The 116,674-nt window shown below is 41.2% G+C and overlaps 2 protein-coding genes and 1 pseudogene across 10 annotated transcripts; 2 read left to right on the forward strand and 1 right to left on the reverse strand.

The window, feature by feature from the left end:
- Positions 1 to 9,804: 9,804 nt before the first annotated feature.
- Positions 9,805 to 11,415, forward strand: TP53INP2 (tumor protein p53 inducible nuclear protein 2; the record flags this gene model as incomplete). 2 transcript variants are annotated; one of them, XM_082856894.1, is made up of 3 exons in its annotated part: positions 9,805 to 9,928; positions 10,414 to 10,702; positions 11,156 to 11,415. In XM_082856894.1, the coding sequence occupies 3 exons, from the start codon at positions 9,805 to 9,807 to the stop codon at positions 11,403 to 11,405; spliced, it is 663 nt and encodes a 220-aa protein (XP_082713020.1). In that variant the 3' UTR covers positions 11,406 to 11,415. The 2 variants fall into 2 exon arrangements, with proteins under 2 accessions (XP_082713020.1, XP_082713021.1); XM_082856895.1 differs by having other exon boundaries at positions 10,537 to 10,702.
- A 4,275-nt stretch (positions 11,416 to 15,690) lies between these two features.
- NCOA6 (nuclear receptor coactivator 6) lies at positions 15,691 to 114,122 on the reverse strand. 7 transcript variants are annotated; one of them, XM_082858204.1, is made up of 16 exons: positions 113,952 to 114,024; positions 94,112 to 94,189; positions 74,766 to 74,871; positions 68,448 to 68,729; positions 64,443 to 64,598; positions 58,700 to 58,822; positions 50,978 to 51,106; positions 49,573 to 50,424; positions 47,384 to 47,530; positions 43,748 to 44,864; positions 41,093 to 41,214; positions 34,973 to 37,924; positions 31,949 to 32,017; positions 29,024 to 29,060; positions 24,548 to 24,696; positions 15,691 to 16,247 (listed from the first exon to the last, which is right to left on the reverse strand). In XM_082858204.1, the coding sequence occupies exons 4-16, from the start codon at positions 68,680 to 68,682 to the stop codon at positions 16,204 to 16,206; spliced, it is 6,132 nt and encodes a 2,043-aa protein (XP_082714330.1). In that variant the 5' UTR covers positions 68,683 to 68,729; positions 74,766 to 74,871; positions 94,112 to 94,189; positions 113,952 to 114,024; the 3' UTR covers positions 15,691 to 16,203. The 7 variants fall into 7 exon arrangements, with proteins under 7 accessions (XP_082714330.1, XP_082714333.1, XP_082714332.1 ...); XM_082858207.1 differs by lacking the exon at positions 113,952 to 114,024 and adding an exon at positions 112,902 to 113,304 and having other exon boundaries at positions 47,384 to 47,494; XM_082858206.1 differs by lacking the exon at positions 113,952 to 114,024 and adding an exon at positions 112,902 to 113,304 and having other exon boundaries at positions 47,384 to 47,497.
- LOC309973536 (NADH dehydrogenase [ubiquinone] 1 beta subcomplex subunit 11, mitochondrial-like) lies at positions 77,489 to 82,117 on the forward strand (annotated as a pseudogene). Its single transcript has 2 exons — positions 77,489 to 77,498; positions 81,305 to 82,117. The product of its transcript is annotated as an NADH dehydrogenase [ubiquinone] 1 beta subcomplex subunit 11, mitochondrial-like (transcript).
- Positions 114,123 to 116,674: the final 2,552 nt, after the last annotated feature.

Raw genomic sequence — 116,674 nt, forward strand, 5'->3', positions numbered from 1 at the left:
GGAAAGAGGAGGGGGTCCACGGAGGAGATCCAAAGAGGATTTGCATTAGTTTCTGCTAGGCATCTGAGAGATACTTTTGGAGTAGGTCTCCTTTGATGTTAATTTCTCAGCCTTGGAGATTCCTAGACATGCAGGTGATGTAAATATGAACCCCACACTCATCACCCCATACTCATCAAGGGCAGGCATGCAGTTTCAAATTCTCAGAAGATAGTTTCTTTCCTCCACCCTAAGACCAGGTCAGGATGGACATAGATCCTTTTTGTCTTCTTTGCTAGTACTCAGATGTTTGTTTTTTTGTTTTCCCCTAGTCTGTACTTTCACTGTGGGTATAGCCCTTCAAGTGTCCTAGATTTATCAAGGGTCTCAGTTCCAGTCCCTAACTTCATGTAAGCCCAAGCCTTCATCTCCCCAAATGTCTGTTAAAATCCAAATGGTTGCAGGTCCATTAAATGTTAAATGTATTTAAAAGTATGTTTGGGACTTCCCTAGTGGCACAGTGGTTAAGAACCCACCTGCCAGGCTTCCCTGGTAGTGCAGTGCTAATGCAGGGGACACGGGTTTGTGCCCCAGTCCGGAAAGATCCCACATGCCGCGGAGCGGCTGGGCCCGTGAGCCATGGCCGCTGAGCCTGCGCGTCCGGAGCCTGTGCTCCACAACGGGAGAGGCCACAACAGTGAGAGGCCCGTGTACTGCAAAAAAACAAAAACAAAAACAAAAACAAAGAATCCGCCTGCCAACGCAGGGGACATGGTTTCGAGCCCTGGTCCAGGAAGATCCCACATGCCACGGAGCAACTAAGCCCGTGCGCCACAACTACTGAGCCCGCAAGCCACAACTATTGAGCCTGTGTGCTGCAACTACTGAAGCCCATGCTCCACAACAAGAGAAGCCACCACAATGAGAAGCCCACGCACCACACAAAGAGTAGCTCCCACTCGCCACAACTAGAGAAGGCCCGCATGGAGCAACAAAGACCCAACGTAGCCAAAAAATAAATAAATTTATAAAAGAATTAAAAAAAATAAAAGGATGTTTATTGTTTTTATTTCCAGCATTTCCATGTGCTATGTAGCAGGAAGTTCCAGATATTGTCAGAAAAGGAAGTCCAGCTCAATACTTAGTAGACAGAACTGTCACTGTCTGTTTACTTGTCTATTTTCTCCATGAGCATCAAGCTCTGAGAGGGCAGAGACAGGGTCTGACTCATCTCTACGTCAAGACACCCAGCTTAAGACCCTCCCCACCCAGAGTAGAAGCTCAGTGCATTTGTTGATACCAAACCTCCTCTCAGACACTCGTATTGAAGGGGAGCTCAATTTCTGCCACTCCCAATGTAGCCTTTCCTTTGGAGAGAGTCATGTCCCCTGGGTGACCATCTGGCAAGTGGAGGACAGCCTGCCCCTTTTCTGTGTTCATTCCTCCCAACACTTGGCTTATCCACTCAGGATTCTGCAGAGTAGGGCTCAGGGTCTGGATGATCCCAGTGATAACTGGGCCTTTGAGCTTTGATCCAGGAGAAAGCACAGGGGCCAGTCAAGATGAAAACCTAAGGTTCTCATGCACCGTTAGTGGAAGTTAAATTGGTACAACATTGTGGGAGAGCAATTTGATGGCATCTACTGAAATGTTAAGTATGTATACTTATCAATCTTGCAATTCACTTCTCTGATTCTATTCTATTCATAGAAGAGGAGTCACTGTTACATTGTTTGTGGCAGCAAAAAATTGAAAGCCACCCAAATGTCCATCAATATGTGATAAACTAAATAAGCTTTCTTCTGCCATACAATCGGAAACTGTAAGATGGTTTTAGGTTTTGTTTGTAATGAGGAAGATCTGTGTATATTGACATAGGTAGAACTCCTGTGTCGTATTACTGAGCGAAATATGTGAGTCTGCAGGACAGAGTATATCATATTACATTTAAAAAAAATTAATTAGGGGCTTCCCTGGTGGCGCAGTGGTTGAGAGTCTGCCTACCGATGCAGGGGACACGGGTTTGTGTCCTGGTCAGAGAAGACCCCACATGCCGCGGAGCGGCTGGGCCTGTGAGCCATGGCCGCTGAGCCTGCACGTCCGGAGCCTGTGCTCCGGAACGGGAGAGGCCACAACAGTGAGAGGCCCGCGTACCGCAAAAAAAAAAAAAAAAAAAGAAAGAAGAAAACATTAATTAATTAATTTATTTTTGGTTGCGTTGGGTCTTCACTGCTGCGCGCGGGCTTTCTCTAGTTGCGGCGAGCGGGGGCTGCTCCTTGTTGCAGGCTTCTCATTGCTGTGGCTTCTCTTGTTGCGGGGCATGGGCCCTAGGCGCACAGGCTTCCGTAGTTGTGGCACGTGGACTCAGCAGTTGTGGCTGCAGGTTCCAGAGTGCAGCCTCAGTAGTTGTGGCGCATGGGCTTAGTTGCTCCGCGGCATGTCGGATCCTCCCGGACCAGGGCTTGAACCCGTGTCCCCTGCATTGGCAGGCAGGCTCTCAACCACTGCACCACCAGGGAAGTCCTATCATATGACATATTTATGTAGAAAAAAACAAACGAATCTACAAGCAGTATAAATTTGTACATCCTAGAGGCTATTTGGCAGTATCTATCAACCTTTTTTTTTTTCTTTTTTTTGGTTGTGTTGGGTCGTCATTGCTGCACGTGGGCTTTTCTCTAGTTACGGCAAGCTGTGGCTACTGTTCATTGCGGTGCACGGGCTTCTCATTGCGGTGGCTTCTCTTGTTGCAGAGCACCGGCTCTAGGCCACAGTAGTTGTGGCACATGGGCTTAGTAGTTGTGGCGCAAGGGCTTAGTTACTCCGCAGCATGTGGGATCTTCCCGGACCAGGGCTTGAACCCATATCCCCTGCATTGGTAGGCAGATTCTTAACCCCTGCACCACCAGGGAAGTCCCCAGCTTTTAATCGTTGAGCCTTTGATTAGAGTCTACTCTATGCCAGGCCCAGCACAGGCTGAGTGATGGGAGTATATGGACTGAGATCCTGCCTTTGGGATGCCCACCATCTACCTGGGAAAACACATACACACAATTAGTCACCATGACTTACTGTTTATTGAACAAATAAATAACTGTACTGTCCATCAAGGTAGCTCTGGACCATGGGTGAGGACAGGAAAGGCTACCTAGAGGAAGACGGGGTGAGTAGAATCTTGAAGACAGGAAAGCTCTGAATTCAGAAAGGGCTGAAGAGGGCATTCCAGGAAAGAGCTTGAGCCAAAGTGTGGTTGTGGGAGAGAGTTGAAGAGACAATGAGGAGTTTGACCTTAGCACAAGGTGTGTGTAAGTGAAGAAGGGGAATAAAGCTGGAGAGAACTGGGGCTGGATCATGGAAGGCCACAAATGCTGTATTAAGGAGCATGGTACTGTGGGAGCCACAGAAGGTTTTAGCGCAGGCAAGTGGTGTGACAACAGAGGCGTGTTAGGGATTATTTACTTTAAGTCAGCGAGAGGTCAAGAGAGGGTATGAGGTTAGCAGGAAGCAGATGTGATGGGCAGAGACTCAGGGTTGCAAAGAATGAGGATGCTTTGGGGACAACCCTCCAAGGGCCAAAACACTGCTCTACATCCCCTACACCCCAGTCAAGCCTCTGGGTATTATTTCCAGGATCCTTCTCCTAGTTGCTAGGACAGAGGAGTCCTTCTAGGATTTGATATTAGGCTGGGATTTTATCACCAGAGCAGAAGCTCTGGCCTAGCTCATCCCCTGCCTCCTGATGGACCAGATGGACAGCTCACAGACCCATCCCCACCATCCCTGCTCTACTAAGAAAGGACCCAGAACCTCTAGAGACTCTGAGGATGTGTATTTGTAGTCTTTCAGGCATTTCCCAGGCCACTGGGAACGCTGGGGGCCTAGAATATGGGATTGGAATAAACCTGAGGATGGAGAGTTTGAAAGAATATCTAAAAGGAAACTTGGGACTTCCCTGGTGGCTCAGTGGTTAAGAATCCGCCTGCCAATGCAGGGGACACAAGTTCGATCCCTGGTCCGGGAATATCCCACATGCCACGGAGCAACTAAGCCCATGCGCCACAACTACTGAGCCCGTATGCCACAGCTACTGAAGCCCATGCGCCTAGAGCCCATGCTCTGCAACAAGAGAAACCACCACAATGAGAAGCCCTCACACCGCAACGAAGAGTAGCCCTTGCTCGCTGCATATAAAGCCAGAGCGCAGCAGCCAAAAAAAAAAAAAGGTAACTGGGTATGTTAGATTTGACAGATAAGGAAATTGAGGCCCAGAGAGGTAACATGACTTGCTTGAGGTCACACAGCAAGTTTAGGGGAAATCAGGGCTGTGCCCAGGTCTCCTGGGGGAGGCTGAAGCACTCTGGGGTTTTGATAATCTGATGCATGTAGAGAGTGGAGAGAGTTGGAGCCAGGAACTATGGGTTCAAATCCTGGCTCTGCCATTTACTATAGCTGTGTGACCTTGGGAAGTCACTTAGGCTCTCTGAGGCTGTTTCCTCAACTGGAAAAGGAGGATAACACCCACCTTTTGGGACTGTTGTGAAGATCAAAACACATATAAAGCAGTATAGCACAGTGCCTGGCACTCAGTAAGTGTTCAATAAATGTCAGCTACTGGTCTGGCAGCGGCAATAGTTTCTGTTGAGTATATTATTGAATATGAATCTACATACTAACAGTTAGTGAGATTTGTCTGTTTCCGTGTGTGTAAATCCGGGCTAATAACCAGTCCCTGCCCTGTCACTTTTCTGTCCAGCCCCTGCAGCAGAATGTGTTAATAAGGTGTGTAAACTTTCCAGTGCTGAGCACTCAATGGTTATTCAGCCCAGAGCAATTCCTCTCCAAGTCCTACTCCGCAAAATTTCCTGTCAGCCTAACCAACTCTTCTATACTGCCGGGTGATCCCCTGGAACCAGAGAAAAGGGATGTCCCCCACCTCTCAAGCCTGCCCAGCTGAGGAAAAATGGGGTGGGAAAGCAGCGAACGCATACGCTGAGAAGGTGAGACAGAAAAGGGAGAGCAGGGAGAAGGGTGGTGAGGAGGAGGGAGGTGCACGAACTTGGTGTGGAGTTGAGAAAAGGGTAAAGATTGAGGGACGTGGATATAGGATGCAGGTGAAAGGACAAGAGGGGCAGTGCGAGAGGTGAGGGCGCTGAGATAGGCGGAGGGAGCGCAGGAAGATGGGGATCTCGTAGAAAGGAGTGGGAACCCTCCTCTTTGAGAGGTCCGTGGGTCGTCCAGGGGTAGGGGGTCCAAGCTTCCTGCAGTCGCTTCTCCGGGCCGCCGCCCCTAGGATCGGAGTCGGGATCCCGGGGAGGGAGCCACTAGCCAGCGAACCGTGGAGGAGGCGGGGAGGGGGGATCCGAAACACGGGATTGGCCGCTGCTCCGCCGGTCGGTGACGCGAGGCGGGCGGGCCCCTTTGTGACATCACAATCAGCTGTTTGAACGTTCCAATTTGTGCCGTGAGCACAGCAGCGGCGGCTGCACAGACTCAAAGCCCCGCGGGCGAGCGCAGCAGCCCTGAGCGTCCGACACGTACCCCAGCCGCCTTCCCGCCCAGCCCCCGCGATGCGGCCGCGCCTGTGATCAGCCGCCGACCCCGGGACGCCCCGCCTCACAACTACCTCAGCGCCACCTCCGCCTGCCGCACCGCCCCAGTCCCCAGGTGAGTTCCGACCCGCTTTGGCCAGGGGGCTCCCGGAGCCTGGGGACACGCCCCGCGCCCCCAGCTCCCGGGTCTTTGTCTGTCTCCGCCGGCGGCCTCCGGGGCTGCATTCCCGTCTCCGGATTGGCTGCCGCAAGCCCGGTAGACCATGACGTCTCCCTATTTGCATATGACATTGAGACGTCACCAAGGCCGGCACCGCCCCCCTCCCCGCCTCTCGGCTCAGGTCGCTTGTCCTCCGGTGACCCGTTGGGCGCTGGGTCGGGGCTGGGCCTATGGGTGAGTGACGCTGAAAGGCAGCGGGACCAGAGGGTCCTCCAGTTTCCTGGGCTAATCCAGGAGCTGGGGTCAAGCCTCTGATCCCCTACTTTCTTCTTGCGACTTGAGAGAGGTTCCGAAGGCGCTACTGGGTCTAGGTTGGGGGGAGGGGGTTGTCAGGAGTTCAGGGGCCCTTGAAGCTTCGGCTCCAGGTCACTGGGGCAGCGCCAGATGGTGATACAACCCCCTCCCTTTGGCTCCAGGTTCTGCACCCCTGGGACTAACATCATAACTTTCTCCGAATCCCTGACATGTGAGAAGCGCCTTAGCTGACGTCATTCCCAGCCCCCAAACGAGGGGTCTTAGACCCCATTTCATGGAAGGGAAACTGAGGCGCTGAGAGGGGAAATAGCTTACTTGAAGTCATGCAACCAGTTAGAGTCATGCCTACCTAGTGAGTAGCAGATGCATTAGCCATGGGCACATAGCTAGTAGGAGCTCATTACAAGTAACAAGTTACACATCCTCCTTCCACTGAAGACTCTACCTTGGGCTAAGCACTATTTAAATTTGATAGAGCTCCTAGGTTTCCTCACTCCTGGATCTTTTCCCAGGAGGTCTCTGGAGATTGGGTCCCCTTTTGAGGCTCTGACACTCACTCTGTTCTTTGGAGTTGCCAAGCCCAATAAAATCACTGCCTCCTAGCTGTTCTGACCACAGAAATTGTGAGGCAATGCCTGCCTCAGGGTGTCTCCGATGTTGGGATGGAGTGGAGGTGAGAGTTCCCTCTGTTTGGCTCTTCTTCACCTCCCAGCCCCAGAGTTGTCAGCTAGAGAGGACTGACCTGGCCTAGTGCTAGGGACTACAAGGCTTGTGCTGCCCCTCTCTGCTCACAGAGAGGGACCAGAGAAGGAGCGGGAGAAGGAGAGCCTCTGACTTTCCAAATAGATGGGCCTACGGGCTGGACCAGCAGTCCCATCCCAGCCTAGACTTTGCTCAAGGATGGCCTGGATGGGGTAGAGGTGGCTTGGGGCTCCAGTGTTATTCTGGGCACAGCTGCTATAGTTATTAATGGGAATGGTTCTCCCTGGAGCAGAGCTGGGAATGTAAGAACCAGGAACTGTCAGGGCTGGGAAAGAAAAATCCTGGGAGCCTCCCTTAGTGGTCATGAGAGGAGGCAGCCACTGGCTGGCTGGTGAGGTTGTCAGTTCTGGCTCTGTCACTGACTTTCTCTGTGACCTCAGGCAGGGAGCTTCCCCCACCCTAAGCCTCCCTTACCTCAATCTGTTTGTAATTTGAGGAGGCCCAGAGTAGACTCTGGTACACAGTGGGTGCTCTGGAAAATGCAGGATGAATCTTGGTGCCAGGAACCTCAGACCCTTTTATAGCTGAGAGAGGCAGTGACTTGATCAAAGTCTGACTCCTGTCTGACTTCCCCGTGTCCCCTGCATCATTATATTTTGGGGGTTGTTTACTGAGGGCTTCCTGACTGTGTTCACTCTGGACTGAATGCTCAGTGACCTGGGGCTAGGCCTGCTCTGCCACCATCTAGCCATGTGTCTTTGGGTAGATTTATGTCCTCTGATCCTCAGCTCGCAAAATGGGCTGGGTGAATATCATGTCTCCTGAAACACCTATTAACTTCCTTTTCATTTTCTCAGTGAAAGCAGTAGGTCCTTGGAAAGAGGGTGTGCCTCAACAAGGCCCCAGTCTTCCCTTCCTTCAGGAGGGGCCAAACTCTCTGGATTTTTGGTAACTGAGTCACTAACTCCCTGTGGCTACAGATGGGTTGGGATATGTGGCTTGTGCTGGGCGGGCACTAGTTGAGAGTGGCCCAACCTTTCATAATCCCGGAAGATCTACCACCAGGGAGGCCAATACCCAGGCAGCACTTTCTTCTGGAGCCCACCGTGGATCTGCAAAATGTATAAGTACTCTCAGGGCATAGAGTTTAGGTGATTCTGTGGCAAGTGTGAAAATATACCCAGGGATCGGGAGAGGTAGCAACAACCATAAGAAATACCCCAGGTGGGTTAGCAATAAGAGTAGAATGCCTCCAGGGAATGGAAGTGTGGACATGCCCCCAGGGAGTTTTATAGAACGTGTGGAAACATCCTTAGAGGAAGGTGACAAGTGGCTGAGTAGCAAAACTAACTGTTGGCTATCTTCAGGGACATGTGGAGAGTCAAGCTCCAGGGACATCCAGGGGGCCTGGCCAGCAGCCCCTAGCCCAGGTCTAGTCCTGAGGTAGGCTTGGTGTTTACATTCCTGGAGCAGGGGGTCTCCTTCCTCATCTTCACTGAGGGAAGGACTGATTGAGGGCTTGAGTCCTGGTCAAACCCTCAGTCCTCATACTTAAGGGCTCCTGCGGTCTGATAGCTCCCTCTCTCCATCATCACCTCCCACTGACCTGCTGTCTCCCTCGGGCCAGGCAACCTGATCTTCTTCCTCCTAGCCAGGGATGCTGCCCTTGAGCAGGAGCTTGGGAATAGGCAGTAAGAGGGGGAGGGCCTGTGGGAATAGGATCTTCATCTGACAGACACAGTTGAGGCCTATGCGATCACAGGGTGAGGATGGTAGCTGTTCTGTGGGATTTCTGCTAGGGAGCACTTTTCAAGCCACACAGACTCAAGTAGTGGTTCTTAATCTCTGGGGTCAAGGACCGCTGTTTAGGAAATCATGATGAAAACCAAGGTCCTTCTTTTCAGAAAAATACACATGGACCATGGCCCCAGGCCACTAAGTTAAAAATGCCTAATCCAGACAGATACCCAGCAAAGGCAATGGAGTATAGTGATCTGGAATCTGCACGGGTTAAAATCCTCTGTGTCTTACTAGCTTGAGATTTGGGGCCAATTATCTTACATCTCTGAGCCTCAGTTTCTTCACCTATAAAAAAGGGATAGGGGCTTCCCTGGTGGCGCAGTGGTTGAGAGTCCGCCTGCTGATGCAGGGGACATGGGTTTGTGCCCTGGTCTGGGAAGATCCCACATGCCGCAGAGCAGCTGGGCCCGTGAGCCATGGCCGCTGAGCCTGCGCGTGTCCAGAGCCTGTGCTCCGCAACGGGAGAGGCCACAACAGTGAGAGGCCCGCGTACCACACACACACAAAAAAGGGATAATAATCATACCCACTTCCTAGAGTAATCATGGGGATTACATGAGGTAATATAGGTAAAGTGCTTAGTATAGTACTTGGCACATGAATGTTAGCTATATGATGATGATGATGACGATGATGATGGTGATGATAAATAATCACAATACTGGGCGATTTCTTCCTTGCTTGGAGAACTATTTTTACCCTTCAAGGTCCAGGTTGGATGTCCAATCCTCTGGGGAACATTCCCCGACAGAGTCTGGTCATATATATCACTCCTAGAGCATGCAACAATATTAATAATTATTAATAATAAACTAGTTGCTTAGTTTATTGAATGCTTACTCTGTGCCCAGGTGCTGTTCTGAGCACTTTGTATTTAGCTCATTTAATTCTTAATGAGAGCCCAGAGAGGATACTATTATTAGCTCATTTAATTCCTTTAAGGGCTGAGAGGAGGATACTATTATCCTTGCCATTTGACAGATGAGAAAACTAAAGCACAGGTAAGTTAAATAACTTCTAAGGTCATACAGAAAACAAAAGCTTGAAGGCAGGCTGACTTACCAGAAAGGGAACACAAACACACACAAATACACACACACAGACACACACACACACAGACACACACGAGAAAGCTTTCCCACGCATCCTTGTTGTACCCTTATCACTGTTCTGGGGGCTGGGGGAGGTATCCCCAGCCACAATGGGGAGACCAGTCTGTGGTGCCTCTGACTCCTCTCTACCTCCCAGGTTTCTGCACTGCCATAGGGCAGCCCCCTGAGGCCTCTTCACTCCCCCATCATGCTCCAGCGCCTCACCAGCCTCTTCTTCAGCTCCCCGGCGCCCCCCGAGGACCCCGACTGCCCTCGAGCCTTCGTCTCCGAGGAGGATGAAGTGGATGGCTGGCTCATTATTGACCTGGCGGGTGAGGCCCGAGTCTGGGGCCAGGACTGACTCCTGGGCCTGTGAAGTCGTCATTAGGGCAAGTGGCCGAGCAGTTGAGCAGGGAGCTGCTAAGGGGTTGGGGAGTTCCCCCAGGCCTACTGGGCAAATTGGGGCTGAGGCAGTAATATTGGAGGTGGAGGGTAACAGGGCCCCATCTCATGCAAGCTGGGGCCATCTCCTGGCGGTACAGTGTTGGAGTCCACACCTCACGCGCCCTAGGGCAGCAGGTCGAGACTGTGGATGCCCATTGGGTATGGTGGGCGGGGCTGCGTGTCGGACTAACGATGCTCTTTCTCTCCCTGCCCCATTGTGTCCGGTGTGTGTGTGTGTGTGTGTGTGTGTGTGTGTGTGTGTGTGTGTGTGTGTGTGTGTGTGTGTGTGTGTGTGTGTGTGTGTGTGTGTGTGTGTGTGTGTGTGTGTGTGTGTGTGTGTCTCCCTGCTGGCTCCCCCTCCCGCGCCACGTAGACAGCTTCACAGCTCCACCCAGCCCCGGGGCCGCCCCGGCTCCTGCGGGCCGCCCTCCGCCCGCACCCTCCTTGATGGATGAGAGCTGGTTTGTTACCCCTCCGGCCTGTTTTACTGCGGAAGGGCCTGGGCTCGGGCCTGCCCGCCTCCAGAGCAGCCCCCTGGAGGACCTCCTCATCGAGCACCCCAGCATGTCCGTTTACGTGACCGGCAGCACCATAGTGCTGGAGCCGGGACCTCCTTCCCCGCACCCTGACGCCGCCCTGCCAGACGGAGACCTTAGCGACGGGTGAGCCGGCCGGGGGCGGAGCCTGGAGGCCTAGAGAAGCTTGTCTTGGAGGTTAGGGTCCCCGCTGCAGGAGCGAGCCCAGGAGACCCCCTGGCAGTGCCGGGGCGGGGCCTTTAGAGGTGGGTCTTCGAGGCAAAGGGCGGGGCCCATGGGCCGGAATGAAGCTAGGCCTGAAGGTAAAGGGGCGGGGCTTTGAGATAGGGAGAGGCGTGGCTTCGTGGCTAGGGCGGGGCTTGAGAGAGACAGAGCTTCGAGGCTCGGGATCGCTGAGACGGTAGGCATCTCCAGGTTGGCTTGGAGGAATGGTTGGTACCCACAAGAAGGGCATTGTGCGACCCCCTAGGAGCAGAGACCAAATCGTGCGAGGGTGCGGGGACAGGGTGGGAAGTGCCAGCGCTCTCCTCCGTCCCCCACGACTTGTCTAGCCCTGACTGCCTCGCTCTGTCCCCTCAGGGAGTTGGCGCCTGCTCGCCGTGAACCCCGGGCCCTGCACCACGCCGCCCCTCTGCCGGCGCGGGCCACACTGCTGGAGAAGGCGGGCCAGGCGCGGCGCCTGCAGCGGGCCCGGCAGCGGGCCGAGCGCCACGCTCTGAGCGCCAAGGTGGTGCAACGGCAGAACCGCGCCCGCGAGAGCCGTCCGCGCCGGCCCAAGCACCAGGGCAGCTTTGTCTACCAGCCGTGCCAGCGCCAGTTCAACTACTGAGCTTCCGCCGGCCGTGCCGCAAACCCCTCGCTGACTCCCGACCCCTATCCAGCCCCTCCGCCGCAGCCAGTGTGCTGCTTGAGGGGCGCCTGCAGCCCACTTCGGGCTGGACACCACAACCTCCCTTCTTCTTAAGTGTGTGAGGTGGGGGTGATGGCCTCACTCTCTCTCTCTCTCTCTCCTACTCCTTCTATTTCCCTATCTCTGATCCTCTAATCCGCTTCTGAACCTCCCCCTCTCCCTTCACCCTCCCACCTTCTGGCCCCTTCTGGCATCTAATCCTCCATCTCCCCCACCGCCGACACTCCGTCGGTTCCCATCCTGATCTTTGCCCTGACATTCTCCATCCCTGCCCTCCGGTCCTCTACTCTGGCCCACTACTATTTCTGAGAGTGTCTTCTTCCAGTTTCATATCTGGCTCATTCCCTACCTTCAGCTCCCACTTTACGAGCCTCAGTCTATCTAATGTTTGGCACTGCCTTCACTCCTGCTCCCTTATTACTCATTCCCAGTAATTCTCCCACTGAGACTAAAGGGTTCTGCCTTTAGTCTTCCCCTTCCCTCTCCTCTGGGGGCTGGGCTCCTTGGAGTTGCCTAGGTATGGAAAGGTAAGGCATGTGGGAAAGGACTGTGAGATGTGAGTTAGAGGGAGAAGGTGGAGGGAATCGAGGAAAAGAGGAAACCTATTGAAAATGTAGACAGGACAGACAGGTTAAGATGCTGTAGGGAGCAGGGCACAATGGGGGCTGGCATGGTGCTTACTCAGAGAGGCCAAGCCCTGCTCTCAAGCTGGAGCCCACATCACTTTTCTACAATGCCACCTCCCAAATCTCTTCCTGAAATCAACCCCTCTGCCGGGCCCTGTATCTGAAAGGCTTAGTTAGTACCTTGCTGCCCTACCCACACCAACCCAGCAGTAAAGGCTGGGCAAGACCCTGCCATCCTAGACATCTGTTCACATGCCCCAAGGTGCTAGAACTAGCTTAGGAGAGAGGCAGGCCAGAGGGATTCTAGGCAGGAGAAGGACACACCCCAGGATAAGAATGCATAATGATGCTGCTGGGGAGGACAAGCTGTGGGGTGAAGCCAACCAAGGAATGGCAGCTAGCCTTCATCTTGCCTCTGGCCTTGTATTTCATACTCTGCCAGGATGGCTAATAAACACTCCTGAGTAGGAGGCCAGGAGCCCCACTGCCACAATCCCCAAATAGTCCCTGTCCAGGTTCAGGGCCTTTAGGGGAGCCTCTCTTCATTTTCTTTCCCAGGGCTCTCTTCCTTTCTAGGCTGCTGGGGGGAAATGGGTACCCTATGGTTCCCCTTCCCTTCTCCTCCAGTAAGTACCTGGAAGAGGGAACCTGAATATCTGGGTGAGACAAAGGGAACAGGGGCAGCCAGCTTCCCCCTTCTCACGGTGGGATTGACTTTTGGGCTCAGACACCAGCAACAGCCTCTTGGGATGCCCCAAGTTGCTTCCCCTTTCCTCTTTCTGTCCTTTTCTAGTGTGTGCTCTTTCTTCCTTGAAACCTTTAAGATTTCCTATTACACACTAACACAGGTCTTTCCCTTCAATTCTAGGTTTCTAGGCCTCACAGCCAAGCTGAGGCTTACAGAAAACTCTGCAACCCCATGCGGGCAAAGGCAGCTGCCCTCCCTGGCCCTATAACCCTAGGTCTCCAGTGGGGTGTATGGATAAGGGAGGGGGTAGCCCCATGGATGCTGGGATAGGGACAGAGAAAGCCCTGTTGGGGTCTCCTATCCAAAGGAATAAGCCAAATTTACAGTAAGAGCAGATCCAATTCCCCATGCTGGTCCACTAGGGCCCTAGTAGTTGACAACCTTGCTCCTCTCTCCAAGGTTCTCCTTCAGTTACGACCTAGTCCCTTTTATTCTTCCAGCTACTCCTTGGTTACTTCACAGCCAGCTTAGGGTCTTCAGCACTTCCAAGAGCTGAAACTCCCTCCAACTCTTCTTGCCTACTCCTTTGCTGCCAGCTGGAGCCTAGGCTCAGTTCTGGGCAGTGCTCACGATCCTTCTGTGGGGGAAAAGTGAGTTATAGGGCATTTGGCTCAAATTTCAAAAGGCCCTTACCTTACCCGTATTTCTGGAGGCTCCTGTAGTTCTAGAACCCTCCAACATCATCACCTGGCTGGTTGCAAGGCTCACGTTTTTGTACTTTCCTATAGATTCTGTAGCATTTGAGTGTGACAATATTTTAATTGTGTATAGATTTCTAAGAGCCAACACTAGTTTGGTCTCCTGCTAGTCTGACTCCTGAAGCAGCAGAACTCGTCATACTGTATTGACTGTGTATGTGCCTTTCACCTTGAGCATGCTTCAGGATTTTTTTTAAAACCACAGAACTTGAATACATGAGGGAACCAGAATTCACAAAGTCCTATGCAACCTTAGACAGGAGGAGGTTAGAGAGTCTGTCTTTACTGATGTTTCAGAGACCCTGTAGAAGTTTGTTCCAGACTGCATTACTTAACGTCAAGACTACCAGCGCTTTGCCAAAACTGAGTATGTGAGAGGGACCCCTATTTCTAGAGTGAGTCCCGATTACATCAAAGGACAACTTCCAGTGATTCTCCAATACATCTCTCTTCAAACTGGGTGTCATTTCCAGCCTTTGCAGTCTGGCCCCATCAGGGTCCCATCTGTGTATGAATGCAGTTTGCTGCTGTTTTGGAGTATGCTTGCTCCCCGGCCCCCACCTGGAACCTTGAGTTTGCTCTGACCCATAATGTTAGGTGCGTTGAGGACCCCACCAGAGCTCTTGGATGACTCCTCAGATCCATGTGGCTTTATGTGAGGGGACTGAAGGCAGACATAACATGGCCCCTTATATCTTCCCTCTTGCCCTGCTGCCTAGTTCCAAATGGAACCAGTAAGATGAGTGCGTCCCTCTTGGGTGTTTTGTGTTGAGACTGGCTGAAAAGAGGAGACTCTGGTTGACCATGTTATGACATGTTGACAGACTCAAGGACACAACCACCTCAGCCTGGTCACGTGGCATGCCTGTGTATGTGTGTAACAGGATTCTGATTGTTAGACTGTAATGTTATTCCTCTATGGGAGAAAAAGTTAATATAAAGAAAAACAAATAAAAATCTATTTAAAGCACATTATGCTTTCTTCCTGAGTACAGCTAAAGTAGGAGAAGCACTTTGCAATCTCAAACACAGTATTGGCTTAGGGTGTTGTTAGGCTGGCTTTGGTTCTGGTTGTGCGTGTGTCATACAGGGAGGGAAGAGGGTAGATAAGCTTGCTGATAACAGAGCCAGACAATGGGGGGTGACTCAGAAATAACTACTTTTAGAGAATCCTTATAATGCAAGACACATTTAAAAAAAGGAAAATAAGAGCATGAGAATCATCAATTCAACCTTTTGGTCTCAGGCACTGGGTTATGGAGCCCCTGAAGGGGAAGGGATGGAGTATATGTCTAGCTGTAGGAGACACGGCAGAAGGCTGGGGCCCAGACCAAGATAAAGACAGGACCCCAAGCACTGAAGTCCCCTGAATGTTGGGGGTAGGGTAGGGGCAGAAGCAGCTGGTTTGGAGACCACAATTTTTTTTTTTTTTGAGACCACAATTTTTAAGGTAAGAACAGAGCCAGGAAAGGGAAAAACTAGGCACACTGATGAGTCACCCCAGGCCTGATGCAGATGAGAAACAGGGCAGCCAAAGAGTGGAACATAGTGGATATCTCTGAAGTACATAATGCAAAATGACAACTTTTATTTGGGAGCTGCTCCATTTAACCACGGACATGGACTGAAGTTAGAAACCTGACCTAAACTGGGCTAGATTCTTGATGCTGTTACAAAAAATCTTGCTGGTCAGTCTGGGCTTATCTCTTGAATGGAGGAGGTGTAAACACAGTAGTTTTGGAGCAATCCATCATGTGCATGGAGAAGCAGATGAATGAGGTAGAGAAGAGTGCCATCTGGTTTGCTGATGGCTTCCTGTCTCCAGAAAATCCTGGGTGACCTTTGATCCTCTCTAAGTTGATTCTGTCATTTTGCAACCAAAAGAAATCTGATCAGTATCAAAGTGCCTGGTATAGTGCTGAAAAGAGCTAGTTTCTTCAAAGCCAAGAGAATGAGTTGAGTGAATAAGTAGGTACATTTCCCACAACTTGCCAGGTGGGCAACTCAAGTGTAATGAGGACATGATGGGATTCTAATTCACAAAGAAGGCTGTTCCTATTCATTTATGGTCCAAAGAAAGAGCTTGCTTACCCAATAATCCCTTACCAATAACATACGTTTATGTTCTAGGACAAAGACATTTATTTAACACATTCAGTATTTCACATTGTACAAACCCTTAGATTCTCTTTATTCACTGGTCCATTTCTACAACAAATACATCCAAAACACTATATAATAAAATTATTTACAACATTTCCAAATGAGAAGATTCCTTTTGCCCCACTACTGCTATTCACACACAGTACTTCCACAGCACAATACATCATTAGAAGATCTAAAAATGCTCACCCTGTACTCTAGGCTGCTTAGGAAATGTGAAAACTATTAACATAATCACATTAGCTCCTCTCAATACATGGCAACATTTTAGAAACCTTGAACTTCATCTTGCAACACCAAAAGGGTTCAATAACTCTGCTTTCCCCATTGCACTTTATGAAACAGGCTGCAGGGACCAGGAAAAGGACCACATTATTAAAATAACTAACTGTACAGAAATGGATTTTAAAAAGTCACAGCTCAAAATCGCTTTTTGTAAAATTCACACACATTTACAAATATCAAGTCGTCATTCAGCTTGTTTACTTGGATTTTCTTCGCTTGGATTGCACCGCACTGGTTATGTCTGTGGGGAGAAAGGAAGGACATATTCAGCTGAGGCATTTCTTTATAGCAGTGCCTTTTAGACAGTCCACAGGAACCAGGGCTGACCTAAGTGGAGCCCTACTGGACTCTGAATCAGTCTAAGGTCCTCAAAAGGGGAACTCAGTGTGAAGAGGGTCTCAGACTTCTCGGCCCTGTAAACTAGGGCCTGGCGATTGGGGAAATGTTATACAGGTAGTGGAAGGTGAAGCAAACATACATGAAAATGGTGCCAGGATGGGGAGAGCTGCTTTAGCTGGGCAATTAACCCCACAATCTCCATCACCTGTTTCCATCACCCAATGAAATGATGGATAGACTGACAGTGCTTTTGGTGAGAAATCAATAAGTGATGTTACAAGCAAGTAAGTGAATTGTGCCACAAAAAAATACCAGCCTCTGGAGCCAAGCCATTGTTTTGCAGTGAGAAACTCTTTTTGCCATGCCATATTCAAAGTCTCTAAATAACATGACTATGACCGTTGGTCAGCAAGTGTCTACCATGGCCTAGCCAGGTATTATCAAGGCTGTGGATATACCTGTGTATGTATGGAAGGCATGGAAGCAATTCAGAGCAAGTCACAGCCTGCTCTGAGCCCAGGTGAGCCTGAAGGCTTCATGGAAGAGGTGGGAACTGAGTGGTTTATATCAGTGACTGGATAACAGTGACATAAAAGGGAAGGAGTGTGTTTTAATTCTTTTAATTCCTCTTGTATTATTCATGCCTTAAACTCAAACTCAAAATATAAACTCTCTCAAAAACTTCTTCAACACAGAAGTCTTCTACAGCAAAGTACAATGAATAGCCTGAAGCTCTCCAACTGTAAACATTTCTTTAAAATCTCATATTGATCTTAAAAATTCACCCTCATTCTTCATGCTGCTCCATAATAGATATTTTGGATTTAAAACGAAAAAAAAGTTTTAGAATTACTTCCCATCAAGGACAAAAAAATGTTTTCTATTTAACACATTAATGTGTAAGATGAATCCAACTTATCCGTTTCTAGAAACCAGGCTGAACTCTCTGATGCTGCATGTTAGGTTCAGTATTCTAAGTAATTTTTCTTCTCTCTTTTGTATTGTATCATATTTTGAGAACCCAGACTCAAAATGTAGAGCAAAAAGCAAATATTTTATCACTCTGTTAGCTAAGTAACTGGTAAGAAGTGAAACCTAGATGACTTTCCAAGAGGTGGCCTGTACAATGTTTTTAGGCTTCTATAGGTGGAAATTTCAATATATACCTCTTACTGGGAGATTATGATGCTTGTGCCAGGTGACAGAATCAGTTTCTCTGATTTACTCATTAGTCTTTTGCTAATCAGAGGACAGTAAATCTGACAGGATGTTGACAATGGTGTTAGTTTAATTCCATGTAAATAAACGGAGTCTCACATAGCGCACAACTCCCCATAATCAGCCCTTTATGTCCAACTCTCAAGCTTCATTTTCACTGTAGCAAATTTGTCATTTGCAGCAAAAACATACAGGGTTTTGTCTTGACTGGGTGTTCATCCTTAGAAAAATGTCTGTTAATTAGGTCAACTTTGGGAGCTTCTCCTTTGTTGTGATATGAACGATCAAGTGGTGTGTCTGAGAAACACATGTGTGGCTGGGAAAAGTGGTTAGGAGTGGGGGAATAAACCACCTCAGGCTCCCCCCTCCATTCCTTCCTTGCTTGTTCCCATCTGTCACTGCTCTAAAGCACCCAATCATCTGGCAGGCTGCCTCTGCTTCTGAGGATGAATCAATGAGTGAGGCCATGAGTAAACAAGTGATCTGTGCTAGAAACTGGGGGAAAAAAAAAAAAAGCCTTTTAGATACTAGAGTGAGCGGTGGCAGTGATGGTGTAGGGTGGTGTAGTGGTGGTGTAGGGTGGAGCTTTACCTTCTAAGGATTTTTATAAATTGACCTTGACCTTGCTCACTTCATTACGCTTTTTACTGTTCTCCTTCTAGCCAAGATTTCTATTTAATTGTAAAAACATTCTGGAAATTTCCTTTCAAAATCTGTATGGCTGGTTTCTAAATGATGCTACAAGAGTGCAGTTTCAGGTAGTTACTGTTTAGGGATTTCTCCCATAAGATGTATCTAATTATGCTTATTCTATAATAATAACACTTACATTTTAAGTATATCTGTATACTCTGTGTTTTTTTTAGGTTGTTACTTCTCAAGTCACTAGCTGTGGACAGGACAGAGCTATCACCCCACTTTGCTGTCAGAGGCATCTTAGGGCACCCCAGGGACACCCACAGCTGCTGCTGATTACAGGTTGCTCTGAACCTCCCTCTTATTAGCATATTTTCCCAGGTTTCAAACTTGTACATTGAACTTCATGTTTTTAACTACTGATCCTTTCTCCCAGTTGAAAATATAACATCAAACTACTATAAACAGAAGACTAAAGAATATCAAGGGAAACTAGAAAAATCATTTCTGTGTTAACAGGGAACTCATCATATCAGGAAGCAGTACTCATTTGCTTATTTATAAACAACACATCTGATCAAGTGCAATTTTAAAAAGAAGTTCACTGATTTGTGGGAGCCAATTTTTGTGTCTGTAATTAAAAGTGGCAGGGCAGTGGGGGTCAGTGGGGAGAACCAAACCAACCAAAAACAAAACAACAGATTAGAGAGTGACCTATCAACCAAGTGGGCCTCCCTGGACTTGCCCAGAAATCATCCATCCCACCTGCTCCAATCTGGTAGTCTAGTAGGCCTTGGCTAGCATGATATAAGCAAACTCCGTTCTCAGAGCAGGAGAATGATTAATGTTACTGGTTCTCAACAATACAAAAAGTACCAATACTTCTCATTTTAAACTGCTCATAATATTTCTCAGCTTTCTCATGAAAAACGCAGACTGTTTCTGATTTTGTTTCTGCATACATGACCAAAATCTTATGAGTACGAAAAGGCAAAACCCTCTTTTCCCTTCAAAACTTTAAGTACTGATGCTGCAGGAAGATGTTTCAGGTACCCAACACTATATACGTCTACAAGTTCGAGACACATACATTTCATTTATTTATCTATTTATTTATTTATTTATTGGCTGCACTGGGTCTTCATTGCTGCAAGCGGGTTTTCTCTAGTTGTGGTGAGCGGGGGCTACTCTTTGTTGCAGTGCATGGGTTTCTCATTGCGGTGGCTTCTCTTGTTGTGGAGCATGGGCTCTAGGCACGCGGGTTTCAGTAGTTGCGGCACGTGGGCTCAGTAGTTGCGACACGTGGGCTCAGTAGTTGCGGCGCATGGGCTCTAGGGCACGTGGGCTTCAGTAGTTGTGGCTCGCAGGCTCTAGAGCGCAGGCTCAGTAGTTGTGGTGCACGGGCTTAGTTGCTCTGTAGTATGTGGGATCTTCCCGGACCAGGGATCAAACCCCATGTGCCCTGCATTGGCAGGCAGATTCTTAACCACTGCGCCACCAGGGAAGTCCTGAGACACATACATTTTAGAAGCCAGCTTGATATTTTATGACACTCCCTGGGTATGGGTTCAAATACAATCACAGGAAATTATTTTATGACTTTGGTTCATTTTTGGATACAACATAGAAGGCCAAATAATATGCATATTAATTCTTTAATTTGGATCCAAGAGCTCTAACACTTAAAAATCAAGAGCTACAGCATTCATTTCTGATTTTAAAAGTAACTTACCCTAAAACAGTTAAAGACTGATAGACTGAGGGCTTGAGGCTGATGTGGAGATCTAGATATGACTGTGATTTCTGGGGTCTGGCCAGAACCCTGACATCCTCTAGGAGACACTTACCCAGAATCCCTCCATGTAATATCACAAAGCCTGAGAGTCATTATGGCCTCTTCTAAGCCAGTTGCTAAGTCTCAAAGCATGGATGGGGCAGGCATTCCAACATGACTACCATCGCCTTGGGACAATGTCCAGTTTATGTGTACGGCCTATACACCCCACCCCCCTTCTAAAACAGGTTCCAGCTTTCCATCTTTTCTTAGCTGGCAGTTATCTACAGAGTGGCTCTAATTTGGGCATCTTTTAACTGTCCCAGCTGCTAGATTAATTCTTTCTGGTGCACTGTAAATGACACCTTTAGTATCCTGAGGCTCTGGGCTCAAGTCAGATTCCCCAAAAGCTGGTGTATGACATCTCTAAAGGTCAGCACTTTTCCCCCTGCTTTAAAGATAACTACATACCATATTCTAAAGCCTAGAAGACCCTGATCCTTTAGGAAAAAGAATACATAGAATTGAGGGGAAGCAGATTTTCTCATAGAACTCCAGGAATCTTCCATTTTATGCTTCCTTCCAAACAGGTTTTTGCTTAGGAGATGATTCCCAGGGAGGGAGAAGAAAGTTGTTGGTTCCACTTCTACATCCAAAGTGGGGATATCTAAAGAGGACCCTGGCTGTGGTGTACATGGTATGTCTGGAGAGGAATGAAGGCCCCTCCCATCCTCTCCCCTCTCTGGCAGGCTGAGGCAAGGTGACTTCTACATCTCTTCTTTACCTGTGCATGATCTGCAGACCTGTGGCCTCCTCCCAGGAGCTCTTGTGAGGCATTATGAAATTCCTACCCAGAAATGTGACCTATCAACAACAGCTGAGTTCTCAGGTCAGTGTCTGGTGTTGGTGCACCACAACCTGCCCTGGTCTTCAGGCTGGTATCCTAATGGTACATGACTGTTTCGTAGCAGCCCTGCTGATATCAGGCACTTGGCCAGGATGCCAGCTCTTGCCTAGCCTAAGCTACTCAAGCTCAGCTCATTTCCTGAGAGAATGATACCCTCCCTCAGACCTGGGCCTTTGCACATGCTATACCTTTTGCCTGGATAATGCTTCCTCATTCTTCAGGTCTCAGCTTAAACATCATTTTCTCCAGAAAGCCTTCACTGACTTGACAGGGGAACAAAGCATCCCGGCTATTGGGTTGGCCAAAAAGTTCCTTCGGTCTTTAAGTAAAAATAAAAGACACATTTTTCATTTTCACGAAGAACTTTATTGAACAACGTATTCACTGTTTTGTTCCACTAACTTCTGCCATTTTTCAGGCAACTTCAGAATTCCATCTTCTCAAAACTTTTTATCTTTTTGAGCAAAGAACTGTTGTTCTAGGTGCCTTTTACAGTGTTCCAGGGAATTGAAATTTTTTTACATTAATTTTTTTTTTTTTTTTTTGGCGGTACGCGGGCCTCTCACTGTTGTGGTCTCTCCCGTTGTGGAGCACAGGCTCCGGACGCGCAGGCTCAGCGGCCATGGCTCATGGGCCCAGCCGCTCTGCGGCATGTGGGATCTTCCTGGACCGGACACGAACCCGTGTCCCTTGTATCGGCAGGCGGACTCTCAACCGCTGCGCCACCAGGGAAGCCCGACTATGCGTTTTCTGTTGACTAATTCCGGATGCTTTTCATCAAGTGCTGCTTTCAGTTGGTCTAACTGGGAGCAGTACTTGCTGGAATTAATCGTTTGGTTTTCCAGAAGGAGCTCTTAATAGAGAACTCCCTTCCAACCCCACCATGTACACAACATCACCTTCTTTGGATGAAGACCGGCCTCTGGTGTGGTCAGTGGTGGTTCATTTCGCTTGCCCCACAGTCTCTTCCATTTCACATTATTGAACAGTATCCACTTTTCATTGTCCATCACAATTTGTTTTGAAAAACAAATCAGTAGATCAGTAGAGAATCGCATGTGGAAATACGGTCAAGAAGGGTTTTTTTTGGTCAACTTAATGTGGAACACAAAAATCAGAATGATGAACATAACCAAGTTGCTGCAAATGATTTTCAACACGTGATTTGGATATTTTGAGTATGTTGGCTATCTCCTGCGTGGTATAACGTTGATTGTTCTCAATTAACATCTCAATTTGATCGCTATCAACTTCAACTGGTCTACCTGACCGTGGAGCATCGTCCATCGAGAAATCTTCAGCATGTAACTTTGCAAACCACTTTTGACACGTTTGATCAGTCACAGTACCTTCTCCATACACTGCATGAATCTTTTTTTTTGCGTTTCAGTTGCATTTTTACCTTTCTTGAAATAATAAAGCATAATATGCCGAAAATGTTGCTTTTTTTCTTCCATCTTCAATATTAAAATGGCTACACAAAAATTCACCAATTTGGGTAAGTTTTTTTTTTTTTTTTTTTTTTTTTTTTGCGGTACGCGGGCCTCTCACTGTTGTGGCCTCTCCCATTGCGGAGCACAGGCTCCGGATGTGCAGGCTCAGCGGCCATGGCTCATGGGCCCAGCCACTCCGTGGCATGTGGGATCTTCCCAAACCGGGGCACGAACCCGTGTCCCCTGCATCCGCAGGTGGACTCTCCACCACTGCGCCACCAGGGAAGCCCTTGGTAAGTTTTTTTTTAAATGCACGCTGATATGACAGCTGTCACAATAAAATCTAACAAAATTGTTTCGAATGAAGTTAAAGACAACTAAATGCTACTAGAGCCATTTTACGGACATAACTGAACAAACTTTTTGGCCAACCCAATATATGCCCCTGTAGTACCATATAACTTTGCTATCATAAATGCATATAATATTAAAGTCTTTCTGGCTAGCATATAATCGATGTGAGGAAGACAGAGACTTTTGTCTGTTTTTTCACTATTATTTACCTAGAGCCTAGCATGTTGTAAGTACTTAAATAAATAGTTGATAGATAGTTTTTAATTTAACAAATACTGATTGTACTCCTCTTGTATTAGGCACCACAGTAGGCACCAGGGATACAGTGGTGAGCAAAACCAGACATCTCCTGCCCTAACAGAGTATGTATATTAATTACCTACCACATAAATAGACCTAAATTTACAACTGTGGTGTTATGAAGAAGAACATGGTGCTATGATTCCTCATAGCAGTGACAACTGAGCTAAGATAAGTAGGAAGAGTGGGAAGTTAATGAGGAGAAGAGAGGGAAGATAGACGAATACTCCCTACAGTACGTGTCACATATACCCAGGCTTGTGATGAGAGGATGGCATGTGATGAGAGGATGTTGCTAAGGGAAGTCAAATGAGGCTGGAAGAAGTTGACAGGGGCCAAACCAGATAGGACCTTGTGGTCTATGTTGATGCTTTTAGACTTTAATCCTAATTATAATGGTAAACCACTGAAGGGTTTTAAGCCAAGGTAGCAGTGAAGATGGGGAAGAGTGGATGAATTTGAATCATCTGAGATAAAACCAGCAGCTTTTTGTGATGGATGTGAAGGTGAAGGAAAGAGGTGTCAAGGAGGACATGCCTAATGGACAGATAGATGGTAGTACGGGAACAACGGCAAAGGACCTGACATCAGGGGTGAAAAATCAAAGGTCTGTTTTTAGACATGTTGAGTTTGCAGTCCTGTTAAGGATGTATGTGGAGTTGTCTAAGATCTCTCTCTATATACTATATATACTATATATCTAATACATAGTGTTACATAGATAGTGTTAGAAAACAAGTTTATGAGTCATCTGTGAAAGGTTATAACTAAAGAAGGGAGGCATGAATGAGATTAGTTAGGGAAAAAATAGAAGCTGAAGAGAAAAGGTGACTCAGGATTAAAGTCTGAGTAGACCAATATCTAATGTAACGTGTACAGAGTCTGAGAAGGAACAGCCAGAGAAGTAGACAGAAAACTATTGAGAGTTCTGGGTCAGAGAAGCCAAGGGCAGAGTTCATCCAAAAAAGAGACAGCAGTCAATAGAGAAGAGAAAACTGGTTGTGTAAGATTCTCTGTAAGGTCAGAGAAGATGGGATCAAAGGCACAAGTGAAGGAATTGGCCTTGGACTTAAGGAGCGACAGTTGCTCTATTATAGTATGAGCAAAAGAGGACACTGGTACATTTATGTCCTGGTAGTGAGAGTTGAGGGAGTTCTGTTTTCTCTTTGAAGAGGTGAGAGTCTCTGCTGAAAAAGAGGACATAAAATAGGAGCCAGAGGTTTAAAAAGAGTAGAGAGTAGGAAAAAGGGTTGACCACAAAAACACAGAAAGATGGTGGGGCCATACTGAGGACCTGTCTGAAGTGGTGATCATGAATCAATCTGCCCTGTTATGTTCTTGCTGCTGTTGTACACAAGTACACACACACACATACACACACACACACACACACACAGGGAGAAAACAATAGTTAAATGAACTAACAAATAAAGGAAGGCCCAAACAAGCAAGTAGACGTCAAAGTAACTTGAAAATTTGAGGAATAGAAGCAAAGACGAAGGGCAAAGTCCTCTGCTTATGTGATAAGAACACTATTCTTCTATTTGACTCAGAAATAGCCTCTGCAGCCCACAGCTAACCTTTAGTAGAGCTGGAGGCTGAAGCAGGCCGAGAGGATCGCTTACGATGTCCATTTTCCACACTTTCAGAAGCCACAGCTGGCTCTTCAGTTCGGGAGTTTCTTCGGCTTGGAGTTTTGGACTTCTCAGTTATCTCTTTGGGCTCACTGCTGACAGAGAGAAGCACAAAGTCCAAGGAGGTGAGGGAATCAAGTCACACAAAAAATAAAGATAATAGTTTCATTCACAAGGCAGGAGATTAAGAACTACATAATCATTCTGGAGAGACAATGTTCCACTCTGGGACAATAAGCACAATTATGCTCTAATATTACTGACAATTTAAAAGTGAGTCCAGCTTGTTACATTAGTAAAAATAAAATATTTAAGTATAATGCTGGTGAGATTGTGGTAAAACACATTAAGAACTTGGAACAAAAATCATCAAACTTCCTCACCCATCTTCCTAAGAATATTTCCCTTCAAAAATTAATAGTACCTAAAAATCTAGGAAATTAACAACATATACTGGCATTTACTATGAGCCTAGTAGAGTTAGATAATGGCATATTACAAGTCACATTATAGAATATACACGAGAATATACTCACAATACACTGCTGGGTATACAACTGATTGCTCCTACCTCAATCCCCTTTTTTTAGTATGTGAAGATTAAAAAATGGTAATATCCAGTATTATTGAGGGTACAGAGACAAAAACTCCTAATGGAGTATAAATTGTGCAACCCAATGATTCTCAGTAGGGGGCAATTTTGCCTCCTAGGAACATTCAGCAATGTCTGGAGATATTTTTGATTGTCATGACTGGGAGGATATGCTACTGGCACCTTTTGGGTAGAGGCCAGGGATGACACTAAACATCCTATCATGCATAAAACGGCTCCCTGCCCCACACCCCACACAGAATTATCTCATCCAAACAGTCAATAACGCTGAGGCTGAGACACCCTGGTGTAATCCTCTGGCTCAGCAATTCCATTTTTAGGTGCCTAAGGAAACAAATCTTTTTACAGAGCTAATTACACACAAGGATGCCAAAGCATTTTATTTATATTAATGAAGATAGAAGAGCTAAATGCTTAACAGTGATAGTACATTAGTTAACTAAACCACAGCACATCCAAATGGAGTCATGAAAAAATCATGCTGCAGAAGGTTATTTAATGATAAAAACTGTTCATAATATATTATTGTGGGGGAAAAAAACAGCTACCAACATTATGAATAGTATACTCTCATTTTCATTATAATACATATTGAGTATATATGTAACCACATATGAATGAATGCGTATGAGATATATATATGTGTATATAATACTATATATCTAATACACAGTGTTAGATTTATAGATAAACACTATAGTATATATATATAAAACACTGGAGTGTTTTAACTCTATTTCTATCTGCATATACTCTGTGAAGAGGACTAGAAGAACAACTAAAATATACACAGTGAATACTGCTGAGGTGTAGGAATATTGGCTAACTGGTAATTTTCTTCTTTGTAATTCTCTGATCTGAATTTCAAGTTACCCTCAGTAAACTTTTACTACTTTCATGGCTCAAAAAACTCACGTTAAAATCATTAAAAAAAAAAGAGTTGATTAAATTTACTTGTAAGACATGGAATGGAAACAAAAGTAATGCAACAAAAACAAGACAAAAAACTGGTCACAGGGATGCCTCTTCTGGGAAGTCTTCCATGACCTTACTCCCCAAGTGGAGCTGTCTCTTTTGTCTTTTGGGTTCACAGTCTGTGTCTGGCATTCTAGAGCACCCATCAGGCTGTACAGCATGTTTTTAGGGTCTTGTGTCTTCTGATACATTGTAAGCTTCTTAACCATGGCCTGATTGTCAACTATCCCTACCCCTCCATCGTTTACTCCTGACAGAGGACCCTTTGTTAGTGGCACTATGCCTGGGAATTTGGCCACACTGTTCATTACCCTAGCTTTACATCTAACAACTGTCCCACACGAGCCAAGGCATATCAAGGAGAGGTGAGACTGGAGCTGGGGTAGAACTGCAAGTCAGGGGGATTTACACATCTTTTTAGAGGTGGTAGGATGGCTTTCTGGCTAGGAGCCCAGAAAATGGTCAAAGCCTCTGAGGAAGAAGATTCCTAATGGAGGTTCCTCTTTCTCCTGGCAAAACAAAAGCCTCAGCAATACTGTCCTGGTGTTTATATGGTCAATGATCAGGTAACTTAGCGAACAAACACCAACAAGGTATTTTTGGTCTGATTATCTCTTCTTTCTCTAGCCACATAGTTGGTGTATACTTTGAGATATGCAAATGAATTCAAATGTAAGCCCAATCCAAATAAAACTAGACAGGTAGTAGGAATAGCAATGAATTTGGAGTCAGAAGAACAAGGATCAAGTCTTACCTATGCATTTATTGGCCACGATATTTAACTTTCTCTCTGTTTCAGATTCTTGATCTATAAATCCCCATCTTGTCTGCTGTAATACATTAAGTGTGAGAGCTCTGGAGGCAGAAGGCCTGGGTGTGAATCTCAGCTTCCCCATTTACTGAATCTGTGGCTTTGGGCAATTTAGTTAACCTCTCTGAGCTTTAGGTTCCTCATCTGTAAGACAGAATTTCCTTTCCTAATAGATACCGTGAAAATTAAATGAGATAATACATCTAGGGAGCTTTTAGCCCAATATATGGCATAGAACAGCATTCAAATAAATGTTGGCTATTATAACCACCTTACAGGGTTGATATGATAATTAAATGAGAAAATGACTGTGAAGCGGTTTTACAACCTAAGTTGATGTACAAGTATGATAAATTCTTTAAAATGTTATCTAGTACAGTCCTACATTAAAAAAGGAATGACTTTTGTAATACGATGATACTTCTCTCCATGGGGCTAATGAGGTTGAAGCCACAGTTGTATTTCATTTTGTTAGGTTATGTGGGGTAGCACAGTATAAAAGAAAAAGCATGGGTTCTGCGCTCAGACCCCATCTGCCATTCTTTCTCTTGAGGATCAAACAGCTATACTTAGAAGGTGTTGCAAGGACTATTATTAATGACAATGATGGCAACAGCTCCTATATATATATATATATATATATATATATATATATATATAAATTTTTTAACATCTTTATTGGAGTATAATTGCTTTACAATGGTGTGTTAGTTTCTGCTTTATAACAAAGTGAATCAGTTAGGCATAGACATGTTCCCATATCTCTCCCCTCTTGCATCTCCCTCCCTCCCACCCTCCCTATCCCACCCCTCTAGGTGGTCACAAAGCACTGAGCTGATCTCCCTGTGCTATGCGGCTGCTTCCCACTAGCTATCTATCTTACGTTTAGTAGTGTATATATGTCCATGCCACTCTCTCACTTTGTCACAGCTTACCCTTCCCCCTCCCCATGTCCTCAAGTCCATTCTCTAGTAGGTCTGTGTCTTTATTCCCATCTTACCCCTAGGTTCTTCATGACCGTTTTTTTTTTTTTTTCTTAGATTCCATATATATGTGTTAGCATACGGTTATTTGTTTTTCTCTTTCTGACTTACTTCACTCTGGGTCAGACTCTAGGTCCATCCACCTCACTACAAATAACTCAATTTCATTTCTTTTTATGGCTAAGTAATATTCCATTGTATATATGTGCCACATCTTCTTTATCCATTCATCCAATGATGGACACTTAGGTTGCTTCCATCTCCTGGCTATTATAAATAGAGCTGCAATGAACATTTTGGTACATGACTCTTTTTGAATTATGGTTTTCTCAGGGTATATGCCCAGTAGTGGGACTGACAAAGGATTAATCTCCAAAATTTACAAGCAGCTCATGCAGATCAATAACGAAAAAACAAACAACCCAATCCAAAAATGGGCAGAAGACCTAAATAGACATTTCTCCAAAGAAGATATACAGATTGCCAACAAACACATGAAAGAATGCTCAACATCATTAATCATTAGAGAAATGCAAATCAAAACTACAATGAGGTATCATCTCACAATGGTCAGAATGGCCATCATCAAAAAATCTAGAGACAATAAATGCTGGAGAGGGTGTGGAGAAAAGGGAACATTCTTGCACTGCTGGTGGGAATGTAAATTGATACAGCCACTATGGAGAACAGTATGGAGGTTCTTTAAAAAACTACAAATAGAACTACCATACGACCCAACAGCTCCTATATATTGAATGCTTATTATTTACTCACTATGCTGAGTGCTGAAAATGTTATGTCATCCAATTTTCAAAACCACCACAAAAGGCAGGAACTTAGCCACCAAGTTTTGTTAAAAGAAATGTTACCTCTGAGGGGTTGGTACTCATGACAGCTCCCTACTTCAGCAGGAAAAAAACTGGTACAAAGAGTGAAGGAAAAGGACAAGGTGAGGAAAGGTTTAAAGGTTGAGAAAGATGATACCTTTCAAAGAGGCTTACACCATATTCATGCTAAGTCTGCAGAAGTGATCATCTTACCTTTGTCCAGAGACTATGGCAGCATTTGCCTCGAGTTCTGTTAAAAATACAAAGGACAGAAATGAGATGTAGGAGCTTCTGGTGTATATGTCTACAGGGAGAAGCTAGGTGTCTATGAGAATTCTGAATGCCTTGTTTAGGTTAACGGGTCTCCATGCGCAGCAGGATCCTCACCCTAATGTGGTAAACAGATAGAGTTGGCATGGACACAACTCAGTTGTCTGGAGCATAAGATACTTACTCAGTCTATTTTTATTTCTACTCCATACTGTGAAGTAATCCTGTTTGGATCAACGTAACTAAATTACATTGCCTGGTTCATATTTCATCCAGCTATAACTATTTTAGTAAAATAATCCTCTTCCTCTCATGTAGAAGAGACTGGTTTCATTCTTAGAATATCTCTTCCCTCTTGACATATTTTTTTTAAACAGTAATCTTCCAATATGTCTTAAATATCTATTAAGGATGCATTCTCCTCCAAAGGAATTCCTGAGTTTTAGAGAGCAGACTGCTTTACTCTGAGATATCACCTATACACCCCATTATGTTCCTCTCTTCCTCAACCTCTCAGCAATGCCCTCTAAAAAAGGAAAATCTCTGTCATTTGTCTAGCAGGGTTTTGCTTAAATGAGCATCCTATGCGTTTACCAGGCACTTCTTTATTAGCACCAGCAGGAAAACATCTTCTTCCTCCATTATATGCCTTTAGGTAGTTCCATCTTTTCCAAAAGACCATCCCTGATGCATAAGACAGCAGTCATCTCTCCTGCCTCTGGTCTCCCACAGTCCTTTCCCTGTCCCCCGTTTCAGGGAATTCAACACCTGAAACACAGTGTACCTGTCTAACCTACCCTACTTATTACACAGTAACCTCCTTGAAGGCAGTGGAGTCAGAGTGACTGGGTTATTTTGACCTCACTGCTTATTAGCCATGTGACCTTGGGCAAACAGCTTGACCTCTCTGTGCTCAATGTCTCATCCGAAAAATGGCGATAACCACTTTACCCACCTCAAAGTTAAAAAGATTAAATTAAATAACACATATAAAAAACTTAGTACAGCAGCACTTAGTAATAACTCAGTATTAGCTATTATTAGTATTGCTATGATGCTCATGTTGATGCAGCCTTCACGTAAAGAGGCTGTCCTACTCTGCCTTCAATGAAAGATGCTGGCAGAGGAGAATCCATGCTTCCCATTTGTTATTTAGCTCCCCCATTATCTAACTCATAAAACTTGGAACCCCCTCCACAAGAAATAGATACCAACTCACTGAGTCTCTGCTGCCTTGTTGGCTCTGCTGGAGCAAAGAAACTCAGGAAATGTGTGCTCAAAAATAAAAATGGCTCAAGTCAAAAGAGGTTTACTACAAAAAATTTTGGTTAGTTTGCTCTTTTGAAACAAAATTCAATGCTTTTGACAATTTTAACACTATCACAGCTACTTCATATGAGTGGAGATCAAAGGGGTTTTGGTGAAGGCAATTATTGGCGTAGGCAGTATTTTAAGGAGATTCATTTGAGCCAAACTTTTAAAAGGAATAAGATTCTTCAGCAAATTACTCTGAGAAGGAGGACATATGATATGGTAAAGTCCATCTTCTGGAGAAAAGAGTTGGGGCAGGAGATGGAATTCCCTTCCCCTTTCTAGTTGCTCCTTTTCTCATCAAAAATGAGTTTTACTATCTAATTCCTTCTCTGAAGAATTTGTTCCATTTCTACCCTTCTCAGGTATCATGTGGGCAGTTGGTAGCAAACGAATCTGGGTGGCTAAAATGTTTTTTGCTCATCCATTTTTCCAGAGGCCTGGTTTTACCCAAAGAATGTAAAATAGAAAGTCCTATCCATCATATAGGGCATGGCACCCTGAAGCAGGTTTTAAAATAATCACAACTTTTACCTTACTTTTTAAAAAAATATTTTAAATTTTATTTATTTAAAAATTTTTTTGGCCACCCCGTGCAGCTTGTGGGATTTTAGTTCCCCAACCAGGGACTGAACCTGGGCCCTCGGCAGTGAGAGCACAGAGTCCTGACCACTGGACTGCCAGGGAATTCCCAACTTCTACCTTACTTTTACTGACTTAGATTCAAAATTAAACTTTCTTTTTAAAAATTTTGTCAAGTGTGTGAACTGTATTGTCAGCGAGACTCTAACCTCCTTGTGGAAAGCAGTCACACTTCTTTTTTTGTGGGGGGGTATCCCCCAATAACCTACAATGACAAAGAGCCAGGTAAGACTAAACTGTAACAAATCTATAATCTTTATCTGCTTTGGCAGTCTAATCTTGATGGCTGTTACTGCCATCAAGATCCTCATGCATTAAGAGCTGAGCCAGCATTTCACAGTAGTTATTTGTCAGATTACCATGGGCTCCACCTTCCAGAAACATCATCCCTAGTGCTATTTACAATATCTTGGTCATGGGAAGAAACTTAACGCCATCTAGACATGACTGAAATGACTCTGACTCCCTGAGGAATGGCTACCTCACTGCAGCGGAGGTTTTCGGAACAAGCCTCCACTCCTGTCATGATAATGCAATTACCGTCTTAATGCAGTAATGCCTCCCACCCCAGTGAGTTACTGTATGCCAATCAGTCAGCTGCCAGCTATGGGTGCCAGGGTCATGGAACAGGGCAAACTCTGCAATGGAAACCACCCACGGCTTGGTGGCAGACAATGGACACTGAGATGTCCTTCTTGAGTTCCCTGGCTGACACGAGGAATGCGTCAGAGAGCAAGCTGGTCAGGGGAAAAATAACTTCAAATAGTACTGCATAAGCTCTGCCACTCAACTGAAGTCTGCTCTGAAGCAAATAGATAAGATAGTTTCAGCCACTTCCTGGCACATTGAGGACAGCAGTGGTTCCTTCACATGTAACCTATTCCACTCAAGAAATTTTTCCAAGGTGGGCCTTACCTGGTCTGGGAACAGACCCCTGCAGTGCTGTGGCTGGAGTTTCCTTTGGGACTAAACTCTGTGAAGGGGCTAAGGCAAGAAAAAAAAAAAAAAAAAAAAGAAAGAAACAGGGCTTTAACATTCTTTTCTAAACAAAGCAGAAAGCATTGACTGAATCGAGGGCTAAGTAACTGCTAAAATACACATATTCTTAGAAAGCAGTACTTGAAGATAACTTTGAAAGTACAGTACATTCCAAAACTTGCTTAAAAAATTAACTAACACTCAGTAACAAAGACTAATGCCGGGGGGGGTCTGTTTTTCCTTTTTGTATGTGCCAAGATCAAGGAAGGATATGGCCATGAGGACAACAGCACCCATAATTTTTGCTGCTTGGGGTCAAGTTCTGCCCAGTACTCTAAAAAACCCAAAAGCATACTTTAGTAGGTAACCCAAACCACTTTCAGAGGGACAATTATACCATTCAACCTTAGCATTTAAAAAATTGTCTCAACCCTCTAAAGACTACATTCCTTGAGACCTGAAATGAATCATATATTGTGTACTTTTCTATAGCACCTGGCAAGTGTGATGGGCATAAAGCAGGTATTCAATTCATATTTAATGAATCAAATCAATTTGATATGTTATCTACTTATTTTATCTGTCAATTACCAAGAACTTACTAAGGGCAAGGCTCTGTGCCAGGCACCCTTAGAGACCAAATTCCATTCTTCTTGCCCATCAGGACTCAGTCTAGTATTAAAGATATACACAAGTGGTACTCTGGAGTCAACTGTGATGTTATATGAAGCAGATTCATAAAGTATAAAGTACTATGGGAGTCCAAAGCAAGGGAGATCAATTCTAGATTGAGAAATCTGAAGGTACACTAAAGGGAGAAACATCAGAATTAGGCTTTGAAGGACAGAGAACTCAGGCCATTGAAGAGGAATGGAATAGAATACACAATGTACTCTAGAATGGGAACTTCTGGGATCATACCGTAAAGATTGAAGACATAGATATGCCACAGTCACTCAAGGTTATGTCCTCCCATCTTGACACTCAGGCTACCATCCTAGATAAACTCTACAACAATAAGTTTTACCCTCATGTGGAAATTGTGACTTTTGTAGATATCTCTCCCTGCTTAGTCAATGATGCATTTGTGTTAAGAATTTATTTTGGATGCTTATCTAATAAAGTTTAAAACTGTACCTTAACTTTTATTTTTTACTCCAGTATTGGTTTCTCACACTTTCAAGGTAAAAGCACAGAAGCCCCTTGAAAAAGAATGGAAATAATCTTAACTGAAATTGAGAAGTTTTTTTTCCAACTACTGGTTCATCTCCCTAACGCTCCTATATTTCTCTAGGATTACACAGGATCCAGATAAAAGTTATTTTCTAACAACTTCATCGTTATTCTCTTGCTATCAGAGGGAAAGGTTCCCTGAAAGGAAGTAGAATGGAAACATTTAATAGTGGAGAATATATTTAAGTTACACCAGGTTTTTAAAAAATTCTTAGGGCTCACTTACATCAACAGAACTAGAACCAGGAATATACAGCACCCAGCCCTATGAAGTCTCTGTCTCCTCCAACGGCAGAGAACTCCTTAAAGGCCTTTATCCCTCCCTGTATCTCTAGTTTTGAAATGAATAGGCAGAGAGAAGGGGAATTCACCTTTCCAGGGCTCTGTGTGAGGCAGTGTGCTGGCTTTTACGCTAAGCCCGCTCAGTGAATCTTTGTATAAATTCTGGGAGGTGGGAATTACAATCTCTAGTTTACTGGTGAAGTACATGGCTTACAAGAGGTTAAGGGATTTATCCAACTGCAACTGGTACCAGTGGAGCTAGAATTTGAATCTTGATCCTACCAGAAGCTTGTGTTCTTTCTGCCCCTCCTCCTGCCCCTCGAAGCATTTTAGCTGCATAAACAGGTGCTATTGGCTGGCCTAGGATACAGCAAAGGTCCTTTGAGCTTTGGCAGTGTTTGACTGATTCCACTCTGGGGAAATAGAGCTTCTGTACCACTTAAGCCTCACAGAAGGAGGAACATTACGTATGTGTGGGGAGGGGCGGGTGCGGGGGGAAATGCCCAGGGAAGGAGGGTAGATGTAAGGACATCTACGTTTCCATCATTAGCCCACCTTACCAGTACATAGGAAATAACCTGAACTAGAAATACATGAATGGAATGGTCTAATTTTCAAAGAGATTGCATCAAAAAGAAACTGGCAATAAGAATTCTTTACCTATTATTGAATGATTACTATATTCTAGCCCCGTGCTAATGTTACATACATTATCTCATTGAATTCTTACAACTACTATTGTCCCCATTTTACAAAGGAGGAAACTAAAGTTTGGAGTAGTCAAGTAACTTGCCTAAGCCCAAACAGCTGGTAAATGCTGGCACCAACCTAAGCCTATCTCTCAACCACTTTGCTCCTCCCATGTCTATTACCATGAAAGCTGGTTTTCTGGAAAGCTCTCCCCTGGAGTAGCCAGTCAGAAGGGAAGAGTCCCTGGGATAGAGTACAATGAGGAAGGGGCTATAAGAAACCTGCTCTGAACAGTTGAGAGCAAGTCTTTACCACAGTAAGGAGAACCTGCAGAAACTGCTGTTTACCCTTAAGGGACATGGTTAAACTGGAGGCTCACAGTATAGACTCTGAATGAATACTGAACTCTGAGCTTCAATCTTCTCACCCGCAGAATGGGGTTAGGGCTACCTGACATGGTTGGTATGAAGATGATGTAACACAGGTGAAAATGCTTCTTTGTAAAATGAAAAATTTTATGTAAATAAAAGGTATATGATTATTTCAGGAGCTGAGAGAGAACCATATTAATGAATGTAAACAACGTGGGATTTTAAAAGGGAAGTATATTTCCCAATGTACTTCAAATAAATGAAACTATCACTATTGCCATTTAGCCCATTCTTCTTCCTCCAAGTAGAAAAGGAGTCATGCTTTCTCTTGTGGGATAGGTCATCAAAAATTGACATGAGATGATGCCAGGCCCCAAGTACATACCTATGCTGGGTAGAAGCTCTGGATGAGATCCCACCTTCTCCTCCACTAGGCCACCTGCAAGTGGCTCAGATGCTATGCCAATATGATTGTTTTTTGTGGTCGGCGCCGCGGAGATGAGCTCAGAGGGTACCAGAGTGGTTACTATCGAGCGTACATTGGTGGGGAGAGTACTGCCAGGTAAGCTGGGTCCTGCTGAGGTGGAGCCGGGGCCCACAGGGCTAGAGGTCATTTTTAGCAGAGTGGGTGCTGGGGGTGTTGGGGTTTTACTGTCCAGCTCTGTGGATAACTGCTCTGTTCCCATGAGCCCTGGAGCTGTGGTCTCTAGCCCTTGGCCTTCAGTTTCTCCATCTGCACCATATTGTTCTTCCCCTTTCTCAAGAGAGCCTGTAACTTTTTTACACGCCTTGGTCAGCAAAATCTGGCCGATTTTGTCCACTTTTCCTTTGCCCTTACTAGATGAGACTGGGCTTCGCCGGTTGACAGAGGAGCCTGGACTATTGGTCAAAAGGGGAGAAACCACTGTGGTTGACTGTGAAGAGGGCAGAGTGCTCTGATCTGCTGAGGTGCTCACCTGAGGACTAGTCTCCTCTGGATTCAGTTCTTTTACTTGCTGGACAGGGGGATGAGGAGGGACAACTGGAGAAGTTGTACAAGGTGGGGAAGGAAGCTGAACAGGGGTGGCTCGTGAGTTAAGGACCAAGGGTCGACCTGTCTGTATGTTTGCAGCAGGACTACTGGAGGGGGCATTAGGCAGTACAGGAGCAGAAGAAAATTTTATATTCTGAGGTATGTGTAAAGGGCCAACGACTGCAACAGAGGGAGGCATCAAGCCAGAGTTGGTTGTCAGTGGGGTTGCAGGAATTGTGCTTGGCTGTGATCCTTTCATAACCTGAATTATTGAGGATGAATTGATAAAGACAGGTGTAATGAACTGAGGCCGGGCATTTGACTGAGCAGCTGACTGTCCCTCAGAAACCATAACCTTGCTACCCACATTGGGCATTGTGACAACTGTTGACATTAATGCAGACTGCAGGTGAGTTGGCAGAGCTGCTGATGTGTTAGCTGAAGTTGTGATGGGATTGGAAGTTACAAAAACAGTTATCTGATTTGGGGGCAAAGGAGTGGAAATGGAGGAAGAGCTGACAGGTCTTGACATTACTTGAGGGATGCTTGGTGCAACATTAGAACTGACCTCACTCAATTCTGGATGCACAAGGGTTGAACATGGCTCGTTACTGTGAGGTAAATTTAGGGAATTAGAGGGTTCTTTAGAAGACGAATCCTGCAGTGTGGGAATGACAGATGCTTTTTTCAGGTCCTCTCCAGAAACTACTGGAGGTGTTACTTCCAGATCTGTAAGCCCAGGGGGTTTAATGGTCACATTAGGAGCTCCAGAGTTATCAAGAAGTTGACTTAACGATGTTGGTGCTTCCCTCATAGCAGGAGACACCAAATTTTTGTTCTCTTCGATACTGGGAAGTTTGTTAGTATCCGAAGGTTGCCCATCCTTTTTGGATTGATCTTCAGGGGCAATTTTAACTTCTTGGGCAGGGACTGCTTTTAGCTCAACGTTTACCTGCTCCTTCCTACCCTGGGAATTCTGGCAGTCGCTGTCCTGAGGCATAGTCAAGCTCTCCTTGTTTTCCTCAAGAACACCCCCTATTGCAGCCACAGGCATGGTAGGATTCTGAGGATTCAGCCCGCTGTTGTTAGGGAAGCTTCCAGGTACAGGGGGGTTGGCCAAAGGAGTAGGACTGACCAATACGTTTCTTGGCAACTCCACATTTTGCAACAAGGTTGCATTAGTTTGAGAGGCAAGAGTAAGTTTAGGGGCTTTTGAATTTTGTCTCCCTGGACTTGGGGTGGTTTTCCTACTTGACCCAGGACTAGACCTGCGACTGTTGCTTGGACTTGCCCGTTTTGTTGCTCCAGAATTAGACTGCTTTCCAGAATTCACCACCACAGAATCTAATTTGTGAGTCTGTGGGGCAGCAAAATTGGAAGGATTATTCATGGTAAGATTTGAAGGTGCTTGTCCAATGGCCTTCAAAGTTGTTGGATTTAGGCCCTGTTGATCAAAGCCTCTGTTTAAATTTGGCCTGGGAGGTAAAGGAATATTAATCTGTGGGGGGAAGAGTCCTGCTATGGAGGCATTGAGTCTTTCTGGTGATAGACTGATTTCTGAAGGTTCTGTGCTGGGAGGGCGGTTGTTGGGTGTCTGAGGATAATAGGGTCTGGGGCTGGCTCTATTTGGTGTTTTAGGCCTAGATGTTTGGGTTGGGGCAGCCACATTTGGAAAGTGGTGGCCATGAGAGCTGGGCAGGGAATTTACAGGAGGCTGCTGGGGAGTTGCACCTTGAGTTGTTGAAAGGGGTGATGGTCCAGGTTTTGGCCCTGTCATCATTAACTGATTCTGGGAAACCACTAAATGTGAAGGCATGTTATTTGGGCCTCCTGAGACAGATGGTACTTCACTGCCACTTGCTTCAGGGAGTGAGGACATCTCTCCCAGTGGTGAGCTGGAAGGATTCTGGGGGTTCTCCTGGTATACCATTTTCCTTGAATTGCTTCCCAAAGGAGTATTCACAGGCATTGGCATTCTTTGCTTATCAGGTGATGGCGGCACGGAGGCAGGTCCTTGCAAACTGACCATGACAGGCACACTGCCACTCTGTTGCATGGGCATTCTCTGGGAGTCCGGATTCAGGGGGCCCCTTGGGGGATGGACGCTCTGGGAGACTGGAAGCCTAACTGATTTGGGGTCCTGCTGCATCATGAGCATCATCATCATTTGCTGCTGCTGCTGCTGAGACTGTGGCTGACTGGGGGGCGGCGGTGGCTGCGGCGGCGGCTGCTGCTGTGGTGGCTGGGGTGGGGGCGCCACATGCTGCATGAGCTGAGGAGGCATCTGCTGAAGTGGCCTCTGTTCAACTGGTTGAGAAGGATAACCTAAAACGAGCCCCCAAAATCAGGGAAGTTAGATTTTCAGCAAGAAAAGCTTTGCTACCTTTAGAGTATAGCCAAGAAATACTCATCTAGGTTGCACAGACTGTGCACAAACAGCTCAGGCATGCCCGTTCCCAGGGGGGGTATGGGCAGCCCCTCATTCTTTGACATAAGCAAAGAGGCACACTGCTTAAGGAAGCAAAAAGCAAAGCATCAAGAACCTGGAGCTCCTCAGTCTTCAGGGTTTGAATGAGGCATCACCGCACTAAGACTGTAATAGACACTGTGCTATGCACTGAAACTGGCAAAGTCTATACCAGCCAAACATTCAGATGACACGAGAAAAACTCCATCAACAGCAAACAGTTGACCGCCCAGCACTGGGGTCTCATGCAAGCATAGTAAATATTTCATTGTACTTGTGAATGAAGCATTTAAGAGTCACTTTTTTTCTGTTAGCACAGATTAATTTTTTTAAGACTTGGTTTTGTTGAAAACGCCAGCATTGAAGATAGCCTTTTTATTCTTTCAACAGAAGTAAGATATAAAATTCTAGGATTCAATTCCTTAAGGAAGAGGGATTTAAAATTACTCCAATCCATTGGCTTCACACACCATGCTGCATCCTTCAGGCTCAGTTCTTTGGGAAACCCAGTGAATTAAACTGCCCCTCCGACGTAAATCAGTTCAATAAATAGTAGGAGCTAATAGAAGCTGATACACACATTGAAAATAAAATGAGGGCACTGAAGTTCTTTTTATGAATATTAATTTCTGTTTACTTTCTTACATGTAAAACTTTATTTGGAGAAATATTTTCTATGAATCCATAATTGAAGAATAAGCAAGAAGCACAGCCCTCAGGAATAAAAAATAATTTCAGGAAAAGAACTCTGAGGGACAATGCCTTATAGATTTCTAGAAGGCAACATCTCAAATGATTCTTTCTTTTGTGAAGATTTTATTTGGCATTTTAGAACCAAAACCTTACACAATCAGCAGAAAGGATGAAAAGATCATTAACCAAGAATAAAGGTTGTTCAGTGGGAAAAAGCGGGCATATAACTGGGATACATACAATTTCACAAACTAGATTTATTTCACTGTTGCATGAAAAATACATTAGGAAAGTTTTACGAAGGTACAGGCATAAGGACAGCTGGCCCTGGCAGTCAGAAGTGTTGGCTCAAGATTTTCAGAGCAGCTGTCAAGTGCTGCTGATCCACAGGGTCACATCCTGTGTTTAATAGCTAATCAATGTCTTCTAGCCAATGACAGACATGGCACCAATGAGTACAATGTGCAGAATCCAGTTTTGAAGTTTCTTTTTAATCCTTTTTTGTTTTAGGCCCAACTAACCTCTTTACATTTATAAAGCCAACAACATATGGCATTTCTATAGGTTTAACTCAGGTTCCCATGTTAAGAACTGTAATTTCTGTAGAAGCCTTGATGTCAGGGCTATGATACAAATGCCTTTTTCTTTAAAATTAGGCCACCAGACAGCATAAATACCAAAGAGAGCAGCACAGACAATACAGCAGCCTCTCTCGAAAGTAACAGTTAAGGGCATGGCTACTGCAAAGGTTCCAGAAGCTGGAGGCAGCAGTCCAAAGGGCATTAATGATAAGATAGATTGGGTTGTTGTGACAGAATGGTGGAGAGGGAAAGCTAGGACACACACACGTGCATATAACATAATAAAAAAACAAGTTTATTAATCAAAGGATGAAAATTCATATGCCTTTAGGGGCCAGACCGGTAATGAAGAAGAGAAGTGGGCTGGTATAAGACAGTAGTAGTTCTGTGGACAGAGCCAAACTGCAGAGCTGATGCTCTAGCTAAAGGCATTTAAATTCAGGTTTCTGTTTGGTTCAGGATGGTGCATGACAATTCAAACATATCATAGGCTGAATTCAGCCTACAGGCTTCCAGTTTGCAAACTGTAGAAAGGAAGCAATAATGTGTGTGAGAACCCCTGGGATTTAACAGAAGAATTCAGATGTATCTGAGGGAAGAAGGCACCTTCCTGTTCATAATGCCTCTGGACCACCACCAAAGACTGGTGACCTCCCAGCCTCAACTGTGCTGCTGTAACTCACTGATGGGAAGTGTGGTGTGCCCAAACAGTTTGTAATAAATAACACAAAGTACTGACATCATAATGAATTCACTTTTTTTTTTGGATTCACTTTTAAAATACATAAATTAAAGGTGGACTAAAGTTTATCCCTAAAGTAACATCACTTACACTTACATGCCAAAAAAGGAGGTGGAGGAACTAGAAAGGAAGAAACAAAACATAATCCTTTGTATACACATGGAAGTGTGGCCTAAATGTGACAGGCTTGTGTGTCTTCAACTGTGTCACAGGGGAATAAAGTTACAAATCACTGCTTAGGCCAAGAGGAACCAGGTATAGAGACACTGTGGCAGCTGACCTTGGTTCTATAATACCTAGGTTGGAATGAACGAATTTTAGGAGACTTTTTCCTTTTCAACATAACTTTCAACATTTAGAGGATGATATTATTTTATAATCAGAGGAGGATACAACACAGAGGGCTTCAACAATATTGGTCCTATTTATTATTAACCTGGGTATTATTATTAACCTGGGTAGGAAGTACATGAGTGTCTCTTTTATTACTCTTTACATATTTTTTATGTTTAAAGATTCATAATAAAAGTTGTATTTAAAAAATCTTATTTTAAACCCTGGTAGTTCTCTGCTTTGAGAAAGCCCCAGTAGGAAAGGCTGCAGGAAAGGCAGGCAAGCAGGATTAGAGTGAAAACATCTTTTCATTTAATCTTAATCCATTTTGATGCCAACTAGAACCTTAATATTGACAAGAATAAAGAGGCACTTGACATTTTAGTCTGATTTTATGAAGACCTAAAATAATGAAGACTAATTTGAGCAAAATACACACACACACACACAAACACACACATACACACAAATACATACACACACATGCCTTCAGAAGTTATATTTGAAAATTTTTAACTTAATATCAAGGCACAGTTTCCAAATACTAGACACATTAAATCACCAAAGTAGCCTAGTTAGTACACAAAATAAAATACTATTGTTTCCTTGAAAAAAAGACTTATAATGCTGTAAATAAATGATGACAAGCATATAAACTTTAGTTAACATTTTATCACCTGGTGGTCGGTTTGAAAATTCTGGCAGTTTAGGGCCTGAGTTGTCCAAGTTAATTCCTTGTTCTCCAGGCAATGGCTGCTGATCAGCCTCCTCCAGACCAGCTGGGCGAGTATCTGGGGTGCTAAAACATAAATTACACATTTGAGAGTAAGCTGTACAGTTTATACACAAAACTAAGCTTAACCCCTCCCCTGTTTCTGAAGAAATCCATTTGCATTATCATTCTTAGCATTATTTACATCTCTCTAGTCTGATACAGTATTCAATATTTGACATAAAAAATCTGCCAATTTCATTAAATGTTAAAATCCACTTAATTTAATAACATGGCTATTTACTCAAAGTGTTTTCTACAAATTTCTGATATAATGATTTTCATGTAATCATCCATCCCTTAGATGTTTTAAGGGATCATAGTTTGGGCTCTCAATATTATAAAGTACTGTGCCTATGAAACCACATTATCTTTAGGGTAGCTATCAAATTCAACCAGGGAGTCCAGATTCTTTTTTTGTGAATATTGCAGTGGTGGCTCCAACAATTCATAACACCTTGCAAGAAGCTGTAGATTGGCTAATGAAAGTGGTATTCAGAGAACAAAGAAAGCCGGAGAATACCAGAACAAAGCTAATTAATTTTGCTGCAGAATGTGTATTTAACAGACATCCCCATTGGCTTTGGGATGCTTTCATTTTTACCTGGGTGAACCTTAGAATTTTTAGTGGGGAAGAAAAAAATGTCACCTACTAACACCCACATTCCCAAAGAACCAGAGTGCTCACAGCCCTCATTTTGTTTTTAATCTTACTCTTAGCTGTACTTTTCTTTTCTACCTTTTGTTTCCCTTTGCCCTGATATTGGTCACCCACTTTTAGACAGTATTTTACCTTACTGTACTCTCTGTAGTTTCATAAGCCTTACCTTAAATCCATTTTAAAAGCCCTAGCACATGGGAATTTAGAACCTGAAGCAGGTCCTGAGCACATGCAGATGCCTATATCAATATGCTCCTTATATGACTTCTCTCTCACTTCAAATTATAGGCAAGGATTCTGCAGTATCCTTTACTTTCAAAGAACTGTATTGCTAAAAAAAATATCTCAGATACCTGTTCCAGTTACCTCATGTTATGGATGAAAAAACAAAGGCCCACAGCGGTGTTAGAAAACAGGTCCAAGGTTCCATAGTAAGCTAGAGGTAGAATTGGGAGCATGCACTCTTACTTTTAACTTACTGTCTCCCTTCCTAGGAGCCTTGATGCTGTATAAGGCCCTTTTCACAATCTGTAGCCCCAACAAGTAAGCAATCTCCCTAAGTGCTGGTGCAGACAGCAAAAATCCATACTAATGGCAACTGAAGAACCTTGCAATTTTACTCCTAGATTACTGGGAGGAATAAATATTGCCACAGAAATGTTATTCCCACACAGGTCGATAGTAGTAAAGAATTTAACTTAGAGCTATTGGAAAAATCAGATAACCAAACGGGTTATTAATTCTGAATTCAAGAAAAATATAGGTTGTTAATATACAATTATTGAATTTTGATTTATAAGATTCAAGAAAAAAGTGAATATGATATAATATTAGAGTACAACCAAAGAAATATTGTGAGAAGGCTGAGAGAAAGGGAGTTGGTTTCATTTTGAACATTTCTGTTTCCTTAACTAAAGCTCCCCTACTCTCTTCTATAGTTCTAGCAATTTATTTGAATTAACCTGTTTTACACTCCTCAGTCACTATTTTCTGGTAATAAATGTCTCTGAATTTCAGTTTTATAATTAAAGGCAGAAAATCCAGTTTAATCAATATTCCCTTTGGAAACATTTTATCAAGGCCAAAAATATAACTTAAATTAATGCTTATCTTCAGGAAATGTAATATAATTGCCCTTCCTGCTATAATCTTGCAAAAGAACTCACCTTTACCAAAAGGGTAACTGATTTAAAAGGTCCAATCATCTTAGCATGAGATTTTAAGCTGCTGCTGATGATAAAGAGCCTTTAAAGGAAAGGCACCTGTACAAAAAATCATTTCTATTTGAGAGACAGAAGGGAGTCTCCATAAACGGTTTTCATTTCCAAAACACATACAGCCTTTATGGTTCCCCAACAGTCATTATAAACCTAACATGCTTTGTGGAGTTGCAGTGTGGCAGCACTGGCTACCTTTCAGGCTCTGAATGCCACAACCCTCCGGAGACTACAGACTTAAGAGACATATATCAGTTGACTGCAACGTATGAACCTTGTTTGGCTCCTTATTTGAACAAACTGTAAAAAAAAATTAATTTGAGATAATCAAGGGAAATGTGGACACTGTCTGGAAATGTGAGAATATGAAGGAAGTATTAGTTTTTCCAGGTGTGCTAATGGTATCGTGTGGTCATAAAAAACACAAAACAAAGACAAAAACCTGTCCTTATCTTTCAGAGGTACATACGGAAATATTTAAAGTGAACTTGCTTTAAAATAACCAAGAGGATAATGGGGAGAGCATGGATGAAGGCAAGATGGATTATGAGTTGATAATTTGAAGCAGGGATAATTTCATTATACTATTCTTATTTTATACATGTTTAAAATTTTCCATCAAAAAAAGTTGTTCACATAGAAATAAATGAATAAGATTTTAGGCAAAACTATCACAACCTACTTTAGATCCTGCTGACTATTTTTCTTCTTCCGAGGGGGTTTCTTCTTCTTCGGTTTATTTGCGTTGGTATTATTTTGCTTATTGTTTACCCCAAAATGGCCTGCAGAGATATCACTCTGCAATAAGTTGACCAACAATGGGCTTGTTAGCGTGACATCCTTATTGACCGGGAAGCCTGGATTCTGACCACAGGACATCTGATTTCCATTGGGTGCTCCACTGAAAGGTGCATTGAAAGGCATCCCATGGCCTGAGAAGTGGTTTCCCGAGGCACTGTTTCCCTGCATGGCCTGCACGTGGGGGGGGACCATGTTGCTTTGTTGCATGCTAACATCAGGCATCATCTGAGACAAGCTGACATCGTTATTTGCTGTAGTAGCAGGATCGCCATGCGGCTGGGCCATATGTGGGCTGGGCCCTGGTGGCCTCAAGACCTGCCCCTGAATCCCCATAACCTGAGATGGACTGTTGTTCACGGGCCCTTGCTGGGGCAGCATCTGTCCTGACATCTGTCCCGTAAACTGCACCATGTTTCCTTGCATGTTTGGAGTTGGTCCCCTCATTATCTGTGCTGGTCCCGACATGACATTAGATTGGTTCTGAGTGTTAAACTGTTGCTTATTCCCCTGCATCTGATTGGTCATAATCTGCTCTATCATTGGGTTCTGTTGAAGCAAAACTTGCCCCTGAGGCCCCATCATCTGGTTATGTGGTGCCATCATTTGTGGGCCCTGCTGGGGAAGCATCTGCTTGGGTGGGGTCATCCTCTGGGGCGAGGGCCCAAGATTTTGGCTCTGAGGATTCACCATCATCTGACCCTGTGGCATAAGCTGGGCCCTTGAAAGGATCATAGGGTTCTGAGGGTTCAAGGTTCCTTGTTGCTGGACCATCTGGCCCTGGGAGGGCACGATCTGCTGGTGCATGCTCATCAGCTGAGATGGTGGGCCCTGCTGGGGCTGGCCTTGCATGTTGCCCAGGTTCACCTGAGGAACCCCAGAACTACCAGCCTGTTGGTTGTTCATGTTGCCATGAATTCCCATGAGGCTGGGCTGCATCATATTTGGTGGCCCGTGGGACACCTGCATCTGGTTTTGAGGAGGACCAGCTCCTTGACCACCTTTAAAAAAAAAAAAAGGCACAGTTTCAGAAAGTAATACTATTATCTTGCTGGTATTAAGATTCTCAAATTACCTTAATTAGAAAAACACAACTCACCCATATCCACCGACCAACATAAACAAATGTGCTGTGCTTAACATACTTCTTTGAGTTTTCCATAGTATGGATATGTGACTGTGGCATATATTCTCAGTGACCATACAATAGAGAAGGAGAAACCGTTTCTTTACTCCTATGTGGTAACTTAAAGATAACATTTTGAAGATCAGTAAAGTTTATTTTCTCTTAGATTAAACAAAGAGAAAGGCAGCATCTCATTATTTAAAAATGATGTGCAGCTACCTTAAAATGAAGAAAATTTATGAAAAGCACTGTAGGCTAGTGAAATAAGCTCTGCTTTAGATGAGTCAGGAAACAAAAAATGTGATGTTGCCGCTTAAGAAAACCTCAGCAAAGTTGAGAAGACATTTAAAAATGCTCCTTGGAAAACTAATAATGACTCTCAAAGGTTATGCATGTGATATCTGGACTGACATCTGGATGTTACACTGTAAAGAAAAGAACAGCTAATACTTCTTAAAGACAGGTCTCCTCTGCCCCAATGTGGTAAAAATTATTTAATCTTGATCTGGAAGCTGAGCGTCTGGTGGAACTAAAAGACAATTCAGAAGCTGCAGACAGAGGACAGTCAACAAAGGATGTTAAAACTTCAGTGACCCTCCCCTGTGGCAGTCCCTGGTGGACCACATGGGACATGTTTTATTCTTCTAAATTATTTCTAATTCAGACAAAGAACACTGCTTGGCTTGCTGCAGTGTTTACTTATTGTTGGGTCTTTGGGACTTTCCTATAACTGCTTATATTATCTCTCCCTTTTTGCAGAATAACCTTCTAGCTTATTTTATCCCCCCCCTTTTTTTTCATTTTTAAATGGGGACTAAAAAGTGGTAGCCACAATGAAGTTATGAGCTCAGTCCATGCTCCAGCCAGGAGACAGGGGACAAACTGTCCACTGTTAATACAATCCAGATTTTTCCTGAATCCTAAGGAAGATTTTCTAAACTGGCCTTAAATTGAATTCCATGACCACTGTATATACAATATACACTAATATACCAGTGTATATTCATCCAATCAACAATTATCTATTGAGTACCTAATATGTACAAGGCATTTTTGGTACTGAGGTAACATCAATAAACAAGATAGATCAAATCCCTGACCCCTTAGAGTCTAGTTGGCAAGAGTAAAATAACAAAGTATTTTCACAGGAAGAAGTAAAAGCTAACAAGAGAAATAATGTAGGGTAGGAGAAGAGAAAACGACAGACAAGAGTAGAGCTCTCTTAGATGGGATAAACTGAGAAATCAAAACAATATGTGCATGTGGGAGGAAGGCACCATATAAAAATATATCAATAAAATAGTTGTGCTTATGTGGAGGAATTATGAATGATTTTATCACCGTTTTAAAACTTCCTATAGAAAACATGAATTCACATAGCTCAGGAATTATAGTTTTGCATTAGCAGATAGGGGAAGTCATGCAGTTTGCCCTACCCTTCTCTAAGCTTTCAAGAGGTTTTTTTTTTTTTTTTTTAAGTTTAAAACTATTCTCCTTCCTTAGTGATTTATAATTAATGTTGGAACCACATAACTGAACTAACTCCAAGTGGGGATCGGAGTTCAGAAAATATTTGTGCTGCCTCAGTCCAAATGTCCTGAATGAGAAAGGGTAAGAGGGTTAGTCATGTGTCACCTAAAAGCAACCAGAAACATGAAGTCTGGGCTTATACAATGTTGCTTACAAATACTTTTTAGCCATTCTGCTCCACACTATTTGTCCTCCTAACCTGTAATGATTAAAGCCTGGTCTTCAAACACCACAGAATTCAGACACTCAGCATACACAATGTTAACATGAACTATAAAGAGATTTTAAAAGCCACAGTTGTTCAAAATGCCATGTGCCTCCATGCCTTTGTACCTATCATCTCCTTTGCCAGAAACACCTTTTGCCCTTTCACTAACTGAGCGGTCAGCAAACTATGGTCCATGGGCCAAATCAGGCCCATTGCCAGTTTGTAAATAAACATGAATTCAGAGTTCAGGAATATAGTTTTGCAGTAGCAGACAGGCAGGATGGAACACTGCCATGGTCATTCATTTATGTATCGTCTATGGCTACTGTGGTGCTACAACAGCAAAGGTGTGTAGTTGCAACAAAGAACATATAACCTGCAAAGCCTAAAATATTTACTATCTGGTTCTTTTCAGGAAAAAAAAAATGCTGACCCCAGCTCTACCTCAAGTTTTATCTCCTTTCTTTAGGTGGTTCTAGATTCTCCAGACATTTTACCTAATTTCAATATATCAGTTATTGCCCTGAAAGAATAATTATTTATAGGTCTGAAACTAAAGGGAAGGACCAGGGTTTCTATTTCTCTGTATATCCTTGTTGTCTACCTACCTCACAATGTTCAATAAATGCTGGCTGAATAAATCACAGAAAACAAACCTGCATGCTGGACATTTTGATTTGCTTGCAGCTGAGGGGCTCCTGAATTCCCAGGGGTAGTTGCTGTGGTCGAAGGCACCTGACCTTGCATAAAGTTCGGATTGGCCTGTCCTGCTGAGAAGCCAGGTGGGAGGCGTTTAGGCATTCCTTAATAGAAAACAACGAGTAAGGCAGTTACCTAGCAAATTTATACTCTTGCTTAGATGTGGAATGAATAAGGAAGGATGAGCTGCATGAAGTCTCCACTGGCTTAGCTCTCTCTGTCACACTGGTAGGATCTTTAATAAGGTTGGGAAAGATGGTTAAAAAAATCAACACAATCTCTTACATGAGCATTGTCAAAATGAAAAAGAAATACTAAAAAATTTACACTTAGAACATGCCAAGGAAAAGATGGCAATCTGCTCCCTAAATGTGATCTGAGGCCACGTCACAGCAAGGTTTAGGGCTCACTTTTCTGTAATACAACGGACCCCAAAACTTTACATACTTTAACACAGGTACCAAAGGAATATGCTAAATTCTCTCATATTCACACAAACTGATAAGAACTACTATAAAACAAAGACCTGGGTCCTGATATTAAGCATACATAGGTGATTTTTTTATTTCCATTGAGGGAAATGGATGATAATTTCCTTTGTGGAAAATTTCTCCCCAGTATTGTGCTTGTCTCTTTGGAAGAGACGAGAGATCAGAAACAATTCACAGGAGCGTCAAAGTGAGGGTATATTAAATTTATGATTACACCTTCCCCTCAAAAGGATTGCTGACATACTGACAGCTATGGTACCAAAAACCGTACTCTGATGCAATCTTACTAAAGTAATATTTTCTTTTATAGGAAGGTTTAATTTCAGAAAACAAATCTGTAATAAGGAGAATCTCAGAACCCACTCATAGTTTATAACATAGGCCTGGATGTGGCCAGATCACCTAGGTGAGCACATCACTTGCTCTATGAAAAGCATTAAGACCTAAGCTCACTTAAAATTTTTTTGTATTAGTTCATTTATTTAAGGGCCAAATTTTCAATGTCCTGAAAAACGCTCTGTAGACAAATATGCATTTGTCCTTTCTTTAGCAGTGACAAGTCCCCATTTGCATGCTTCCATTGTAATTAAATCTGTAATCACATTTGCAGGAGGGACTACCCAGCTTCCACTGATCCAAGGCTAGATGCCCAGAACAGTGAAGTTTGGAGCCGAAACATTCTTGCACTTTCTAAAAACTTCTTAGGATTCAAATATTACCGCCTGCATGTCAGTAAAAGTAATTACAAGAGAGTGAAAAAAGACTGATGAGCAACTTAATTTCACCAGAAATCATGGGAACATGCCTTTGCTATGTTGCACTAAAGATGCAAGGGTTTTTTTCTGGGTAGGCAATGGGTGTCTTTTGGTGGGGGGTATGTTTATCAGATGACGGTATTACTCTCTATACTTTACTGAAAAGCTCCAAGCACATTCATGTGCACTAGATCAATGATTAATAAGAATAAATAATAAACATGGAGATGGATAAGTTTTACTGTAATCGTTTTACCTCTCACACATTAAGCTCCATTGCTTTTTCTTCATACAAGAGGCACCTTACAAAATAAATAAATAAATCTCCTTTAGGTATAACTGGTGGAATTCCCTCTCTAAGGAGCAGGCATTGGCATTATAAAACTATAAAAGTCAATGATTTCTGAACTTATTCCCCTTTATATTTTAATCAAATTTAACAAACACCATGCTATTTTACTAACTAGGATTATCAAAATTGAAAATCAGAAGGGCCTTTTCCCCAACAAAACCCTATTCTTATCTTTTCATTTTTGCTCTATTGCATAATCTTAATGTTTTCAACAGCTGAGTAGCTTAAGCTGTTAATAAAATCCTGTTTCTTCTGGACGTTTTAATTTACTAGTAGAAGATCAAGCAAAAATATTTTGAAAAACAAAATGAACATCTCTATATTGAATTTTACCTGCATTTTTATCCAGAGGGCTAGCTTAAACACAACCAGTAAGATGCTGCATAATGTATCAAGTTAACTACGTCATATCAAGTGTCACCACTATATCCACAAAACCAAATAATTACATCCTTATTTCACTCCCTCCATTAACTCTAAAAATTGAAGTTCTGCTAAGATCTATCTCTAGTAAATTTACCAACACAAATGGCTTCAGTGTTCCTCACCTCCTAGGCCTGGATGTAAACTCTGTGGCCCCTGATTTGGTGGTTGCTGCTGCATCACCATGAAGTTAGGTGGCACGTTTCCCTGTTGAACCATAGGATTCCGACCCGGAGAGCTGACGGGCTGCTGAAATCCCTGGGGAAGTGGGTTATTTTGAGGTGGCCTTGGTCCCATCTGCTGCTGAGTTTGGTTAACCGTTGGGGAGGATGCAGGGGATCCCTGCTGGAAGGAGGAGGGTGAGGAGGCAGGAGACTTGTTGGTGAGGTGGGGCTGCTGCAGGGGGGCTGGGACCCTAGAGGGCCCTCCCTGCAAGCTCTTCATCTGAGGAGCTGTGAACTGGCCTGGGTTGCTCATCTGAGGAAAGTTTGTATGGGCTTGTGAAGCTTGCTGGCTGCCAAAGGGATACGGAGGGGGAGGGTGGGAAGGTGTCTGTACCGTGGCTAAGGATGGTCTTGCCTGGAGTTGCTGTTGCATTGGGCCAGGCAAGGGAGCCTTCTTCCACCCTTGATTTGCAGTCATTGTGCCCAGAGAACTCTGGGCTGGAGGAGGCTGAAGGGCTCCCGAAGGCAGCTGGTTCCAGCCTGGAGGAACAGGCACCTGAGCTGGGGCAGTAAACTGGGGTCGAATTCCCTGCGGCTGCTGCTGCTGATGTTGCTGTGGGGGTCTTGTCTGCAGCTGCTGCTGCTGTGGCTGTTGCTGCGGCTGCGGCTGCGGCTGCAGCTGGGGAAAATTAGCTGGGTTTAACTGTCTGTTCACAGGGACGGGCTGCATTGGGTGGTGCGGGGGAGCTAAAGATCCTGAGGGATGACTTTGCTGCTGTATATGGAGCCCAGAGAGGAGTGGATCCATTGCATCTGTTTAAAGACAGTCAACAAAGCAATAATTAACTTACTGCAACCTAGATCTTTCAGCAATCCTACAGTCTTGGCAATTCTGCAAATACAGAGTAAAATCTTCTGGGATCATTCAATGAAACATTTGTGAGCACTTGCTATAATGCAAAGCAACTGCCGAGATGACAGAAAGATGAATCTTGTCTAGAAAGAGCTTATGATTCTAAGTGGATATAAGAGCCAAACATAAAATGTGGAGTATTCTCCAAAGCACATTCTGAGGAACTATAAAAAAAACAAATACAGAATTCTCGATCATGGAGTGGCAGGACTAAGTAGGCCAAGGAATAGATTTTTAGGAATAAGAATAATGATAAGAATAATGAGAAATTCTGAGAAGAAATTCTGAGAAGGAAATGATGACTTCCAGCTTTAAGAAACTAGGGCAGATTTTACATAGAAAACAGCATTTAAGCTGCGCAGTTAGGAATTTGGCAGCAGAGAGAGGTGAATTTTGTAATGATCTGTGCAGGGAGTTCAGCCTCTTCAATTCTCAAAGATTGGAGGTCAATACCTGACTGAGAAGCAGGGCGAGGAGTCCTGGGCTGCAGTTCTGAATTGGGGCCTGGTGCCATCATGGAAGATGACACATTTCCACCCTGGGGTATCATAACAGTGGCAGGGCTGGTCATCCTTATTAATCCTAGAGAAAAAAAAAATCCCTAGAATAGAGTACTGGCATTGGCACAATGTTTGTTTTTAATGAAATATTTCAAAAATATAAGAAGGTATGGAAAATTTTTATACCACCATCTACCTTATTTAAATCTACACATTCTACCCTGCCTCCTTCAGATATATATGCAGATACACCAGAAGCTGCCGCCTCCTTCCCAATCTCATTCCATTCCCTCCTTCTTATCTTATATCTGGGGTTAACAGTTCCATGCGTGTTTACCTTTCCTACATACATAAACTGCATTACATTTTTTGTATGCTTTTAATCTTTGTATAAGTGACACCATTCTTCTTCAGTCTCCCTTTTCACTTAATATTATTTTCTGAGATTCATCCATCTTGGCTGCTATAATAGTGCCCCATTTTATGGAACCGATAAATCCATTCTCCTGCTGATGAATACTAACTTTTCATCCTCAGAATTTTGCAGTGTCATGTATTTGTCCTCTATTCCACAGACATGTAAGAGTGTCTTTAGACTATATACTTAAAATTGCTAGGTTTTAAAGTATAAGCACCTTCAATTTTACTAGATATTGGTAAACTACACTCAAAAGCAGTTACGCCAGTTTATACTCTTACTAGCAGTCTGAGAACTCCTCTTGCTCCACATCTTTCTAATTTCTTTTTATTTTTAAAAAATTTTTTGAAGATTTTTTTTCAAGTAATTTACTTAGTTGTTTGTTTATTTATTTTTGGCTGATTTGGGTCTTCGTTGCTGTGCACGGGCTTTCTCTAGTTACAGCGAGCAGGGGCTACTCTTCATTGCGGTGCACAGGTTTCTCATTGCAGTGGCTTCTCTTGTTGCGGATCATGGGCTCTAAGTGTGTGGGCTTCAGTAGTTGTGGTGCACAGGCTCAGTTGCTCCGTGGCATGTGGGATCTTCCTGGACCAGGGGTCGAACCCGTGTCCCCTGCACTGGAAGGCAGATTCTTAACCACTATACCACCAGGGAAGTCCCTAAAGATTTTTTTTGATGTGGACCACTTTTAAAGTCTTTATTGGATTTGTTACAATATTGCTTCTGTTTTATGCTTTGGTTTTTTGGTCGTGAGGCAAGTGGGATCTTAGCTCCCTGACCAGAGACGGAACCCACACCCCCTGCACTGGAAGGTGAAGTCTTAACCACTGGACCGCCAGGGAAGTCCCTCTAATTTCTGATACTATTAGACTTTCTAGGATTTAGCGTCTGTGCTCGTAAGTGAAAATAGCCTATAATTATCCTCTCTTCCTGTCCTTTAATTTTAGTATCAAGATTAAAACAACTTCAAAATGAGCTGGAAAGCATCTTTCCTCTTTTTCTATGCTCTGAAATAATATGTGTATCTGTCTTTTAAATATTTAGTAAAACTCACCTGTAAAATCATCTGAGCCTGTGGTTATACTAATTGATTCACAGGGAGACAGATTATTTCAATTTCTTAAGTAGTTATAGATTTTTCATTTGATATGCCTTATTTAAGTTTTAAATTATATTTTAAATTATATTTTCCAGAAAACTGTTTCTTTGCCAATGCTTTCAAATTTATTAGCATAAAGTTATTCATGGAATACTCTTCTTTCCATTCTTTTTTAAAATTAAGGGATTCCCCTGGTGGTCCAGTGGTAAAGAATCTGCCTTCCAATGCAGGGGATGTGGGTTCGATCCCTGGTCGGGGAACTAAGATTCCACATGCTGCGGGGCAACTAAGCCTGCGTGCCACAACCTCTGAGCTCGTACGCCTCAACGAGAGAGCCCATGTGCGGCAAACTACAGAGCCCATAGGCTCTGGAGCCTGCACGCCACAACTAGAGAGAGGCCTGCGTGCCGCAACTAAAGAGAAACCTGAGCAGACCACATGCTGTAATGGAAAAAAAAAAGGATCCTGTATGCCTCAACAAAGATCCCGTGTGCCGCAACTAAGTCCCGACACAGCGAGAAATAATAAGGAAAATAAACAAATAAATATTTTAAAAATTAAGATATAATTCACGTACTATAAAATACACCCTTTAAAGTGTATGCTTTTTTTCTTTCTTGACATTGCTTGTGCCTCTTTCTTTTTTATTTGTCTTACCAGGATCATCAATTTTAGTTGTCTTTTCAAAGAAATATCCTTTGGTTTTGCTGCTCTGTTCCATTGGGTTTTTTAATTCATACTTTACTTATCTCTGCTCTTACCTTTATTATTTCCTTCCTCCTAATTTATTACTTTGCTGTTCTTTTTCTCAATTCTTAAGTCAGACATTTGGCCTGTTAATTTTCATTTGATGTTCTGCTCTAATATAAGTATCTGAGGGCTCAAATTTTCCTCCAAATGCTATACTGTCTACATCTCACAAGTTTTGATATGTACCATTCTCATTATTCCCTTCTAAATATTTTCTAATGTCCATCATGATTGCTTTTTAAAAAATCATTGGGTATTTAGAACATATTTTAAAATTTCTAAAAATATGGGATATTTTAGTTGGTCAGTTTTTTTTTTCTTCTTCTTCTGCTTCTTTGTTTTTGGCCACTGACTTGACTTAATCGCACTGTGGTCAGAGAAAATGATCTGTGTGTTACCAATATTTGGTATTTACTGAAACCTGATGTGGGAATAACACATGGTCAATTTATATAAATGTTACTCTTGTAAAGGTTAAGAATTCTTGAATTTTTAATGTATGGTTTCTGAATATATCCATTATATCAAACTATTCTAATTATATTATTCAAGCTTTCTTTATCCTTACTAGTTTTTGCTCAATCCATCAATTACTAACCCAGGTGTGTTAAAATCTCCCCTAGGATTTGCTATCTATATGAATTCTGACCATTTTTGCCTCACATATTTTGAGGCTAGGTTATTAAGAACACAAAAGTTTAGCTATCTTCCTGAATTCTTCTTTTTATATTATACCGTGGTCCTTTTCATCCTCAGTAATGCTTTTTATCTGATAAAAATATTGTTATACTCCTTTTTGTTGGTTAATATTCATCTGGTTTCTCTATTTTTCTCTATCCTTTTAACTATAAACTGAGACCTTATGTTTTATATCATTCCTGTAAGAGCACATAACTAAATCTGAGATTATTATTCAATCTATGAATCACTTTCTTTTTATCAGTGCTTATAATTCATTTGCATTTATTGTTAATTACTGGTATATTCTGGTTTATCATTTTATGATACCACTGCTTTTTACCCTTCTTTTTCTATGCTGTTTTCCTACTTTTCCTGAATTTTATTGTATTGTTTTCATCATGCCCTTCCTTTCTACCCCCCCACTACTAGTTTAGAAGCTATACATTCTATTATTTTAGTGATATTTTTAAAATGTCAACAGACATATCTGACTTAATGTCAAAAGACCATGTATGATCATCATTATTACTAAATAAGTCAACGCTTATTTAGATTTACCCCATGTTTACCAATTATTTAGCTCACCATTCCTTCTTAGCTCTTATTTCTTCCATCTTAGGTTCAATTTTCTTCTTCCTGAAGTACATCCTTGGGCAGTTCAATTAGCAAGGGTCTGTTAATGGTAAATTCTCTTAGTCTCTTTAAAAAGGTCTTTAATTCATACTACTCTTGATACTATAGCTTTGTTTAAAATTCTGGGCTGTTAATAATTTTCTCATCACTTTGAAAATATTATTCTAATATTTCATGGCTTCCAATGTTGCCACTGAGAAATTAGCTGTGGGTCTGATAATCTTCCCTTTGTAAATAACTGGTCTTTGATTCTGAGTTGCTTTTAACATTCTCTTTGTTTTTCATGCTCTGTAGTTTTACAATTTTGTGTCTAGATGTGAATTTATTTTTATTTGTAGGGCTCAGAATTACTGGACTTCTGAATCTGGGGGCTCATGTCTTTCATCAATTCTGGAAAAATTTCAGCCATTCTCTCTTTCACTATTGTCCCTCCTCAATTTCTTTATCTTCTTCTGGAACTCTTTTCAGATATACATTCAACTTTTCATCTTATCCTTCACTTCTCTTGACCTCTTTCATATTTCCATCTCTTAATTTATTGTCTGCTGTATTCTGGGTAATTTCTTCAAACTCACCTTCCAATTCAGCTGTGTCTAATTTGCTGAATAAGTTATTCACTTCAATAATTTTAAAATTTCTATAAGTTCTGTTTTTCCCCCAAATTCACTTTGTGTTTTGATAGCGCCTTGTCCTCTTCTTAAAATTTTCATAATTTTAAACATGCTGATATTCCTATTATCTAGAATTCTGGAGGGAGGGACTCTAATTTAAATTTTATGAATTTGGAGTAGGCTTTATGAGAAATCTGCAGTGGTTTGGGGTGAGAGCTTCAACGATTATTACCACTTTAGGACCACTTAATAACTTAGCTTAGCTGTACCTGGGTCATTTCAATAATACATTAAATGTACAACATACATAAGGACAGAGAAGACAATTCTACAATCACCCTTTCTCCCACTCCTCAGCTAGAGCCCAGACCAAGAGAGACAAGTTTTGCATTTGTCTCCTTGTGCCAGAGAGTGAAAATTTTCTAATCTACCTTTTACTGAAAATCCTGGCTTCATGAAGGATTCCTAATTCTAACTACTTTATGTGGACCCAAGGCAAGGCTTCAAATTTTATCCCTCTTGGCCATTAAAACTCAAATTTCTTAGCCCCTGCAGCATCTCATTTATTTACTGCTATTCAAATTTCTTCTTTGACTTCGTTCTTGCCCTGGGGATTTCCCTTACTGTCTTACAAGCTCAGCTGTGCATTAAATGTTATATTTCATCCAGCATTTTCAGGTGTTTTGTAGTTGGGAGAGGGCAATTAGGTAAATGTTTACCTGTTAAAAATGGATTTGTTTCTACTGGTTTGCAGGGCAGAAACTGAGACACAGATGTAGAGAACAAACGTATGGATACCAAGGGGGGAAAGTGGCAGGGGGGTGGGGGTGGAGGTGTGATGAACTGGGAGATTGGGATTGACATGTATACACTGATGTGTATAAAACTGATGACTAATATGATCCTGCTGTATAAAAAAAATAGATAACTAATAAGAACCTGCTGCATATTAAAAAATTAATTAATAAAGAATGGATTTGTTTCTGAAGAACCCCACCCCATTTTTCAAAGATGGTAATTAGTGAGAAAGTTCTTAGGAGATAAGAAGAAACAGGTTTTCTTAGTCTACAATCAGCTTCCTATCCTCAGAAATGTTTAAGTGCATGCTGGCTACATGCTTAGTAGAGATACTATAGAATACATTCCAGCACTATGTGGGAATCTGGACTAGAGCCATGATTCACAACTGGGGGCAATTTCGTCCCCCAAGGGGTGTTTGGAAATGTCTGGAGACAGTTTTGGTTGGAAAAACCTGGGGGAAAAAGGTGGTGGTGCTACTGGCACCTGATAGGAGGCCAGGGATGCTGCTGAACATCCTACAGTGCATAGGACAGCTCCCCACAGGAAAGAATTATCAGTTCAAAACATCAATAGTGACACATGACTAAATGACTAGTATGGTATAATCACTAATCTTGGGATTCTATGAGGCTATGAAAAGAAAATAGGCTACGGATTTGGTTTTCATTACGAAAGACTCCTGCTTATCAGTCAACTTTCTGTTGCCAATGCTAAGAGAAGAAAATGGCATTAAGAATAATTTAGTGTAAGACATTCTAGATACACAATTCCAAAGTTATTTATTATTGTTTTAGAGGTTAGTTAAGGTCTCTTTCCCTTGAAAAATTTATCTGTTTAACCAAATGTTAAATTTTGTTTGCATCCACTATCCCAATGGACAACAGAAAAAAAACATTCTTAAAGTATGCTTGGCAGTAAAGAAAGACACCTAGGGGTTAAAATGTTACTGTGACTACAGATCATTACTAATTGATTTTTCCTGAAACTTTATACTGTATATATTATCATAGTGTCCTTCATTAAATACCAGTCTAACCTAATTTCAACCTAAAGCTTCTAAGTTTCCTATGTTGATAATGAACTACCTACACATCACTAAAATTTACACTCACTTTTCAGACATGCTTAGTAAATATGCCTGCTATTTGCCAGATACTAGGAGAGCTTGCAATTAGTGTGTTGATATTGCTTTAAGAGTCCTAATGTTTTAAGGCTGGAAGAGATCTATAACATTGTTTCTAGGACATAATTAAATATGTTTACAGCTAACTAAGGCTAGTAAATATTAAGACATCTGGCCAGAAATTGAGACCAGAACCCAGATTTCCTGAGTCTCATCCTAGGTCTAGTCTTTCTTTCACTAACTATATGCAACTTGGCTAAACTCTGCCCACTCTTCTTCTGGTCCTGGTTCTTCAGTAGTGACAACAGCGTCACCTATAATCTCTCATCAAGCTGCCTTAACACCAAATGCTCAGACTTCTATGAAGAACTATATCTTTTAACTCCCTACTATAGGTTCCAGGTTGGTTATTTTATATTTACTATATAGTACTCCAAAACAGCCCAACAACACAGGCCCTGACACATAACAGGAACTCAGTAAATGTTTGCTATATGGCTCAGGGCTCATCCATCTTTAAGCATGAGCTCAAAAGATTATAGGCACTACTATCTCATTTTATAGGTGAAGAAACTGTTGCCTGGAGAGTTACACTGACTAGCTTGAGGTAAACACTAAATGGCAGTGCCAGGATAAAAACCTAGTTCCAATTCTATATGGCCAAGTCTTCAGCTACAGTTCAGAAAAATGGCTTTATAAATTGAGCTTCTCTATTCTGCTGCATTTCTTCAAGAGCTACTGTGGTAGATGGGGAGGTGAATTATTGGGTATAGTTTCAGGTACTTACTCTCCTTCAACCATAGCAGCTGTGCTTTTCTGGCTTATTTGAATAAAAGATCCTGCAGCAGAAAAAGTTTGAAAGCCACTAGTGCTGTGAAAATAGCACTGACCTGGGGAGTTAGAGCTGTGATATTAGCCCACTGCTACTTGACCCAGGGCAAATTGCTTCCTTTCTGTGAACTCCACAGGTTCCTCAGCTTCAAATGAGAGAGCCAACTCAATTCTAATATTCTGTGACTCACAGAATATTGAGTTCAATCCCTAAGAAATTTCAGGACTGCTAAAAAGTTAGCAAAAAATTTATAACTCTCTCAAATTCTAAAGAGATAAAAACACAATATTCCACATACTTCTGCAGATTACACATAAGCATGCAAGAACTCTCAGCTCACAGATTCTCAGTCACAGAGAAAGGTGGGAGTTGGAAAGCTACACTATGCTATAAACACCCTCAGGGTAGAAGATGTTTTATTCAGTTCTACTTTCAACACTTAGCATAGGTCCTGTCATACAATGAAAACTCAATAAATGTTTGCTGCATGGTTCAGGGCTCATCTACCCTTAAGCATAAGCCCAAAAGATCACAAAGACTGTATATGCTCCATGCTCTGTGATTCTAGCCTCCTGAGAGTATAGATTCACGTCTTGCTTTCCTGAACCAATAAACAGAAATGTGTCAGGAATCCCCATCTATCTTGCAGGACCCAAATGATCATACACTAGCAAATAAAGCCAAAAAAGGAAACTAGTAAAATGTCATACAATTGAGTAGATCTCACCTGGACCACCGGCCATGGGAAATCCCGCCTCTATCCTAACTGAATTTCCGGCTCCCATGGGTCCATTCATTCTCACATCTTGGCTTCGGTTCTGAGCCAAAGCAAGGTTGATAGCACCTTCCCCTGAAAATGATAGGTAGGTTAAAAAAGGAAATCATCAGAATAAGATGCAAATTTCGTTTAAAAACAGATATGCGAGAGCTTTAGTTTTATGTGTTTTTTTTTTTTTTTTGCAGTACGCGGGCCTCTCACTGTTGTGGCCTCTCCCGTTGCGGAGCAACAGGCTCCAGACGCGCAGGCTCAGCGGCCATGGCTCACAGGCCCAGCCGCTCTGCAGCATGTGGGATCTTCCCAGACCGGGGTACAAACCCGTGTCCCCTGCATCGGCAGGCAGACTCTCAACCACTGCGCCACCAGGGAAGCCCAGTTTTATGTGTTTTTGAAGAATTACGGTAAGTTTACCACCACAAAAAGGGTGAGTTCAATACTATACTTTCTTCAACCTCACCTGAGCAGGTTCACTTACATGAAGCACAGGGAGAACATAACCAATTCTCACAATACAGCAGACAGACAATCGTTAATGATGTATGGCATCAGCAGAGAGCCTGGAACTCTGAATATTTATTTTCAACCAACTCACCTTGAATGTGTGTGTGTAGGAAGAAAATATTCTCAGAAAGTCTCAAAATCCTAGATTACGTTTTGGGAATTTATAATCAGAAATTAGAAATACAAGTAAGTTTAATGGAGAAAGAACATACGATGGCATGGGGACACTGTAATATTTGTAAGCAAAATATCATTTCCCTTTCAATGACTGCAGTATAAATAGATATGCAGCAGAGAAATTCATGCAATGAAGAGTAGACAGGTTGCTACTAATCCACCTCTGAGACATCTTACGATAAAGACCAACATTTTGTATAGGGTTTTTAATGCTTACAAAATTGTATTTCATTTGAACCTCACAATAGCCTGGTAGGTAATGTCACTAAAAGTGTTCCAATTGAGTAGACTCTAAAGTTAGAGGCAATTTAAATCTCACTTGATAAAAAGGTCTCTGAAACAAGTTTTGGGATGCCTCCTTGTGTTTAATCCCAAACTTTGACTACTGTTACTCTGGAAGACAGCACCACCTTGTGGGAAGATAAAAGTATAGCTAGCCTGTGGCTGAAAATTTGAAAGGGTGCGTTCACCTTGTTCCTTAACTTAATGTTTTACAGAGCAAGATGATAAAGAAGGAAGCCAATGAGGGCACAGCAGCTTCCTCTGTCTTGTCACTCATCTAGGTCAGCTAGATAAATAGATAAAATATTAAGTATTTTAACCCGGCAGGTAGCTTGGTAATAGGGAACAAATATACTACCAATTAAGTGACCAATCACCAGGGGCTACAAGATGTTCTAAGTTGCCTATGGGAGTCAGGAAGAAAAGAGAAAAGAGAATACAGATCTTGAGGGTTTCCACTAAAGGGAAAGAACTATTAATACACTAAACTTGCTAAGACATTCTAGGTGGAAAGAGTATTGTTCTTGAAATGGACATCAGATCATGTAAATGGCTTGTGGCTGCTACTGACAGCCCAGACGTGGTCCTTGCCTTATCTCTCTAACCTCAACTCACACTACTTTCTCCTTCAATAACAAGGATTCAGCCTCAGTGGCATTTTTTTTACTTTCTTAGGCACACAAACGCACATCTCACCTCAAGGCCTTTGCACATGTTGTTCTCTCTGCCTAGAACAGTTTCTTCCGCACTCTTCACATAAACCAACTTCTCAATTTTCAATGTAATCTTAAGTGTCACATGCCCCAAAAGGCCTTCTCCAATCTTCTATCTAAGGTGAGGTCACCCTTATCAGAACATCTTGTTACTTCTTCAGAGCACATCCCATGTATCAACAGTTACTTATTCATTCACTTATAGTTATTAACAGTTAATTAATAGTTATTAACAGTAACCCCCTTTACTCTCAATTTCCTAATTTAGATGACATATTATATGGCCACCTTATTAATTATATCCTTTAAACACTGAACAGTGCCTGGTACACAGTAGGCACTCATTAGCTATTTACTGGCTATATGATGAATAGTCATCTTATTTTAACCTTACAAAGAATCATAGGCATTTTTCTATATGATAAATGCATTCCTTGAAAACCTCGCAGTCTATAAAAATCTCACACTGAAAATAATAGGTTTTATGGGAAAAACAGTGTTGAGGCAAACTCAAAACCCATGCGGCTTTGTAACCAGAGCGCTAATAAAAACAAAAATTGGTGTAGGCAACATACCCCAAAACAGCAGAATGAAAATGACTGGTTAAAGGTGGGAAATAATGTAGATGCAGTGGACCTTTAAGCCAGTGGAGGCCACCATTAAGGTGGGCACAGGAGAAACTGAAACTTCACAAGCTGAGAGCCATGCAATGCTGAGGGTATACTTCTGGGGAAGGTACCTGAGTGTAACTTCTCATTCTTAATTTTCCTGAAATAAGCTGAAAGGACTCCCACCTATGTAGCAACAGATCTAAAGGCTATTTGGCTTTTCTTGTGGACAATTAACCCTTCTATTGCTACTAATCTAACTCCCCTTGCCCAGGGGGTAAAAAAAATCACATATGAATGAAACACAATTTCCACACTATACTACTGTTATTCTCCTATTTGCCACCTGCACGTAAGCGTAAGCTAATTGTTGTCAAGGAAACACACATAGAGAACACTACTGGCTCTCCAACTTGCTGATGGGGGTTGGCAAACTATGGCTTGTGGGCCAAATCTAGTCTGCTGCCTGTTTATTTAAATAAGTGTTATTGGAACACAGCACATTCATTTATTTACATATTGCCTATGGCGGTTTTTGCACTACTACTGTAGAGCTGAGTTGTCTTGACAGAGATCTTCTGGCCCACAGAGCCAAAAAAATTTATTCTCTGGCCCTTGACACAGACTCCTGCTTTAAATCAGAATGAATTTACAGAGGAGTCACAAAATGTCCTCAAAAAAGACATCTCCCCAACTCCCTGGCCAAAACTTAAAAGGGTACGGGGAGTATTCTTCAAAGGAGAACAGTCTGTTGGGAGGAACAACCTGTCCCTCCAGCCCTGCAGCAGACACCACGACAGTGGCAATACCTTCTCTTACAACTTAAAAGGCATCAGCCCATCACCAGTTTCACAAAAGCAACAGCTATTGCCACCACTTTCACTCCTGCCTGAATTCCCAGGGAGTGTGGAAAGAGAAAAGGAGATCACCTGGGAACATATGTGTACACTAAAAGTTAAAGAACTCTTTTCTGTAATGTGATTATCACTGCCATCTGTAAATTTTATAATTTCTTGTAATATATGTTATCTATTTGGCTTCCTTGCTGGTACTTGTATTTTAATTTATGGCTGTAACGATAAAGGGGAATCAGCATCTTACCCTTTTAAGAATCTGTAGGAAGTAGGTATGATTAAGAGAAGAAACTGGTGTTTCCTTTCTCCAGAGGAAAACACTACCACAAAGCCCTTTTAATTCAGGTAAATAGGTAAGAGAGACTATAAAATGTTTGGGGTTTTAAAGAAACTGCTTATATGTTTCTTATAAAAAATACATGTGCTTATAAAGCATAAACAGCCTATATAGTGTTATTACCAATAGTTATTTGACTTCTACTCTTCCCAGAAGTTCATCCTAGGGCTCCCCTGGTGGCGCAGTGGTTGCGAGTCCGCCTGCCGATGCAGGGGACGCGGGTTCGTGCCCTGGTCCGGGAAGATCCCACATGCCGCGGAGCGGCTGGCCCTGTAAGCCACGGTCACTAAGCCTGCATGTCTGGAGCCTATGCTCCGTAACGGGAGAGGCCACAACAGTGAGAGGCCCGCGTACCGCAGAAAAAAAAAAAAAGTTCATCCTACATCCAATACATTGCTGTGAATTAATTTTACTTTTCTGAATCCTTTTAGACAATCCAACATTTTTCAAAACAAACTGGTTATTGTTTAAGCCACTGTTTCCTTGTTTATCAAATTATGGAATTTACCCCATTTCTCAATCTATATATCTCTGAATAATCTCTCTAAATAATCTGTTTGTTGGTATCGCCCCTTCTGGGGCACAGCAACCTACAATCTTAACTGCATAAAATATGTCTCACTCCTACATACAATATGTTGACCTTTTGGTTACTGAGGTTCAATGGAGCATTTAGGTCCTATGCAAGCACAGGGTCAGGAGGGCTTGGTCCACCAGGGCAAGAAAAGGCTGGAATCACTCACTGGTTGCCACCTTGTTTACAACAACACAGGAGGGGAAAAGAAGGTTTTAGTTCATTGGGCACCAAAAGATAGAATCTCCTTTGTGCTTCCCCATACTTGGTACTTACATCTCTCAGGTTTGTCTCCCTCATCAAGGTCATGAGCTCCTTTTGAGTTTATAATGACAAAGACCATATTTTATTTATCATTTATTCTGAGGGCTGAAGCAAAGTGTTACTATTATGTATGTGCTTCCCTTGCTTTCATTCAACATATGTTTATTAAAGAACTTGACATGTACAGGCAAGCAAAAATTCAACAATGAGTGAAACAAGGTATGGTCCCTGCCCCTACTGGAGCTTGCAGTCCATGGGGGAACAAAACAATCATCAAATAACTGCTTTAATCAAAGTGTGAGAAAATGATCTGAGGGAGAAAAAAACCAGACTTTTGTAAAAGTACATGAAAAAAGACCCTGACTTAGTCAAGGAGTTCAGAAAACACCTCCTCAAGATTTAAGCTGGAAAAAAAAAAGATTTAAGCTGATACTTGAAGGCTGAGTAGGTATAACTAAGGGAAAGGGGAATGGTAGGGAACAATATCCATATAGAGAAGACATCAATGCAAAGGACTCCTGGCAGGAAGATGAAATGCATATTCAAGGAACCTAAAAAAAAGCTGAGGAGGCTAGAATAGATAGCAAGGAAGAAGGAGGAGAGTTGTAAAAGATAAGGCTAGATGAGAAAGGTAGAGGTCAGACCATGCAAAGCCTGATATTGGTCATTATTCTGTGAATAACAGCAAGCCACAGCAGGGTTTTAAGCTGTGTGTGTATACGCCATATTTTCATTTTCATTTATTTATTATTATTTTTTTTTATGGTGCGCGGGCCTCTCACTGTTGCGGCCTCTCCCGTTGCGGAGCACAGGCTCCAGATGCGCAGGCTCAGCCGTCATGGCTCATGGGCCCAGCCGCTCCGCAGCATGTGGGATCTTCCCGGACCGGGGCACGAACCCGTGTCCCCTGCATCGGCAGGCGGACTCTCAACCACTGCGCCACCAGGGAAGCCCCATATTTTCATTTTTAAAAGATCATTCTGTCAAAAACATCTGAAAAATGAATACTGCTACAAAAGGATTGTTCAGGGCCTCCTAGTCTCTGTTAGATAAATAAATACTAAATAAGGCTTATTGGGTGGAAGGAAGCAACTGAAATTAGTTATTCTTTAAAAGACAAATCAGTCCTTGGTTAGGGTACCAGTAAAATCAAAGTCTGACAGAATGACAGCCAACATCAGCCAAGGAAATGGAGTCTGAGGCTGTGGATGCTGAAGCGTCAGGACCCAACCAGAGCCTCAATTCCTCTTTATCCTAAGGTGCTGCAATGTAAAGCACAGGTGACATGAGTTATTTGGTATTCTGAATTCAACTTGAGAGGAACAGACAAAGCAGCACATGCTATATTCTACTGTTCCTATAATCTGGGTCCAGACATGCACCTTCAATCTGAACGGAGAGAATTCCCAGATCCCGAAGCTGCTGGTTGTTGCTCTGAGCCAGGATCCGTAGCCGCTCCGCTGCTTCCCGGGGGATGTTGAATGTCACACGCACGCTGTTCCAGGGCTCTACCTTCTGTACCTTTAGCTTGCTGGATTCTTGGTCATGAAAGAAAGAGAATAATATTAGTAATCTTTTAGCCATCAGAAGACATGGAATGAACAACAACAACAACAAAGTAAAGGAACAAGGTAGAATACCAGTATGGAGTAGCTGAGAGAGTTTAAGCTTTGGTATTAGATAGACTTTATTATTATTTTGTTTTTTAATAAATTTATTTGTTTTATTTATTTATTTATCTATTGATTAATTTTTGGCTGCTTTGGGTCTTCGTTGCTGCGTGCGGGCTCTCTCTAGTTGCAGTGAGCGGGGGCTACTCTTCGTTGTGGAGCACGGGCTCTAGGCACACGAGCTTCAGTAGTTGTGGCTCGCGGGCTCTAGAGTGCAAGCTCAGTAGTTGTGGCACACAGGCTTAGTTGCTCCGCGGCATGTGGGATCTTCCTGGACCAGGGCTCGAACCTGTGTCCCCTGCATTGGCAGGCAGATTCTTAACCACTGCACCACCAGGGAAGCCCAGACTTTAAGTTTAATCCCAGCTGTACCATTTAGCACCTGGGTGACCATGAACAAGTTATTTCACATTTCTGAAACTTACCTTTCTCGTCTCTAAAACCATGAAAAAACTACTTCATGAGATTGTGTTAAATGAGATAATAATATGCCAAAAATCTAGCATAGGATCTGACACACCATAGGCACTAAATAAATGGAAAGCAGTAAGATGGAGTAAGGAACATAAGAGAGAAGGGAGAGATAAGTTTAAATTAATAGAATAAGGTCTACTTCTGGACTCAGTTCAATGTATGTGAACTGAGAAGCTAAGAATATTTAAGTTTCAAATTTCAAGTGAAATTTTATAAAAATTTAACTGGCAGATAGGCCAATTGTAAGATATTAGGGAATCTGTAGCTACAATTCACTAAACTTAAAGAAAGAGCACTAAAAAGGAAAATAGTAGATTCACTTATAAAATGTTAAGCAATTTTACTTCTTCAAACGAAACAATTGAAATTTTAATACTCATATTTAAATTTTCACTGGGCCTCTCTGTGAAAGATATTCATAGAGGGAGGGAGCAAACATTTCTTCCAATATCCTATAAATGCTTCAATTTAAGGAAGGCTTAAATCTTGATTCTTTATGTGTCTCATTTTTAATCTTTTTCTACTTTAAACAATTTCTACTGAAGCATACCAAACTGAGGAGAAAAGCAACATAAATTTGACAACTACATTTCAGTTAGGATATAAAAACATTACATTTCAGCAAATCTGAAAAGTCAATGCAAACTTTAGAACATGTTTTAAAATTAAGATGCAAAAGTTAAACTAATTGAGCAGGTAATGTTGTCTGTAATTATATTTCACAGATGGAATGCAAATCCCAGGTCCAGTTAGATAATAAAAAAACATTTTTCCCCAACAACCCCAGACAAAATAATTTTCTCTTTTGTTATAAACTCAGCTACATTAAATCTCTTATATCCTCCATTCAATTATACATTCCAGTATTGAGAAAATGGTCATACAGGAATATCTATTCTCAAAATAAGAAATATATATGGATACAGGAAAGTGCCTACATGTTGCCTAAAGCCACTGCCACCTCCAAAATCATTATACGTTATACATTTATCCAGACAGGGAGTCCACTTGTTCTTATGTGGAAAAAAGAGACCATTTGCTAAGAGCAGAAGGTTAATACAATCACAGAGATTTAGGAAGGATTATGCAATATTTAGTTCAAGTCTATTTTATAGGTGAGGAAACTGAAGCCCAGAAAGTCTAAGAGATTTGCCCAGAATCCAGTGGCTACCTAGCAGCATCATGGCATAAGAATCCAGATCTGCTTTTCAGGTCATTTTTCTTTCCATGATATTTATGCATACAAACAGCAAAAGGTAGGGAGCTTGAGATCCTGGTACCACAGAGTATAGATGCTTCAGGGCTTCTTCCCAATCTGAACAGTACTGCAATCTTATACTTATGTGGTCTAGACAAACATTAAATTTGCTTATGACATTATCTACTTGTGATAAGCCTGCAGAAAAATCTTTAACTGTAACAGTTATATTTTATCAAAATTTTTAACTTCCATCATATTTGAGAACAACTGACTTAAAATACTTTTTGGATCAAGACTATAACTGATAACCATAAGTCTGAGTTTGCTAATTTATTTAAAAGCCATTAATAAACTAATTCAGCAATTTAAAAACAAGAAAAAAATGTGGATAATTAAGAGCAATGAGCAGGACTTCCCTGGTGGTCCAGTGGTTAAGAATCCGCCTTCCAATGCAGGGGACGCAGGTTTGATCACTAAGATCCCAAATGCCGTGGGGCAACTAAGCCCACACACTGCAACTACTGAGCCCGTGTGATCTGGAGCCTGCGCCCCACAACTAGACAGCCTGAGTGCCGCAACTACTGAGGTTGCGAGCTCTAGAGCCCAAGGCCAAAACTAGAGAGAAGCCCATGTGCTACAACAAAGAGTCCGTGTGTCACAACGAAAGATTCCACATGCCGCAACGAAGATCCCACGTGCCGCAACTAAGACCCAACACAGCCAAATAAATAAATAAATATTTTTTTAAAAAAGAGCAATGAACAATTTCAGGTGCAGCTAGCCCTTAAGATATGATATATTATGACATGATTATGGTGATAATTACAACTTTCACCATAAAAGTCTCTAATACTATGTTAAATAATCCAGAACTACAGAGAAGTCTTATATAACATAGCAAAAAAAGGACCCTTGAAAAAAAAGACAGCTCTCCTCCTGACATCAATTCTAATGAATAAGACCCCAAAACCTAAAAAAGTTGGTTAGCACTTAATCAAGATCTGTGATAAAAGGATAAAATCTAGGCTTTGTACTATGTCTGAAGGAATTAAATAATTGTGCTACCCAGAAAATATGGAGAACATCTAAACCAAAGTTGACAAGCACAACTTCCCACAAGACCACTACAGGTTATCTAAATGTGTGAAGAGGACAGATGGGACTGTCGTGAGGGGAGGGCCTGCCTTCAGTGGCAGCTGCTACTCAGCACCACCTGGGATAGGAGAGCTCAATGTTATCTGACCTTTCCTGTTTAAAGACAAATCTAAAATATGAATTTATTTATTTATTTATTTTGGCAGTACGCGGGCCTCTCACTGCTGTGGCCTCTCCCGTTGCCGAGCACAGGCTCCGGAAGCGCAGGCCCAGCAGCCACGGCCCAAGGGCCCAGCCGCTCCGCGGCACGCGGGATCCTCCCGGACTGGGGCATGAACCCGTGTCCCCTGCATCGGCAGGCGGACTCCCAACCACTGCGCCACCAGGGAAGCCCCTAAAATCTGAATTTTAATGTAAAATACCTCATTTTTTAAAGCAGTGGCAATGAAATTCAAACATTAAAAAAAAAAAAAACCCAAAAATTAAAGTGGACCTTAACACATGGCTGCACATGGATACAGCAGGCTATCGGTTAACCTCTGACCTAAAATTTAAAAGAACAAATTTCAGGTTCATTTTAAGTAGAACCATGGAGTAAAAGATTTTTGTAAGTTTTAAGTCACCTCAAAGATCCAGTCTTACTTCTTCATTTTATAGGTAAGGAAACTAAAGACCAGAGAGCTAAAATTAGATAGAATTACTCCTATCCATTAGGACAGATAATTTAAGGATTACTATGCTAAGTAATGCTTTATTATGTTCAGTTACTCCATGTACTTAAAAAAATACAACAGCATTTCTATTAAAAAAAAATCCTAAAATTCCAACTCTGCAATTAAAATCAGACTTTCAACCTACTACAACCACAGTTGTATTTGTAAAACTCGAGATAACCATAGAATGACAATTCAAAAAGAGTAACAAGAAGGAAAAATAAAGCAAATTACCCATGTGTAACAAATTGGGCACGTTCTCCAATATTGTGTCCAATTTCCATTTGAAGTCTTTATCATCTATATTTCCTTTGAAGGCCACAAAGATTGTGGAATCCTCCAAAATACTATCACTTTTTGAGTCATCATCTTCTAGTCCAGAGTCAAAATCCATCTCTGAGTCCTCCACTGTTGATGAACACAAGGAAGTATAGATGTCTTCTAAGTTTGGAAGGTCATCCAAAACCATGGTGAATATTATTCCAGAAGCATATGCCAAGTGGACAATAAAAAAACCTTTGAAAACAGAAGATACAAAAAGCATTACAATGCATAATTATACAGTCAACAATGTATAATTATAGTTCTTTGAAAACTGTAATTTATTTGCCAAATAATAAGGAAGTACTATAAAAATTAAAAAATTACAGAGAGGATACGCTAGTTTAATTAAGATATTCTATAATAGTTCTTAAAGATACTAGAAATAAAAACATACCAGTTTTAAATAAAATTTCTTTTATTGGTCAGCCTAGAATATGGGTAGAAGGGAACGAAAGATCACAAGAAAATAAAATAGGTATTTTCTGAGAATTAATTCATATTAGCCTTTGGTTGACTCCCACAGAGCAAGACTGGGGTTGACGCCAAGACTCCCCTTACTCCTGTCCTAACAAAAGCTTCAGAGCAGCCAAGGTTTCTAAAGACCTCTGCTTTAACCAGCAAAGGACAACTTGACCTAACTAAGAGCATCTGCAGGACTACCTAAAATCCTAAAGTTTTTCATGAGGACCATTTAAAACAACTTTTAAAGGGTTATTAATAGTCGCATAGCTGAAAATAATGATTCAGAAACAAAACAAAGACACAAAAATTTAAAAATACTTTTGCAAAAGGAAAATAAGTGGTTAACACATATTTACAGAGGCAAAGAACTATGTCTACGACAGAACTAAATTACTTTTTAACTTTTAGGTCTAGGGAAGTCACATTTTCTGCTATTTTCAGTTATGTTGCCTACCAAAGAGTACAAATATTAAAGACCACACCATGTGGCCATTTCCTCCATTATCTTTGGGATTGATGATCACATTCTTAACCCAAAAGTGAATGAATGGACATTAATTTTCAGCATTTGTGTTAAGCAAGAATGGTATAGAAACATAAGAACCTCACACATATCTTCTAATTTAAAAAAATTCCCTATATAAAGCATAATTAAAGCTATTTTTTTAAAAGATGGATAATAAAAAAAGGACTGAAAATAAACCCACTAAAACGCAAATAGTGATTGTGCTAGGTTGGTAAGATTGTTGGTAAATTTTCTTTTCCTATTTTCCAAAAACGCTATGAGTCATTAGGAAAATGCAAAGCTAAATATGCTGTAATATGGTTATACTACTTGCATAAATAGAAAAAAAGTATCAACTTTTTAAAACTGTTTAACTTTTCTTTTTAAAATAATCACTAAACTTCAAGAGCAAAGGCTTTTCAAAAACCAAACCTAAGCAATTTTAAGGGGGAAAATTCCTCTGTTGTAAATAAAAATGGAAAAAAACTTTTACATTTGAGCAGAGAGTGTCTTATAGTCTGGCAATTATAACCTTTTCTAGTACCATTGGTGTTACAAAGGAACAGTGTAATTTGGATGGTTAAGAAAAAATAGCATGCAAGAGGGAAGAGATATGGGAACATATGTATATGTATAACTGATTCACTTTGCTATAAAGCAGAAACTAACACACCATTGTAAAACAATTATACTCCAATAAAGATGTAAAAAAAAAAAAAAAAAAGAAAAAACAGCATTCAGGACTTCCCTGGTGGCACAATGGTTAAGAACCCGCCTGCCAATGCAGGGGACACGGGTTCGAGCCCTGGTCCGGGAAGATCCCACATGCCGTGGAGCAACTAAGCCTGTGTGCCACAACTACTGAAGCCCACGCTGTGCAACAAGAGAAGCAACCACAATGAGAAGCCCCCGCGCTGCAACTAGAGAAAGCCCGCGTGCAGCAACAAAGACCCAAAACAGCCAAAATAAATAAATAAATTAATTTAAAAAAATAAAGTATACAATTCAATTTAAAAAAAGGAAAGTAGCTTTAAAAAAATAAAGAAAAAACAGCTTTCAGAAAATCCTTTATAAATATCATTGCCATTAGTTAACTGCCACCTACATTTTACAGATATTCAAGAACTTTAGAGGTAAATAAACAAAACTAAAAAAGATTTTTAGGGCTTAAAAGCTGCTGCTTGGAAATTCCCTGGCGGTACAGTGGTTAGTGCTCCGCGCTTCCACTGCAGGGGGCACAGGTTCAATCCCTGGTCGGGGAACTAAGATCCCGCATGCTGCATGGTGAGGCCTAAAACAAAAACAAAAAAACCCTGCTGCCCAGCAGAAAGAAGTCTGATTGCTGAAAATGCCTGGAAAACTGTAGCTATTTAACAGCTGTTTCAAAGTTGAAACAACTGCAAGACGGTAATTTAAAATTTAAGACACGTTTTCCAAAAGAATCTTTAACTGGAAAGGAGAAAACCAACTAAAAAACCTGCACTTTGATGGTCTTCTGAAGAGGTTGTTGGTCATGCCACGAAGGCTGTGTATTCAGATTTGGAAAACCCTCAACTGGTAGACAAGAAGTCAGCTAATTCAAATTTAGGAATTACCAGTTTAACAGTACTATGGGCATTATACATGTGCTTAAAAAAAAAAACAAGAAATAGAAAGTCAGCCTATGAAAAAAATTACTGGCCTTCCCTACAAAAAAAATTTTTTAAAGAAACTTCTTCCGGGCTTCCCTGGTGGTGCAATGGTTAAGAATCCACCTGCCAATGCAGGGGACATGGGTTCGAGCCCTGGTCCGGGAAGACCCCTCATGCCGTGGAGCAACTAAGCCCGTGCAGAGCAACTAAGCCTGTGCGGAGCAACTAAGCCCGTGTGCCACAACTACCGAGTTTGTGCTCTAGAGTCCGCAAGCCACAACTACTGAAGCCCACGCACCCTAGAGCCCGTTCTCCGCAACAAGAGAAGCCACTGCAATGAGAAGCCCATGCACTGCAACGAAGAGTAGCCCCTGCTCACCGCAACTAGAGAAAGCCCGCGTGCAGCAACGAAGACCCAATGCAGCCAAAAATAAATAAATTTATAAAAATTAAAAGAAAATGAAACTTCTTCCAGATAACATATTCTTTGAGATTAATGCCCACTTAAAATCTAAGGATTTATTATCAAAATAATGGAGTAATCTTTGAGTGAAAATGTAGTTCAGTGAAAATTCTCTCCAAGAGTATAGCTGACTAGCTCAAGAGACTCATTTGCTTATTCATGGTCATCTATCATGAGCATGCGCTATTTCTTTGTGTTTGCTAAAATTAACCACCAGTTATCTTGCTCACCCACATAATTTTCAGATTACCTACTGATTTAACTTCTTATTGGGGCTATTTTGATCTTTTATAAAGAATCTAAAAACAAATATGATATTTAGGAGAAATTTTAAAAGCAAGCATATTATTTATTCTACTTGTCCAAGGCAGAATGAAAAATATTTCCAAATGAAATCATTTCAGGAGCCAAAGAGCTCCAGTTGATAAAGGAAAGCTTTTTTTATGGAAGAATGCCAACTTAAATATAAAAAGATGGTGTCAATAGAAAACCCCCAGTTTTGCAATCCCTAATAAAATAATTCAGGCAAGGATCATCAGTAAGGAAAAAACACTATGTGAAAATTTGACAGAGTTCTGGATAGTTACACGATGTCAAAGTATCATCCCAGATATCTGCTGCTTGGCAAAGGGAAAACTGTAACTTCACAACGGAAAGACTTGACTTCTACCACTTGAATGCAATGATCCACCTCAGCATCATTAACAGAGAAACAACCAGAAATTATGTACAATATTAAGTGCACAGCATTACCTATGAAATATTCCTGCCAAAATGTTTAACCTGAATCTAGCAAGTTTTTAACAGGAGACAGAGGAACAAGTTAAAGAACACCATGAGGAAATAATTAGGGAAATCTAGAGTGTAGGATTTCTACAGCACAATTGGCTTGGCCTCTTCAATAAGTCAGTGGTCACAGGGGAAAAAAAGGGTGGGTAGAACTGTTCTACATTAAAAGAGACTTAAGAGCTTTAAAAATCAAGTGCAATGGGGACTTCTCTGGTAGTTCAGTGGTCAAAGAACCCACCTTCCAATGCAGGGGATGCGGGTTCGATCCCTGGTCAGGGAACTAAGATTCCACATGCTGCAGGGCAACTAAGACTGTGCACTCTAGAGTCCGCACACCATAGCTAGAGAGCACGTGTGTGCTGCAACAACTGAGCCCACGCGCTCTGGAGCCCACGTGCCACAACTAGAGAGAAGCCCATGCCACAACGAAGAGCCTGCCTGCCGCAACTAAGACCCAATGCAGCCAAATAAATAAATATTTTTTTAAAATATCAAATGCAATGTACAGTATTTTACTGGATCTTGGTTTGAAAAAAAACAGATGCAAAGCACATTTTTAGGATAATTAGGGAATTATTACTAATTTTGTTAGGTGTGATAATAATGGTGCTGTGGTTATTTTGGACAATGTTCTTTTTTTTTTTTTTTTTTTTTTGCGGTACACTGGCCTCTCACTGTTGTGGCCTCTCCCGTTGCAGAGCACAGGCTCCCTCCGGACGCGCAGGCTCAGCAGCCATGGCTCATGGGCCCAGCTGCTCCGCAGCATGTGGGATCTTCCCAGACAGGGGCACAAACCCGTGTCCCCTGCATCGGCAGGCGGGCTCTCAACCACTGCGCCACCAGGGAAGCCCACAATATTCTTATTGTCTCTTAAGACATGCATACTGAAGCATTTATTTATTTTTTTGGCCACATCACATGGCACGAGGGATCTCAGTTCCCTGATCAGGGATCAAACCCGTGCCCCCTGCAATGGAAGCACAGAGTCTTAACAACTGGACTGCCACGGAAGTCCCAAGAGATGCATACGGAAGCATTTTGAGGTAAAATGTCATGATGTCTGCAATTTACTCTTGAAAAAAATGAGGAAAAAACAGATTAATCAAATATAACAAGATGTTAATAATGGCTAATTATAGGTGATGAGTATACAGGTGTTCATTATATTTTTATTTGTACTATAAATTATAAATATTTGAAATTGATCATAATAAAGAATTGTTTTTTTTTAAAAAAAAAAAGGAAAAAGAGGACTTCCCGGGAGGTCCAGTGGTTAAGACTCCACGCTCCCAGTGCAGGGGGCACGGGTTCAATCCCTGGTGGGGGAAGATCCCACAAGCCATGTAGTGTGGCCAAAAAAAAAAAAAAAGGGAAAAAACAAGCATACCAGAAACATAGTACTGCTCCATGGTAAAACTCTGCCAGACATCAGGAATGCTAAGAAGCTTATCTATGAACATCTTCCAAATCACAGTATGTTTTAAAAATAAACATATTTGAACATATATATTTATAAATATATAAATTTATATATATTACATATATTTAATTACTTACACCAGTCTTTTCCGGTTTAAATATATATTTTATATGTATATTTATATATATTCAGATTCCTATGTAAATAATGGTTAAAAGAGTGTCACAGACTATTCAGATTATCTGCCATTTGAGCAAAAAGACAAGATGCTATTATGCACCTCAGAAATCACAAATTCATATACCTACAGGGGTCAGGAACATAAAGTAAGTAAGAGAAGAACACTGAACATTAAATGCATTTGCACATACTGTATGAATGGTTTGGGCAATAGGAAACTTGCATACCCATCTATGCTCAGCAGCTGCTACTCTGTCCCACTTTATTACTTTCTTTCTGGAGGGACAGAAGGTGTTATACAGGCCCAGGACTAACATTCTCAATTTTAAGAATAGACTAAAATCCATATATTTAGTAAAATCTCCAAATTTTAAAACTGATTTATATTTCTGGAAAATACTCTATGGGCCAAATGAAACTCACCGCAGCTGCATATGGCCCACAGGCCATCAGTTTTCAATTTCTAATTAAATCATGACTCACAAGATTGACTGACAGAACACTAGGCCCCAGTATACTACACTGGGTTTGGTGTAGTGCTGGAGAAGACCAGGTATTTAAAACACATTTAAGTCTTATGATGTGCCTCTTGGGAGGTCTATGGACTCCCTGAGAGAGAAAAGAAAAAAAAAAAAAAAAAGAGAGATCAAGGTCTTAATCCCAGAGAAACAGAAGGCACTCAAACTTAGAGAATTTTTGCAATGTAACTTTGGTAGTGTCATTCCACTGCTTGGAATTAAGCTGAGCCATACTCACTCTCACATAAGGTTTCACTCACCAAAATGTCTTTCTTAATTTTTATCATTTATCCAGGTCATCTTCTAAGTCCAAACAAGCTGGCATTTTTAGGGCTTCTATTTTAAGGTAGCAGCCAAATAAAAATTCTAAAAAAAAAAAAAAGGAAAAATAAAAGTACAATATTATACAGAAATTACAGAGGTGACCCATCCTTGCATCAGAATGCAAATATTACAATTTATCAAGTCAACTCAGACATCTTCAGACAATGTTAAAATAGGGTTTTCATTAAATCTGCAAAGAATATTTTTTTTTCCTGAGATCTTAAAGCACTCATCACCAACCAATTCAAAGAATACAGAAGCAAAACTAAGGGACATATACCAGAATCATGAAACTGGGACCCTAAGCCTTTGAGCCCTCCCTATACATTGATTTCTAAATCTGTCAAATTATAACATTCTTTGACATAAATCGCAGCAATATCTTTTCAGATTCATCTCCTAGAGTAACGGAAATAAAAATAAACGAATGGAACCAAATTAAACTTAAAACCTTTTGCACAGCAAAGGAAACTGTAAACAAAAGACAACATACAGAATGGGAGACAGTATTTGCAAACAATGTGACTGACAAAGGATTAATTTCCAAAATATAAAAACAACTCATACAACTCAATAACAAATAAACAACCCAATCAAAAAATAGGCAGAAGATCTGAATTCGGCAATTGGGATTAACATGTATACATTTATGTGTATAAAATTGATGACTAATAAGAACCTGCAGTATAAAAAAACAAATAAACAAAAAACAACTAATACTAAACTTTCTTTGGGTTATTTGTATGGAAATATGTTAATATAAATGTTTCAGACACTACATGAAATTTCTAAGAATCTTATATGTTCTGGTATAATGTTATAAGTCATAATTCTAGTTATTACTTTAAAATGTATATCTCAGAAATAACTAACTTTCCTTGTCAACTGCATTATTATGAACTTTCATCAAATCTTTAACCGTGGTCATTTTTAAGTCTTTTGTCATTTACAGACAGTTCTGGGTATACTCTGATGCTTTTGCAAAAATGTTCCTATAAAAGGGTTTCAGGGCTTCCCTGGTGGTACAGTGGTTGAGAGTCTGCCTGCTGATGCAGGGGACACGGGTTCGTGCCCCGGTCCAGGAAGATCCCACATGCCGTGGAGCGGCTGGGCCCGTGAGCCATGGCTGCTGAGCCTGCCCGGCGCCCGGAGCCTGTGCTCCGCAACGGGAGAGACCGCAACAGTGAGAGGCCCGCGTACTGCAAAAAAAAAAAAAAGGGGGTTTCATCTTCAAGGAATTCATGCAAAAGACTCTGACAAGTACAGGTTTCTGGTAACTGACTATACTGCTGAACTGAATGAATAAGCATTTTCAGAACTCTAATGGAAAACTGATGAATTCATAAAAGTGCTAACAAAAGATCAAGATGAAAAAAATTAATTACGTGGGACTGAGTGAACTGATGAGGATGATTATAATTTTTGTGACTTTCTGTTTGAATAAAAAAAAATCCCACAAGGACTCAGACACAAAAAATATACAAATCAATTTTCACTGCAAAGTAAAGGAGCTGTTACAGTGGAGGATTACTGGACTGAACGTCAATATTATGACATAGTATGAATGTGTTTTGTGTTTGGTAATTGCAATCATTGTTGCTTTTGTTGTGGTCATCCATTTACAATGCTTGGTGTCAGTTTATTTATCTCTTGTAAAAATAAAATACAGCGTGTGTGTGAAAAAAAAGAAAGTGAAAAGAATATTGGGAAAAAATATTCACAAATCATATAGACTTCAGTATAGCAATGATTATTTTAATTAACATGATTGATAATTTTCACTTTCAAAATTCAAAATTTTAATGTATGCAGTGTATGCAGTGTGACACTCAGCAGTGTATAAATTTCAAGGTTCACTAGATCTGGATTGTAATTACCAGCTAGCCAGTGAGCAGCTGAATCACTGCTTATCTGAAAGGCCTTAGATATATTGCTTAACCTCTCTGAGCCTCATATTTTTCATCTGTAAAATGGGAAGTAACAATCTCATGAGGGTGCTGTGAGGATTAAATGAGATATAGTTTGTGAAAACACCTAGCGGAGAGCTGAAAGAACAAAGGTCCAAAGGTCTTTTCATGTTTTCCTAAAACTTACTGAGGTAGAAGTCAACATTAAAAAGCTTACTCAATGAGAAATTGTTTGATAAAATACAATTTATTGGGTTTTTTTCTAGTTATAAAAGAATATATAATTTTTTATAGAGATCTTTAAAAATACAGAATATTTTTAAAGAATAAAATCAACTGTAATCCCAAAACTCAGATGATCACGACTGATATTTGGGTATATTTCCTTTCAAAACCATCTAGGTTTATATTTATAGAGTTTGTATCTTGTTTTTATTGTTTTGTTTAACTTCTCAGTTTGAACTGTTAAGTAGACAATCTAAAATTAAACATCTTTTTCTTTAAAAAAAAAAAGCAGAAGATCTAAATAGACATTTCTCCAAAGAAGACATACAGATGGCCAAAAAGCACATGAAAAAATGTTCAACATCACTTATTATTAGAGAAATGCAAATCAAAACTACCATGCAGTATCACCTCACTCTGGTCAGAATGGCCATCATCAAAAAGTCTACAAATAAATGCTGGAGAGGGTGTGGAGAAAAGGGAACCCTCCTACACTGTTGGTGGGAATGTAAATTGGTACAGCCACTATGGAGAACAGTATGGGTTCCTTAAAACTAGAGTTATCTGCAATCCCACTGCTGGGCATATATCCAGACAAAACTGTAATTTGAAATGATACATGCACCCCAATATTCACTGCAGCACTATTTACAATAGCCAAGACATGGAAGCAACCTAAATGTGCATCAACAGATGAATGGACAAAGAAGATGTGGTGTGTCTGTGTGTGTGTATATTTACATACATACACATATACCCACACAGTGGAATACTACTCAGCCATGAAAAAGAATGAAATAATGCCACCTGCAGCTACATGGATGGACCTAGAGATTATCTGAAGTAAGCCAGACAGAGAAAAGACCAATATCATATGATATTGCTTACATGTGGAATCTAAAAAAAAAAAAAAAAAAAAAGATACAAATGAACTTATTTACAAAACAGAAAGAGATTCATAGACATAGAAAACAAACTTATGGTTACCAAAGGGGGAAGGAGAGGAGGGATAAATTAGGAGTTTGGGATTAACATATACACACTGCTATATATATTGCAAAATAGATAACCAACAAAGACCTACAAAGACAGGGAACTGTACTCAATATTTTGTAATAACCTATAAGGGAAAAGAATCTGAAACAGAATGAATATATATATATATATATATATATGAATCACTGTGCTGTGAAACTAACACAACATAGTAAATCAACTATACTTCAATTAAAAAAATATATAAGTATATATATATATATATATATATAAGCCTAAAATAAATAAATAAATCTGTCAAATTAAAATGAATTAACATCATGGCACACTGTTCGCAAATGCTTGGAGACAAAATAAAAATATTTTGTACATACACTAAATACAAAACCTACTTCTAACAGAATTTCAAATTTTGTATTTAAACTCCATAAAGATATTCCATAGATTTTAGTTTTTTCCTATTTTATCTAAAATAGTTATACATTTATTTTCATTAAATTTTCAGTTCAGGTTCTAAAGTATTCTTTATTGTGCACATAGAAATTATGCATGGAAACTGCATAATTTCGGCATGCATCAGAAAAAATTTCCCTCTTAATAAGAAAGTATCAGTCTACAATGCCTTTAATTGGACTGCTATAGTTTTACATTATTGCCAAATATTGATTTTATAATCTCAAAATTTTAGATGGATATATGTACTAGGTATTAATAAATAATTATTAGAGGAATACCCATCTCTTAACTATTTTTTAATTCAAGAAAAAACCAGTTTTTAAGTCTCCAAAGGAACGTTAATAAAAATTAACCTTTAAGAAAGGCCATAAAGAGACTTCCTTGGTGGCGCAGTGGTTAAGAATCTGCCTGCCAATGCAGGGGATGTGGGTTCAATCCCTGGCCCGGGAGGATCCCACATTCCACGAAGCAACTAAGCCCGCGTGCCCCTAGAGCCTGTGCTCTGCAACAAGAGAAGCCAAAACAATGAGAAGCCCACGCACCACAGCGAACAGTAGCCCCCGCTCACTGCAACTACAGAAAGTCCGTGCACCGCAAGGAAGACCCAACACAGCCAAAAAAAAAAAAAAAAAAGCCATAAAGAAAATCTCAATAAATCAAAATGTAACAATAGAACAGCCAAAAACTCTGGTGACAATGCACCAAAATTATAAATTTAAAATAAAATAAACAGACCTATCACAAATAATTAAATTGCAACCATAAGTAAAAATCTTCCAACAAACAAAAGTCCAGGACCAGATGGCTTCACAGGTGAATTCTGTCAAACATTTAGAGAAGAGCTAACACCCATCCATCTCAAACTCTTCCAAAAAATTGCAGAGGGAGAAACACTCCCAAATTCATTCTACGAAGCCACCATCACCCTGATACCAAAACCAGAAAAAAAATCACAAAAAAAGAAAATTATAGACCAATATCACTGATGAACACAGATGCAAAAATTGAACAAAATACTAGCAAACAGAATTCAACAGCACATCAAAAGGATCATACACCATGATCAAGTGGGATTTATCCCAGGGATGCAAGGATTCAATATATGCAAAACAATCAATGTGATACACCACATTAACAAATTAAGGAATAAAAACCATATGATCATCTCAATAGATGCAGAAAAAGCTTTTGACAAAATTCAACACCCAGTTATGATAAAAACTCTCCAGAAAAGGGGCATAGAGGGAACCTACCTCAACATAATAAAGGCCATATATGACAAACCTACAGCAAGCATCATACTCAATGTTGAAAAACTGAAAGCATTTCCACTAGGATCAGGAACAAGACAAGGATGTCCACTCTCGCCACTCTTATTCAACATAGTTTTGGAAGTCCTAGCCATGGCAGTCAGAGAAGAAAAAGAAATAAAAGGAATACAAATTGGAAAAGAAGAAGTAAAGCTGTCACTGTTTGCCGATGACATGATACTATACATAGAAAATCCTAAAGATGCCACCAGAAAACTACTAGAACTAATCAATGAATCTGGTAAGGTTGCAGGATACAAAATTAATGCACAGAAATCTCTGGCATTCCTATACACCAACAACAAAAAATCAGAAAGAGAAATTAAGGAAACACTCCCATTTACCACTGCAACAAAAATAATAAAATGCCTAGAAATAAACCTGCCTAAGGGGGAGAAAAATTTATACTCAGAAAACTATAAAACACTGATGAAAGAAATCAAAGATGACATAAACAGATGGAGAAATATACCATATTCTTGGATCAGAAGAATCAATATTGTGAAAATGACTATACTACCCAAAGCAATCTACAGATTCAATGCAATCCCTATCAAACTACCAATGGCATTCTTCACAAGATTAGAACAAAAAATATTACAATTCGTATGGAAACACAAAAGACTCCGAATAGCCAAAGCAGTCTTGAGAAAGAAAAATGGAGTTGAAGGACTCAGGCTCCCTGACTTCAAACTACACCACAAAGCTACAATAATCAAGACAGTATGGTACTGTCACAAAAACAGAAATATAGATCAACGGTACATGATAGAATGCCCACAGATAAACCCACGCACATATGGGAACCTAATTTATGACAAAGAAGGCAAGAATATACAATGGAGAAAAGACAGCCTCTTCAATAAGTGGTGCTGGGAAAACTGGACAGCTACATGTGAAAGAATGAAATTAGAACACTCCCTAACACCATACACAAAAATAAACTCCAAATGGATTAAAAACTTAAATGTAAGACAAGACACTGCAAAACTTTTAGAGGAAAACATAGGAAAAACACTCTGACATAAACCACAGCAAGATCTTTTTTGACCTACCTCCTAGAATAACGGAAATAAAAACAAAAATAAACAAATGGACCTAATTGAACTTATAAGTTTTTGCACAGCAAAGGAAACCATAAACAAGCCAAAAAGACAACCCTCCAAATGGGAGAAAATATTTGCAAATGAAGCAACAAAGGATTAATCTCCAAAATATACAAATAGCTCATGGAGCTCAATATCAAAAAAACAATCCAGTTAAAAAATGGGCGAAAGACCTAAATAGACATTTCACCGAGGAAGACATACAGATGGCCAAGAGGCACAAGAAAAGATGCTCAACATCACCAATTATTAAAGAAATGCAAATCAAAACTACAATGAGGCCATAGCCTGATCGAGAGGATAAGATATCTTCCGTGAGGCCATGACAGAGGGAGGGAAAGAGGACGCCTCGCCATTTTGAAAACAAAATCTCGACTCGGGACCTATTGCGGCAGGGGCGGAGTGACAATTCTCACGCTCGGACCAGCTGCAGCTGCTCAGTCACATTTCCGCCCCCACCCCCGATAAACTGCAGAACGATCTGTCAGGGTGGCCGGTATGTTAGGTTTGTGCGGCCGCCGCCTTTTGGCGGTGGCGGCGAGGCGAGGGCTCCCGGCTGCCCGTGTTTGCTGGGAATCCAGCTCCTCCAGGGCTGTGATCGCCCCGTCCGCTGTGGCGGGAAAGCGGCCGCCCGGAACCGACTTTACACTGGCAGGAGGACCCAGATGCCGAGGACGAAAACCTCTACGAGAAGAACCCAGACTCCCACGGTTATGACAGGGACCCTGCTGTGGACCTCTGGAACATGCGGGTCGTCTTCTTCCTTGGCTTCTCCATCATCTTGGTCCTTGGCAGCATCTTTGTAGCTTATCTGCCTGACTACAGGATGCAGGAGGGGGCCCGCCGGGAAGCTGAGAGGCTTGTAAAATACCGAGAGGCCAATGGCCTCCCCATCATGGACTCCAACTGCTTCGACCCCAGCAAGATCCAGCTGCCAGAGGATGAGGACTGACCGGTTACTGAAAGGGGCTTCAGAAGCACCACCTTCTCCACCCCTTGTCTGCCATTCTGCCCTCTCTTCAGAGCACCTAATTAAAGGGACTGAAACTGTGAAAAAAAAAAAAAAACTACAATGAGGTATCACCTCATGCCATACAGAATGGCCATTATCAAAAAAGCTATAAACAATAAATGCTGGAAAGGATGTGGTGAAAAGGGAACCCTCCTGCACTGTTGGTGGGAATGTAAATTGATACAGCCACTGTGGAGAACAATATGGAGGTTCCTTAAAAAACTAAAAATAGAACTACCATATGACCCAGCAATCCCACTACTGGGTATATACCCTGAGAAAACCATAATTCAAAAAGAGACATGCACCCCAATGTTCACTGCAGCACTATTTACAACAGACAGAACATGGAAGCAACCTAAGTGTCCACTGACAGACGAATGGATAAAGAAGATGTAGCACATATATACAATGGAGTATTACTCAGCCATAAAAAGAAACGAAATTGAGTTGTTTGTAGTGATGTGGATGGATCTAGAGTCTGTCATACAGAGTGAAGTAAGTCAGAAAAACAAATATTGTATGCTAACGCATATATATGGAATCTAAAAAAAAAAATGGTACTGATGAACCTAGTTGCAGGGCAGGAATAAAGAGGTAGACATAGAGAATGGACTTGATGACATGGGGTGGGAGGGCGAAGCTGGGGCGAAGTGAGAGTAGCATCAGCGTATATACACTACCAAATGTAAAATAGTTGGCTGGTGGGAAGCAGAAGCAGGGAGATCGGTTTGGTGCTTTGCGATGACCTAGAGGGGTGGGATAGGGAGGATGGGAAGGAGGCTCAAGTGGGAGGGGATATGGGGACATGTGTATGCATATGGCTGATTCACTTTGTTGTACAACAGAAACTAACACAGTATTGTGAAGCAATTATAAATAAATAAAATTATAAATAAAGCAATTATAAATAAATAAAGAGCTATTAAAAAAACAACCCATACCCCCAGGTAGGCAACCCACAAAGGACAAGATAATCACAATTTCATAGGTTCTCCCCCAGGAGCGAGGGGTTAAAGAACCACATCAGGATCCCCAGCCCAGGGATTCTGCACCGGGAAGATGAGCCCCCAGAATACCTGGCTTTGAAGGCCAGCAGGGCTTATGTACAGAAGAACTGGAAAGCTATAGGAAACAGAGACTCTGGTCTTAAAGGGTGCATGCCAAATCTCACATGCTCTCCAAGCACAGAGGCAGTAACTTGAAAGAAGCCTGAATCAGAACCACTTGCTAATCTTGGACAGCCTCCTGGAGAAGTAGGCATCAACTGGGGCACCACCTGGGGACACAGACATTGGCAGCAGCCATATGGGGGAGCTTGTTTTACCATGAGGACACTGGTGCTGGCAAGAGCCATTTTGGAGTACTCCCTCTAGCCTATTAGTGCCAGGGTCTTCCCCACCCACCAGCGGGCCAACACCAGCCTCAGCCCCCTAGGGATCTGGCCCTCCCACCCATGGGCCAACACCAGCCCAGAGACCCCTAGGGCCCTGTAGCCAGTTGCACCAGGACCCAGCCCCACCACCAGTGGGTTGGCAGCCACCCCATGAGGCAGGACCTGGCAGCCAACTAGGCTGGGAGCCAGCCCTGCCTACCAGCATGTCCACAGTACTTGGCCCCGCCACAAAAGAATGACCCACACAGCCCACACAGTGGGCACCCCAAGAGTATATAGCTCTAGTGACCAGAGGGTAGTATGCTGCTGAGCCCCACAGGACATCTCCTACATAAGGCCATGTCTCCCAAATGTAACTGACCTACCTAATACATAGAAATAAACAGAAGTTTAGGCAAAACAAGGAGATAGACGAATATGTTCCAAACAAAGGAACAAGACAAAACCAAAGAAGAAGAACTAAACCAAGTGGAGATATGCAATCTACCTGACAAAGAGTGTAAGGTAATTATCATAAGATACTCAACAAACATGGGAGAATGAATTAACAAAGTGAGAAATTTAACAGAGTCAGAAAATATAAAGAAGAATCAAACAGAGCTGAAGGACACAATAACTGAAAAAATACACCAGTCGTAATCAACAGCAGATTAGATGATACAGAGGAATGGATGAGCAAACTGGAAGTCAGAGTAGTGGAAATTATACAAGCTGAACAGAAAAAAGAATTTAGAAAAATGAGGTTAGCTTGAGAGACCTCTGGGAAAACTTAAAGCATATTAACATTTGCAGTTTAGAGGCCCAAGAAGGAGAAGACAGAAAGGGGTAGAGAATTTATTTGAAAAATAATAGTTGAAAACTTCCCTAACCTGGGAAAGGACACAGACATCCACATCTAGGAAGTACAGAGAGTCCCAAACAAGATGAACCCAAAGAGGTCCACACCAAGACAAATTATAATTAAAACGTCAAAAATTAAAGATAAAGAGAGAATCTTAAAAGCAGCAAGAGTCGGGAGTTCCCTGGTCGTCTAGTGGTTAGGATTTGGATCTTTCACTGCCGTGGCCAGGGTTCAATTCCTGGTTGGGGAACTGAGATTTCACAAGCCACACTGCATGGCCAAAAAAAGAAAAAAAAGCAGCAAGAGAAAAATCAATTAGTTACATACAAAGGAGCCCTCATAGGACCATGAGCTGACTTTTCAGCAGAAACTATACAGGACAGAAGCAAGTGGCACGATATAATCAAAGTGATGAAAGGAAAAAACCCCTACAACCAAGAATAGTCTACCCAGCAAGGCTATCATTCAGATTTGAAGGAGAGATAAACAGCTTTGCAGATAAGCAAAGGCTAAAAGTTTAGCACCAGTAAACTGGCTTTACAAGAAATGTTAAAAGGACTTCTCTAAAAGGAAAAGAAAAGACCACAACTAGAAATATCAAAATTATGGGGAATTCCCTGACGATCCAGTGGTTAGGACTCCACGCCTCCATTGCAGAATGCACAGGTTCGATGCCTGGTCAGCAAACTAATAAGATCCCACAAGCTGTGTGGCGTGGCAAAAAAACAAAACAACAACAACAAAACCCCCTCATTTATAAAGGAAAACAACAGTAAAGATAGATCAACCACTTATAAAGCTAGTATGAAGGTTAAAAGGTAATAGTAGTAAAATCATCTCTATCCACAATAAGTAGTTAAGGGATACACAAAACAAAAAGAGGTAAAATATGATGCCAAAACATTAAACGTGGTTGGGGGGGGAGTAAAAGTGCAGGGTTGTTAGAATGTGTTTAAACTTAAAATAATGCACACGCACATATATAGCTGTATATGAACCTCATGGTAACCATAAAACAAAAATCTATAATATACACATACAAAATAGAAAGGAATCCAAACATAACACTAAAGATAGTCATCAAATCACAAGGGAAGAGAGCAAAATAAAGAAGGAACTAAAAAGAACTATAGAAACAACCAGAAAACAATTAACAAAATGGCGGTAAGTACAAACTATTAATGATTAAATGTAAATGGACTAAATGCTCACAAGACAAAGAGTGGTTGAATAGATACAAAAACAACACCCGTATACATACTACCTACAAGAGACTCACAATCTAAAGACACACACAGACTGAACATGAGGGGATGAAATAAGGTATTCCTTGCAAATGGAAACAAAAAGAAAGCTGGGGTAGCAATACTTGTATCAAACAAAATAGACTTTAAAACAAAGACTAACCAAGACTATCTTAAACCTTGGCTCTTTGATTTCAATGTTACCATATTTCCCTGAGAAACTGGAACTCAACTGGTATAAGATCTTTAACTCTTCCTTCTTCCATTAGTAGCTATTCTCCACACTCTTCTCTCATCTTCCTTCTTTCAAAAAGTTAACATCAAGCTGGGAGCTAAAATGGAGGCTATAACAATGCCTGGTTCATCTCTATCATCACCTCCACCCTAATTTTTCATTGATATATTTAAGGAAACACTAAGAGTCAAAGTTATCAACAGCACTGGAAACTAAGACTGCTGCTCAAAGAACTGTTGGACTCATATATGACTTTTCTGCCAAACAGCAGGCAGGAATGGGGCTTTAGATAGAGTAGAGCCAGCAGGAAGGTAACAGATTTTTAACTAACCTCCTCCAACTACCTGCTCCAAAACAGCTTTCTCCAGAGGCAGCAATGGCAGTGGTAAGTCGCATCACTCTACTGTGAGAGACTCACTTAGAGTATGGTCAGGGCTATTACATGCCCACAGCCTTCCTTCTCTACTTCAGATTCTATAACATACAAAGTAGTACATACACCCTGAGATTTGAAAGCAATTGCAGGAAGGGCTGAGAGAGCAAAAGCCCTGGGAGCATTACATTCTGGAAATCACAGTTATTTGCAGCCTAGGCTTCAAATGATCAAAAAACAAACCCTCTTTTCCAAAGTCAAATTACCACGTCAGAGGACGGGCTTTCCCCTACTCAATCCAGCAGGAAACACATAAATGACTGCTGGACACTAGAAAGTATTCAGAAACTATGTGCATCCGTTAGTCCTTTAGTTTAACATCTGATAGAATTCCTACAGCTACCAAATAGCCAATGAAGGAAACTGTCTACCCTATTTGGCACATACTAGACCTGTATACCCCTCTCCTTATTCAAGGAAGAATAATTGAGGGGAGAGATAGAAAAACATTCTGTAACATAAAAGAAGAGAAACTCTGCATCTGTAATTCAGAAAATGAATATATAAGGAGCAACAGGTTAAATTTTAGAAATCAACTACGTTACTCTCAACAAATTTGATAAAACACACTGAAATAAGAGTTCAAAGTTCACAGGCAGAAATGAAAAGAACTAGTTGAGATGCAGGCAGAAATAAGACAGGGGGAAAAGAAAGGTAAAAACTACAAATATTCTGTAACAGAATTCAAATCTTTACTAGAAAAAGTAAAGAGCAGAATACTTAATTAGAAATGTGGAGACAACAAATTTGAGAAATTCTTCCAGAATGGAGAAGGAAAGGACAAAGTAATGAAAAGTATGAGAGGACTGACAAGGAGAGAAGAGAGAAATAAACTTCAAATAATTTGTTATCCCTGAAACAAATGGACAGAAATAATAATTAAAGATTTTTTAAAAAGGAAATGTAAGCTTTCCTGAGTCAGAAAATCTTCTGCATCTCCAGCTCTAAAGAGCTTACAAAAGACCAGGCAAAATTACTAAAAAGATAGTGACAACTGGATTTGTTCTAGTGAAATTTTCAGATTTCAAGGATAAAGAAAATGCCCCAAATCACTCAAAAAGGAAAAAACAAGTCATACATAGAGGACCAAAATTCGGTCTGGCCACAGATTTTTGCTTTGCAAGACCACAAAATATTAAAGAATTAATAGTGGAAAAAATAATGTGACCTAATAATCCCGCTCCCTCCCCCACCAAGTTGTCATTCAGTGTGAAATCAATATAATGATACTTTCAGATGTATATCAATCATGTACTTTTCACAAAAATATTATCTGAATAATAATTAACCAAAAACAAAGACCTTGAGAATAGGAAGCAAGAAATGAAATCAGTTAAACATAGGGCTAAGTCTAAATAACTGTTACAAATGATTAGCACCAAACGTTATTTTTTAAAAATGATTATTCAAAAGGAAGGTAAGGTACAAAATAAAGATGAACTGTTATCAGTCACCATCATCTTCATTTGAGTACTATGAACAATTTTGCTAAAATGCTCTGTCATTAATTTAATGGGTTACCCCTCCCCTCTCCATTAAACGATAGAGTTTTAGACTAGGTCAAGGAACACTGGTCTATTCTAGACACCTCATACAATAAGAACCATAAAATAAGTGGCCTTTTGTGACTGGCTTCTTTCACTTAGCTTCATTTCTCCAAGGTGTTGTAGCAAGTAACAGTACTTCATTTTTTAAATTACCAAATAATATCCCTTTGTATGGAAATACCATATTCATTCATTCATTCATTCATCAGTTAATAGACATTTGGGTTGTTTCCACCATTCACTATTATGAATAATGCTGCTATGAATATTTGTGTACAAGTTTTGGTGTGGAGATATGTTTTCATTTCTCTTGCGTGTATATATATACCTAGAAGTGAAATTGCTGGGTTATATGTTATCTCTATACTTAACCTTTCGAGGAATTGCCAGACTGTTTTCCAAAGGAGTTACACCATTTTCCATTCCCATCAGCAGTATACAAGGGTTCCAATTTCTCCACATCCTCACCAACATTTGTTATCCTTCTGATTATAGCCATCCTAGTGGGTGTGAAATTGTATCTCATTGTGGTTTTGATTTGCATTTCCCTGATGGCTAAAGGTGTTGAGCATATTTTCATGTTTACTGGCCACTGGCATAATTTCTTCGGGGAAATATCTATTCAAATCCTTTGCCAATTTTTAAATTAGGATGTTTGTCTTTTTATTACTGAATTTTAAGAGTTCTTGATAAATTTTAGATATAAATTCCTTTTCAGATATATGATTTACAAATATTGTCTTCCGTTTTGTGGGTTGCTGTAGGTGACTTTTCTTTTTATTTAGTTCTCTTCTGATTGTTCATTAATGGATGTTGTGTCATATTTCTTTACAGGAGATGACTTTGTTTTGTAGTTGGGACAAACTGGTTGAGTATTTGGAAAAAATTTTATAAGTTCTCACTTCAGGACTTCCCTCATGATCCAGTGGTTAAGACTCCGTGCTTCCACTGCAGGGGGCACAGGTTCGATCCCTGGCTGGGGAAGTTCCACATGCTGCCACGATGCAACCAAAAAAAAAAAAAAATTCTCCTCACTTCATAATTGTCCTAGTCTGTCCGAGCTGCTATAACAAAATTCCATAAACTGGATGGCTTATAAACAACAGAAATTTACTTCTCATAGTTCTGGAAGCTGAGAGGTCCAAGATCACTGTGCCAGCGTGGTTGGGTTACAATCTGCCAACTTCTTGCAGTATCCTCATGTGGTGGAAGGGGCTAGGGAGCTCTGTGTGATCTCTCTTATAAGAGCGCTAATCCCATTCATGACTGCATGAGGGCTCCACCCTCATGACCTAAGCACCTCCCAAGAGGCCCACCTTCTAATACCATCATATTGGGCATTATGACTTTGAAATATGAATTTGGGGGGAACACAAACATTCAGACCTTATCAACAATGTATACTAAAAAATTCTGACTAAAAAGTTAAATGCAGGGACTTCTCTGGCAGGCCACTGGTTAAGACTCTGTGCTTCCACTGCAGGGGACGTGGGTTTGATCCCTGGTCCGGGAACTGTGATCCCACATGCCACGTGGTGTGGCCAAAAAAAAAAAAGCTTAAGTTAAATATAAAAAATAAAATCATAAAACTACAATCACAGGCTGGTTATATATTCATATATAGTATATTTATCATTTCACGGACTGAAGAGCTAAAGCAAAATATAGATTTTATCATATAATTTCATTATTATTTTTAAAATTTTGCAGGACAAAGTACACAAGAGTAAAAAGGCAAAATACAAGTTGGGAATTATATTTGTAAATAACAAAAGGTTAATAAACTTAACATTAAAGTACTCTTAAAAATTAAGGAAAACATTAACATCCCAACAGAAAAATTGGCCCCCCAAATGGAAAATTTATAAAATTAGAAATAAAAATCATCAATAACTATATGAAAAGTTTTTTCATTTCATAAGTAATTCAAAAAAAAGCAGATGAAATATGCCTTTCTTCCAACATCAAATGGCAAATATTTTTAAAATGAAATACTCAAATGTGGCAAAGGTACAATGAAATAGATTAACATTCATATTTTGCTTTTACATGTTCATTCTCCTTAACATCATAACTAATCCTAACCTCTAGGAATCTAACTCAATAAATAATGAGAGATGTGGTTAAAGATTTATATTTGAAGGTGTTTATCAAAATATTAATAATAGTGAAAAACTGGAAGCTAGCTCAAGGCTCTACAGCAGAAGTGGTTAATCAATTTAAATGTACTCAAATACTGCTTCTTCATTAAAATTCATGTTTTCAGGAATACTTAACATCATGGGAAATGTTCACATTTTAAATATAAGAAGTATATAAAACTGATTCATTATTTCAATTTTCTTAATGTTGGTACACATGTTGGGAAAAAGACAAAGGAAACTCAATAATAAGACAAACAACCCAATAAAAAATGGGCAGAAGATTTGAACAGATACATTACAATAAGCACACGAAAAGATGTTCAACATCATTGATCATCAGGAGAATGCAAATTAAAGCTACACCTGCTATAATGGCTGAAATTAAAAAGAATGATAATATCAAATGTTGACAAAGATGCAGAGCAACTGAAACTCTCATATGGTGGGAATGTAAAAAGGTACAAACAATTTGGCAGTTTAAAGTTATAAAGTTTCTTATCAGAAGACCCAGCAATCTCACTCTTAGGCATTTACCCCAAATAAATGAAAACATGTCTACACAAAGACTTGCCTATGAAAATTAATAGCAACTTTATCTACAACAGCCTCAACTGAAAGTAAACGAAACAAATCAAATGTCTATCAGTTAGCAAATGGATAAACTGAAGTATATCCCTACAATAGAATACTGCCAAATAATAAACAGGATCAACTACTGAAAGGATTCTCAACCAGTGTAGGGAGGGGATTTGGTCCCCTGTTGGACATTTGGCAACATCTGGAGACATTTCTGATTCTTAGAAATGGGGAGGGGAGTACTAATGGCTTCTAGTGGACAACGGTCAGGAATACTGCTAAATAACCCACAATGCACAGGACAATCTCCAAGACAAAGAATTATCCTGTCCAAAATGTCCACAGTGCCAAGTCTGAAGAACTCTGAACTGCTGATACAGGCAACAACATGAATGAATCTCAAAAACTTCATGGTGATCAAAAGAATATTTCTATGATATTCTAGAACAGGCAAAACCAACCTACAGTAACAGACATCAGATGGGTGCTTGCCTGAGACTGGGGTGGGGACTGATTGCACAGGGATGAGGTACCTTTGGAGTGAAAATGGTCTATATCTTGATTGTGGGGATATATACATCTGTTCCAATGAAAACTGTACACATAAAATTAGTGCATCTTACTGTATGTAAATTTTAGATATAAGATTAGTAAAAAATAAATTGTGGAAGCTGGGTGAAAGGTACATGGGGGTTCATGATAGTATTCTCCTTTCATATCTGTCTCAATTTCCACGACAAAATGTTTTTTTAAAAAATACACATGTATATACACACTAAATGATACAGGGAGAGGCCTTAATTGAATCTTTAAACACACACATACACACACAGGCACGCACACACACACACACAAAACCCACTCAAGATTAAAATCTCATTGTGAGAATGATCTTTGTGTTATGTATCTGCTCTTGAAGGGGAAAGAAGCTGATGTGAAAGACAGAAGGAAGAAAGAGATATAGTTTGATACAGGGAAGGTAAAGAAAATTTCACAAACTACTACTCACCACCACCACTCTTTTTAATGTCCCATTTAGTCCCAGCCTGGCACTAAGCCATGTCTTCTGTGGTAGACAGACTTCTAATATGGCCACCAATTATCCCAGCCTCCTGGTATTCATGCCCTTATGTAATCTCCCCTGCCCCCTCTTCCCCCTGAGGGATGGCCTAGTGACTTACTTCTAACCAAAAAAATACAGCAAAAGTGATGGGACAGCACGTCCATGATTAGGTTATAAAAGAATGAGATTTCCATCTCCCTAGGAGACTCTACTGCCTTCTCAGCTTGCCATGTTGGAGAGGCTACAAGGCAAGAAACTGACAACCAGTAGCCAGTGAGAAACCAAGGCCTTAAATCCAACATCCCTTGAGGAAGTTAATTCTGCCAACAACCAAGTAAGCTTAGAGGAAATCCGTCTTCAGTCAATCACTGAGATGAGACTCCAGTCCTGGCTGACACCTTGACTGCTGCCTGTAAGAGACCCTGAAACAGAGGGCCCACCTAAGCCAGATTCCTGACCCATGGAAACTGTGCCCTAATAAATGTGTGTTGTTTTAAGCTGCTAAATCTGTGGTAATTTGTTATGCAACAATAGATAACTAATGCACCCTCCCTGGAAATTCTGCTGAACATTCACTTCTTTTTAAATTATTTGGCAGTTTCTTAACAAGTTAGATATACCATACAACCTAGCAGTACAACTGTTAGGGATTTACTCCAGAATAAGTGAAAATATATCTATACAATGATTTGCACAAAAATGCTTACAGTAGCTTTATTCACAATCATCAAATACTGGAAACAACTCAACTGTCTATCACAGGTGAACAGATAAACAAGCATGGTATACCCATACAACAAAACACTACTCATTGAAAAGGAATGAACCACTGACACATGCAACAACATGGATAAATATCAAAATCATTCTGTTGAAAAATAAAATAAAATGTTTAGACTAATGTTGGCCCACTATAAAAGCTCAATAAACACCAGCTATAATAAAAAAAGAAAAAAAATTTAGAGCCTTATCTGGCATGTATTAAATGCTCAACAAATGTTAGTCATTTTCATTAAAAAAAATCATTCTGCTGAGTGAAAGAAGCTAGACTCATAACAGAATATAATGTATCAATGCATTTACATAAAGTTCTGGAAAATGCAAAGCAATATATAGGTGGAGGGGCTAGGAGGGACAGACTGCAGGGAATATAAGGAACTTCTTAGGAAGATGGAAATTTTCTGTATCTTGGTTGTGACAGGTGTTTCATAATACATACTGTAAACTAATAAGAACATCTGTCAAAATTCACTGAAACATGTTTCACTTTTAAATGGTGCAGTTTTACTGTATGTAAATTATACCTCATTAAGTTGACCAAAAATAATAATAATAATAATAACCTTCTTTGTCAAGTCTTCTTTAACTACATCTAATGCAGCTGATTCCATTATTCTACCTTAGCCCCCATACAACACTCTATATTTAAATTATTCAAACTACCGAGAATCTGGAGTGTCTTGAATTCTACAGTAGCTAAAAGTTACAGAACACTATTATGTGCAAGGCACTGTTCTAAGCACTTTGTATTATTAACTCAATTAGTTCCCCCCAAAACCCCATGTAATAGATTCTATTACCCCCATTGTACAAATGAGGACACCGAGGTATTAGAGAAGTAACTTGTTTAAGGTTTCACAGCTAGTAAGTGACAGAGCTGTGACTGGAGCCCAGTCAATTAGTCATAGAGGCTGGGCTCTTCACTACCACCACCACCCCACTCTATACCTCAGACCACTCGAGTATTAGGTAAAAGCATACTCTCAGCTCACTAGAGACTAATAGGTTCATCCACTCATTCAACAAATATTTAAGCATCTAGCACATGTTAGTTATTGTTCTAAATGCTAAAGATATAATGGTGAAAAAAATAGAGACATGGTACCTGCTTTTACAGAGCTTTCATTCTAGTAAAAATTTAGGTTTAAAGTACAGGATTCTAAAACAAAATATTTATCCTTTATTTATATATTTATCCAAATATTTACGCAAAAAAATTCACAAGGTGCGTAGTGGCCAGATCTGCTTTAACTAGCTAAAACGGTGATTCCCAAACTTGGCGGCACTTTAGAATCACCTTGGGATCTTCTAAAAATTCCCAGGCCATACCCCCACAATCTAGGGTGGGGGGTGGTGGTAGGGAGGGGGAACAAAGACATTAGTACTTTGCAAAGCTCCAAAGGTGATTCCAATGTAAAGACAAGTTTGGGAAATCACTAAGCTTGAGTTTTTATCGGTCTGAATAATGATAAAGTTCATTCATGGTGATGCAGACAGAGGTAAAAGAAAAGAAAACAAACAAACAAAACCCATATATACTTGCCCTTCCCTTAACCAGAGATATGCAAGGTGAAGGTAGCTTTGTTTTACCCCACTGTTATTAATTCTGAGAACATTAGAAAGAGGGCCATATAATTATTTTCCTTCTTGGATTTATCCATGCCTCCATCACCCACCAGAATCATAGACAACTGAGATATTCACCTTTTCATCTTTTCCTGGTACTTTCCATGGAACCAATAAAGAATTCTGCCATATTATATATATTCAGCATAACTGATAAAGATATAACAACTGCTTTTATATTAAGCAGATCTTATTTAATTCAGTCACTTTGGGTCCAATCCACATGCCAAATGCAGCTTGCCAAAGTAAAATACCCTGTGGACACTGAGATCAAAATGGCTTCTTTTTTAAAAAAAGTCTACTTCCTAATTCAATTCTTTGTTTAGGCTGAATCCAAATCTTTTATAACTCGAACTTGCATTTGTGTACTACAGAATCAACAGACCTGTTTAAGAACTCTCTGACCACTCTCAGAAAAGATAGTCAGAAGTTGAGTAGGACCCCTCTCCATTCCATCCAGGACCTAGACAGAAAGGAAAAAGGGCAAAGAGGAAGAAGAAAAACATCAGAAGACTTAATATATAATCCCAATAAACCTATTCAAAGCAAATTTTTGTGACTGGACAAATTCCTTCTATCACTGTTTCTGTTAATTTCACTCTAGAAAGAGTTGTGAAAGACATGAGATTACCTACAGCCTCAAGTCCAGTGATTTCTTTTAAAGGAAAGCTTATCATAATCACCAAGGAAGCTTTTTCAAAATACAACAGCAGTGGTCATACAAGTATGTTCTTTTTATAATTCATTATCCTTATGATTTGTGCACTTTGCATTATGTGTGTTATACTTCAAGTAACAAATATCAAAAAACAGATACATTTGTCCTGGGCAGAACCCCTGAAGAATTCTAATTAAGAAGGTAGCAGAAAACAGTCCCACAGAGGTTAGTAAACCTCTTTTACATGATTTGCCCTAGTTACATGATTTGCCCTAGGTCACATATGTCGTTAGCTACAGACTTAGTCCTTCTTGTCATTTTCCTACTCTTTCTGTTGTAAAACTGTAAATATGCTAATAATATTAAACTTTTAAATTTAACATTTACTCTCCTTATTCTCTGAAAAAAAATTTTATTACATGCAACTACTGCAAAAAACAAACAAGTAAACAAATAAATGGAAAACACAGATGTCCTGGGTTCACAACTGTGCACCATCGCAGCTGTTGCACCACCCATATAAGGAAATTAAATAAAGTCTAATGCTCATCCAATGATTTCCTAACTGCAGTATCCATTTTTTATGCTTCAATACAAATGTCAAATGATTAGTAGTAAAATTAACTGAATAAATCTTGAGAACAGACTAGCATTATTTATAATAATGAAACACAGGTTGACAGAAAGGAAAAAGAGCCAGGCTGAGCATGGCAGGATGAGTGTGCCCCAAGTTCTAGTTGTGACCTTCTCATAAAGTTGTATGATTTGGAGCAGGGTACAATCTCTCTGTGCCTAAGACATCTAAATTATAAAATGAGAGGATGGATCACTAAGCTAGAGCTAAAGAGAATCACAGGTTCCTTCTAGATTTAAGAAAACTCAAAGACTGTTTATCAGGAAATTTAATTATTTTCTATATGCTTTCACATTAACAAATAATATCTCTACTCAAATGTTTTAAGTAGCTTTGTAAAATAAGAATCCTAGAATTCCTCTGGCATCTGATTCATAAACACAAGCATATTCTTCAGCTTGTGTCAAATACAAATCTCCTAGATTTGTTGTCTAGGTGCAAGATGTCTCCCTCTCAAATATGGCTAATAACAATACCCTTGATACTTTACCACCACCACCATAAGACTTTTTTGCATGAGTTTAACTTTATATTTTGAAATCATTTCAGACTTACAGAGCACAAGCTATTTTTTAAATAGAAAATATATGTGTAAAGAAGTCCCTCACAGGGGGCTTCCCTGGTGGCACAGTGGTTAAGAATCCGCCTGCCAATGGAGGGGACACGGGTTCAAGCCCTGGTCCAGGAAGATCCCACATGCCACGGAGCAACTAAGCCCGTGCACCACTACTACTGAGCCCGCGGGCCACAACTACTGAAGCCTGCGTGCCTAGAGCCTGTGCTCTGCAACAAGAGAAACCACTGCAATGAGAAGCCCGTGCAGCGCAACGAATAGTAGCTTCCGCTCACCACAACTAGAGAAAGCCTGCGCGTAGCAACAAAGACCCAACGCAGCCAAAAATAAATAAAATAAAATAAATAAATTTATATAAAAAAAAAAAGAAGTCCCTCACAGGGACTTCCCCGGTGGCACAGTGGTTAAGACTGTGTGCTCCAATGCAGGGGGCCCGGGTTTGATCCTTGGTCAGGGAACTAGATCTCACATGCATGCCACAACTAAGAGTTCGCATGCCACAACTAAGGAGGCTACCTGCTGCAACTAAGACCTGGCACAACCAAACAGACCTGGCACAACCAAATAAAATCAATCAATCCATCCATCAATCAATAAAATTCCTTAAAAAAAAAGTTCCTCATAATTTCTTTTTTCTTAATTTCTAATCTACTGTAATTTGAATACTTGCAATGGATGCATTTGTTCAACCTCCGTTTACCAACCACCTACTATGTACCAGGCACTCTGCTAAACAGTTTCCTGCTCCTGAAGTTACTATATGAGAAACAAAAAAATTGTGGAAAGGATAATTTAAATAATATTTTCATGAATGCCTAGGTCTGGATATTACACTTATAGTATTTTAAAAATTAAGCTGGGGCTTCCCTGGTGGCACAGTGGTAGGGAGTCCGCCTGCCAATGCAGGGGACACGGGTTCGTGCCCCGGTCTGGGAGAATCCCACATGCCGTGGAGTGGCTGGGCCCGTGGGCCATGGCTGCTGAGCCTGCGTGTCCGGAGCCTGTGCTCTGCAACGGGAGAGGCCACAACAATGAGAGGCACGCGTACCGCAAAAAAAAAAAAAAAAAAAATTAAGTTGGCCTTTTAACCACATAACCTTAAATGTTTCAGGATAAGGCATTTTTTAAAGTATATTAATAAATAGTTAAATGTGAACTGTGAAAGACAATTTGCTATGGCACAACTTAATTTAAGATCCAATTCCATCCTCCCTATACCCTCTTATAAGATTCTTACAAAACTCTTACATGCTTCCTGTTCCCAAGTCCAGGGTTCCCAACGGAAAATTTATGCAAACCTCCAGCCAAATCATAGAAACTTAGTGCCCTGAAAAGATCAACAAAATGCCTGTCAAGGAGACTGGCATTTCACTACTGTAACAACCCTGGTTTGCTCTTGGTAGGGATAATAGACAATTTAAGACATTAGGGAATATTAACATTAAATCTTCATTTCAATCCTGACATTTTAGTATAAGAAACAAAAAATAGGGCTTCCCTGGTGGTGCAGTGGTTGAGAGTCCGCCTGCCGATGCAGGGGACAAGGGTTCGTGCCCCGGTCCGGGAAGATCCCACATGCCGCGGAGCACCTGGGCCCGTGAGCCATGGCCGCTGAGCCTGCGCGTCCGGAGCCTGCGCTCCGCGACAGGAAAGGCCACAACAGTGAGAGGCCCGCATATCACAAAAAAAAAAAAAAAAAAAAGAAACAAAAAATAAATCTGTGAAATGCAAAATTTGAAATCCCTAAAACTACTCATGCTAACACAGATATATACAGTTGACTTTTTTTTTTTTTTGCGGTACGCGGGCCTCTCATTGTTGTGGCCTCTCCCGATGCGGAGCACAGGCTCCGGATGCGCAGGCCCAGCGGCCATGGCTCACGGGCCTAGCCGCTCCGCTGCATGTGGGATCTTCCCGGACCGGGACACGAACGCGTGTCCCCTGCATCGGCAGGTGGACTCTCAACCACTGTGCCACCAGGGAAGCCCTACAGTTGAGCTTTGAACAACGTAGAAGTTAGGGGCTCTGACCCCAGAAGCATTCAAAAATTTGAGTATAAGTTTACAGCCAGCCCTCCATATCTGTGGTTTTATATCCATGGATTCGACCAACTGTGGATGTACTGTACTATGTATTTATTGAAAAAAAAAATCTGCGTATAAGTGAATTGGCACAGTCAGACCATGTTGTTCAAGGGTCAACTGTAGTTAATAATTTTAATTGAGTACAATATAAACTAACAGATTAAGTCAGAGGTTCAATGAGAGTTTTCCCATCTTGTTAGATACCACAGTAAATGGATAAAGTAAAATGTAAAGAAAAACTACTTTATATGTCATGTTCTAATTGTGAACCACCACTTTCTTTCATTCATAATAAAGCTTCAGTCGAAAAACAATGCAGGGGGACTTCCCTGGCAGTCCAATGGCTAAGACTCCGCCCTCCCAATGCAGGTGTCACAGGTTCGATCCCTGGTTGGGGAACTAAGATCCTGCATGCTGCACAGAGTGGCAAAAAAAAAAAAAAAGGGAATTCCAGTCTTTTAACCCATGCTGTAATATACAAATGACATTGAAAAGCTGACCAAATCCTACAATCTAGGAAGTAATTTTTTAAAAATTCCCTAAATATAACTTGATGAGACTGAGCACCATTAAAGGTCCCTTGGTAATCATCCAGTCCAATACCCGCATGGAACAGACAAAAAAATTAAGGCCCGAGTAAACAATTTGTCCAAAGCTTCTTAGTTGTAGGGAAGTCTTTCATTTTATGTATGACACTTCTTTACAAAAGAAATACTTCATTTTAAAAGCACTAGAAAAGCAGGTTATATAATGATAATGAATGTTGCCTTGCCTGAAGAAAGTGTTGAAGACAACTTGAGAGAACAATGGCTTTTTTTCTCTATTAAGTTTCTAACACGAAACTTAAATCATGAAATCTGGGCTCTAAATTACAAAAGTCCTTAGGCCATCGTTCTAAGAGTCTGCCAGTGTTTCTTCTTCTCCACTGTTTTAACACAGAGTCATCCCTCGGTATCCATGGGGTATTGATTCCAGGACCGCCCCGCAAAACTAAAATCTGCAGATGCTCAAGTCCCTTATATAAAATGCTGTAGTATTTGCATATAACAGCACATCCTACCCATATACTGTAAGTCATCTCTAGATTACCTATAATACCTAACACAATGTAAATGATATGTAAATAGTTGTAAATACAATGTAAATAGTTTCCAAAAACTTGACAAATTCAAGTTTTGCTCTTTGGAACTTTCTGGAATTTTTGGGGGGGAATGTTTTCAATCCCTGGTTGGTTGAATATGCAGATGAGGAACCCACGGATACAGAGGGTCAGGTGCATTCACAGTTTTGTCAGGCCTTTTTTTTTTTTTGGCTTTATGCTCTTACAATTGTCACTTTCTTTTAAAATCAAACACTGGAGTCCTCAGATCAGCTTTCAGCTACAGCTAGCCTGTAGCTACCATTTCATCATTATTGATGACCCAGAATACACTTGGCAAACCTGCAGACAGAACTGTTATTAGATGAATACACTATTATTTTCAAACATAGGTAGAGCATCCAAACTGACTTGGAACAACCAGAAAAACATTTTTTCAAAATTCAAGAGAGATTTCTTAAAATAATCTTATCCATAAATAATTAAGAAGAGATAATTTTTTGATCAGGAGAAGAAATTCAATGGCATAATAAACAGGTTCATTCATATTAAAAAACAAAGAAATAAATTTCTGCCCCAGTTGCAAAAACAAGAAAAACAAAATTAAGGTTAAAAATTAACAAAACAGGGCTTCCCTGGTGGCACAGTGGTTGAGAGTCCGCCTGCCGATGCAGGGGACACGGTTTCGTGTCCCGGGTCTGGGAAGATCCCACATGTTGCGGAGCGGATGGGCCCGTGAGCCATGGCCGCTGACCCTGCGCATCCGGAGCCTGTGCTCTGCAACAGGAGGGGTCGCAACAGTGAGAGGCCCGCGTACCGCAAAAAAAAAAAAAAAAAAAAAAAAAAATTAACAAAACAAAAATATAGAAAAAAATTTAGAAGAATTATTAACTTCAGTGGAATGGTGGTGAGCAAGACAGGAACCTAGAAATCATAAAGAAAAAGACTGACAGACATGATTAGATATTTAAAATAGTCTATATGTCAAAGAAACCACAAAGTCAAAAGCCAAATGAAAGGCTGGGATAATATACTTGCACAATGTGACAAAAAAGGGGTTAATACCCGAAATACACAAAAGTATCCCCAAACTGATTAAAAAGTAAAAAATTAACAACCCAAGAGAAAAATAAGTTAAAGGATTGGCAAAGATGATTTGCAGAATAGGGAATGCAAATTGGACAATGAATGTATGCAATTTATTAATGGTCAGGGAAACGAACATTAAAATAAGAAAACACTTTTCACCCAGCTGATAGGCAAAAACTAAAAAGATACCTGTTATCCAGGGCAAGCGGGAATAAGAACTGCAACCACCTTTATGGAAAATAACCTGGCAGTTCATAATATTGAAATAACCCATACTTGGGAATTTATCCTACAGAAGTAAAAGCTTCACTTCTTAAAGATATATGTATAAAAATGTCTACTGTTTGTGATGGGAAAAAAAATTGGAAACAACCTGAATGCCCGTTGAGATAAATCTACATAAATGGAGTATTATGCAGCACAAAAAAATGAATTAGATATCTGTTTAATGATATGGAAGAAAACGTATGATACCCTATAAAGTAAAAAACAGAAGTTGTAGTATAATGCATATGGCATCATGAAAATCTTACAAAATAAGACAGAATATGAATCAGTATGTATATTTGTGTTTCTAAGAGCATAGAGAAAAACATGGAAGAATCACATTAGGCTAGTTGGATATGTTGGAGGATATGAACTGGAGAGGACGGGATGGTTGGCTTTCTCTTTGTGCACCTCAGATGAGACCCAACTTGTTCAATAAGCCTATACTGCCTTTGTGGTTTGAAAGGAAAATCCTATTTGAGCATTATTTGCAGCAGAAAATGGAATTTAAAAAATCTATAATAGGAATGACAGAAAAAAATAGCTATTTAAAATTGATAAAGAATTGGTATATAAAAGACAGCCAAATGAAACACTCAAGAGGACAAGAAACAAAAATAAATTCTGAGTGCTTCTGGGGTGGGTTTGTAAAACAACTTATGAATTCAGGATTTATCTCCATTTCAAAAAGAAAAATAAGAGAAATCTTTTATTCAAGAGCTTTATGTTTCTCAATTTTTGCCTGCTTAGAATGCTTTTTTAAAAAAATATTAAGTAATTTATTTTTGGCTGCATTGTGTCTTCATTGCTGCACATGGGCTTTCTCTAGCTGTGGCGAGGGGGGTCTACTCTTCGTTGAGGCATGTGGGCTTCTCATTGTGGTGGCTTCTCTTGTTGTGGAGCATGGGCTCTAGGCACGCATGTGTCAGTAGCTGTGGCACATGGGCTCAGCAGTTGTGGCTCTCGGGCTCTAGAGCACAGGCTCAGCAGTTGTGGCGCATGGGTTTAGTTGCTCCATGGCAATGTGGGATCTTCCCCAGACCAGGGATCGAACCCATGTCCCCCGCATTGACAGGAGGATTCTTAACCACTGCGCCACCAGGGAAGTCCCTAGAATGATTTTTAAAATAGCAAACATGACTCATCACAAAATTCTGTCAAAGAAATGCCCTCTATTACATATTTGCAATATGTAAGGTTTATTTTTTTTTGGTTAAATTACATTTGATTTTAGTTATATTTTGAAACTTGAAATTTATCTTTTATAACAACGCACTGTTCTTTATTACACTGTATAAAATTTTAAAATATATAGTACAAACTTGAAAATATCAAATCTACACTGAACAAAGGGTCAAATGATATGAAAAACTGGTTCAGACAAGATTGAAAAATACTCATCATTGATAAATATTAAAAAAAAATTGATAGTCACAAAAGAAAAAATTGCAACTTCGCAATGGAGAGCTCTGGCAGTCACAACCTTAACCCTATGATCAAAGTTATCATCAATAGTGGGACAACCAGACATTTATGCACCTCATGATATGATGCAATGTAAAGAGTATTTATTAAATATTTTTGCCGAAATGTTTAGCTAGAATCTAATCAAGTCTTAAACCTTCCAGTTTAGGGAAATACAACAACAAAAGAACAAGTTAAGGGACTTCCCTGGTGGTCCAGTGGTCAAGACTCCGTGCTCCCAATGCAGGGGGCCTGGGTTTGATCCCTGGTCGGGGAAGTAGATTCCACATGCATGCCTCAATTAAGAGCCTGAATGTAGGGCTTCCCTGGTAGCACAGTGGTTAAGAATCCGCCTGCCAATGCAGGGGACATGGGTTCGAGCCCTGGTCCGGGAAGATCCCACATGCCGCGGAGCAACTAAGCCCGTGCGCCACATCTACTGAGCCTGAGCTCTAGAGCCTGTGAGCCACAACAATGGAGCCTGCGTGCCACAACTATTGAAGCCCATGCGCCTAGAGCCCGTGCTCTGCAACAAGAGAAGCCACCACAATAGAAGCCCACGCACCACAAAGAAAAGTAGGCCCCCCTCGCTGCAACTAGAGAAAAGCCCACATGCAGCAATGAAGACCCAACACAGCCAAAAATAAGATAAAATAAAAATTAAGAAACAAAATGGAATTATTAAAAAAAAAAAAAGAGCCCGTATGTAAACAAAGATCCCACATGCCGCAACGAAGACCTAACACGGCCATAAATAAATAAAGTTTTAAAAAAGAAAACAATCAGATATATCCAGGATGTGGGACATACAACAAGAAAACTGCTCGGATCTCAACAAATCAGTGCCATGGGGGGAAAAAAGGTTAGGAAGCAGACAAGAAATGAGAATTGTTCTAGGTTTAAAGAAAAAAGACTACAAAAACAGCAACATACAGATACAATGCATAGTTCTTAATTTGATTCCACTTTGAACCAGGCAGTTATGTCATTATGGAGACAACTGGAGAAACAAATATAGACAATGTTAGAAACATTAAGGAATTAATGATAATTTTGTTCGGTATGATAATGGTGTTGTGATAATGTAGGAAAATGTTCTTATTTGTAAGAGATACATGCTACAGTATTTAAAGGCATAATACTATGATGCTAATTTTATTTTTATTTTTTTAATTTTTAAAAAAATTTTTTGGAGGCCGCACCACACGCCATGTAGGATCCTAGCTCCCTGACCCAGGGATCGAACCCACACCCCTGGCATTGGAAGCACCAAGTCCTAACCACTGGACTGCCAGGGAAGTCCAATGTCTTTATTTTTAAAAGGCTTAACATAATAAGTATATAAGTAAGCATATGGCAACATGCTGAATAAGGGTGTTCATTGTACTATTTCTGGTACTGTGTTTTTGGTATGTTTGGAATTTTTCATAATAAAACATTTAAAATATCAAAACTCTCACAAAACTGTGACACACCACTATTATACTAGAAGAAAAAAATTATAAAATCTAATATTAACAACTGGTAGTTGTTCTACAGAATAACAATATGGCTAAAAAGTGATATCCTTAGACCTAACTGAATTATTTTAGGGAACATACTCTAAGAAAAAAATTAGAGGGGGGCGGTTATAAAAAGGTGTTACAGCAGTATAATTTAGAATTGCAAATCAAAAATAAAAACATACTGGAAATCATCCAAATGCCAAATAACCAGAGAGTATTTAAACTTTATTATCTATTCATTAAAAATGTTAACTATATAGACATGTGGAAAAGTATATCAATATAAGGCCAAATGAAAGAAGACTATAAAAAACTATATGAGGGCTTCCCTGGTGGCACAGTGGTTGAGAGTCCGCCTGCCGATGCACGGGACACGGGTTCGTGCCCCGGTCCGGGAAGATCCCACATGCCGCGGAGCGGCTGGTCCCGTGAGCCATGGCCGCTGGGCCTGCGCGTCCGGAGCCTGTGCTCCGCAACGGGAGAGGCTACAACAGTGAGAGGCCCGCGTAACGCAAAAAAAAAAAAAAAAAAAAAAAAAACTATATGAAAAGACTGTATGCATATGATGACTAGGACGTTATGTGTTTGTCTGTAATATTTAAACATAATTTTAGAAATTTCATGAAAACACATGCTCTTAGAGAAAATATAAGCAATGCAAATATAGAATCAGGAAGAAATGCCTGGGCACAAATAAGGAAAAGCACCTGAGCACTGCTGACCACAATTTGAATGAATATTGACAATTTGAATACAGTCCTATTGTGGACAAAAGTCAACATAACTATCATTTAAAAGACACAGAAAAAGAAGGTATCATTGGCTTGGATAGTACATAATCTTCCTCAATTCTTTCCATTAGTCTAATGTTTTAAAAAGAGATGAAAAACTGAAAAGCGTTCAGAGAAAAATCAAGAGGTAAAAAATACGATGGAAAATAGGTGATTTTGAAGAAAGGTTTGAAAGAAAATGAAGAACAACATGATTATCAATATTTAAATCCATAGAGAGGCTTTTGAATAGAATAGAGATCTTAAAAAGCAGATGTATCTCAATGCCCACAGATGACTGACCAAGAGGCTAGTAAAACTCTCATTTGTTGTGGTGTTTTTGTTTTTTACATATGAGGAATATCTTGACGGTCTTGGTGAAAAGTTACTGGCATAGGCAAATGAGGGAGGCTGGGTGTGTTAAATCACTGACCATCTGTTTTTCTTCAGGGTGTCTACTCATCCATGTTCATCTGATCGTAGAATCTTCCCAAAGCTTGCATTAATTATCCAAAGTCTGAATTAGTTATCACCATTTCAAAATTCTGCAGGGCTATACTGCTGCCACACACTACCCACTCAGCAGCATTCAAATATCCTAGATCTGATGTCTAGGACCCAATACAATACTCTGGTTTCATCTCCTCACAACTCCTCAATATACCAGCAAACCAGACTTCTCTATCTCATTTCCTAAACATTCCTTATGCTTTCCTGTGTCCATCATTCCTCTGGTTCTTTTTTCCCTAACTCATTTCGTTGCAATTTTACTCTTCCATTTAATAAGTAAATTTAAATTTAATACTTCTGTATCATGTCACCTGTTTTAAGTTGAACTGTCTCCCCAAAAGATATTTAAAGTACTAACTCCCAGTACCACAGAATGTGACCTGATTTGGAAATAGAATCAGTACAGATGCAATTAGTTAAGATGAGGTAGACCCCCAATCCAATATGACTGGTGCCCTTATAAGAGAGAAATTTGCACACAGAGACAGAGACACAGGTAGAATGCCTGTGACAACAGAGATAGAGACTAGAGTGATGTAGTCGCAAACCAAGAATTGTCAAGAATTGATGGAAGTCTCGTGATTTCCCTGGTGGTACAGTGGTAAGGATCCATCTGCCAATGCAGGGGACATGGGTTTGAGCCCTGGTCCAGGAAGATCCCACATGCCACAGAGCAACTAAGCCCGTGAGCCACAACTACTGAGCCTGTGCACCTAGACCCCGTGCTCTGCAACAGGAGAAGCCCGCACACCACAATGAAGAGTAGCTCCCGCTCCCTGCAACTAGAGAAAGCCTGCGCACAGCAACAAAGACCCAACACAGTCAAAAATAAATAAATAAATTTAAAAAGAATTGATGGAAGTCTCAGAGGGAACGTGGCCCTGCTGACACCTCGAATTCAGGTTCTAGCCTCAAGAACTGTGAGAGAATAAATTTTTGTTGCTTTAAGTCACCCAGTTTGTGGTAGTTTGTTATGGCAGCCCTAGGAAACTAATACACCACCTTTTCTAGAAGTCTTCCCTGATTCTCCAAGTAGAAGTGATCTCTCCTGGACTCCCACAGCACGTACTACTTCATTTAAAACACGCTTTCCCCTCTTTTTAGTTCACTTCACTTCCCCAAATGAATTTGATTCTTGGAAGGTAGAAACTAATCAACTGTATACAGCCCTCCACAGTGGTAGGCAGTCAACATATACTGACTTTTTCTACACAGTTATTCATTCTGATTGTAATGCTTCTGAATGAGTTATCTCCACATACACTGAAGAGTTAAACATAACCTAAAAGAACTCAGATGAAGGTTCATTTTCTTTAGGAAGCATCTCTAAATTCAAATGTACTTATATTTATTATATCAATATATTTCACATCGATATGTGCATGCATGTATATGTACATACTACCGACAGCTAATATCCACAATGGAAAAGAATGTTTACTTAATAAATCCACTATTTAAGGTCCATTGACTTGTCTTATTAAGTTTACTCAAATGCTGGTTTACCTAACATCTTCCTACCTTTACTGGTATTTGGTAGTTAACCAGTGTCTTTGAATTTCTCCAAATGTTTGAATTTTTAAAGTCTGTATCTTACAGAAGGGACACAGAATTACTTCCAAATAACATTTAAAATTATGGCAAGGGACTTAATCTTATGAATAATTTCCCTAAGTAAAATCCAAAACAGGAATCTGATTCACAAATTTGCAACGAGTATTTCTTCCTGTGAGAGACTGCTGCTGACTGATCTTTAGAAAATGTACATAAATGGTACTACGGAACTAATATTCAACAGGTTCAGTGTCAGTAAAGCAGCTGGTTACTGGTAACTTGTTGCCTCTTTGCGTATGGGGGGATTTGCAGCTGATTAATGCTGAACACAAAGCTAAATATCTATTTAAAGTATGAATAACCTTTGAATTTGGTGATCATTAATATTATTAAAACTGACATGGTTTTTCTCCCAGCTTTATTGAGATATAACTGACATACAATATTGTGTAGGTTTAAGGTGTACAATGAGATGGATACACATATATAGAGAAGTGATTATCACAATAAGGTTAGTTAACATATCCATCACATCACATAATTACCATTTTTAGGTGTATGGTGAAAACATTTAAGATCTATTCTTTTAGCAACTTTCAAGTATATAATACAGTACTGTTAACTATAGTCACCATGCTGTACGTTACATCGCCAAAACTTACTCATATTATAACTGAAAGTTTATACCCTTTGACAAACATCTCCCCATTTCCCCCATCTCCCAGCCTCTGACAACCACCATTCTATACTACTCTCTGTTTCTATGAGTTTTTGGGTTTCTAACTTAGTTAATATTAACTGATTGTTAATATTCTGACACAGAATATACAATTCTTCACAAGTTAAAAAAGATGTGGTTCTGGCCTTTTGCTTTTATAGGGCCTATATATAAAACATAGCTTATCACCAAATTATAAGGCTGCATTTACTACCTTCAACAAAGCCTTAGTACTCCCTTTATGTACACATCTATATATACCTCTAGTCATTTATTAATTAACTCAGCAAATGTTTACTGAGCTCCTGGGCAGCGACCTTAAGTCGTTTTTAGAACACGGTAAGGTAGAAAAAGATTAAATTTTTAAAAATAAATAAATGGGCCAGACAACACAATAAGCAGACACCAGAGCTGAAGGAAGGGAGAGACGGACAGAGAGATATAGCCCCAGCCCACAGGAACAAACAATCTAGTGAGGAGGGAGATCGAGTAAACTAGCTCCACATCTCTCCTTTCTCCCCATACTGCTCCTACACTCCACGACCAGGCTTACTTTCCTAATGTACAGATTTCATTATGTCACCGTATGGCCAAGAACTTTAGATGACTTCCCATTACCTAGTCAAACAATTCCAAACTTCTCAGCCTGGAACTGAAAAGGATTCAAAGCCTTCCATGTATATAGCATGCAGAGACTAAGAATACAGGCTTTGGAATTAGACTGCCTAGACCCAAATTCATTCTCTGTCAATTGTTAGTTCTATTTCTCAGTTTCTTTTGTCTATAAAAAGGGGATAAAAATTGGTGCCTATCTCACAGGGTTGTTGTGAGGATTAAATGAAATGCCACTTATGAAATTCCTGGCACATTATCTGGCAAGTAATACACATGTAAAAAATGAGAGCTACTGCTATTATTATTGCTGTTGTTCAATCTCCATTTCCAGCCTCAACTTCAACAACAGCCCTGTGACAGTCCTGATCAACAACCAAACTAGACTCTTTACTATCTCCTAAACACCCATCTCTACACTCATGCTTTCACTCAGCCTGGAAAAATACTGTCTCATCTCTAAGTATGAAGATCCTAACCGTTTTTGGCAGTCCTGCTTAAAGGCCACCTCTGAGGTGCCATCCTCTGATACCCCAGCTCCATAACACGTTATATATACACCCCACATGAAATCCTGGGTAGATTACTCCTTGTATTCTGCAAAGTTCTAGCCCAGTGTATGTGGTAGGGTTCAATAAATGTTTGACAAGTGAATAAATGCCTATATTTCCTCTCTGTCATCCAAATGCTCTCTTGGAAAAAAGCTCCATATCACAAGTAAAAAGATCTCTTCTGTAGTATTTCATAAAGCTGGTCAACTAGTTTTCTCTTCTATTACCAATGTGGTAATTTCTAATACAGTACCCAGCACATAGTAGATGCCTAAATATTCAATGATTTGGATTTCATCTCATCTTTTAATTTCAATTATCAATTTATACATTATGACCAAGAATGATTCGGCCTTAGAAACAGATTTTAGTTTTTACCTGCTCACAAACTCATTTGTTAATTTCTGGCCATCCTGACAATATCCCAGTATGTCATTTATTGGTTTAGGAGAGGTAATATTTAAAACTTCGGTAAAGTTAGAACCAGAAAATTAAATGCCCATAGGATGATAAAGTAAATAAACAAAGCAAGAGAGTAGTGAGGACTGCAAAGAACTACAGGGAGGAGTTCCATTCCAGCAGATAGTCTAAGGCAGCAGCTAAAATTAAACAGCAACTTGGAAGCATCTCCTGCAACACTTATCTGTCAGCCATTCTGTTTTGACCTGAAAACCAAATTAATTCTACAACTGTGTTGAGCATATTGAGCTTCCACTCTGTGCCTAGAAATCTGAAGTGAACAATAATGCTAAACAACAGCTAACATTATTGAACATTTTCTAGATGCCACACTGTTCTACACATTACATGAATTAACTTACTCCTGACAAAAACTCTTTATTCTTATTTTAAAGATAAGGAAACTGAGGCACAAAGAGGTTATACAACTTGTCCAAGGTACACAATGAGCAAGCAGTGGAGCTGGAAACAGGACCTTAGATAGACTTCACCAAAAAAGAGCTCACAATTTGACAATAAGTGCCATTCAATAAATGGTGCTGGGAAAATTAATTGTACTTAGGAAAAAATGAACTGACCCTACCTCACACCACACACAGGAGTCAATTCCAGATAGAGAGCTAACATAAAAGGCAAAACAGTAGAGATTCAAAAAGATAATATAAAGAATAACTTCAAAATCTTGGGGGTAGAAAAGATAGATAAATTTGACTTTATTAAAATTCAGAACGTCTTTTTTCCCCATTTTATTTATTTTTGAATTTTATTTATTTTTCTTATACAGCAGGTTCTTATTAGTTATCCATTTTATACATATTAGTGTACATATGTCAATCCCAATCTCCCAATTCATCCCACCACCACTTTCCCTCCTTGGTGTCCATACGTTTGTTCTCTACATCTGTGTCTCTACTTCTTAACAAAAGACAGCTTAGAGATTTAAAAAGATTAGCAACAAATTGGGAAGTGGTATCTGTAATATGTATAACCAAGGAAGGATTAATAATCAGAAAATATAAAGAAATCTTTTGAAAAAGACAACCCAATAGAAAAATGACAAAACAAGCCCCAGCAAGGTCTAAACTGTAAAAACCTGGCACTAACCACAGTTGCCACAGTGGACCCCAAAACAGTAAACCTTGGCATCACTGACCAATATAAAATACTTGGTGGGGGGCTTCCCTGGTGGCACAGTGGTTAAGAATCCACCTGCCAATGCAGGGCACATGGGTTCAAGCCCTGGTCCGGGAAGATCCCACATGCCGCGGAGCAACTAAGCCCGTGTGCCACAACTACTGAGCCTGCTCTCTAGAGCCCGCGAGTCACAACTACTGAGCCCACGTGCCACAACTACTGAAGCCCGCATGCCTAGAGCCCGTGCTCCACAACGAGAAGCCACCGCAATGAGAAGCCCGTGCACCGCGATGAAGAGTAGTCCCCACTCGCTGCAACTAGAGAAAGCCCGTGCGAAGCAACAAAACCCAATGCAGCCAAAAATATATAAATAAAATAAATTAAAAAAAATAATAAATGTAAATATTTAAATAAATAAATAAATAAAAATAAAATACTCAGGGTTCTACGTCATGCTGCAGATATGCAGAGCATGGGGAACCCAGCCAGAAAGACAGTGTCAAGATGGTTTTTCTTCTCATGTAGGAACTGGATAGTAAATCAGAAGTTTAATGTCCCACATTCAGACACACAGATCAGGAACTGGCAAACATCTTTGGTAAATGGCCAGAAAGTAAATATTTTTCAGTTTTGTGAGCTATATGTTCTCTGTCACAACTACTCAACTCTACCATTGGTACTGTGAAAGCAGCCAAAGACAATATGTAAATGAGTGTGCCTGTGTTGAAATAAAACTTTATTTACATAAATAGGTGGTGGAACAGATTTGACCTATGGGCCATAGTCTGCCAACCCCTGACATTGATAGCTATGATTTTCCTATACTCTAGGAATACTTTCCCAGTCTTTCACTGTTGACACATATGATTTCCTCAAGCAATAAATGACATCACACTTGACAGCTTTGCAATGGTTTCCAAAAGTCTATTATTCTACCAAAAACCATCTTCTCCCTTATTATCTATGACAATTCTTACTCACTTTCCTTTCACCCTTTTTTTTAACCTCTTTGACAGCCACCACCCCAAACTAGAAATCTAAAAAACTCCCCCTCTCTCTCATCACTCACAATGTAATTATATCAATACCTGAAAATTCTAACTCTGTTCAGTGTTCACAGCTTCTGCCTTGGTTCAGGCCCTCATTCCCTCATTCCTTCTTCCCTGATCTCCCAGTCTACCCTCCCTGCAAAACACATCCATTTACCTCCTAAAAATTAAACCTCATCGTAACTCCCATCGTAACTCTGCTTCTTGAAAGCCTTGAATACCTCTCTAAAAGCTAAGGATTCAGTCCAAATTCCTTAGCAAGGTCCTCCACAACCAGGTTCCAAACAACCTTCCCAGTCTCATCTCCAACCACTCTTTCACACACACACTATACTCCAACCACATTAAATTACATTTCCTGAAAATGCATGCCCTTACCTGAAAGCTCTTCTTTCCAATTCTGCATCCGGCAAACTCCTCTACCCTTCACAACACATCTGAAGTCTCACTAGTTTACAAAGCCATCACTGATTCCTAGAGCAAAGACATGCCTACCTGTGTCCTCAGAACCTACGATAACTCTCCTTTGGCATTTAACATCCTGAACTGCCACTGTTTACTTGTTCACTTCTCTCATGGGACTGAATATCCAAACTGAAAAGACCCTACCCTGCCTTAAAGACCTTTGACTCCTCAGAGCCTAGCATAATGGTTGACATAATAGATATCTTGGCACATAGTAAATATCTGTTGAACAGAAGACATCCTTTGTGGTTCCTTAACCTGGGGTTCATAGATGGGAGTCCACAGACAGAATTCAGGGGCGGGTGGGGAGGGGGTCTGTGAACTTGGATGGGAAAAAAAATTACCTCTTTATTTTCACTAACCTCTAACTGAAAGTTACCATTTTCTTCAAATACGAATGTAGGCAATAAACCATTCTGGTATTAGCAGTATCTGTGATTCTGCCACAGTAATCACAGGTATCTTTATATCATATTACAGTTATTGCAGACGTCTTAAAGAATTATTTATGTTCATCTGATATAATTATCAGACCCACCACTAGATCTGATTTCTTAATTTGCTGATAAAGAAGTATATCTAGGGCTTCCCTGGTGGCGCAGTGGTTGAGAGGCCGCCTGCTGATGCAGGGGACGCGGGTTCGTGCCCCGGTCCGGGAAGATCCCACATGCCACGGAGCGGCTAGGCCCGTGAGCCATGGCCGTTGAGCCTGCGCGTCCAGAGCCGGTGCTCCGCAACGGGAGAGGCCACAACAGTGAGAGGCTCACATACCGCAAAAAAAGAAGTATATCTATATTACTATATCACAATTTGTATATTGTGTTAACTGCATTTCAATATAATTGGTTTCTCTATAACCCAATGTATTTTGTTTTATGCAATTAAAAATATTATTCTGAGAGGGATTCATGAGCTTTGCTAGATGCTAAAGGGGCCCATGGTACAGACAAGATTAGGCCTTCCTGCATTAGAAAGACCCAAAACAAATGAATTGTGTTGCTGTATAAGGGTATTGAACATATATTGAAAATCTTATTGCTATGAACATCCTCATAACCTTTTTGTTGAAAGTCTTTTTTGATTATATGGGAGCCCTGGGACTACTATATCATGACTGAGAACTCTCTCATAGCCATGGGGACTTTGAACTCTTCACTATCATGATCAAACTTCAATTAAAGTTTGATCATGATAGGGACTTCTCTGGTGGTGCAGTGGTTAAGAATCCGCCTGCCAATGCAGGGGACACAGGTTTAAGCCCTGGTCTGGGAAGATTCCACATGCCACGGAGCAATTAAACCCGTGTGCTACAACTACTGAGCCTGCGCTCTAGAGCCCACGAGCCACAACTACTGAGCCCGCGCGCCTAGAGCCAGTGCTCTGCAACAAAAGAAGCCACTGCAGTGAGAAGCCCACGCACTGCAAGGAAGAGTAGCCCCCACTCTCCGCAACTAGAGAAAGCCCGCACAACGAAGACCCAATGCAGCCAAAAATAAATTAATTAATTTAAAAAAAAAGTTTGGTCATGACAGAGATCCTGGGTCTTTACTCTTGTTCACTGTTATTTTTTAAGGCTTTTTGTGTCCCTTTGCTGTACAGCAAACACCTAGAAGAGAAGGAGCATCTCTTAAAACTCTACAAAGTTAGAAGTCAAAAGGATCCTGAAGATAACTTCTTTGCACCAATGGAAGTGAACTAGAAATGATCAAACAGATGGTTACCTACAGTTTTCCTGTATCCCCCTCAGTTTCTGTACTGACAAACTCACCATAAAAATAAAATAAATTACTCAATACTTCTTTGCTATACACTGCCATACTTGACTTCTTAACACTTTTCTCCCACCTGGCAAATTCCTCTAAGGTGTGGTGGTGAATGAGGAGGCAACAGGCCTGAATTCCAGTACTACTTCTGCCATTTACTGGTAAGATCTTGCGAAGTCAACTTTACCTTTTAGTGTCTCAGCGAAAATCACTTACATGATCTGAAATCAATCGTTACATGATCCAAGGACTTTGTAGTTTTTACACATTCACTCCTTTACCATTCTCACCAGCTTCGATAATGCCTTTCTGATGACCTCCCCAGGTGACACTGCTCTTAAAAAACAGTGGGCTGTCCCCTTCCTGGGAAGACACCTTGGGTCACCGCCCACAAATAGCCCGGTCCCTCCTTTTAAAGACACAAACTCCCTAAGTTGATGGAAGCTCTCTCTCATCTTGCACACCAGTTCCACTCTGCATCCCTTTTGCTAGCCAGCTCCTGCACCCAAACCTCAATCCCCCTTCTCTTCTTCATCAAAGCCTTACTTTTTTCTTTTGCTCTCGCCAATAAGGAGTGGAGGATCCTGGGGACATATATGTCCTCAGTCCCTTGGAAGTTACACGGACTTGCCCCGCGACTCTGCGGACTACCCCAATCTGATACCCGCCTCAGTACCGAAAGGGCCCCCAATTCTAATCAACCCTTTCACCACCCCCCGCAAAGAACTGTCCCAGCCCTGACAGCCTTAACTCAAACCCCACGCCCCTCCGCACCCTGCCAGCCTGGGGTCCCACGGCCTAACCCAGCTCCAGGTCCTGCACCCCTAACCCCACGGATCCTGACCCCGGTTCCTTTTGGACCCAACGCTCCTTCTCCGCGACCCCGGCCACGACCACACGTCCGGCTCCCGCCAGTTCTTCGGACCTGGAGCGCCACCCTGTGCAGACCTCGACTGGCTCAGCACTCCCTCAGCGCCCCAGACACCGTGTCCCGCACCCTCCCCAACCCTGCCGGACCCACAACTCTCCCCAGCGCCCGCGCTCGCAGGCCCCGGGCCCGCTCCCCAACATGGCGACGGGGACACGAGCGCGGCGGGCGGGGCGGCTCCGGGCCGGGCCCGCACAGGGGCCGTGCTCCACGGCCCGCCGGCGCCATTTTCCCGCGCCGGGCCCGGGCGGCGCCTCCTTCCCGCTGAGCCAGCCGGGCCGGCACCGCAGACGCCCAGCGGGCCCACCCCTTACGGGCCCGCGTCGCCGTCACCTCACCTGAGCGCGGCCCCAGCCCTCCCGGGCGGGCCTCGGAGCACCGGCCCGGGCCGTGCGTGCCCGCGGCCCTCCGTGTGTCCGTCCGTCCGTCCTCGCGTGCGCCCGTCTGTCCGGCCGTCGGCACCCGGCCGCCCGCAGCCCGACCCGGCTGGGCCTCAGGGAGCCGGCGGGGAGGGGGATGGGCCGGACCGGGCCGGGGAGGGAGGGGGAGGGAGGGAGAGAGGGAGGGAGCGCGGGAGAGGGCGGGGCCGACAGGGGCGGGGCCGTGGTCACGTGACCAAACGTCTCCGGGAACGCGGGGCCGCGCGGCGCCGCGCGGTCCAGATCGTGCGCCAGCTCGCGTGGGTGCAGAGCTCACAGGCGGGATTCAATGGGTTTGTCTGTCTCCTGGAGCTGTAATATCGCCAGTGGCTGCTGCCCCCAGTTTGGAGTCGCTGCACAGCCCTATAGGAGCTCTCTAGCTGAGTGTCCTTGGGCAAGTCAACTCTCCAAGCCTCGGTTTATGCACCTGAGATATGGAGGTAATAATAGTCTTTGCAAAGAGGAAATGAGGCGAAAGCATGGAAAGCAGTTGGCAGAGTGCCTGACACATAGTATTTAACGACCTTAATGGTGATAAAGATAACCTTTAGCCTTTATTATTTGCTTATAAGTCCCTCTCTACTTCTTCCCCGTCACTGTCACCCTAGAAAGCTCGTGGGTACAGGGGAGTGTGGCCCCCCTCCCCTTTCCCCAAATATCAAGAGGCCTCCCCAGCACTGGGCTTGAGGTGTCTGTCATACAGGCCTGGATTCAGATTTGGCTTTCACTCTTGATGGTTGTGCGATTTTCTTTGCCTTAACCTCAGCTTTCTTATCTGTAAAATGGCAGTTAAGGGTATATTACAAGCATCATGTTAGATAGATGAGCAGGTGGATTGTTAGCTGATTACACAGCTCAGACATATTGGTCTCATCTAAGAAAAAGAGTTAGGAGTCCTTTCATTCCACAAATATTTATTGAGTACACACTATGTGCTTCGACTGGTGCAGTAGCCATCTAAGGCCTTTCCACATTCTCCCTGGCTCCCCTCCAATCTGTTCTCCACCCTGCTATCAGAATAATGTTTCTAAGTCAGAAATCTGATCATGTCTCTCCCCTACTTAAAACTGTTTGATGACTCACATTGCTCTTAAGTTAAAGGCCAAATAGATGTCTCACTGTTGCCCTTCCCACATCTCCAGACTTATCTCAGGGCCCTCTTCCCCGCTCTCTGGACTGTAACTACATTGATCTTCACATATTGTACTTCCTTCCTTCTCAGGGCCCTTGCACATGCTGATCCTTCCTCCTGAAATGCTTCCCCCACCACCACCTTAGATAATTTATCAGCCTTCAGATCCCAGCTCAAATATCACTACCCCAAGGACATCTTCCCTGAGGACTCCCCAGGCAGGTTCTTACTTGTCCTCAATAGGACTCACTAGGTTATTGCCTGTCTTCACCATGAGGATGTGGACTCCATTAGGAGGGAAACGTTATCGAATTTGCTTACCCCCGTTTCCTCAGCACATAGCACAGGGTCTGGCACAGAGGAGATGCTCAGTAAATATTTGTTACTGTGCTGGGCCCAAAAGGGCAGAGAAAAATAAAGAGAACCACAGGTGGCCAAAAGGAGGCACCTCAGGCACTTGAGCCCACGAAATTAACATCAAAAGGATTTACAAGAGCCTGGAAAAAATTTTTTAAGCTTTTTCTTTTAACTTTTAAAAAGTGAGGTATAATTTACATACATGAAAATGCAAACCTCTTAAGTGTATACCTAATAAATTTTTACCTACGTTCCTGTGTTACTACCACAGCAGCAGCTGTGGAAAACAGTTTGACGTTTCCTCAAAAAGTTAAATATAGAATTACCATCTGATCCAGAAATCCTGCTTCTGGATATTTACCCCAAAAAAGTAGAAGCAGGGACTTAAACAGATATTTGTACACCCATGTTCATAGCAGCATTATTCACTATAGCCAAAAGGTGGAAGCAGCCCACGTGTCTATCAAATGAATAGATAAATAAAATGTGGCATACACATACAATGGAATATTATTCAGCTTTAAAAAGGAAGGAAATTTTGGCATGTGCTGTAACATGGGTGAACCCTGAAGACATTATGCTTAGTGAAATAAGCCAGTCACAAAAGGACAACTACAATATTATATGAGTCCTCTTACATGAGGTTCCTAGAGTAGTCAACTTCATAGGGACAGAGTAGAATACTGATTGCCAACAGCTGGAGAGAGGGGGTAATGGAGAGTTACTCTTTAATGGGTACAGAGTTTCAGTAGGGAAAGATAAAAAACGTTCTGGAAATGGATGGTGGTGATGATTGCACAGAACTATACACTGAAAAAATAGTTAAATGGCAAAATTTATGTTATATATTTTTTAATCACAATTTTAAAAAATATGCCAGGGCCTAAGCCAATATCCTCATTTTTTTTGCCTTATTATTCATGTCCTTAAACCAAAGGAGGTTTTCCTGGTATTAGCAAGGATGTAGGGAGCTAGCAGCCAGGGGCCCAGTTGGGCACCTAAACATCCCATAGGTGAAAATAGCAGGAGCATAGGTAACATAGATATTTGTTGCCACATGAAGGCAGCAAAGGAACAGAAACAGGCCATGAAATGGCACTAGGTAGAGCACAGTGATTACAAGATTGGGCTCTGAAGTCAAAATCCTCAAGTT

The sequence above is a fragment of the Leucopleurus acutus genome, assembly GCF_964270905.1.
Source record: "Leucopleurus acutus genome assembly, chromosome: 16".
Taxonomy (NCBI): Eukaryota; Metazoa; Chordata; class Mammalia; order Artiodactyla; family Delphinidae; genus Leucopleurus; species Leucopleurus acutus.

Coding starts and splice junctions, on each gene's coding strand:
- NCOA6 (XM_082858208.1), bottom strand. CDS start 68,682: ATGGTTTTGGATGACCTTCCAAACTTAGAAGACATCTATACTTCCTTG. Junction 64,599..68,447: donor GCCCAATTTGTTACACATGG/GTAATTTGCTTT, acceptor TTCATGACCAAG/AATCCAGCAAGCTAAAGGTA. Junction 41,215..43,747: donor AATAGTCAGCAGGATCTAAA/GTAGGTTGTGAT, acceptor TTTATGTTTTAG/CACCCCAGATACTCGCCCAG.